Source organism: Cotesia typhae, unplaced genomic scaffold, assembly GCF_013202065.1.
Source record: "Cotesia typhae breed Kobodo isofemale line unplaced genomic scaffold, CoteBio_Ctyphae contig_65, whole genome shotgun sequence".
In the NCBI taxonomy this organism is placed as follows: Eukaryota; Metazoa; Arthropoda; class Insecta; order Hymenoptera; family Braconidae; genus Cotesia; species Cotesia typhae.
Window position 1 is genome coordinate 1,007,868 of NW_027423762.1, and position 125,158 is coordinate 1,133,025.

Consider the following 125,158-nt stretch of genomic DNA (forward strand, 5'->3'; position numbering starts at 1 on the left):
TACATCCTGCTGACCCCGGATTCGTTCTCGGTCTTATTCCCAAAACGTCTGTAACTGTTATATCAATCGCAGTAGAATATTTGTAATTAAATTTATTATTTGTACGACTTAGTGTACGTTATATTTTAAATCAAAGTCTTTATTATATTTGATTATTGTAAAAATAAATAAAGATGGCTGATAATGATCCAAAGGACCCTAACGATGCCCGAACCACTCTTCCTCCGACATATATATATATATATATATATATATATATATATATATATATATATATATATATATATATATATATATATATAGGGGAATGAGCTTATATCGTTAAAAACATCATTAGTTCACAAAATACATTATCATTCGTTAATTTGTAACATTTTTGTAAATATAAGTCCATTATGACTTTATACTCATAGAGAATTATCTTTTGAGTACCCACATTAATTTTTCATACATTTATATATATTATGTATATGAATATATGAAAAATATATGAAAATGCATGTGGGTACTCAAATGAAAGCTCTTGATGAGGGTAACGTAGGAATGAGCTTATATCTTTAAAAATTTCAATAATTAAGAAATGACCTTGTATCTTGTGAACTATTGACATTTTTAAAGATATTAGCTCATCCCGATGTTACACTCATCGAGACCTTTCATTTAAGTACTCACTTGCATTTTTCATATATTTTATATATTTCAGAAATATTATATATATAAGATATATAAAAAAATGTATGTGGGTACTCAAATGAAAGATCTCGTTGAGTATAAAATTAGAATGAGCTTATATTTACGAAAATGTTGATAATAATAACAATAATAATAATAATAATAATAATAATAATAATAATAATAACTGCTTCCAAATAGAAGGCTATCTAATCGGCCTTCATTTCCAGCACCGCTACACCAAGAACGGCGCCGTTCCTCCGAGGACAACGACAACCTCTTTACAGGTCGACAAGTGAGCATCTCCAAAAAGATGTCTCACTCAAACCAACAGCTCGACACGGTGAACGAAGATCTCCCCACACAGCTTCAAGAGGACTCCACTCTGCTCACTGTCAACCAAGTTGTCTACGGTGCCGCGGCTTCGCTTCTGCCCATAGAGAGAAGACATTCTCTCTCCTTCAAGGCGAAGTTGAAGCTGCGCATCGCTCAACTTGGACACAAAATTGACATTTCTCGGAAACAAGTCTCCCGCATTCAGTGTGTGATAGAGTATGTTAGTACTCAAAGACCATACACGCCAAAAGTTCGTCGCCTGGCGGCAGAACTTCGAAGGCGACATCACACACTGAACAAGAGTACTCTTCTTGTCATCAAAGAAGAGTCTCTTAACAGGTTGCGGGCTCTGGTGGCTTCCAAAAAGTCACTAGAGAAAAGGCTGAAGCGGTTGATCGACAATTCTTTGTTTCGATCCAACCCTTCACGCTTTCTGTCACCTAAGACCGCTGTTCCCGAGAATTATCCATCATCTGAGAGAGTGGAAGCCTTTTGGAGTGAATTGTACGGAGATCAACCAAACGTGAACCCGGATACTCCAGCTCTGAACGACTTCGAGGCATTCTGTCGAGAACACCGACGGCAGGATATCGGTGAAGAGAGCCCTGCAGTCAGTGTGGAAAAGGTTCGTAAAGCCCTGAATGGCAGCAAGAACTGGGCTGCCCCGGGTCCAGATGGCATAAACATCTTCTGGTGGAAGAAATTTTCTTCTACACATGCTCATCTGGCCCGGATTTTTACATCATACATTCAGGGCGACGAACCAATTCCAGACTGGCTGGTAGAAGGGCGAACCGTACTCATCCCTAAAAAGGGTGACTTGTCCGACCCAAAGAACTACAGGCCTATCACTTGCTTGAATGCGGTTTACAAGATTTTTACAAAAATCATAAATAACCGTATCTTGCAGGAGATAGAGCCTGTGTGGCAACAGATATACGAACAACGTGGCAGTAAACAGGGCGTGTCAGGTTGCAAGATCAACTTGTTGGTAGATAGATGCGTCATTCAAGACGCAATCTACTACCAACGCAACCTGTCCATGGCCTGGATTGACTATCGTAAGGCATTTGACTCAACTTCACATGAGTTGATTCTCTATCTGCTCAAATGCCTCGGAATCAATCGCCAAACAGTGGGATGCATACAACGTACGATGCAGCTCTGGCGAACGCGTTTTCACATAGGAAGTGGAAATGCATTGCACGTAACCGGAGCTGTTCAGTACAAGAGAGGCGTCTTTCAGGGAGATTCTCTGAGCCCTCTGTTGTTTTGCATCTCACTGCTGCCAATATCTGTTGCCCTCCGACAAACTCGTGGGTACTCTGCGGGGCCGCCGAGTGATCGAGTATACTCGATCACTCACCAACTGTTTATGGATGATCTAAAGATATACAGTGCCAACAAAGATCATCTACAAACGGCCCTCAACATCGTAGCAGAGTACACACGAGATGTCGGAGTGTCTTTTGGGTTGGACAAGTGTGCGGTCGTACACCTGGCGAAGGGTAAGTGCTCTGATACGGGTGGAGATGTCGAATTAGTGGATGGGAGCGTCTTAAGAGAATTAGACGCCGGAGAGTTGTACAGATATCTAGGGATTGAAGAGCGGCGAATGCATGCCGTCTCTGAAGTCCGAACAACTCTTCGCAGCGAGTATGTTAGGAGACTCCGGAAAATCTGGTCATCAGAACTTTCCGGCAAGAACAAAGTCTCAGCTACTAACATGCTCACTGTCCCGGTCCTACTTTACTCTTTTGGGGTCCTGAAATGGCCTCGAAATGAGTTGAAAGATGTCGACATCAAAACCCGTAAAGTCATCAATATGAATCAGAGCATGCACCCTAACTCATCAGTCGCCAGGATGTACCTCTCCCGGAACATCGGAGGGAGAGGATTGCAGAGCTTGGAGCGGCTTCACGATCGTTTGGTTCTGGGTTTAACATACGAGGTTGCCAATTTCACAGCAGACGAGGACGACTTCCTGATGTAATTTGTTCATAGTCATGAAAATGCGCGGAAGGGATCGTTCTTGTATAAGGCAGCAATCTACGCGGCAAATACCTTAGGTCTCGGAGAAATAAACGCTCTCATTGAACTCCTGAAAAAGGAGTTCAAGAGCGTCGTCAGGATAGCCGAGGGGAAAAAACTCCTCGATGAACACATGGACAAGTCCATGCACAGCGTGTATTTCAAACACGTTCGTGACCATGGCTTGTCCACCCAGCTGACATTCTCCTTCTTGAAGTCAGCTGGCCTGATGTCCGAGACCGAAGGGTTCATATTTGCCTGCCAAGATGGTGTTATCAACACTCTCGAATACCGTAGCAAGGTGCTTCAGGCGCAGCTTCCGGACACGTCCTGTCGGACGTGTAAACAACATCCGGAGACGCTGATGCACCTTTTGTCGGCATGTCCTGTGCTGGCAAGAGGTGCCTACATACAGCGTCACAATGCTGCCCTGCGAGAACTCTATTATCATCTCAGATATAGCTACGGTATCGATGAGACACCAGTGCTGCCTTATCTGCCAGGAGATATTCCGCAGGTTGTTGAGAATGACAGTTCCAAAATTTATTGGAACATACCATTCGCAACAACCCGGCGGATTGACCACAACAAACCTGATATAGTGCTCTTCGACAAGGCTACTCGTGACATTTATGTCATTGAGTTTTCGGCCCCAGCCGAATACAATATCTAGGCCAAAGAAGAGCACAAACACCAGATATATCAGGATCTTCTGTTTGAAATTGGCAAACTCTACCCAGGTTACCGTGTCAAGCTCGTCGTTTTGGTTGTCGGCGTCCTTGGAGGGATGAAACAGTCTTTTCTGTCTTCACTTGCGAAGATACCGGCTTGCAGTTCAGCAGCCGTGCCTCTAGCAGTGCGGATGCAAAAGGCTGTCATTTTGGGATCAATAGGCTGTCATACACGCCCCGAATTCGGCGCATTGCTGCTGAACTTCGGTGGCGTCATCACACACTGAACACGAGTACTCTTCTTGTCATCAAGGAAGAGTCTCTTAATAAATTGCGGTCTCTAGTGGCTGCTAAAAAGTCATTAGAGAAAAGGCTGAAGCGGTTGGTCGACAACTCGTTGTTTCGATCCAGCCCTTCACGGTTTCTGACACCAAAGACCGATGTTACCGGGAATTATCCAACACCTGAGCGGGTGGAAGCTTTTTGGACTGAGTTGTATGGAGATCAACCAAACGTGAACGCCAACACTCCAGCTCTGCACGACTTCAAAGTATTCTGTCGGGAACACCGTCGACAGAATGCTGATGAAGAGAGCCCTGCAGTCAGTGTGGATGAAGTTCGTTCAGCTCTAAATGGCAGCAAAAATTGGGCTGCCCCGGGACCAGATGGCATTAATGTCTTCTAGTGGAAGAAGTTTACTTCTACCCACCTCCATCTGGCCCGCATATTTACATCATACATTAGAGCTGACGATCCGATTCCGGACTGGCTTGTAGAAGGGCGAACCGTACTGATACCTAAAAAAGGTGACTTGTCTGACCCTAAGAATTTCAGGCCTATCACCTGCTTGAATGCGGTTTATAAAATTTTTACAAAAATTTTAAATAACCGTATCTTGCAGCAGATAGAGCCTGCATGGCAACAGATATATGAACAACGTGGCAGTAAAAGAGGCCTGTCAGGTTGCAAGGAGAACCTGATAGTGGATCGATGCGTCTTACAAGATACGATCTACTATCAACGCAACCTGTCAATGGCTTGGATTGACTATCGTAAGGCATTTGACTCAACTCCTCATGAGTTGATTTTATATCTACTCAAATGCCTGGGAGTCAATCCCGAAATAATGGAATGCATTCGGCGTACAATGCAGCTCTGGCGAACGCGTTTTCACATTGGAAGTGGAAACGCATTGCACGTAACCGGAGTTGTAGAGTACAAACGAGGGGTCTTCCAAGGCGATTCCTTGAGCCCTCTGCTGTTTTGCATTTCACTGCTGCCTATATCTGTTGCTCTCCGTAAAACTCGTGGGTACTCTGTGGGGCCTCCCGGTGATCGAAAATATTCGATCACCCATCTGCTTTACATGGATGATCTGAAGCTATATAGTGCTGATGAAGATCATCTACAAGCAGCCCTCAACATCGAGTACACACGAGATGTCGGAATGTCTTTTGGGTTGGACAAGTGTGCGGTCGTACATCTGGCGAGGGGTAAGTGCTCTGATACTGGTGATGATGTCGAGTTAGTAGATGGGAGTGTCTTAAGACAATTAGACGCCGGGGAGTTGTATAGATATCTAGGAATGGAAGAGCACCGCATGCATGCGGTCTCTGAAGTCCGAACAACTCTCCAGAGCGAGTATGTTAGGAGACTCCGGAAAATTTGGTCCTCCGAACTTTCCGGCAAAAAGAAAGTCTCAGCTACTAACATGCTCGCTGTCCCAGTCTTACTATACTCTTTCGGTGTCCTGAAATGGGCCCGAAAGGATTTACGAGATCTCGACATCAAAACCCGTAAGATCATTCATATGAATCGGAGCATGCACCCCAATTCATCAGTCGCCAGATTATACCTCTCCCGGTCCATCGGTGGGAGAGGTTTGCAGAGTTTCGAGCGGCTTCACGTCCGTTTGGTCCTGGGTTTAACACACGATGTTGTCAATTTCACTGCAGACGAGGATGACTTTCTTATGCAAATTGTACATAAACATGAAAATGCGCATAAGGGGTCATTCTTGTATAAGGCAGCAATATATGCGGCAAGAACCCTTGGTCTTGGAGAAATAAACGCTCTTATGGAACTCCGAAAGGAGGAATTTAAGAGCGTCATCAGGAACGCCGAGGAAAAACTACTCCTTGGCGAACTGATGGACAAGTCCATGCAGAGCGTGTTCTTTAAACACGTGCGTGATCATGGCTTGTCCATCCAGCTGACGTTTTCCTTCTTAAAGTCAGCGGGCCTGATGTCCGAGACTGAAGGGTTCATATTTGCCTGCCAAGATGGTGTCATTAACACTCTTCAGTACCGTAGCGAGGTGCTCCAGGTGCAGCTTCCGGACACGTCCTGTAGGAGGTGTAGACAACATCCGGAGACGCTTATGCACCTTTTGTCGGCATGTCCAGTGCTGGCGAGAGGTGCATATATCCAGCGTCACAATGCTGCCCTGAGAGTACTGTACTACTATCTTCGTCATTGCTACGGTATTGACGTGACACCAGTGCTGCCTTATTTGCCAGGAGATATTCCCCAGGTTGTTGAGAATGACAGTTGCAAAATATATTGGAACATGCCATTTGCATCAACCCGGCGGATAGATCACAACAAACCTGGAATTGTGCTCTTCGACAAGGCCACTCGTGACATTTATGTCATTGAGTTCTCGGCTCCGGCTGAATACAACATCTCAGCCAAAGAAGAGCACAAAAGACAAATATATCAGGATCTCCTGTTTGAAATTGGCAAACTTTACCCAGGTTACCGTGTCAAGCTTGTCGTCCTGATTGTTGGCGTCCTAGGAGGGATGAAACAGTCTTTTGTATCCTCACTTGCCAAAGTTCCAGCTTGCTCATCAAAAGCTGAGTTCTTGGCAGTTAGGATGCAGAAGGCTGTTTTACTTGGTTCTCTCCGTCTCTTAAGGGAAATGACTTTGGCCTGCTGTGATCACTAACCGCCTTGTTGTGCGGAGTGGTCCAGCAGTAACGGATGGAGCTCAGGCTGGGCCCTCGGAGAATCGGACTCCGGGGATAACCCCCCTGAGCATTTAATAACAAAATAATAATAATAATAATAATAATAATAATAATGATAATAATAGACATTCAATAATTTGTGTGCATAAGAAAATGAGAGAAATTAAAAAGAAATGTTTCTTCCTATAATATTCTAGGAATTTTTCCTATACCATTATGGGAATAGTTCCCATAATGATATAGGAACTATTCCCATAAATTATAGAAACCATTCCTATAATAGTATAGGAATGATTCCGTAAATAATCTATGATTTCGTAAATAATCTAAACAAATTGATATTGGAAAAATTGAAAAGTGAGATTTTTGAAATAAAACAATCATTGTGTGATATCGTTAAAAAAGAAGTAAATATAATTGTCAGTGAGATTAGTAAGAGCATCGTAAATGATAAAACTCTTGGGGAAATAAACAATAGTTTAGCTTAAATGATTAGAAAGGAAATAAATATACTTAAAGAGGATTTATGTCATTGTAATATATATATTTCTAAAGATAAACAATAAAATTGACAAGGTGCCTAATGAAAGAATTATTATTAAACCTAAAAGTAAACAAAACAGCATAGAAACTGTTCAACATGTTAAAAGTAATATCAATGTCGGAGAACTTGGTATTGGAATAAACAAAGTTAGTAGTGGTGCAAATGGTAAAATTATTGGGGATTTAGAAATAGAGAAAGATAAAACTATTTTGACAAAAAAAATTAATGATAAAATTGGAAATATGGTTGACGTCACAATTGTTAGTAAAAAACGACCAAAAATAAAGATTATTGGTATAACTAAAGAGATTTTTTCAACGGACCAAAGTATTCTCACGGGAAATATTTGGAAACAAAATAATTTATTAAATTTTGATGAAAAAATAGATATAAAATTAATAAAAAAATACATGAAAAATGATAAGACAGGGTCGATGATCATAGAAATAAACCCAATGATTCATAAACTGTTATTGGATTCTGGTAGAATAAAAATTGGTTGGATGAGTTTTAAATTATATAATTTCATAGATGTAAATACATGTTTCAATTGCTGGGGATATAACCATAAAGCTGTAAACTGTAGAAGAGCTGTCGTTTGCAGAAAATGTGGGGAACAACATAAGGAGTCAGAATGTGAGAATAGTGTTAAAAAGTGCATAAACTGTTTAAATTGGGTAAAAAAATATAACTTGGCGGATTGGAATATAAACCATGAAGCGACGGATATAGAATGTAAGTTTTATGCAAAGATGTTAAAAAATGAGGCTAATAGAATATTACATGTAATACGTGATAATTAACAATTAAAAATAGTTTCGCTAAATATTAATGGACTAATCGGTAAAAAAGATATTTTAATACAATGGATAGAAATGGTTAAACCTGACGTTGTGTGCCTAGGTGAAACACATATTAGTGAAGATATACAAGACCATGAAATATACATTCGTAATTACAACTTTCTACGAACAGATACATTAAATAACAGGACAGGAGGAGTAATTACGTATGTGAAAAAAAGTATACAATTTAAATTATTAAGTGTTAATGAAAAAATATGTGAAGGAACATGGATCAATATTTGTAAACTAAAATCTGAAGATAATATTGTAATAGTTAATTTATATAGGTCTCCAAATAGTAATATTAGTGATTTTTGTTCGAATATTGATAAATTCTTACAAAGTAAGAATATATTAGATAAAAATAAAATACTAATTGTTGGCGACTTTAATATTGATGGCATGAAAGAAAATTATTATAGTAAAAAAATATTAAATAACTTGGGTGCGTTAGGTCTTAAACAAAAAATTAGATCTCCCACAAGATCAACGATTTACTCAGATACAATAATAGATTTAGTTTTTAGTAATTATAAATGTAAAACAGAAATATTGAAAACACCGAAAATTTCAGATCATAATATTATTATCATTAATGTAGAATTTTGCAATAAAAAACAGATAAAGACTCAAAAAGTACTGATTAGAGATAACAAAAATTTTAACAGTAATCAATTCCGAAACATATTGTTGGAGAAAATAATTATACTAAGGAACGAAAAAATTGACTCCGATAATAACAATTTCAATATATTTGTTAATAAATTTAATTCAATTATTTATGAAACCATGGATAAAACAGCTCCAGTAGTGGAGAAAACAATAAAAACAAAATGGAATAGTAAACCATGGATTAACAGTATTATAATAGAAAAATTAAAGATTATTTATAATATTTATTATATTATTTATTTATAATATATATTATTTATAAAATTGATAAAAATAAACAAAACGCGAGGTTGATGTGGTCTGAAATTAAAAGCCTTATGGGTGATAAAAAATCTGTAGTAAATAAAATTGAATCTATTAAAGTAGATGGGAGATTGATAGAAAATAAATTTGAAATTGTAAATGAATTTAATAAATTTTTTGTAAATAGTATTGATAACATCGTAAATGAGATTGGCGAAGTTATTGTTAATGGACAGAATAATATTTCGAATGATGACGTTAACATTATTAATATTAATGGGAATATAAATATATATGACGATAGTAATATTACGAAATTTGACGAGTTTGACTCTGCCTCTTATGCTGAAGTAAAATCAATAATAAATGATTTGGATAATAATAAAGGTTCTAAATTAGACATAAATGTAAAAATTGTAAAATTAGTATGGGAGACGGATCCTTGCATTATTATGGATATAATTAATCAGTCATTGGGAGATGGTATGGTACCAGATATTTGGAAATTGTCAACAATAACACCGTTGCAAAAAGTTAAAAATAGTATAAATGTCGAAGACTTTAGACCGATTAACACCCTGCCAATATTGGAACAAGTATTGGAACAAATTGTCAAAAATAGGCTGGAGAACTTTCTGGAATCAAAGGGTTTGTTAGACAATGAACAATTTGGTTTCAGAAAACATTTTTCTTGTGAGTCAGCGGTGCAGACATCTCTTATTGACTGGCGAAAATATCTTGATAAAGGCATGTATATTGGTACCTTATTCATTGATTTTGCTAGAGCATTTGAGACGATAAATAGAAAATTATTGATTTTAAAAATGAAAAGACTCGGAATTGGAGGAAATATTTTAAATTGGTTTGTTTCATATTTATATGACAGAAGGCAAAGAGTCAAAGTACAGAATATTTTTTCAGACAAGATTAGAAATGATAATGGAGTACCACAAGGCTCAAAACTTGGTCCATTATTGTTTATAATCTATGTAAATAATATGATTAGAGAAATAAATGACTTAGGTGTCAAATGTAGGTTGTTTGCAGATGATACTAAGATCTATTTCGCAAGTCAAGACTTGAAGAAGATTGAAAATAAACTTAATTTAAGCCTAAAAACTTTATATAAATGGTTGTTAAAAAACCAAATGAAAATAAATGTTAGTAAAACGTTTGTTATAATAATACATGATTTGAAAAATGGGCATGTTAAAAATAAATGTGATATAAAAATAAATGACAAAAAAATCGTAGAAGTACATAAAATAAAGTATTTAGGTATAATAATTGACGAAAATCTTACCTTCAAGGAAAATGCGAATGAAATTATAAATAAAATGGCTAGGAAATTAAATATTATGTATCGTTTGGGTAATTGTATAAGCTGTTATTCTAGAAATTTAATATATAAAACTATCATAGCTCCTCATATTGATTATTGTAGCAGTGTGATGATTAATTTCTATTTGGATGATATAGACAGACTTCAAAAAATACAAAATAGAGCTATGAGACTAGTATTAGGAGTTAATAAATACACTCGAGTGAATGACATGCTTCAAACACTTGGATGGATGAGTATTCAGCAAAGAATAGTTGTCAATATATGTATTTTCATTCATAAACTATTGTTGAATGGTAAACCTGAAACTTTGGCTGATAATCTTGTAAAGCTAGAAGATACTCACAAATACAATACTAGATCATGCTCTAAAATATTAATTAAACACACAAGGACTCGCAATGCTGAAAAATGCATAACTTATAAGGGTTATAAATGGTACAACAACTTACCAGAGGATATAAGAAAGGAAGATAGACTTAGAATTTTTAGATTAAAAGTAAAAGATTACGTTAAATTAAACTATTGACACCTTTTATATTGTATTATAGTATAGTATTAAATTAGTTTCTGTTGAGTGTGGTTAAAATATGGGATATTGTATGTTATTTTATGTTATTTTATATTGTAAAAGAAAAATTTTAGCCATTGGATAAATAAACACATTATTATTATTATGTAATTAGTTTATGAGATAAAGATGTAAATGTTAAATAATAGCCAGAGGCTAAATAAAGATATATATATATATATATATATATATATATATATATATATATATATATATATATATATATAATAGGATAGGAATCATTCCTATAGCATTATGGGAACCATTCCCATAATGGTATAGGAAAAGTTCCTATGGTGTTATAGGAATAGTTCCCATAATATTATAGGATTATTTCCTATAATGATAGAGGAATAGTTCCTATAATAGTATAGGAATTATTCCTATAGCATTATGGGAACCATTCCCATAATGGTATAGGAAAAGTTCCCATAATTTTCTTTCCGTGTAGAGTCTATGGAAGCTATAGTTTAAAAACGGGAATTTTTTATTGTTAACGCTCCCGCAATCCTCTTTGGGATAGAATATCGTAAAATTCGTTCATAAATTATTTTTTCGTCACTTACAGAAAATTCCTACAAAATTTGGAGTCTGTAGAAGTTATAGCTTGAAAATTAAAAATTTTTATTGTTAATACCCACCCCCCGAACCCTCTGTGAGGTGAGATATCGTAAAATTCGTTTATAGATTATTTTTTCATCTCGTACAGAAGATTCCTACCAAATTTGGAGTCGATAGAAGCTATAATTTAAAAACGGGAATTTTTAATTGTTAACGCCTCCGCAACCCCCCTTGTGGGAGGAATTTCGTAAAATTCGTTCTTAGCTGACCTCTGCTCGGCGAAAGAAATATTCCTGCCAAATTTCAAGTCTCTAGGTCTTATAGTTCCAGAGATATCGTGATTAGTGACTATATCTATAGAAAGTCTCCTATATATAAATAGATAGATATAGATTGATCATGTTTTGAGGTCCCGAGCTGTTATTAATAACTGAGTTCTTCAAGTACATAAAAAGACTTCTAGATGACAACAGTTTAAGTTTCAAAATATGACATCTTTTGTACGGGAAATCAAAAAATCAAAAAATTTAGCAGGAACGGTTTCTCGATAGGAGTTACAAAATGTCAAAAAATAAAAAAAAATTAAAAACAAAAGTTCTTCAATCCGTCCGATTCAAGAAAAATTCCTATCCTGAGCAATAGAAAATTTAAATACAGTTTTAAAGTTTCAATTACCGTATTTTTTGGATTAAAAAATGATAAAATAACAATATGCTTAATCGGAATACAACCACTACTCTCCGCCACTGAGCCTTACTCTAGTATAGAGTACATCGGTCATAAAAAGTTCGGCATCATAATAATTTATCACTGTGTCGAGTTGTTGTTAACCTTTTTTCAGTCTTATAGTTTTTTCTCTCTAGCATTATGCCCTTGATACATCGAATACTAGTAATAGTAGCCGATTCATGGTATTCTTAATTAAACTATACTATAAAATACCAAGAGCAGTCGTGAAACGGATGCCCTTGCCTCATTTGCTTTATCCATTTCCCGTTATTTACATCCACATGAAACACGAAAGAAATAATCCCTCCGGCTATCCATAGTTCAGAATTGATCCAGCTTCTGTTTCTCCATAATAATCTTTCGAATAGTCCATACCAATTAACTTTTCATGTACGTTTCCATATATTGAAATTATTGAAAAATTTTTTGAATAATAGCAATTTAATGCAAACCGTCAATAATTTTCAATTCCATCATGTTTCAATCTTCAAAACTAGTTAATTATTCATAAAAAACAATTTATCAGATTTAATCGTCTAATAAATTAAATATATTATTGTAAGTAAAAATTGATTAATTCTCTCTCAGAATAAAAGTCACAGTAGATATCTTTAATTCTTATACGATGTAAAGCTTTTATTTGTGAAAAAAATCGATCATTAAAATATTAAAACGCGACAAATTGAAATATTTGTTGGTGTAAAGAATATCTTATTATACTTTTACTATGATGACCTCATTATTTGACGTTATCGATTATTAAGAATAACCGCTTGGCATAATAACTGTAAACTGATGGATTTTATAACGTAAATTACACTGCAATGTACTTACAACAGCTTCAGGGGATATATACATATATACAGGATGTTACAACTATGTGCATACTTATTAGTAGATTTCATAGATATCTAACTATTGCATTGGTCCTCATGACGGAACTTTCGAAAAATGTTGCTATATTTCGACTCAGCTCGTCAAGCTGATTCAGAAAATATATATGGTTCAAAAATTTATAAATGTATGTGTATTAGGGTGCTTTTTTTTTTCAACTATTTTCTTTTTCTGTCTCATCGTAAAATTTCGTTGCAAGTGCCCAAAAAAAAATTCCCTGAAAGTTTGGGTCCTTAATATTAATGTTAAGTCCTCGACCAAGGCGTGTAAGAATTTTCCATTAAAAAAACACAAAAACTCTAATTTGTTAATTTTTTGTTACTCAAACAGGCGAGGTAGTACAGGGCCTCTAAATTTAATTTTTCCATGAAATTCGCGTTTTTTCGCATTTATCTCATGAATGACAAGAGCTACAGAAAAAATGGAAAGACCAAACTTGTAGAAAATTTAATTTTCTATAAAAAAAAGTCCTGAGCACCAGGTCGCTGAAATCATTATTCCGGGAGATATTTAATGATAAAGTTTTCGTAATTTCAGATTTTCATCGAAAATCTTTTTACCTTTCCATCTTTAAAAAAGAAATAATAAAAGTTAAGAAAGTAGTGATGGACAATATAAAAAAGATATTTTTTATAATTTGACATGATTCTCGATAAAAATTTGAATATATATGAGCAGATTCATTAATTCTCACGACGAAAGTGTGCGCACTTAGGTCAGCGATTTTGATGCCGATTTCTTTCTCAAAAGTACAAGTTAAAAGAAGACGATCCTGAAAATTTTGGCCCGACATAATCAAATCTAGCCGCTGGAGAATTTTTTGAATTTTGAAAAAGTCGATTTTTCACTGGTTTTGAATAATTTATATCTCAGCTTCTATATAATTATAATTTATATAAATTAAATATGACAGTTGATACTTTCTTAATTTTTAAAAGAAGTCAATTAAAATAATTGATAAAATTTTGGCAAAATAATTTTAACAAAAATTTGTAAATTCTCGGACATACCGTACACATTGTCGGCAGATTATTAAGACCTCTGTCGTCAGATTTTAATCTATTAATTCAAGACACGAAGACTTCATGTTATTAAATATTTATTGTTGTATTATTAAGACCATGGCAATAAGTTAGTTAAGGATTTTAAATTGGAATAAATTAAAAACGGAATTAGGATTAGGATTTATAAGTAACTTAGAAAATTAGTTGATAGGATTTTGAATGGGAATCAATTTGGATAAATGGGAAAATGTAAGTTGGAAAAATTAAATTTGTAAAATCCGGGGAAATAAAATAGTGTAGGTGCGTATGATGATTAACATTACAGTGTTGCCTAGGGAATCATGGTATCCTCCTTTGTTTCCTAGGCACACTTAGAAACCTTTGCATAGTCGCCCAGGTTGGGGGTGTAATAGGGATTAAGTTGGTTAAATAAAATTGTGTATGAGTGAGTATATCATTGTAGTGTTACCTAGGGATTCATGGTATCCTCTTCTATTTCCTGGGCACACTTAGAGATTGTTGTATAAACGCCCAGGTTGGGGGTACAACGACAGTAAGTTAGAACCGCTGCGTAGACGCCCGAGTCGGGGGAGCAGACGGAGTAAGACTTAGTGTTATGTTTAGTTAATCATGACGCATGGGAATTTATTATAGTAAAAGGGTTGGTTAAATAAATTAATTTTTTTCCTTAAAGATTTCTGATTCTTTCCTAGCAATCTCTCACGACCCTGTAGAATTACTCTATGCTCTGGTCCGGCTCCAAGAATCGTGATAAAAATCTTGGTGGCGCCCTTAGTTAATTTGTATTCGTTAATTAATTCTGATTAATTATTAGGGCCAATCTGAACAAGTAAGCCAGACGTTGATTCTACGTCTGGCTTTCTAGGAAGCACGGGGACACGGACTTCTTTCTCACCCAGCTATTAAAGGGACATGGACAGTTTAACGCCTACCTCTTCAAGATGGAGCTGCACCGCACGCCAACGTGCAAATACTGACCGGACCAAATCGACGACGCCGAGCACAAGTTCTTCGAGTGTGTACGGTGGAAGAACTACAGAAGTACCACCGAAAAAAACTATTGGCACCACACTCTCCCCTGAGAGTTTGATAACCTGCATGCTCAAAAAAGAAGATAACTGGTCAGCTGTCGCAGCCTCCGTGCAGCGTCTTTTGAAAGAAAAAACCGCAGAAAGGGACTAATAACCAGGCGTAGGCGTCGTGAAACACAACACGGACTGGATTGATTGGTTGGTTTTTGATTTGAAAAAGAATTTTATTTTCAACGTTTTCTATTTACATACTTAATAAGTAATAATATTATTATAAAAAACTTAAACACTAATATATTTTATCGTGTCATCATATGATGTTCTTATCAAAAATCGCTTGTTGAAAAAATATTAATATTTTCTTAAATTATTAGTTATCTCTTAGTATAAAATAGTAAAATCAAAAGTACTCTAAGTTAGATATTTAATGCGATGGAAAAATTAAAAATTTTAAAATATAAAAAACCATTGCAACTTTAACTTGCCTTCTCAAGGCGGTACGGATTGGATTGAGGTAATGCTAACACGGTTCCGACCCAGTCTTCCCCATAACATCTATGGGTAAAGGAGAGAGGGGGATGTTTACTCGGTATTGTTTTCAATATTATTGACATATGAGTCTGACATACCCAGGCAAACAACTTGTCCTGGCATAAGTAAAATACACACACACACCATCGAGGTCATAGTCAGGAAAGATTCCTAGGACCTCAAAATGTCGAGATCTGACGAAAACGTAATTTTCGAAAAACGGGGTAAAACCACTAACTTCCCGATTTTCGAAAATTTTAAATTTTCTTAGCAGGAAGTTAAAAAACACTTTTATCCAAATTTTTCGACAACGATATTTCGATCTTGAGCGAATAAACCAATTTTGATGCGGTTTTCGGCAATTGACTTCGGCAAAAGTTTTTCAAGCTTTCACAATATTATCTCAGACATCAAATCAACTGGTTGAGAAATTTAAAAGTTATATTGAAAAAACGTTTTTTCGAAATTTATGGCTAACGTTACCTCGTACAAACAAATTAATTAATTTTGATTTTTTTATAAGAACTCGACTTTTAAAAACCAGGATCAAATCAATAACTTTCCAATTTTTTTAAAATATCGATTTTCATAGCGAGAAGTTAAAAAAGCGTATGATAAATTACATATAAAAAAAATATATTTACCAATCACATAAGACATTCTTTAGTGGTAGATATTTATTTGATAGGCACATGAGATCATGTTGTCACTTGGATCGCTCATGAATTAAAATTCGTATGAAATAAAATAGATTTCAAAGTATATAAATTTCACAATTTTATGTAAGCTTTTTGATTAAAATGTAATTTAATACAAGTCTTACTTGTATTAAATAGTTTCAACATTCAAACCTATTACAACAATCAGATTTATCATTCCATTATGTTTATTGGAAACAAATTCACATACATGTAATCTATTTTTATAAAATTTCATCAAATGTAAATATCGTCTAGGTTTACTCTCTTACGTTTTACTTTATGTGAGTATGATGTAAAAAAATATGTAGGAAGAATGAGATACGACTAAAAAAATTTTAAGTAAGATATGCAATACGATTTGCAATATACATTGGTTGGCTGGAGAAAGTTTCGTAAATCTTTACTGCTTTGTCCTTATCCTTCGAAAGTGCAGACGAAGTCTTATATCATCGATCACCTTTTGTTCACTAGATAAAAGAATTATAAACAGGTAAAGAAAGACCGAATAAACATGAGAGCTTCCTACTTTGCTTTCGATATATTCTCTTATAACAGCAAATAATATTGTAAAGACCAATACATATATTTCTTTTCATTTAAAACATTGAATTACGTCTGATCCAACACTGACAAAAAATTATAAGATACTTTTTCAGGCCATTTTGGAAAAACAATCCCCTAATGAAGTATAAGATTGGTTACTTGAGACAGTCGCAAATGAGGTCTAATAAACATAGCAGTTAAGTTAGAATAATATTCTAGTAGATTCCATACCCCACAGAAACATTCGGCTCAAAATTTTTCAGAATATTTAAATCTTTAAACAAGAATTTAAAAATCCTAAAACACCAGTAGATATATTTTTAGGTAAATTTCTTTAGAAATCTATCTGCTGTAGCCGGTTTCAAGACGTAATTTTAAGAAAATTTGGTTATAATATGTTTTATTTGTTCGAATAATGTCAAAAAATGGTATTGGCTCAAAAGTTTGTATATGTACCCGATTAGAAATTTCAGTGAGGCAGTGATTTGGCGCAAGTAAAGCATGCCGAATTCCAAACTTGCGATAAATGAGGCATCCAAACCAGACCCGAGTTTGGAATGTAACGCAGTTGCGAGGCTCAGCCTAACTTGGGTTCCTGATTAGGCTGCAGTTTGGAAACCACACTTGCTGGTTACTATCTAAACCTCATTCGGTCTGAATTTGGCTACCTAAGTAGGCAGCATTTCGGAAACCAAATTCGCAAGGAAGAATCCAAATTCAATTCTTTCTTGGTTTTTAGCTTTTTTATTATCAAACGAAAATTAATAATGACAAATGCTTATTTTTTTATCTACTTTACTATTTTAAGTATAAAGATTGAATTTAGGACTAAATTTTTCAAATATTTCGTGAATAAAAAAAAACGAATTTTTTTTTGCTTTTATTTAATATTATTTTTTATTATTCAATTTTAGTTTTTCGGTAATTTTTTTTTAATTTTCCTAAGCTTTTTTTAATGTAAAGAAGTTTTTTTTTGATTGGTAGATTTGATAAGTCAAGGGCGAAGGAAATGATGTAGGAGTTAGATACATTAGTTACACATAACACTCAACTTTACTTCACACTCGCCTGATTAGTAATTATAATTAGTAACTATTAGTTGTTAAAAATCGTACGTCGAACACGAGACTCGAACACCGTACCCGACGCATGAGAGCCCCACCATACCGCGATGCTACGCCGATGATGAGCGACCTCTTGCCTCAAGATACTTATAAGCACGACCAATGTTCAGCTTGCCTAATTTAAAACAAATAAGATTCGAATTGGGCTAGCCTAAGTTCGGAAAGCCAAGTTCGATCCAAACTGGCAAAACTCAGGTTATTGTTATTTGAAACTAGTTCAGCATTCCCATGATATATCAGACAAGGAATCCATGAGACTTTTCTAGTTACGTCCAAGTTTGGCAAGCCGAACTTCAGCAATTATTTATGATTACCGTTATTATAAATCAGTCCGTCATTTCCATAGTATGCCGAACTTCGACAATGCCACACAGTTTCAGGATCACAACCAAATTTGGAATATTTTCGGCATGCCAATTTTCGTTCTGCTTACCTTCCCCAGTTAAAATTCTAGTTCCGTTTTAACCGTAAATATGTCCAAACTCTTTGAAGTCTAATATGCCGCTAAAAATCAAGTCTGTTTTGACCGTACAAGACGGTATCGGACAATAAGTACGGTTAAACCAGACGTACGCAGGTCTCTTTTAACCGTAAAAATTTCCAAAAGTATAATATTATCATTATTAATATTATTATTATACTTGTCATCTCGTTGATTATTATTATTTTTTTGCCATCTTGTAGTTCTTAGGCGCGAAAATTCAAATTAAGAAAAAACAAATTTTTATGAAAAGTTGACATTTAAAAATTAAAAATAAATAATAATAATATTAACCTTAGAAAAATGGTTTTTTTTTTTCAAAAATTTGGATTTTGAAAAAAAAATTACTCTATTCTAAATTCAGCTTACTTTACATATTTTCACTGCACAAAGTTTTAAAATATATAAGAATCGTAGGTAATTGTTTAGTTTCACGTTTTTAAAAGTAAACTAGGTGTCGCAATTTAAATGTTAACTTGAATTTTAGTCTGATAGAAAATCGGTAATAAAATTCATCCACTTAGCCTATCAATATTTGGTAATTTGTTTCGTATTCTTCCCGATTTTCGAAAATATTAATTTTTTAATATTTTTTTTTTTATCCAACACTTGACGTTTTTCATATTTTTTTTTCTAAAATTGAAATTTTTCGCAATTGTTGGTTATTCAGACATTAAAATTTCTCAAAATTTTCTATTTTAGATTTGCTCTAATAAAAAAAAAAAATATTTTACAAGTAGAAAAAAAAATTTTTGAAAATATTAATTTTTTAATATTTTGTTAAAACTTTTTTTTAAACCCAAAATTTTACATCTTTCATAAATTTTTTTATCCAAATATTAACATTTTTAAAAAAAAAAATTTTGAAAAATTTTTCTACTTTAGATTTACTCTAAAAAAAAAAAATATTCACTAAGTAGAAAATAATCTAACGTTGATTTCACAACCCGATCTATAGTGACCATCGAAATAAACAATCACCAAATCTTAAAATTGAAAATAGAAGTATAAGATGAATAATTGAGAATAAGAAATTAAATTTCAATTTTTATTTATAAAAGGCATAAGAAAAAGTAGAAAGAGAAAAGAAATTGAAGACAAAAAGGTGTCATTTGGTCCACTTGTGACCAAACTATAAGCTTTTGAACATTTATAAATATTTGAATTTATAACTGGATTACGTAACATATTTTTTTTTAATCCACGGCTTTTTTCTTGATAATTTATTGTTTTTTTTTTTTTCAATTTCGAGATCCTGTATATGTAGATCTTAAACATTTTTAGAGTGATAATATGTAAAATAAGTTAAAATATTTTTTATCCCGAATTCAAAATTTTATAAACACTGATAGAAAAACAATCTTGACTCAAAAAACCTTTTTTCTTCCAAATTTGAACTCTTGAAACTAGATATAGATATATTTCTTTCAAGAATTATTGTCTCTTGATTCAAGATAGGCGATAACATTGATTCAAAATGTTACCGACTTGTGTTAAAATGGCTTTTTTTTTTGAGTCATTAATTTACTTATTTCCAAGAAATAATTTTTTTTCGGTACAACAATTAAAGACTATTTAGTTTTTGAAATATACTTTAGTGAACTATTTTAAATTTTTTAAACGATAATGTTATTTTGGTTGAAAAACTAAATGTATCGATTGAAGATAATGTAGCTCTTAAGCCAAGAAAATCTAAATCAAGACAAAAAATTCTTAACGCAAAATAATTATTTGTCTTCCAAAATAAATTTTTAGATCAAGAAAATATCTCTTGAGTCAACATAAATTTTCTATCAGTGTATTATTAGGGATAATGGAAATTTTGAATGTCTATAGATATAATTATTATTATTCATTTAATTTCTTCGTGGAGTTCTTTTTCAGATTTCACTTAGAACGTAGTTATTTGAAGACGCGTCATTTAAAAAGTTTATAATGCTACTGAGATTCAGCGTTTACCAGTCGGCCATGTAGCGATGCGGGTAGCGCGTAAGTCTGGCGAGCGATAGGTTCCGAGTTCGGTTCTTGGTTAGGGCAAAGCGATTCTTATTTATTTCTTTCTTTACGAAGCGTATTAGGGTAATTTGACATAATAATCCTTTCCTCCTATCTCTCTACTCCTTATTCTGTAAAAACTGGACAGTAAATAATCCCTGTTCGAGGAAAATTACTCTCTCAAATTTGGGAGATGGTTCATTTTTTTTTTTTTTGTTAAAAAATTAATTTATATATTTTTTTCTGTTCATAAACGAAATTTATAGTAGTAATAATTGTTAATGACAAATTTTTATATTAATGACAATTATTATTAATTATTACTACTTACTGTATATAACAATAATAATTATTATTGCAGTGATTAAAACAAAAAAATAAATAAATAAATGGGATTAGGTTGGATTTGAACCCGGATCCCTAAGAATTTCAAAATTTAATTTATTATTTATTATTATTATTATCATCTTTAATATTATTATTATTTCAAGTCTGTTTTGACCGTAAAATTTGGATGGGAAAAAATTACGGTTAAAACGGAACTCAAATTTCGACTCGGCTTGGTTCTTATGAGGTGCAACCTAGGCAGGCCTAAATTAGGCAAGCCAAACTTGTCCCTCACTAATTCTTCGGTATTCCTCACTACAATTTCTAGTCGGGATCTTCAATTTAGGCTATTATTCATCGACTGTCAATACTTTTTTCAATTTATTTCGTGGTAACAAATCCTATTTTTTAGGTAGATGTCTTTGAATATTTAATTGTTGTAGTCAGTCTCATATCAATATTTGTAAAAATATAATAAAAAATAAACTTTAGGACACTATTGCCTTTTAAGAATGTATTTTTTTCAATATTCAAACGAGAAATCTACCTATCCATATCGGGTATGGCCGAATGGCGTTTTTTTTATGTTGTGCCAGTCAAAAAAAAATTTTTGTGTACGTTATCTATAGCTAATAATTTTTACTATCCAAATACTAAGCCAAATTTGAGTGTTGTGCGGGGTACACTCATCCCCATACTAAATTTATTAAATTTACCCAAAAATCGATTGAGCTAGAGCATCCGTCATATATCTGTATTTTCCTCACTAAAATCAAATACGATGTAATGATTACGTATAAATATCATGAAGAATGATCACAACATTTCCACGGCACTATTTCCCATATAAGATACTCATCTTTCCCGTACAACGCTTGACGTCAAATGGGAAGCTATTGTTTTTGTTGTTGTTGCAATAACTTCGTGAGACTAACGTTATGAAACAGAATATAATACTGCATCACTTTCACACATTTGAGAAACGATGACATTTTTGTTCACAAAATATAATTAAAATAAAACTTCTTTGTTACAAGTTATTCTATGTTTATAGAAGTGCAAAATATTTTAAGATTAAACTGCAATCATAGAAATACTCCAAGAAATATAATATTTCACAAAAAAAAAAAATTAATACTTTAGTAAACAACGATAAAACACTTTTTTTGCTTAAATAATCTAAATACTCTTCTTTTCCATCAAACGCACAGCGTAATATAGACAAATCTACTTCCATTTCGGATGGCGAACGGTCTTTTTTAATTTTCCGCTAAGAAAATCAATGATTTTCGAAAAATCGAGAAGTTATTGGTTTAACTCCGTTTTGCAACAATTGGTATGGAATTAGAGGGAAGTTGCAGGGATGGCTTTCAGGATCAACCGTTTTCCTAATTTTTTAATGATAGAGCTGAATAATTTTTAGAATTACCCATATCGGGTCATATGTAGAAAAGTATGGCAGGCCCAGGCTTGACCCAGGCTTGACCCAACTATATACAAGACGGGACCAGAGGTCACCAAGTTTTGGTTTAAGACTGGAATGATAACGCTGGCCCAAGCCTAGTTACCAGGACTGGCCTCTGCCTAGACCAGGGTTGAACCACAGTTAATTTTCAAGTCCGGCCCATGCCATTTGATAGAAAATGATCAAAAAAGTATTTTTAAAGTGTAATTTTTTTTTTATTTTTATTGTATAGCTAACGCAAGTTCAGACCGTTTAACTCTTAACTTAGACCTATTTTTCGCTAATTATAGAAATAAAGTGAAATTCGCCTTCCATTCTAACTGAGATTCGAATCCGAGCCGCGCGCTTGCTAGACCGATAACTAACCCCTACATCGTACGACCGATTAATTGACGTACATCTCATCATTCTCATAAACTAAATCTAAAAGGTGACGAAGTGTGACGATTTCTTATTTATATAATTTATGTTATTTAATATTGTGTTTTGATGAAAATTAACTAATAATAATAATTCTCATTTTACTTGTATATATTGGGCATATTTTTACAAGGCTGACAATTTTCGAACGTTTCAAACTCGAAAAAAAGTAGGCAGTTTCAGAAATAACCTGCCAGACAACTGCTTTTCAGATTTTTTAGAAAAAAAGTGTAATGAATATTAATAAGGTAAAAGACCCAGTTATTGACACTGGCCTAGTTATTGACACTTGCAATTTTATTGTAATTAAAAAAAAAAAAAAAAAAAAACAAATCAACTCTAATAAATTGGTGAATGTAATTTTTGAATTATAAATTTTAAGAAAATTAGTTTTTTGAGAACAGTTTATTTTTTTAATTAGAATGAAATTACAAATGTCAATAACTGGGTATTTTACCTTACTTCTGATAATCCTAACAACTGACTCATTTTGATTATTTCGACTTATTCTAACCAATCACATTCTTGCCTATCTTGCCTACTTTCGTGATGATACCTTCAAGACCCCTCAAATTAAAATTCAAGCTTCTCATATTGTCTTTGTCATGTAACTATAAGAACCCAATGTGAATATCAGCACCTTAAAACTCTATTTAACTTAGAAAATAATTACGTTTGTATTTATAAAAAAAATTGGGAAAACGTTTGATCCTGAAGGCCATCCCTGCAACTTCCATCTAATTCAACACCTAGGCACTTAAAATTGCACAATTTCTTTCATTATAAATTATTAACTAAACAATTGTAAGTTTATATTAAAAATTTTTTTTAAGCAAAACCAACTATGCACGACGTAGTACTGTCGCAAATGCAGAATGTAATATAATACTAATCATCTTGCTAGTGGTAACTATAAAAATAATTCGTACATCAAGATATATAATACATTTTTTCAATATTCCAACACCTGGATTATTGATTTTTGAACATGGATGAGAACATAGATTTTAATTTGTACCAACTTGAGAAATGACTGTGATTTATTGTATTGTAGTAATTCTCTCGACGACAATTGAACCACTAAGATTGACACTAACTAAATAATGGTGTAAACTAAGACTAAAGATGAATGGATATACACACAGTTGTTGACCCCAATTGTCGTTTAAACGACAAGAACAAGGAAGTGTTTCCTCTTGACATAACTTCAGATAGTAATAGAACGTCGATCAAAATCAAGGCGTCTTAGTGGTTATATAAACCTTAGAATCGAATAACTGAGGCCGTATTAACGGCACCTGTGAACAAATCTAATTTGTTCCTTCAGCGAGAAACACTGAAGATATCTCTTGACCTCGAATGAGAAGCATCAGACCCTCGACCTTGTAAGAATCGTGCAAATCAAGCATCACGATTTAAAATAATCAAGTAAGATCATGGACATTTATATCAGTACTTTTTCTACGTCCCTTGTCCATTATTTTTATGATTAAAAAGTCTCAAAAAAGTTTGAATTTACTCGCTAGCCCCATTTTTTTTCATTGATAGGGATAGAGTTATATAAACCTCCGTTTTGACCTTACTAACATAAAGTTATGTTAATAAAGAATAGACTAGATATTGTGATGATTTTCATCTCTATCTATACTATATAAGCTTAAACGAAGATAAAAAACTTCATGGAAAAATTCTCAAATTTTGTATATAAGAATATTTTCAGCTTTCTGCAAAACAATTGTGTGTATGTTTATTCTTATCATGCTCTCGTAATTTTTGTACAAACGAGTCATCGATTCAAATGCAGTTAAATGCTTGAACGAATTTTTCTCTATAAGTTAGATTTTCTAAAAATTGAAACTGATCGAGGCGAATAGATTTTAAGAAATCTCAAAAATAAAATTCTTTCTTAGAAGAACATTTAAAACTAATGTGTCCGTTAATTTCGAAATTGAATTGTGTATATATAGTTCAATCCCTTTTGCAAATATACTACATAGAATGCAGCAAATTAGATCAAATTAAATATTTAAAAATATTGTGCTGTAATCAACAATCTTTCTAATAAACTTAATACTTCTAACAGTCATTATATCGAATAATTTGTGGTCTCTTAACAGAACAATATCGCCACCAATTTTATCAGAATTTGATGGTGAGTAAAATTAATCTCAACAAATACTACACATTTCTTTCATTTTTAGTTATGATGTCGGTTTTCTTATCAAAAAATTTGTAATCAATTAATTAATTTAGCAACAAACACTATTAATAGCTTTAATGCCAAAATTATGACAATACTTTCAGAGACTGAGACCAATTGTCGACTAAGTAAAAGGAACACGCTTTTCTTCAATACGGAGCAATATTGATATAATTATATAATAGTGGTTCAGACTATCTCAATTTTATGATATATCCTAACATTTGTGATGATGGTTGTTTTTATGAAACAGCAGAATCAACGCATATTCATCTCTAACTTGGACATCAAACACACTCATTTTCATATATTTACGCTACTAAGTGTTAGAATTACACCATAACATAGCATCGAAATTTCCAGTAAATTGTGACTTTACAACCAATTTACTTTAATATTTATAATAAAATAGAATTGTAACAGTAAAATTTTAGTAGTATAACTTAAAAGCAAATCAATGAATCTAGAAAAAAGTAAATAAAACTAAAAACAGATCAAATTTATCAACCCAGGGTTGTAGACAACCGGAAAATACCTAGTAGTTGACAGTTACTTTTTGCTACGGTGATTTTAATTGGCGGTTTGTACATTATATTACACAGATGAATAGCTTACGCAAGGGTCAAGAATATATGCAAAGAGTCGGTAGCCAGCAAAACGAAAAACAACTGATAGTAAAAAACTAAGTATATAATCTTAAGGATTTACTCTCTTTTACTTTTATCTAATACATAAGAGGAAGACGATAAAAAAACTAGAAGATGTTCACTTACGCAGAGTTTATTGAGCAGTGAATAAGAGAAAAGAAAATGAACGATATATAAATTACACAGGAGCACTGAAGGAAGTATAACGGTATTTACTGGGATTGAAGTCGACGCAGATCTTGACTGGTGACTCTTTGATCATCTCCTTTAATGCTTTATATGATTTTTATTTTTTTTTTTTAATACCGTGACAGTGAAAAGAAAATGTAAGACTTAAGACAGTAAGATGCATAAATATAAAGAAGACAAAATGGAGAAAGAACAAGAGGTGAAAGGGAAAATAAAATAAGTTAAGAAATAAATCCGGTTAACCAGAAATAAAATTTGTAACAATTAAAGTTAAAATCTTACTGGTACGCATATAAATAGATGAATAGTCGATCGAAAAAGATCTAAGGACTTGTTACAAGACGGCAAGGAAGAATATTTAATTTTTCAAGTTTATTTTATCATCAGTTGATAGTGTTAATTTGAATTATACCCCATACCATTCTTTATACTGTATAGAAAGTTAGTATTTTATTTTTCGTAATTCAAAATTTCTGTCAGATTAATAGAGATTCGAGCTCAAATTTATAAAATTACCGTCTAAAAAATGACGATTTGAAAAGTTTGTAAAAGATAAAAACAATGTACTATTTTCACTTTTACATTTTATCTTATACAAAATACGTAACTAAAAAATAAACAATTTTTATCAACAAAAAAGCGATTACATGATTACATAAAATCGTAATAAATGTAAAGAGGAACCTCCCAGGTTTCTCAGTAGAGTCGTAACATAAGGCTTGACTGAGAATTGTGAAAGCTGTTCTCAATGCGTGGGTGTCAAAAATCTCACACACTATTCAACGCTGGTTTGTTCTTCTTTGATTTTTTCACGAAGTGTTATTTATCCGATTATTGTTATTATACCTATGGCATAACGCTTGCATCCCAGTAGATTAATGTCTATCCGAAGATTGATATCAAGAAAGCCCGAGTTAACTAACTAAAAGTGATTTTTGAAATCCCTACCCTTGTAGGAACTGCCAAAGTTAAATGACGGGGCCTTGCTTGACCCAGTATTGGGCAACCAAGCTTGGCGCACCGATATTGCCCAGTTTTAGGCCAAGACTGACCAGCCAAGCTTTGGCCAGCCCAATAATTACCCGGGCGTTAGCCTAGACTGGGAAACCTGGACATGGCCGTTGAATGGCAACCCAGACTTGAGCCAGAATTGGATAATCTAGCCTTGGCCATTCAATAAAAAATCCAAATTTCCTTAATCATCAAGTTATAGAATTTTGAACAGTAAATATTTATTGTTTAACGAATGTTTGTGAGCAAATGCTAAAATTGAAAATTTATTATTTAACAAAAACAATTACATATCTTCAAGATTGATATGGTCTTAAAAAAATTGAAATATAATAATTTGCGATTGAATTTTTAATATTGATAATTTTAAATATTAAAACTTATAATAAGATATTAAAGATACACCGAATGATGTATAAAGTCTAAAGTAATATAAGGACTTGACTTTTACATTTTTTTAATTAATAAAAAATTGTCACTCTGTCACCATATGGATTTAGCTTATAATAATGATGAGATGTACGAAGACTTATCCGTCGTACAGCGTAATAAATCATTTATGTAAAATAATTACTGAGATAAAACAATATTTTAAATAATCATGAACAATTTACGGAAATTATTAAATAATAGTTAAATAATGAAATAACTTACTTAAAATAATTATTAAGTTGAAATAACTTTTAAGTTAAAATAATTTACTTGAATAAGTACAAAAATGGCTACTAGAAATAACAAAATAAAGATTATTAAGAATGACTATATTATTAATTAAATAGACATATAAATTAGTTAATCTATATATATATAAGAGATTCCTATCTATATAGTCACTCATCACGATATCTCGGGAACCATCAGACCTAGAAACTTGAAATTTGGTAGGAACATTCCTTTCGCCGAGTAGAGGTCAGCTAAGAACGGATTTTACGGAATTCCACCCACAAAGGGGGTTGCGGGGGCGTTAACAATGAAAAATTCCCGTTTTTAAACTATAGCTCCTATCGACACCAAACTTGGTAGGAATCTTCTGTAGGAGATGTAGAAATAATCTATGAATGAATTTCACGATATTTCACCCCCCATGGGGGCTGCGGGGGTGACTTTGAACAATGAAAATTTTTAATTTTCAAGCTAAAGGTCCTATCGACTCTAAATTTGGTAGAAATCTTCTGTAAATGATGTAAAAATAATTTATGAATGAATTTTACGATATCTCACCCCCACAGGGGGTTGCGGGGGTGGCTTTTAACAATGAAAATTTTTAATTTTCAAGCTAAAGGTCCTATCGACTCCAAATTTGGTAGAAATCTCCTGTAAGAGATGTAGAAATAATCTATGAATGAATTTTACGATATCTCACCCCCCCAGAGGGTTGCGGGGGTGGCTTTTAACAATGAAAATTTTTAATTTTCAAGCTATAGCTCCTATCGACTTCAAATTTAGTAGGAATATTACTTTTACCATGTAGAGGTCAGCTAAGAACGAATTTTAAGAAATTTCTCCCCCAAAGGGGTTTGCGGGGGCGTTAAGAATGAAAAATTCCCGTTTTTAAACTATTAATCCTATGGACTCCAAATTTGGTAGGAATCTTTTGTAAGAGATGTTGAAATTATCTATGAACAAATTTCACGATATCTCACCCCCATAAAGGGTTGCGGGGGTGGCTATTAACAATGAAAATTTTTAATTTTCAAGCTATAACTCCCATCGTTCTCAAATTTGGTAGGAATCTTCTATAAGTGATTTCAAAATGATGTAAGAGCGAATTTTATAACAACCTACTCTCAAAATGGATTGCAGGGGTGGGTGTTAACAATTAAGATTTTTAATTTCCAAGCTATAGCTTCTACAGGTTTTAAATGTGGTAAGAATCTTTTGTATGTGATGTAGGAATGCTATAAGAGCGGATTTTATGATAGCCTACTTATAATATGGATTGCGGGGGTAGGTGTTAACAATTAAGATTTTTAATATCCGAGCTTTAGCTCCTGCAAACCTTGAATTTGAAAATACTTTTGATCTACCCACCTCCTCCTACACATCTACCTCATAATTCTTACGCATTTAACATGTCGCGATATCAATTGTTGCCCAGAAATTATCCTTGAGGCAATAATTTTTTCTATTGACTCAAGAAAATTTATTTGTTTAAAATGGTGTTCTCGGTTAAAAATATTTTAATAATTTCAAGGTTACATATTTTTCAGCGTATTAATAACAAAATAAATTCACATATGATGTTAAATTCAGCTAGAAATAGCTTTACTCGAATTCTGACTTCAAAAGGGATTACGCGTATAAATACAATTCTGTAAACGCCCAGCAAAGCGGGCGGGTAACAGCTAGTAATTATATATAATTATTAACTAATTCATAGCTAAATTTATCATTAAAGACAAATTTGGGATCTGGGGAAATAAAGGATAAAGGGAGAGGGGGGACCTTACTCAGTAGGAATTTTCGGTAACCGAAAAAATAATCCGGACAGCCCAGACCGGGACTCGAACCCAGATCGTTTGGTTACGCCCCAAAGGCTCTACCAGTTAAGCTATGCGAGACACTCGGATTTATAAAAATAAAAATAAATGATTTAGTTAAAATAAGGAAAATGTGTACAGTAAGAGAAAGAAAGGAATAGCGTGCCCTCGGGGCCCGAAGAGAGGAGTTCAAGCGAACATCTTCGGAAAACCCGGAAGAGAAGGTAGAAGTTGAAGAAAATAGACAACTAATTGGGTACTGTTTTCCCCCAAATAGTAATTTTGGAAACGCCCAAGTTTTTGAGGCTCAGAGATCCTCGTATGAACTCGGACTCGTTATCCTGACTTCCTCCTGTTCAGATCAGTCTAGCTAGTTGATAGGAAGTCTAATTTTGAGTCCTCTGCCTGAGTCTCTCGTTAGAACGCACTCTTGTGCGAGAGTCTCGCCAGAGACTCCCTTCGAGGAATCGCTAGAAAAAGATCTCTAAATTTGCGGAATGTCTGAATCTTAGTTAATAGCCGGTGTTCTCCCACGTATACTAAGAAGTGTAATTTTAAACAACAAAAGTAAAAGTTAACTAAAATAAAATGTTAAATAGAATAAAATGATAATATACCGTGTGTGTGTCCATCGACGACCAGGCATGATTAAATTAAATTTGTAAACCTAAAATTGTAAACCTTATATGTTTGTTATATGTTTTAATATCCATGTACGTCGTTTAAATTAAATTCTGAAATTCATAATTATATATATAAAAAATTTCAACAAAAGACAACCACACCGTTTTCCTATATCCTTCTGGGTTCCCGGTCTAGTGGTTGAAAAATACCAGGACCCAAATAAATTTTAATAATATATGTCCAAAATTTAGACGTAATAACTTTTAAACAGATGTAACGAGCAATTCTAAAAACTAATCAGCTCTTAAACATGAAAAATGACTACCAAAGTACTTTGTTCAAGGAACTTCAATAATTCATCTTGGGTCGTTTTTAATATAATGAATTGACTATTAGTACTTAAAAAACTGTGCCGAACGCCGCCAAGTTTGTCAAAATCGATTAATTTGCTAGTAAGATATTTAATTTTGAAAAATTAAAAACAATGTGATTTTTTAAAATGATTTATCAATTCTTTATTAGATGGGATTTCTCTCTGAGAATTTTGGCAAGCTTTTCTCAACCACGCTAAATGCCACCAAGCATTCCAAAATCAATTGATTTTTCTGAAAGTTATTGCCGTTCAAATATTTTCAAAAAAGTGTTTTTACTAAATACAAACTAGACTTTTAAGCTCAAAAAGTATATCAGTTCTATCATAAAGCTTGGAGAGCTCAAAATAACCGTAAAACCATGTAGCTGTAAAACTGTGTATAATAGTCGTAATTTAGAGCGCTTTGCATTTCAAATTAGCGGGAAGTTGCAGGAATAGCCCAGACTATTTTTTTCATTTCATTTTCAAACCGCAATAACTTTTGAATAAATGAACCGATTTTCATCCGGTTAGCGGCATTCGACGAAGTTTTTCAAATTCTATGATATACTTTCAAATACAAATTGATTAGACCGGAAATTTCGGTGTAATCCGAAAAAACCAGTTTTTATCGATTTTTTTCGTCAACGATAATTCACGAACGAATCAACCGATTTTGACCTGCTTGGTGGCGATCGATGTAGTTTTTTGATGTTAAGAGCTGATTAGTTTTTGGAATTGATCGGTAAAGCCGTTTAAAAGTTATTAAAAAAAACCACTTTTGAAAAAAATTTTTTTCGTAGTTTTTTTGAGATTTCTGAACATCTACCGGTCTGAATCGGTCCAAACCATATTCAAAATCTAAGTTCAGTCAAACCCTTTCGATTGGCGTCAACCGCGATAGAATCCGTTCAGAAGTTATGAGAGGCTCACACACACACACACACACACACACACACACACACACACACACACACACACACACACACACACACACACACACACACACACACACACACACACACACACACACACACACACACACACACACACACACACACACACACACACACACACACACACACACACACACACACACACACACACACACACACACACACACATATATATATATATATATATATATATATATATATATATATATATATATATATATATATATATATATATATATATATATATATATATATATATATATATATATATATATATATATATATATATATATATATATATATATATATATATATATATATATATATATATATATATATATATATATATATATATATATATATATATATATATATATATATATATATATATATATATATATATATATATATATATATATATATATATATATATATATATATACATATACACACACACAGTCTAAGGCCTTTTTAAAATCAATAAAAAGTACATAAGCTGTTGTATCCGGGAAACGTAGTTGCATCTGAAGTAGTGCTAGTAGTAGGAAGACATTATCTGTCGTGCTTTTACCTGTACAAAAACCGACCTGCTTCTCTGGAATCAAGTTTTGCAAAGTTGTCTACTATCTCAGCCGGTGGTGCAGAAGTTGGGTGAAGATTTTGGTAATAGAGTTGATGGCTATTCCTCTATAATTGCTCAGATCCATCCTGTTTATTTTCTTGTACATCATAGATATCAAGACCTTGGACCAGTCTTCAAGGACAGATATTGAATTGATAAAATAGCTCGTTGTAATGCTGCTTAGATTTGTATCTAAGTAAGGCAAAATTTTCTTTCTTTTTCCATATTATATTGACCAGTGTAGAGAGTTTTGTTCCATGTCTTTGCAGAATTGTAGTAATGACGTAGTTTCCTTTTTTTTGGCATTATATTCTCCATCAAACCAAGACTTATGGTTCGCATTGGATGGATAGCTGGAAATTTTGATGACCATTTTTGATACCTGGGCTGCCTCGTCGATAAAATTTCTTAAAATTTCAGACAGAACATTCACTGAGGACACGTCAAAGTTTTGACTTACTGATGAAGACCAGCGAAGTTTTTCACGAAAGATATTTACAGCCAAAGATAGTCAGGCAGATGGTGCGTGGCTTTGCGACGACGTAGCGCCCTTGTCAGGGTTATTGGCGAACAAGAACACTGTGACTGGTAGGTGGTCCGAGTTGGTGAGTATGTGGTCGATGTATATATTTTTGACGAAGTTAACGCCAAGAGTATTCACTTAGATCAGATCCACTGTTCTTTTACCAAAAGCGTTTCTAAACGTGAAGCCAGCAGGGGAATTGCTTGGTGTACATTCGTTGAGCATTAAAAAGCCGTTTGCGTTCATGAATTCCAGAATTGCTGTGCCTTGTTTATTAGAAGTGTTGTCACAAACCATACTGTCAGGTTTGAGACACGACCCTTCCAGCAAATTCAGAAATTCAGGAAGGGTGTCTCCGATCCTAGTGTTGAAGTCACCTCCCATAATTATTACGTCAAAGTTTTGAGTCATGATAGCATTTAAAGTCCCTCGAAATATATACAACATCTCTGGTAGATCGGTTTGATTGAGTAGGAAATACAATGATCCAACAATGAGTGTAAGTCCATTGGAGAAGTACTTGACAAAAATTCAGTTCTTGGTCTTATTCAGGATTGTAGTCTGATGGCAATAATTAAGTGTAAGGAGACTCCCGCTACCACGACCAAAGGGTTTGCTTTTCGAAGCTGGGGAAGTAATTTTACTCCAGCTGGCAAATTGGGTCGGTAGGACTATACTGTCAGAGGTCGCCCAGGTTCCCGAGATGTAGAGAAGATTGCTAGATACATTTGTAAAGTCGTCAAGGTTTGACAAGCTTCTTACATTCCAGAAACTGATCGATATGTTATTATTAATGACAGCTGATGTGTTGCATGAACCGAGCTGATTAGCAATATAATTTTTGTGAGTTTTCTAAATGTTGTGAGAGAATGCCGGCTGAATTGTTTGAATTAAAGGCTAAGTTCAGGGAAACCAGAAGTTTATTCTTTGTGCTGGCCTGTACAACTGTCTGTAATGAAGTGTCGTATTTGTAGCACATGCTGATTGTTTCCAGTACTTAAAAGAAAAGTTTCCTGCGATGAGTGATGCAAAATTGAAAGAAAGAATCTTTTATGGACCCCAAATTCGAACTCTATTTCAGGATGCAAATTTTATAGGAAAAATGAACAAAACGGAGAGAGCAGCTTGGGTAAGTTTCAAAAATGTGTTTCAAAACTATTTAGGAAATAGAAAAAGCGAAAGCTACAGGACGTTAGTAAAAGAATTTGTGACAAATTACAAAAATTTAGGTTGCTTAATAAACCTCAAACTACACTTTATGGATTCTCACGTCGACCACTTTCCTGAAAATCTTGGAGGCCATAGTGAAGAATAAGGAGAACAATTTCATTAAGGCATAAGTGAAATGAAAAGTGGGTATCGAGTGAATTAAAATGTCAACATGATGTCAGATTTTTGCTGAATGCTAACAAGAAAAATACCAGTCATTTGAAGATAAAAAAATTCGATACAAACGAACGACAGTCTGAAATTCGAAAATATGGTTTCGGACCTCCTCCTTACATGCTATTTTGTACAAATTTTAAAATGTTTTCAATTTTTCAATTCTAAAATCATATTCCATCCACTATGGCACGCCGTTTTACTTTTTAAACTCATAATAAAATAGTTGTCATAATAATTCATCAAAAAGACCAATTCCATAATAATTATAACAATTCCATGACAAATCGTACCGAGATATTATAACATCGTCTTTTTTTACTTTATTAAATATTGTGCGTAAGTAAAATATTTGCAAACTATGTATACATATTGAAAATTGTGTGCATTTTTATTCTTTAACATATAATTAATTTCATAAGAAAAGAAACAATTATTTTGATTTATGTGTAATATATACGTTGAGTATTTATTTAGAATGTACAATTTCCAATAGGCGAATATTATTGATGCTGCATCGAATTTTATTTTTGTTTGTAGGAAGTGAAATAATATGACGATTTTATAATTTCAAGTATCATCCAATAATAACTAAATATTTCAACGATATAAAAAATTAATGGCTTTAAAATTATGTACATAATGCTAATTCCTTAAATTTTTAACTGATTCTAAAGAATTATAACTTATTGTTGAAAAATTTTTAATGTTATTTTTGAGGACATCCAAAGTGCTAAAAAAACCTATATAATTGACCATTAAATTTCTGTATCTGGTAATTTTTTTCACATTATTAAATAAGCAACGAAAAATAAAAATAAATTACCAGAGAAAATTTTATTTCATAATGAAATATGAATAAATTTTTATAAATCATGAACTTAATTTCATATTTATTCATGATGTTCTATCATCATAAAAATTCAGCAAGTACACTATAACAAAATATTTAAGGAATTATTTTAACGGTTTGAATTAATAGATAATTCGAAAAATTATTTTTACGGACAGTTACGAATGATTTCATGAATTAAAATTATCAATATTGATAATTTTAATTCAGACTTGGAATTAAAATTATCACGAAATATTTTCAATGCAGCCAATACAAAATGGTGGGATTTCATTGGTCTCATTCAAAAGTGGAAAATTGGCCTTGGGTATTGAGTACTATCCCAGTAGTGACCTCTCAGTTATTTTATTTGTTTTAAAAAGCAGTGCAGCCCAGTTGTATTATGGTTGTGTTCTGCAAAACGCACAAAACGTTTGAGTCCTGCAGGATACACACATGTGTATTTAGACAAGATTCTGAGCATTTTGTACGTGGCCTATATGGTACAGTAGTATTTTATTAGTCGTCTCGTGGCGCGAAATCGAAAAATTCGAATTCCATAATAATCTAGTAACTTTAAGGAAGCATGTACAACAAAGACTTTTAACTTCCCGTTAAAAAAATTGAAAATTTTTAAAAGTTGGGAAGTTATTGGTTCCACCCCGTTTTTCGAAAATCGAGTTTTCACCAGATTTCGACTTTTTGAAGTCCTAGGAAGCTTCCCGAATGTTTCTGAGATGATGTCCGTATGTGTGTGTGTGTGTGCATTACCAAACTTAGATTTTTAATAAAATTTGGAACGATTCGGACCAGTAGATTTTGAGAAATCGCAAAAAAACTACAAAAAAAAATTTTTTGAAAAGTGATTTTTTTGGAATCACTTTTAAACGGCTTTAACGATCATTTCCAAAAACTAATCAGCTCTTAACATCAATAAACCGCGTCGATCGCCGCCAGTCCGGTCAAAATCGGTTGATTCGTTCGTGAGTTATCGTGAACGAAAGAAAACCGAAAAAAGTGTTTTTTCGGAATTACTCTGAAATTTTCGGATCGATCAACTAAAACCTAAAAATAACTTATGAGGATGATAAAACTGGTCCAATGCCGCCAACCGCGTGAAAATCGATTAGTCCATTCAAAAGTTATTGCGGCTTGAAAATTCCAACAATAGTGTTCTATGAAACTTCTATCAGACTTTTGAGCTGGGAGAGCTCAAATGCATAGAAATATTATCTCTTTGAACTCAGCAAGCTAAAAATATCACATAAATTATATTTTGAGCTCAAAAATCTCAAAAATGTCATAAGTATAATTTTAAGCGCTTAGGTATGGAATTAGCGGGAAGTTGCAGGGATGGCCTTTAGGGTGAACCGTTTTTCTATTTTTTTTTTTACTTAAGCTATTACCATCAAAATCTAGAAATTCTCCTCAGAAAACGTCGTCGAGGGAAAACCACGATTCTTACGAGTCTTGAGTATCGTTGAGAACTCACAGAAAAAAAAATCAACATGAGGCAAAAAGAAGACCTCAATTAAACAAAAAAAAAATAACAAAAATAAGATAAAAACCAAAATATTTGAAAAAAAAAAAAAATGTTTTAAATATAAAAATGACAATTGCCACTGTCTATATTGCAATGGACTTTTCTCAGAACCTCAGAGTCCTCAGAGTTATGGATTCAATGAAAAATTGTAATAAATGGTCCTATAATTCTTGCGCACGAATTGGCGAAAATTATTCTGACGAATATGTTTGTGATCTTATTTTATTATTATATTATTGTTCAGCTGTTAATTAGTTTTAAATAGATAATAATCAAAAATATAATTAATTTCTTTTATTGCACTCAGAGGTTTTAAACCTACGTACAAGAAAAAATACAGAGATGTTATTTAGCAATGAATTGGTAACATTAGTTTACATTGATTGAAATCATAGGTTGAGTTTTCAGATGAGCTTTTTAAATACGTTATATCTTGAAGCAGACCTTTTTTTTTTTATATTTTTATCAAGTCAAAAGTAGAAATATGAATTGCGTAGAGTAAGACATCCTTGGAGGAATTCAAATAAAACTTTGAGATTAGGTTTCTGTCTGGTGCAGAGGATACCGTGATCAATAATTAATCATTTAATTATTACTGTTTTAATTTTTAAAAAACTGTGTTTTCAATTTTTTGTAAGCCATATAATTTAACTTTTCATTAAATTTTTCAGTTTAATTAAATTCATTCTAATTCATTGACCCCAAAAGTCCTAAAATAATGAATTCTTTAAATTTGTCATTTTTTTTTCGAGTGGTCCATTATGCCCCACACATTACATATTGGCCCGAAATATCATAAAAACATCATAGAGGTCATAACTTGATGAAAAATGGAAAAAAAAATTTTTACCTAATTTATGAGAGGGGCCGTTATGCCAGAGACCGTCGTGTACCTCTCTCCCCGGTATGATTCAATTTTTTGTTAAATTTTTTAATTCCATTGAATTTTTCTAATTCATTTTACGACAAATTTATCACAATTTGAAAAAAAAAATTTTTTTTCGTTACAATTTTTTTCTCGACTTGTCCATTATGCCCCACATATCACGTATTGGCCCAAAATATCATAAAAACATTATAGAGGTCATAACTCGAGGAAAATTGGAAAAAAAAATTTTATCTAATTTTTGAGGGGGGCCGTCGTGCCCCAGGTTCCCCTACATACGGCTACGAACACACACACACACGCGCGCGCACACGCACACACACACACACACATACGGACATCATCTCAGAAACATTCGGGAAGCTTCCTAGGACTTCAAAAAGTCGAAATCTGGTGAAAACTCGATTTTCGAAAAACGGGGTGGAACCAATAACTTCCCAACTTTTAAAAATTTTCAATTTTTTTAACGGGAAGTTAAAAGTCTTTGTTGTACATGCTTCCTTAAAGTTACTAGATTATTATGGAATTCGAATTTTTCGATTTCGCGCCACGAGACGACTAATAAAATACTACTGTACCATATAGGCCACGTACAAAATGCTCAGAATCTTGTCTAAATACACATGTGTGTATCCTGCAGGACTCAAACGTTTTGTGCGTTTTGCAGAACACAACCATAATACAACTGGGCTGCACTGCTTTTTAAAACAAATAAAATAACTGAGAGGTCACTACTGGGATAGTACTCAATACCCAAGGCCAATTTTCCACTTTTGAATGAGACCAATGAAATCCCACCATTTTGTATTGGCTGCATTGAAAATATTTCGTGATAATTTTAATTCCAAGTCTGAATTAAAATTATCAATATTGATAATTTTAATTCATGAAATCATTCGTAACTGTCCGTAAAAATAATTTTTCGAATTATCTATTAATTCAAACCGTTAAAATAATTCCTTAAATATTTTGTTATAGTGTACTTGCTGAATTTTTATGATGATAGAACATCATGAATAAATATGAAATTAAGTTCATGATTTATAAAAATTTATTCATATTTCATTATGAAATAAAATTTTCTCTGGTAATTTATTTTTTATTTTTCGTTGCTTATTTAATAATGTGAAAAAAAATTACCAGATACAGAAATTTAATGGTCAATTATATAGGTTTTTTTAGCACTTTGGATGTCCTCAAAAATAACATTAAAAAATTTTTCAACAATAAGTTATAATTCTTTAGAATCAGTTAAAAATTTAAGGAATTAGCATTATGTACATAATTTTAAAGCCATTAATTTTTTATATCGTTGAAATATTTAGTTATTATTGGATGATACTTGAAATTATAAAATCGTCATATTATTTCACTTCCTACAAACAAAAATAAAATTCGATGCAGCATCAATAATATTCGCCTATTGGAAATTGTACATTCTAAATAAATACTCAACGTATATATTACACATAAATCAAAATAATTGTTTCTTTTCTTATGAAATTAATTATATGTTAAAGAATAAAAATGCACACAATTTTCAATATGTATACATAGTTTGTAAATATTTTACTTACGCACAATATTTAATAAAGTAAAAAAAGACGATGTTATAATATCTCGGTACGATTTGTCATGGAATTGTTATAATTATTATGGAATTGGTCTTTTTGATGAATTATTATGACAACTATTTTATTATGAGTTTAAAAAGTAAAACGGCGTGCCACATTTACTCACATAAAATATACTCGATGTAATTTTTTTCAACGTCGACCATCGTCTTCTCACAGAACAAAACTTTAAACACAAGGTTTCTTTACGTCAAGCCTTTCGTCCATTCTATTATGAATTTTAAAGAGTGCAAATGAGATGTCCGTCTGCATAAGTTTCTTCTATTTTCAATAATATCTATCATTTTTTTCTACTATGATGACAAAAACTATAAGTAACGTTAACTTGAGAAGTTTCTATTTATAAAAACATGTTAAGTTATTTTTATTATCGAATATCCAAAACATTGATTGAGTTACAGAATTAAAAGTATACTTTTAAAGTTTTAGATGCAAAAGATTATTTTTTTTTCGATCAGGAGAAAAAAATTACAAAATATTTGTCACTTCAAAAATCTTTTAAAATATATATAAAGACAGATTTAAATACTGTTCTGAACTATAAATTCTTTAAAAAAAATGTATCTTGTTATTTACATAGTTAAGAATAAATTTGTACTCTGTTTTTCACTTTAAAAGAATGTCATGAGATCTGAAGTACTACTAATTTTTCATTGGCTTGGCACAAGAAAAATATCAAATCAAGAAAGACTTCTGGAAAAATTGATTTATTTTTGAGAAAAATTTCGTAGCTCAATCATTATGAATATTTTCTTAAAGTAAGGACAATATTTCAACTGGAAATTTCATATTTTCTCTGCAAAATGATGCTTAGAATAAAGGGAATAATTTTTGCGATTAACAATTTCTTGTTTTTGCGCATAAAAAAGATCATTCGTGTTCAATAAAATTAATATCAGTGAATATTTTTCAAATTTTAGATAATTTTACATTTTAACTGAACATTCTAAAACCGATTATGATTTTTATCACCTTTTAGATTTTTACCATTTACACAATTGAAACTTTCTTTCAACATCTTCAATAGAAGAACTATTAGAAATTTTTTTTAAATTTCGTTTTGTTTGGAAAAGACTTCGCATAAAATATTCAAATGTTTTTCAATAATCCGAGTGTATAACGATTATAAAACAATTAATCGAAAAAAATTTTTAAGCATGCACTGTTAAAAATTTCTATTGTATTTTTACAAAAAATGTGTTGGAAGTAATTACGCACCACGATTTAGTAATTTTAAAACTCAGTTTTGTAAATTTACTATACTATTTAGTATAATTTAATATAAGAAAATTACAACATATTTGTTGAAATTTACTAAACTTTCACTGAAAAAAAGTTTAGTAAAATTCCTAACACGTATTGTAATTTTACTAATCAAATGATACCCAAGATGTTTAGTAATTTTGGAATGAAGTATTATACACTAGTCACAAAAATTAAGGGATATAAAAAAAATTCCAAATTTTTTGGTGATTTTCAGCGAGCTGTAACTCCGAGGAAAATGATCGCACAGAAAAAAAAAAAAGCAAATTGTAGCTCCAAGTGTCTAGTTTTTAGATATGACCATGAAAATTTTTTGTCATCGTCAGGTCTGGAGAAATCCTAAGAAAACTACTGAATAAAAATTTTTCGAAATTTTTTTTCGTCTTAAAAAAGGTCTACGGGCTTCAAAAAAATTTTTTCGATTGTTTCGTTTAAAAGCTCTTTTAGTAAATTTAATACCCTTTAATTTGACGTAATCAAAAAGCCTGTACGATAATTTGCCGCGGAGTTATCGTCAATCAAAGCAAAAAAGGTTTTTTTGACTTTGGAAATCAATAACTCTGGAAATAATGACCGTATAGGAAATCGAAGGAGGGTTTTGAAAACTACACAATATTCTCTATAAGAAAACGTAAACCGCTTTTGAAGAAAAAATTTTTTTTGAATTGAAAACTCGGACTGAAAAAAAGACAAAAATTCGCATAATTAAGGATATTTGGATAATTTGGTATAACTTTGGATAAAATGGATGAACGAAGGATATCGTTGGTAATTTTTTAACTTCAAAGTGTCCCCTAAAATCCCTAAGAAATTCAAAGCGCTGCGATTTTTTGTTCATAGTGCCCAGAAGCTTCAAATTCTGTGTTTTCGCAAAAATCACCATTATGAGCAACTTTGTGATTTTTATTCATTTTTCCATTGAAAAAAATTTTTTTTTTCAAAATTCTTTATTTTTTCGATCAAAGAGATTGATTTTTCAAGAAATTTGAAAAAAAAAAAATTTCAATTTTTTTCGAAAATTTTTTTCGAAATTTTCTCAATTTTTTTCGACTGTTGTTTTACCGCCGGCATTAGCGTTACTCAAAGCGTACCACGTGGAGGTTGCTCGGTCGGATTTACGCTTCTCACACACACGTGCGCGCGCGCGCGTGTGTGTGTGTGTGTGTGTGTGTGTGTGTCTTTGTCTGCGTGTTTGTCTGTTTGCAGCTGCCAAATGACCTCTGTACGCACGGCAGTAACTGCTCAGTACCGTGTATTGCCACCTCTGTTCCGAATCACAGCTCGTAAACGCTCTTGCATGTTGATGCATCGTCGAATATCACGTTGCGAAATTCCTTGCCAACAACGTAACAACGCTTGAGTCAACTGATGAAGATTGTGCAGTTGCGGATAGTCTCGCCGCAATCGACGCCCAAGCATGTCCCAAACATGCTCAATTGGGTTCAAATCAGGACTCATTGCTGGATGATTAAGCGTTGTTACGTTGTTGGCGCGGAGAAAAGTTCGCGTACGAACTGCAGTGTGAGGACGCGCATTATCCTGCATCAAAATGAACCGTCTTGCGCCCATGCGTGTGCGCATAGGCAGGACGTGTGGCTCCAGAATTTCATCGACGTACCTATCGGCAGTCAACGTCCCACGAACGATGACCAACGGGGTTCTGGTATTGAAGGACACGCCTGCCCACACCATGACTGATCCACCATTGAAAGCTGTAACTGGTCTCGTAAAACCATCCCGATCTCGTTCTCCACGACGGCGCCAAACGAGAGATCGTCTATCGCTGCCATGAAGACAAAATCGAGATTCGTCAGTCCATAATACACTGGTCCACTGTCTACGACCCCAATGGTGATGATCATGAGCATAGGCCAATCGGGCTCGGCGATGTCGTGGAGTGAGCATAGGCACGCGATTTGCGCGTCTAGCGCGTAGTCCTTGCTCTCGAAAGCGATTTCGAACCGTCGATGCCGATATGTGTTGTTGGGGAGGACGTTGTCGACGATTGCGAAATTGATGAGCGATCGTGTGGGCATGCGCAGTAGGGTTTCGACGAGCATCTCGAATGATAGCTCGATCATCACGCTCGGTAGTGATTCGTAGTCTACCTTGACCCGGACGACGATCGTAACTTTGAGTCGCGTTAAATCGGGCATAGGCCCGACTGATAACGGACTGGCTCACTCCCATAGAAGCTGCTACTTCCACCTGACTGTAGCCCTCTTGAAGGAGGGTAACAATGCGAGCCACATCTGTGGCAGCTAAATGTCGACGAGGCATATCAAAAGGTGCTTATCAAAGAAAAGCTTACATAAAATTCACGTAAGGAATTTAGGCTAAAAAGAAAACGTAAAATTCAAGTTTTGTGTGAGGAAAAGCCGAACTCCGCGGGGGTATATCAATTTGTTTTTATTGAATTTTTAAAATGAGATTTAAAACTAAGGCAGTTGTGGCGGACAGAAAAAATTGAGTTAATTTTTTTGACAATAGTGAAGCATTCTGAAGACGATAAAAAAAAAAAAAATAAAAAAAATTTTTGATAAAAAAAATTTCGAAAAAAATTTTCGAAAAAAATTGAAAATTTTTTTTTTTTTTTTTCAAATTTCTTGAAAAATCAATCTCTTTGATCGAAAAATAAAGAATTTTGAAAAAAATTTTTTTCAATGGAAAAATGAATAAAAATCACAAAATTGCTCATAATGGTGATTTTTGCGAAAACACAGAATTTGAAGCTTCTGGGCACTATGAACAAAAAATCGCAGCGCTTTGAATTTCTTAGGGATTTTAGGGGACACTTTGAAGTTAAAAAATTCCCAACGATATCCTTCGTTCATCCATTTTATCCAAAGTTATACCAAGTTATCCAAATATCCTTAATTATGCGAATTTTTGTCTTTTTTCAGTCCGAGTTTTCAATTCAAAAAAATTTTTCTTCAAAAGCGGTTTACGTTCTCTTATAGAGAATATTGTGTAGTTTTCAAAACCCTCCTTCGATTTCCTATACGGTCATTATTTCCAGAGTTATTGATTTCCAAAGTCAAAAAAACTTTTTGCTTTGATTGACGATAACTCCGCGGCAAATTATCGTACAGGCTTTTTGATTACGTCAAATTAAAGGGTATTAAATTTACTAAAAGAGCTTTTAAACGAAACAATCGAAAAATTTTTTTGAAGCCCGTAGACCTTTTTAAGACGAAAAAAATTTCGAAAAATTTTTTTCAGTAGTTTTCTTAAGATTTCTCCAGACCTGACGATGACAAAAAAAATTTTCATGGTCATATCTAAAAACTAGACACTTGGAGCTACAATTTGCTTTTTTTTTTTTTTTCTGTGCGATCATTTTCCTCGGAGTTACAGCTCGCTGAAAATCACCAAAAAATTTGGAATTTTTTTTATATCCCTTAATTTTTGTGACTAGTGTACTTATACTATGCATTCATTCCATCTATATTTAAGAATATTACAGAAAATTTGCAGTAAATTTACTAACTATTTACCAAAAATTGATGAAAATTACTCAACATTTGTTGTAATTTTACTAAAAATTTATCCAAAATTTTTTTAGTAATATTGCAATATGAATGTTGTAATTTAGCTCAATAAATAAATATTAAAAATGTGTGGTAATTATAAAATACTGTATTTTAACTATACTCAATTCATTTTGCTTAAATTTTGGAAAATTATAAAATATTTGTACAGTCGAGTCTTATTTTTTTTTTTTTTTTAACTAGGTTTCCGTTAATATAAGAAAGACATTTGCAATTTTTCAATACGCGTGTTTTAAGTTTATGTAACCACCGAAATAAAAAGTATTCAGTTAATTTAAAATAAGGTACATTTATTAAAAACTCAGTTTAATAAAATTATAAATATTAATGACTTTTATTTCAAGACATACTTAAAGCTATCAAGCATAAGTCAGCAATTTCACACATTACAGATATCGTTTGTAGTATAAAATGATCTCGTTATTCTCATAAAAAATAAATTTTTATAAAATATCAGTAATTGAAATCATATTTCATTACAACTAATATTAACTAATTATTTTATGTAATGTAGTATCATAAAATATAAATAATAATATTATTATTTTTATAGAAATTAGCACCGTAATAATACAATGGTTTAATAATATAAGAAGTCATATAATAGAGAAGTAATAAATATTAAATAGTGACAGTAGAGCAGTCGTCATGTGTTGATGCAGTTACTCTTTAGTATACTCTGTAGTATACGGTTCAATCATCGTGATCAACTTGATAACTTTAGGAGAAACATTTGTTGCCTTTCGGTTCCCACCCCGTTTTGTACCTTTTGAAAGACAAATTTCGAGAAATAGTCTGAAATTTAAATTAAGTGATAAATTAATTTCATATAAACAACAAAAAAAACGGAATAACATAATTTTTAAAAGATTGAAAATTCAGACGAAATAAGTAACAAAGGGAAACTGAGTAAGATGAAATTTTTCTCTTAAAAAACGTCTTAATGCTAATTCTATAATGTCAAGCTAAATTCACAAACTTGCCAATATCAAGTAATAACTTAAAGATTTTTATGACATTTTTTTTCGAGAAACTTAAACTTAAAGTTTTTAGATAGAAGTCAGATGAAAAAATATTTATGCAGAAGAGTTGAAAGTCAAATTTCAATAAAATTTTTAAGCACTCACCGTTGAATTGTCTCCAACGTTCCCTCGATTTCTTTAGGGTAGACGATACCAAATACATAATTAGAAACCAAAATTTAAAAAGTTATTTACTTAATCAATATTAAAATAAATTTATTAAACTTACTTTACACCTCAGTTTCACTTTTTGTTACAAATTACTGAAAACGTAAGGTCGCTTTGAACTATTACAAAAAGAATTCAATGACTTTGTTGAGCTGAAAATGACGTAAACCTGATGGGTGTCAAAATGCGATTGAATGTGGATTAGTTCGTTTCTCATAAGACGTCTTAGTGTCAAGATTTTCTTCTGTCAAAAAAAAGGGGTAGGAGGAAACATGTTAAAGCGTGCATTCTGTACTGTACGATACCACAAACAAACACTGTACGGAATAGTGCGTAATATATAGTCCAGTATTTGTTATAAGTCTATACTGCTGTCCTTTTTGTGAGTGAGATATCGTGATAATATGACAAAAAAACGAACAGACTTAAAACACGTACTAGACTGTGGTGTGTTCGAGCCATTTTCCCGAAATAAATTTGACACTGGGTGATATGATTGGGTTTTTAAAATTAAACATATCTGCTATGCCGCTAGCGGCTAGTATGCAATTTGAATGTTCTCTCAACATATAAATAATTTTTTTTTCATAACATTATTTAAATAAAATTGAATGATAAGATTTTAATTATTGAAATGATTTTCTATATTATTTTTTATGAATAAAAAATTTATTGAGGGAAATGTCGTTACTTACTGACAGAGTTTAGTCGCAAATAGACTATAATGTTAAAACCTATTACTATATGTTACCTACACTATGCTTAAAACTATTTTTTTCCCCTCTCAGCGGAAAGTGGCAACTTTCGTCACGATGCGCGAAACAAAGTTGATGCTTCGCCTGATAAAAAAATAGTATACACTTCACGGAAAGTAAATAAAAAAGCCTCAGATCACATGTTTGTTACTTCGGCTTCGCCTCGGCCACCAATTACATGTGATCTGAGACAATTCTTACTTTTTACTTCTCTAAGTGTGTAATATACTATATTGTGAAGTCTAACCCTCTGTATTGTCCTTAGTGAAACATGTTTTTCTTTTTAACTAAGACCGTAATATTTGGTTATACTGCACATAGTAAAATGAGGAGTCCTTTGTCAACTCAAGTACCTAAAGTCATAAAATCAAGCCTATACAGGCTTTCTTGTTCTGGCTGCACAAATGTGCCTTAAATGTGTTTTTCACATTTAAAAACTAATAAAATAAAATACGTTATTTTTCTAAAATGAATATTTTTATGAACAAAATATCTAGAATAAAAAATTAAAAGTTTGTAACTGATTTTTTTTTTGCTCAAAGAATCTAACAGACTCGCCCACCAACTTTGGACCCATTTTTTTCAGAAAAAAGTTTGTCATCAGAAAAAATTAATATTGTTTTTTTTATATACAGGATTTGAAATGAATTTTAAATATTTGCAGATTTTGTTGAATCGCTCAAAATAAGTCGGAATTCTAAAAAATGTTATTGAATTTAAATAGTTCAATGAAAATTAAGCAAATCAAAATTATTGATCATGAAAAAAAAATCGAAATTACATAATGAAATATTTTTGCATAATTTAATTTAAGTTTTTAGATAATTCTTTGTTATGAAAAGAATTTTTAATATCTCCATTGTAATAAATAAATAAATTTTCGGTACATTTTTTCTGTAATTTTTCTTCTCGGAAATAAAATTCCAAGAAACGTTTGTTAATATGAAAAGTTTTCTATAAAATCTCAGCAAATAGTCTCGTACAATTGCTGAGATCATTGAAAAAATAAAAATTTTCGACAAAATTACAATTCACAAAGTAATTGTACAATCGAAAATTGAATAATACAAAAAAAAGTATTAAATTTTTAAAGTCGTCATTGTAATTCATATTACAACTTTAGTTCGTGAAAACCAAAAAAATTCTAGTAAATAAAATTATAAAAAATGTTTGCAAATATAAGACATTTTTAAAATAATTCAGCAAACAGTCTTGTAAAATTACCACACACATTAAAAAAAATAATAATTGTTGGTGAAATTACAATTCATGATATAATTTCACAATCAAAATTTGAATATTACAAAGAAAATTACTAAATTTTCAATGACCCTATTGTAATTTCTATTACAACTTTCTTTTGTGATTTTATAAAAATTTCTAGTAAACCAAATTACAAATAATGTTTGTAAATCTAAAATTTTTTTCATGAAATTCGACAAACAGTTCTGTAAAATTACAATACAAGTAGGATTTTTGCATTAAGATCGTAAAATTACAACACATCCTACTAAGTTTCCTGACATCTTTTGGAAAATTACTAGAATTGTTTCATAATTTCGCAGTGGTAAACATCGATTTGTAATTTTACTCAACCTTTGTTTTGTAAAATGATTGTAATTTTACAAACATTTTTAACAGTACACATGTGTATTCAACCAACAAATTAGGCTAAAAGTGATTTCTTCTAATCCAATTGTTGATAAAAATTTTATTCTTTCCACAATCCAAAGTTTTTCTACGTAGAACAATAAATTTAATGATTAAACATCTATCAATAATTCAATTCGATACTTCTCTCTTTTGATAAATCTAAAGACATTTGGTATGCTGATTTAAGAAAAAAGACTGATATTATTGTTCCAACTACTTTCAACAATATTAATGTGTCTAAATCGTATAGAAAACAAAAAAATCAATCTTGTTAAGGTGAACTAAAACCAAATAATAAAAACAGTAGCCTGAAAAATAACAATACTAAAAATGTTATTTGTGTTAATGAGATGTAAAAAAATTAACAGTTTACTTAAATTTTTGTTCGTTAATTGTCAGCAATTCCAATTATTGAATAAAATTTTTCTTAATCTTTAATTAAGAAATCACTCTTATTGTTAACAAAATTTAGTTATGGCAGTATTTACGAAATAAATGTCGCTGGAATTTCCCACTTTTTGTAATTGATTGAGCTCTATAAGCTGAAAAATCTAAGTATAATTCACAAAAAGTATTTAATACTAATATTCGAACTTTAATATCGCTTGAATAAATTAACCAATATATAAGATTTGCGACATTCAATAAAATGGAATTTCATAGCGGGAAGTTACAAATCATTACGGAAAGTTAAAAATACTGAATTCATTTAAGGTAGTACGGTTATGAAAGCAATATTTTAAGAAATCCTCGAAACTTTGAATATAAGTAATTAAATGCATAATATATATATATATATATATATATATATATATATATATATATATATATATATATATATATATATATATATATATATGCTGTTACAATTTGAAGAGGATTTACCTCACCTAACTTGAAATAATTGCAATTGAAAATGACAATTTTTGTACATGTAACATAAGAGATGCGTGGGAAAATGACAGTATTTTTAATTTTTTCCATCGAAAGAATTTCACCACTCTATCGAAAAATTAGTAGATTGAAGAATATGATATTTCGAACAATTAAAAAAAAAATAAAAATTATTTACCACGTAATTTTTGAGATTAATTAAAATAAATTTCACTTTTAGAGGATTATTTTTAGAAGAGGGGGTAGTGTGTGTATATGTATAGAGAATATAGCAGTCGAAGAGTACAGTAATGTTAAAAAAATTTAACCCACAACCTTAGCTCTGTCGATACGTATAACATGAATAGTAAGCCAAAATTTTTTATTTGGACTGTCACGGAGGTAGTACCTTAATGTTTTTTTCAAACTGTAACACAAAGTCAGATAAACAAAACTTTCCGCATATAATTATTTCAGAATACGATATTTTAACGTTAACATTGACTGTAAAATTTATAATCATCTTTTTACAAGTGGTTTTGTTAGTGAGATTAATTTATCCTATAAATATTACTCCTATAATAAGATAAAAGAAAAGATTTGAATTATCATCATCGAAATAAATATTTTATCTACGCATCTTACATCAGATATATTTAATTTAACTTAATACTTTTCTCAGAATTAATTACAAAAAAAATTAAAAACAGAAATAAACGTTTTTTAAATATCATCAGCTGCAAAAAATATTTGATCGTAAAAAAATTTATAAAATAAAATATCGTTGGTAAAGAATAACACTTATGCAGTTGCAGAAGAGCAGGATTCCTTAGAGAGTCAAAAAAACAACACCTCAAGAATCCAACGGCGATGTTTTTCTCAGAAAGTTCCAGCAGATGGGATTGAGGCGGAGAAAGAGAATAACATAACTAATAAAACCTTATACTGGCGGTCAAAACCTAAACCACATGCTAGAAAATTCGTATCATAAATAACAGTTTCTTGCATAATATACTACTTTCAAATTATTAATATATTGTCACAAAAAATACATAAATATATTTTAGATTAATTAATATAAAATAAAATCAGATCATTATGATCATTATTATCTTGGTGAATCATAATTTATGGTAATTATTCAGAGACTGGATCAACTAATAATTAAAAAACCGCAAATGATGATAGTTCAACCGTAAACCTAAAAAGATACCTGCTGTAATAAAGACTAAAAGAATAAGGATAAAGAAAATAATGTTGGACATGTTCTTAACTCTGCGAGGACAAAACTCAAGGTCGTTCTATTTTCTCGGCGACTACAACTAGAACTATAAGTACATATACTATAACTACTCGTACTATGTACCATCCGTTGTCTATGTACAAAGACAAATATAATGTGAGTAAAAAATAAGAAAGTCGACTAATGTAGCAAGCGAATACCGCACGGTATTTTCGACTTGAGTTTATAATCCCACGAGTGCTTCAACATGCTGCAGACTTGATAGCGGTATTAATGATTACGCGTGCTTCTTTATACTATTAATACCATCTTAACACAATGGTGGAGTCTTAACATACCCAACAAAAGAAGAATAAATAGATATAAGGTAAAACAAATTTTAATATGCAGAATAGCACACACATACATTGTAGATATCGACCTATGAATCTCCTGGCAATCTCTACACTAAAATGCTACGGTTATCCATACCGGTTGATCCTTTTTACTGGCATAGTATTGAACCTATAATCCTATCTATACCACCTTCATTATACCTACACATATTATTTGAATTGCTTCTATGTATGCTTGCCCATAGTTGTGTAGTATAGTAGTAGTAGTAGTAGTAGTTCTAGTAGTTCTAGTATCCTTCCAGTAGTACACTTGAAAGTGATGGTAGCGATCTTACACTCCACTCACTGGATCTCAAGCGTCAGTGACTTTGCGTTCGCCGGTCAGACCGGATCTCTACATAAAACGTGCAGTGTTGTTACTTCGACTCATGTTTTTTCATTTAATCATATAGTATCAGTAATTAAATGATTTATTATTGCCTGCGACAAAATCATTTTGCTAGTAATCATAAAAAATAATTAATTCTGAATTTTGAAGATATTTAAGTTTTTTTTGTTTAAAGATTTTTATCGCTATTTTTTTAGAGTTATCTTTCTAAAAAGTACGATCTAGATTTGTGAATTTTAGTCTACAATCCGAAAAACATGAATACTTGGAAAAAAAAAGTTAAAATGATAAAAAGGTTTAAATATTTGCCGTAAAATACGAGAATTTAAAAAAAACAACTTGGAGAATAAAATTATAAACGCCATAGAAAATCAAATCACAGCTCAAGCGCAAAAAGGTGCCGTAGCCAGCTGGGTCGATAAATTCGATTTTTTTCTTTTTCTGTGATGAAAATACCGATCAACCGATTAGAATATTAAATTGTTTTTCGAGTTTTTTGAAAATATCATGAACATATTTATTCTGATAATAAATGATGGAATTGACAAGAATTCGAGTGAAACATGCCTGCTTTTATGGCTCGCTAATGAACCATATTTATTGTTTTTTAGGAATGTCTAATAAATTTGATTATTTTTGAATGTGCAAAGTGCCAATAACGTACTGTTTATGAATCATACATGGGTTTTTCAGCGGCCTGAATTTCAATGAATATTAATTCAAGATTAAAATAATAATTTCGAAATTATAAATTATAATTGAACATATTAAAACGAACGGAGTTGATGAATAACTTAAATGAATATCAGTGAATGATATGTAAGAAAAATGATACATTAATTGATAAGTTTTGTGTTTTATCTGTATTGAGTTTGTCGAAAATAAACTTTAGCAATAAAAGTGACAACAGAGTGAGCAACCAAGCGCGTCTGTTCTCCATTACTCACTAGAGATTCTGTCCGCGCGTGCATGACCGATTCGTTCGTTCTCTGGTCAATCCGGTTGGTTCTCCAGGCCACTACAGAAGAATTGCACAAAATTACAACCGAGTAAATGAGAAAGAAAGCCAACAAGGGTAGATAATTACACTAATCCTACTTTGTCCTTGCTACGTTTCGTTGCACCTGGCAATTGATTGTCGTTTGAAAGAAAGATAGATTCACTTTTTGTAAAAATGTATTAAATTTATTCAAAAAAATGATACCTATTTATACAATTGTTAGTAAAAATTATAAATAACGATAAATATTTTTCGGATGATGAAACAGTGTTTAATAAAGTGATTCAACAATTGGAATTTGCAAAAGTATTGCAAAGAATTTACCAAGAAAGTGACAGTGCCTTATACTTTTATTGGATGTAGTTGAAGAAATTACGTCGGGTTTGCATAATTGGAAATTTGTAAATTTGGCCGTCATCATAAAAAATTTCTGAGAGTTATAACAACTCACAAAAAAAAAATTAGTAATACATCTACTACCTCTCTTACGCATAACTCAACCTAGTGGAAACTGATATATTGAGGCCTATTTATTACGGGTGAAAATTAGTAATTGTATTCATATGTGATAAATAAAAGTAGTTATAATTATTGGAAAAACTTTGATTAATAATTATTAATTGGTTGTCAATAATTATTAATAAAAGATATTAAATAAAAAATGTCATCAAACAGTGAATTTTCGACAATGTCGAGTGGAGAAGTACCCTCTCTACCGAAATCACTTCCTAGCTCGAGAGAAGCTACGGCTGAGGGTAATTCTAGCTCTGCAGGTGGTTTCATACCTCTACGTGACTTTCTTGATCGTTTTTCATTACCAAGAGTTGTGAGACTAGAAGGAACTGGTGGACGTCCTGTTTTACTTTATAAACAACAGCAGCGATCGCTTAGAGTAACAGCAACCCTTTTAATACATAGATATCGTCACGATGTCAAGGTTGGACCGGAAATTGTTATTCCTGAGGGTTATCCGGGTAAGTTACTGATACCGTCTTTATCAACACAGCTTTGCTATCTAATCTTCCCTTTTTAAATAAATACATACTCGGAGTGTATTTCTTCCTTTTAGGTTTATGCCATAAGAAAACTTGTTTCCCGCAAATTATCTACCCGTTTAATACTGCACTCGTATTCTTGCAATCTTGTACTTACAACGAAACACAACTTGATTGCTAGTGTAAAATAGTAACGTAATGATCAAAAAACTTTTTTTATAAATTTATACTAAAAGTTTTATCATAGATAACTATTTAATTTCATTTAAAATATAAAACAATGATTATATATTTAAAACGAAACAAATTCTATGAAGCTATTAATTGTACATACTTCATCAATTATTTATTTATTTATTTATTTATTTAAACGCCCTTCGGCAATTGTACATGTATAATATGTGTTGTAAAAAGTGACTATTTTAAATATACATCATTATTAATCAATATAGCTACTCCTATCAATGTTTTAACAAAACAAAAACAAAATACTATTACTATTAGTAACAAAAAATAAAAAGATAATACAATATCAAGAATAACAATTTCCTCCTCAAAAAAGTCAGTCCAATATCACTCTTCTAGCTTCTTTTTTGCACTTATCAGTAGTTGCACCTAATAATGTCATTCCCATTGCTCTTTCATTTAAAAGCCTAGATATTCTGTATTATTACAGAATTATTTTCTGTATGAATAATTTTTTCATATGTTTTACATTTAAAAAATATGACTCAACACTTCTGCATTTTATTAAACTTTAGCATGCTTCATATGTTAAACAAATGGACGAATTAGAAATTGTGTAATAGATTATTTGTAAAAAATTGTATGATCTACAATTTTTAATTAATGAAATTTTATCTATGATTCTAAAATATTTCAAATTATTATGGAAAAACTTTAAAATTTATTTAGTAGTTTTTTTTTATTTTTTGAAAATTTTTCAATGAGTGTGAACTTTTGGATTTATGTTTTTTTTTCAATTCATGATGCAGTTGCAGAACTTCACAGTTAAAAAAAATGTTTCGTATGTCATTTAAATTAAAATTAGAAATTTTCGATAAGCGAAAATATTAATATTAAAGGCTACGCTTTTTACAGGCATTTTTTCTTACTTCGGCGGGTCAATATTTCAAAGAAAATTTTGAAAAACAAAAAATTTTATTTACTTAGGCAAAATTCATAGTTTTGAAACAAAAAAAATTCTCTCTGAAAATATCAAGTTCTTTTAAGATTTAAGGGTATTGTAATAAAAAATTTGAGTTGAAAGTTTTGTGTGAAAGTTCGATTTTGACGATTTATGAAAATTCTAAACTCTAAAAATTTTGTCATTTGTCAAAATTTACTTTCAGAAATATTTTTTTTCGAGAAATAAAAAAAATTTTTTTATTTTTATTTCTCGAAAATGACATCCTTGTACAATTTATAAGTGACTAGCTGACCCGGTGAACTTCGTATCACCTACAAAAATTTTTTTTTTTACAAATTTTGATTTGTGATTTTTAACCTGTAAACTCTAATTTATTTTTGTCAACAATTAACACTGATCGTATTGTAGACGGTTAAGTTGGTATTAAGTTATTAAATGAAACTTGTTGGTCATTTTAATATGTTTTATGTGTTTTATTTATATAATAAATGTATAACAAATTATAGAGCCTTTGGCGCGTAACTAAACGATCCGGGTTCGATTCCCGGTCTGGGCTGTCCGAATTACTTTTTCAGTTACCGAAAATTCCTACTGAGTAAAGGTCCTCCCCTTCCCCCTTTATCCTTTATTTCCCCCAGTTCCCAAAAATTTGTCTTTAATGACAAATTTAGCTATTATATATGGTTTTTATATATATATATTTAATTTATATATATATATATATATATATATATATATATATATATATATATATATATATATATATATATATATATATATATGTCTTTTATATATATATATATATATTTAATTTATATATATATATATATATATATATATATATATATATATATATATATATATATATATATAAAGATACCCAAAGTATACTTGTACGTATCTTCCTGCATATTGGACAATTTTGTATACTCTTGCAACCTTGAAGCTCAAGCGTAACAATAGCGATTTCGATACAAAATTAACAATTTTTTATTTTTTAAGCTGAAATTTTTTTCAATTCCAAAATTCCAAAATTTTTTTTTCTAAACCATCCCTGAACTATAACGAACAAAACAAAAAAAAATTTTGAAAATCGGTCCAGCCGTTTTTGAGTTTTAGCGAGACTAACGCACAGCAATTGATTTTTATATATATAGATTTTCATGGCAAAAAGTTAAAAATAATTAAATAAATAATACTTGATAGATAAAATAAAATCTGGAAAACTGTAAGTTAGACTTACGAAAGCTCAATATTCGTTTTATGGTGTTATCTCATGACAAACATGAATTAAAAATTATCATATATATTATTAAAACATTTACTTTTAAGACGATTTTAGGTGGACCTTTCTTTTTTAATTTGTTATATTTTATTTTTTGAACGATCGAGGATGTGTCAACTAATCAATAAAAATAATTCAATTCCTAACTACAAAATGAAATCTCTTTTCATTATTCAGGATATTAAAAACTACCTATAGATCAATCCCGAAATCTTAGCAGCGTCAAAACTTGTTCAAAGTTTCTAATTCAAGCAAAAATATCTCCAATCAAAAAATATGTTATTGAATATAAAGAGCACAAACGCTCAAAAATACTAAAGAACAATAAGTAGTTTTAAAACTTTCCTGTAATTCGTAAACAGCGGAGTATTTTTGAACGCGTTTACAAACTCAATTGTTTTGGATTGCAATCTTTTAATTTTAACTGAAAGTAAAATGAAAATGACATTCACGAGTAGGCAGTTCTTGTTGAAATAAATTAACATATTAGCTTGTGAGTAATACATACCTAGATACATCACTAAAACCCACAACAATTTTGTCCCATTTGCCGGTACACTCGATAAATAAATCTATAAATTCATTTGAATTAAATTTATTTAATTTAAAAATAAAACAAACTAAAGAATTAAAAATGAAAAAAAAAATTTGAATAACAAACAAGTTTAGTTCATAAATTTATTAAACCTGACAACGTGTGTTCGGATATGAGGAGAAAAATTTTTCATTACTTGCAGAAACTCGTAACTTTTTTTTATCTGGCTGTTCACATATAGTTGACAAGTATTATAAGCAACATTACCAATTAGGGTTGTTCTATATCATTCATTTCACGTACATTAAGCAAAAATAAAAATTACCTTATAAGATATCTCAATATCAGCTGGTTTTACGTATAATGAATCAATAAACAAAATATAACGATATAAACTATTTAAGCGAATAATTGCGCAATTTTGTGTTTAATTAATTTGATCAGAAAACGGGGATTAATAAATGAGCACAATAAATTATATTCAAAGATTCGATGCAACACAAAACACAACCTTGCAACCTACAGGCATCTCTTAATGTTTTTCACCATATTAAACATATTACTACCTTTTATTACACAGCAGTAACAACAAAGCGTGAAAGAGTCTTTCCATCACTCCAGGAATGGAGATCGATGAAAGATTACATCATCGTTTACGTCGGTTCGCACACCGCATTCTTTTGCCTACACTCCTTCATTCTCTGTTGGAGCCTCAGACGCAGAGGTTTATATTGAGGATGTAACGGTAACTTTGATAAAGCATTTTGCGTCGACAGATTAATCCTTCACTGGTTACTCGTACCCGTTAATAATGCTTATACTCCTTTATTAAATTAATAATTAATATCTACGCGACTTAAGAGTTATTCAATTTGATAATTAAAAATTCTAATTACAATATGAAAACAAAATTTTTAATCGTCCTTTATACCTACAATGTTGTTTATAATAGACAGAATATTTTTACATGTTTTATAGTTATGAGTTACTATGTTTTTATCATCGGTTCATTCTATTAAAATCGTTTTTTACAACCTATATGATTTATTTTTATTATATAATTTTTTAAGATACTTAGTCAACAAATTATTATAGTTATTGAATTAATTTGTCCAATTATTTCAAAAAATAAGCTTTTACATGATAAATTATAAATAATTTAGAGAAAAGGTTCTAACTTATTCTTTTAAGCTGATTGTATGTACGAATGAGAGATGAAATAGTTGTTAACTAAAGATAAACATATTTTGTTTTAGAAGAATTTTGAGTTTGAGAAAAAAGACGATAATTTACTTAGTTAAAGTATAAAATTTTGTTCAATATTTTTTTTAAATCTTAATTAATTAAAATTTCTCTTAAACGCACTTTTCACGCTTGAGTCGAAACTTCTTAGGTATTTATAGCTTCAAATTAATTTATTTCTCAATCCAAGTAATTTTTATTCAACAAAGACAATTCATTTGATTCAAGATTAACTTGAGGACGTTCCGAGAAAAAACCATTTTCTTAAAATTTTTTTGAAATTTTGAGTACTTATACTTATAAGTATCCTCTATATGCAGGGATTTTTTTAAATAGTCCTTGCGACACTAAATTTTGAAATACACAAAAAAAAATAAATTTACTTGAATCAAGTAAAAAATTTTAAAGAATTTCATCTTCTTGATTTGAGTAGAAAAATTCTTAAACTAAGAAATTTTTCTTGGTTCAAGTAAGTTTTACTCGATTTAAGAATTTTTTGTCTTGATCCAAGACAATGAAACTCTTCAAAATTATTTTCTCGGCTTGAGAATTTTTCTCTTGATTCAAATTAATTTTTTTTTTATATTAACATTTTAGCATTTTAAATTTATATATTTCACATACAAACCCTATGCTGACTGACGTTCAAACGAACATTTTTATTAAATATCAATCATACTTTTATTAAGATTGTTTCAAAAAACTGAGAATCATTAATTGAAGATATAATAAGTATTTTTTATCAAAAATAACATAAACGAGTGATATTATTCATTTTTCTATAAAAAATGTTTGAAGATAGTGACTTTCGATATTTTACGTGAGTGGAAGTAAGTGAACGATAGTCTGTAAAGATAGGCAGCACTACACGGAGAAAAAAGAATAGAACTTATTCCTATGTAGAATGGTAACCATTACCATGTTACATTGTAACGGAAATTTTTGTGAGAACTCTGTGTAAATTTTCCAATAAAAATCTTAGAAATTGTGATAAAAATATGAACAATCACTCATTCGATGCAGAATAAACATCTGAAAATAATGTTGTGGTTTTTTAAAATTATTCTTAATTTTCTAATTATTCTCTTTCTGAAAAAAAAGTCTCGACTCCCGGAACTCTAACTTGAAAAACAATAGTTTTTATTTAATGTTGAAAATAAGGTTCTGCGCAACCGGTGCGGTATGTTAGCATCAGCGCGGCCTCGTGACAAAAGTCGCGCGGAACCCTATTTTTTACATTAAATAAAAATTATTGTTTTTCAAGCTAAAGTTCCGGAAATCGAAACTTTTTTTCAGAAATTTCCTCCTTATTAAGATCTTTTTTCGATTTTTGATATCACCAATAGTTATTGAGTTATTTACGAAAAACTGAGATTTTTCATTTTGGTCATGTTTTTGTTAATAACACATTGAAATTTTCATCAAAAATATAAAAAAACAACATTATTTTCAAAATTTAATTCCGCATCGAATGAGTGATTGTTCATATTTTTATCACAATTTCTAAAAATATTTTTGGCTCACAGGGCATTTTTATTTTGATGGAATGATTTTACTAAGCACCTATATTGTTAAAAGAAATTTTACAAATCAATAAAAAACCATTCAAAAGTCCGCCCTGTTAGTGGTCTGAGTGCTTAGGCTGTCCAAACAACGGGTCGACAGGCGAATGTTCGTGTCGCCAAGACGCCGCTTTTTTAGCGATCCCAGCGCGTCGACCGTAGCCGGGTGTACCTTGACCAGGTTTTCTGTGATTTTTCTGACCACTGTGTTAAGAGGCGGGGGACAGGCGAATGCGGGTATAGTAAATGTAAGTCGGCCGCAGCCGCGACCCGAGAGAGGGAAAAAGAAAAAGTAAACATGTGCTGTGAGCAAATTGCAAATATCCAAAGGGACATTCAATGGAAACAAATTTTACTTTTAAAAAACCAGTCAAATATTAATTTTATACAAACGAAAACTCATATACGTGAATTATTATAAATAGTTAATCACTTGTCTTAAAAACTAGCTTTTATGAATTTTCCTACAATTAATCATTAAAAAAATCTAGAAAAATTCAAAGTTAAATGGTACATAATGTTCATGTTGATAAAGATGTGGTTGTCGATACATTTATCAAAATAACAGTTAATTAAACAAAAAAGTACCCATAGTAAGTATAAATAAAAACATAGCAAATGGATTTACGGTGTTCTTTATAACTACAGATATTTTCTAATTACCAAGGGATTATGATGATATACCAAAATATGATGAAGTAAAACACGCATTGTGTTTCTTCGACTCTAAGTTTTCTCAATATAAGTAGATTCGTGCCTGTTTGCACGAATCTGTAATCACTGCACAAAATGAGTAAAAGATATTTGCAAAAATCAAAAAATCCGGGTTTGTAACAAATGAAGTCGTTAAAATAAGGCTGTTAAACTTTACATATTTATGATTACTAAAATATTTGAGCTTACGTTAAAATCTACTCAATTATCGGTCTTACGTTAGAACAACTGCATTTATCGCATCATCTAAAACCAGCTTGAAACTTATAAATCAAAAAATTTTTATTTATATAATGCTTGGGGAATTATTCAGAAATTAGTTTTATTGATTTTTTTTTAAATACTAAACGCTCTAAACGCTTAAAAAAACCTTTTTTTTAGATTTCTCAGAATCTATCGTTCTGAATTCATTTAAATTCACACGAAACCTAATGACAACAAAACTTTCTCGAATGCCACAAGCCATGTTTCAATCGGTCAAGTCGTTCATGAGTTATGAGTTTAGACAAACACACACACACTCTTTTTGATGAAGAAAAAAAAATCAATGACTTAATTTTTTTTTCCTAATATTTGAATATCTATTTTGATTTTCCTCATGTGAAAATAATCATAGCACAAGGTGCTTATTCAGTCATATTTTACTGTAAAGTGTACACTAAAATCAAAATTTGTTAATGTACATTATGCAAGGTTTTATTGCTCCAAGATTACGGTGTTACGAAAAATGATCATCATCATAAATTTTTTCTTAGACTAAAGTTTTTTTTTCGAGTAATAAAAATGATTGATTTAATTATAATTTTACTTTACTTCATTGTATACAACTCTTATATCTAAATATTATCAAAATAATATTTACTTTAACAAGAATATATATTGTTGACCTGAAAATCCCCGTGAGTCAAGAAAAATATCCTAAAGTTAAAGTAAACTTGTTTTCTATATTAAAGTAGAAGCACTTATGGAAAAAAAAATCTGTATACATTATGTCCTAACAATACTTTTTACTTCAAGTAAAGTGGGGTCATTATTTATAAGACGAACTATTCAAATACAATAATTAATTACGTTTTAAAATGTATTATTATATGAGTTCTTCACGTCCTCTGTATAAACTATTTTTTCAAAGCATACAGCAGTGAAATGAAATTCAAGATACAATCAAATTTTATAAATATATCATGTGTCGTAAATCATAACAAATAACTAGACACGAAAAAGTTATTTCATAAAAATGGTATCTTTCTAACAGACAATAAAAAAATGAAAGTCATATAATGACTGTATTTTTTGAAGGACTAAAAATAACATAATTGTATCTTTTGGAATATGAGATCAGAGTATTACTAGTTTAGAAGTTACAAATAATGATTATAAACGTAAATATTTGCACGCTCAATCTCTATTATAATTAATATTGCATCGATTAACTTCTGAATTATTTTAAAATTCAATCGTACTTGATATATTTATTTTATTGCTTTTTTTCAAAGGTACATCTTTAAAAAACAATTGAATTTATAACTATTGTAAAGCTAGACTATACTTCATTACTAATGATTGTCAAATAGTTTAGAAAAAAATTTACTATTTATTTACGAAATTTTACAACTTATTATTGTAATTTCACCAAATAATTATAGTATTAAATTCAATTAGAAAAAATACGATAATACTATCGTAAATAGTAAGAGAATAAAAATTAAGATGTAAAAATATTATTATTCTTGTATTCATTTTTAAAATTTCCAGTGCTGTCTCTTTATCATTTCAATAGAAGAATAACCAATTTTACAATAGTTGAATTGGAGTGTTTTTCAATCAGTGTGAGTTTTGGCCGTGTACAACGCCAGACTCTGAGTTTATAAAAAAGTTGAAGGACCTCAACAGTAGTTTACCTTGGATAGTGTAGAGGGGGAGTCTCTAGCTACCAACTAAGAGTTCTGGGTTCGATTCCCGGACGAAAATTCCGATTCCTAAAATTTCTTTCAAAAAAGCCGACAGTCAATTTTTACGATAATTGAATTGTAAAATTCACAAACACAAATTGTGTAATTTGCTCTGTAGTATTAGACTTCTTAAGTCTATTGATAGTCTTATTGGTTGAATAAAATTTACAATAGTAGATAGTAAAAATTATTAAATGAGCAGTACAGTCCACCGTTGCTATTATATTGAATAAAAATTACAATAATAAAATCGTGAAAATTCTTTTAATTATCTTTCCGTGTACATTCATATATGAAATAAAGAAAATACAGTGCTACTGAAATGGTACAAATATTCGTTTAAGTATTATGTATTTGATTCACTTGTTTTATATAAAGTTTTGACATAGTAGAAAACAATTTTCAAAAATTTGGGGTCATACATTTTAAAAATATTATCTAAATTCACATTGATTACAGTTAGATTAATACGATTTAAAAATTCAGCTTATAGTTGATTATAGAGAGGACGTGATAGCAATAGTGGCTAATATAAAGAAAATAATGTATAAAATATGTCTATAGCATTGAGTAGATTCTACAATATCCATAAATTTATTTGCATAATATATCTTCTACTTTGCCTATCATGTTACCGAATGAGACACTGCCTATAAAATCGTATATAAATAGAAGAGTACAAATAACAATTTTACTGATCGTATAAAACTTTATTCCCACATGATTTGTTGATTAAAGCTTTCTGCAACGCGCTGTGAAATAAATTCAACGAAAGCTTTAAAATATATTTACATATGTTGATATAAATTATTCTAGTATTGATTAAAAATTCCATATACACTAAATATAAATTTACTTTTCAATGTCAAAGTTTATAAGACCAAAACGTTTTTACACGACTCATAACACAAATCAGCAATTAGAGTACTTTATTATAATAACAATTTTTTCATTTTTTTTCCGCAACTTTTTTGCTGTTATAACTCTTATTAGTTTACAAAACCATGAAAACTTGCGTACCAAATAATTTGTAGAAAATTAACTTTATCATCTTTTTAAAATACTAGAAATTTGAATAGCGCACTACACGCGTACCTTAATTTCGACTAGTAAGGAATCAGGTCCCATTTTTTGCAAATTTCGACTATTGATTAACTTCACACTTTTATGTATTTTTATTGTAGGGATTTGAATGCAATAGAAACAAAAAAATAGCGAAATATAAAACTCTAAAAGTAAAAAACCAAAAAAAAAAGTTATTTTTTCTTCTAATAGATTTATTTTATAGGAAGTTATGGATAGGTAAATGGTGAAATAAATAAATAACATCAATCATTTCTTTAATAGTATAAGATATCTAATCTTTATTAAAGGATAGCGTTTTGAGACGCGTTCTTACGCTTGAGAGAGTCGTTATGAACTAACTTATTCTCTAACAGAAACTATTTTACAAAGAGGTCTAAACCTCTCTTCTAATACTTAAAATTACACATATTTTTAGCTAAACAAAAATTAAACAACTAAGAAAATAACATTGTTAACAAAAGATAAGAGTCCCATTGTGTGACCCAACTAAGGTCACAAAACAGAGTTAGGACTGCATTTCCTTTTTGAACCATTTAAACCAAATGTTAAATATATTATTGTAAAAATTACAAAATAAAAAAATCAAAAGAAAAGAAAATATTGTAAGCTAAGATTCGTTTTTGTACGGAAAATTTAACAATTTTCAACAATGGAACGAGAGACGTTGAAAATAACTGTCTCATTTAAGATGATTTGATAATAATAAATGAAAAACTGGAATTATCTCATCTTTTGACAGCCTTCAGACGGTTAGTGAACGTCAACTACAAAACCTAACTATTAAGATTTCAACGATGTTAGTGATTATACATATTAATTGGCACTAACAAAGGTAAAATTTTCAATTTCAAAAAAATTGTGACAATCAAAATTTTACTAAAAAACAATTTTTCAATGTTGCCATCGTTAATTCTTAAGTATCTAACCACTTCTTTTTCTCAGAATTTTTTTGTTTATTTTTTTTTTTTTTATCAGTTATCGAAGGATAGCTGAGCAAAAATTATAGTAAGTTTTTTATATTTTTGTAATTTACTTTAAAAGTCAAGAATATAATTTATTTGTCATTAAAGAATGAATCAGTAGTATATATATTTGTTTTACTTGAATTGTACTATGTCAATAACATGACATTTAACATCACAAATTGTTGAATATTCCAAAGTGTGAAATTCACAAAATCAATTTTAATTATACGCATTATAGTATATGAGTGTAATTTCACAAATTGCGGCAACTTTAGTGAAAATTACCGTTATTAAAAAATAAAGGTTACAATAATTTTTTCATTTTCTCTTGATAACTATATAGTGAAATAAAAAAATAATAATAGCGATGATAATAATTATTATTGTTGATTTATACGAGACGCGTTCCAGTCTGTGCGGTCTGGCAGATGACCTAGACAGCTATGGTTTCAACCAAAAATAAATAAAAATAAAACGCATCAATGTCTGCAGTTCTACCCTTTTACTTGAAAAACTCAGTCTTCATATTCGGTTTAAATAACAGTTATTATGTGGTGGATTCTTGGCGACCTTGTAGTGTAGTTGCAAATCGTTATTGCACTGCTCACAAATTTAACAATTGACTGAGATTTATTTGTCAATAACTTTTCCGATTTCATTTTTTTAAATAATAATAAACGGTTATTGGACGTATGTAATTTATTGACTGTAAAAGTAAAATGTTCTCTTTTCAATCATACAAATCAAATTAATGGAAAATCGGTTTTCCACATCTACGAATGTAAATGGCGATACAGTGAGTCAATTAATCCACTTTTTCATTAGAATTATTTCATTTTTATAAGATTTCTAGATTTTATTTATCTTCCGCTTGTTATGCTCCAATAGTTTAAATGAAATTATGCAGTCAATGATCCATAATAATTCAATACTCTGAAAAAAATATTTTAAAATAAAAACCTATGATTTTATAATTTTCATTATACTCTAACAAATGTATAAAGAAAAATAATTTAATAAACGTTTCATAAGCAGAGGAAATAAACAAAGTTATACAACTCAGTAATAAAAAATCAAAAAAATTCATAGCCACGAACCAAGTCATATAGATGAGATACTACTCATATTTTCTGAATTCAAAATATTTGAGTTATTCTGTTTACTTTGTTGTGATAGAATAATAATTATATATATTCATTGCTCAAATATACTCCAAAGTTAAATGAACAATAGAAATTTCTTCAAAATCACGGGTTCAACGTCCAGAATCGTGACATATGATCATAATGATAATAGTAATAATTGTAAACAGCTTCTTATCTTGAATCAGGTGAATGGTCAAATTGAAAAAAAAAAAAAAAGAAAAGAACATTTAAAGCCCGAAGAAGGTCTTAACACTGTTATTAAGGGTGAAAAATCTGGGTTTCGTTTCTAAAGAATACAAAGTCTTTTATCCACCTGGATCGCCCTTAAAGGATTTGGTTACAATGTAGTAACAGTCTGAATTCTTGAACCAGTCTATTTACACTCGCGATGAATCACACCCGGATCTCAGAATAGGAATAAAATAATATAACCTTTGGATGTCAATATATATCTATTATTTATCAAATATAAATAAAATTCGAATAAAATATTAAATTTGTTTAATGCATTATTATTTTTTTAATTTTAAATGTTTTCAAACTTCTATTAGACTTTTGAGCTCGAAGAGCTCAAAAGCGTACAAAAGCTATTTTTTTAACCTTGGAGAACTCAAAATACAGACAAATTGTATTTTTGAGCTCGACGAGCTCAAAAATGTCAAAAGTACAATTTCAAGCGTTTAGGTATGGAATTGGTGAGAAGTTACAGGGATGGCCTTTAGGTTCAATCGTTTTCCTAATTTTTTTTAATTATCTTAAAAATATATTAAATTAATCGATATCGACAAGTAAATCTGATACATCTGATACACTAGCAAGACCAAAACCGAACGAGCAAGACCGAGACTGATACCAAAACAGTCTTGGTCTTTGTCTTGGTCTTGCTTTGCTCTTCATATTATAATAAATTATAAATATTATGATAAATTTGAAAATAGTAGTTTTCCGCATTGATTGTCAAATAATCCATAAATTGGTGAACGGATGTTTTCTTCTGTAAGATTATATTTATGTTCCTATGAGATGTCAAGACCCACTTGGACTATCTAAGTATTGGTTTTTAAAATATTATTTTCTTAATACTATAAAAATAATCGTATTCTTTCTATTATTTAATGTTTCGAGGAATATTTCAAAAATTACTTTTCCAACTGGTCTGTAAATTTAATCAGACTTGAATTTTAATTAATCACTTGTGAATTTTTAATGAATTCAAATTATGTGTGAAAAAAAAATTTATGAATTAAACATAAAGAATATGATGTGCCGAGCTCGGACATAGCGGAAAGTTTTTCAACAGTCCTGTTATATGTATAATCCATTTCCAACAGAAAATCAAGTTATTGATTTCATTATCTTTCAAATCATTCATGGAATTAATAATGTACATTTAAATGAAATAATAATTGGGCTGTTATTTATTAAAGAAGAAAAAAAAAGGAATTTTGTATATTTTTGAGATAATCAATTAAGATATTTAGATAAAAATAATTGTTTTATACTAACTTAACTTAAATATTTACAACATTTCATAAAGTATACACTTTTTTTTTTCTTTTTCTTTTTCGAACGTTCGCCGAATAAATTTTTTATAGGAAAACTGTAAGGTCTTTTGAATCTAACGATCGTTCCGTCATCGAATATTTATTTTAATTGGTTCTTTAAATATTAACATGATATGACATCAAATGGAATTTGATTGAGCAGCCGGATCTAATAGGCTTTATCCGAAACCTAATGCTAATAAATATCTACATTTTTACTCTAAAGGAGAAATAAAAACATATATGTATATCACAAATAAAATTGTTTTTAAGAAAAATAATTCTATTTAAAATTTAATGTTTAAAAATATAAATAAAATACTACTTAATATGTACGCTGGCACTTTATAACTTGCTTCTGTAACATTAAATTTTAATTAAGAAATAATATATTTTCATTCATTAATATTTATAAAAACTGTTTATATATTGTAATTTATACATCTAACTTTTATTATTTAACTGAAGTAGTATCATCTTTAAATAACTAAAGTAATGAATAAGTAATTTATATTAGCGATAAAATGTTTTTAAGATCAGTAACCGCCAAAATTTACAAAGTACGTGAAGAAACTAGTACATTAAATACTTGTAATGACTTGATTCAGTTACTAATAGTGATGCGTAGAGGAAGGATCATTAACACTGAGATATATAGACAGTTAAATGTTATTAGCTATTGAAGAAATGATTGGGGTATTAAGTAATTTTAGCTTTCATCCTGTATGGGCATAGAGATAATTATACATAGTAAGAGTAATCAAAATGGTGTTAACTGTGTCAGATGTATATGTTTACAATGAAGATGGAAAGTAAAGGAAGAGTCTCTTGCGTAATATAGACCTTCCCATTACCCATGGGCTTTACAACATTTCTTTCCGAGCTGCACACTGTCGACGAAACTGCTCTTGTAATTAAGTTATCAACAGAAAATGAGGCCATCAGAGTAAAATAGACTGTGATTCTCTAATAAATAAGTTTATTTTATTTCTGTTTGTCGTAATACTACCTATTCTTTATGGGTACGAATCCATTGTTAACTTAATTAATTAAGGTTCATCAACACTTGCTGGCTTATTTTATTAATTATAAATTATAATTTCAATACTTTTTAGTTCTCACAGTAATAATATTATATACGCCGGAAAACTTGTATTGTTATTTTATTTTCTTATAATTAAAAATTACGTACATACATACATACATATATATATTTAAAAATAAAATATATTATTTCATTACACAGAAAGAAAAATTTCTTGACTGGAGAACAAAATTCTTGCCTCAAGAAAATTTTCGGATGTCTGAAGGAAAATCGAAGTTGTGTTGGCCGAAGTGAAAATTTTTCTTGAAATTCTATTCTTGGTGGAAGTAATTTTTTCTTAATTCAAATTATCATAAATACTTGATACAATAAATTTTTATAATTGATCAAGATTTTTAGATACTTTAGGGAAGCAGCGCCACCTACTTTCACTGAGAAAAAAATTTTCTCACCTTGAGAAAATTTTTCTGTTGAATATTTGATATCCATTTTATATTATTTTAGCATGCAATTAATCATATTGAATAAAAAAAAAAAAGATTCAATATTATTTGATCTTTCCATTTGACATGTTAATCACTAAAAATATTCATGAAAATTTACTTCTATCGAGATATTTAATTTTTTGGAGCGAGAGAAAAGTTTTCTCAAGACAAGAAAATTTATTTCTATCAAGAACTAAATTTTTTGGAGCAAGTGGCTGAATTTTCTCAAAACAAGATTTCCTTGACTTAAATAAATTTTCTCCGATCAAGATACGTATTTCTTAAAGCAAGAGACTTAATTTTGTTGGAATAAGTGAAATTTCTTGTGTCAAAAAAAAATTTTTTTTTCGCTCAAGAAAATAATTAGGAAGAAAAACATTTTCTTGGCTCAAGTGAACCTTTTTTTCTGTGTAGTTAAAAAAGTTATCATTATTCCAATTGAATAAATGGTGTTACGTCGAAAACGCAACTAAAATTTAATTATTTTTATCCTAGCCGTTAGGCTAATAGATAAGGATCTGAAGCTTTATGGGAAGGGGTTGATGTTTATAATATAAGAAAATGAATTCAATTTAATAAATATATTATAAAATTATCATACAAAGATTTGAATTATTAAAACAAACATAAAAATCTCAATTAAGAACTTACTTAAATGAACACTTATGTAAAGAAACTTACCGTTTCTTTACATAATTGAAATTTACTTTACTAACAATTGTTTTTTTTTTTAATCTGACGCGTGATTTCATTGAAACCTATAAAAACTTTTTCGATGTTAACACTAGGACGTCAGGACAACGAGAGATATTTTTGTTGAAAAATCGTAAAGGTGTCGAATTTTAGGGCGTTACTTATTTTTACTAGATGGGAGAAATAATGTCCAATTATTTTTCTATTTTCTTGAGCCCTTGCCCTCTCTCTTAGATTTTTCTATAATGTTGCATGAATCCCCTCTACTTGGGTCAGAGTACAATATCGCTTCTCCTTTACTCTTATGCTCTATTATACATCTATGTGTTTGTGTATACGTAAGCGCATTTATGCATAGGCAAAGACATACATGTATACTATTTTACATAAAATTATTTACTGTGACCAAATTTTTATATTAAATTAGTTAGATAAAAATTAATTTGTGCATAGATTACAAATTATCATTAGTTTTTTAGATCTAAATTTTTCTTTTTATTTAAGTCGTTATTTTATTCGAAAATAAAAGAAAACATTTATTTATTTTTTTTTTGTTTAAACTTAAATTATAGTTATTAAATTTTGTTCCTTAAGGGGGATAGCCACTGTAAAATTTCGGAAAAAAAATTTTTTTTTTTTTTCATTAAACTGAAGTTTATATATTCAAAATTATGTATTTCAAATTTTATAGAAAAATTCCGAATAGTTTTCGAGTTATAGTCATTTTTATAAGAGCGCGTCGATTGACCGTTTTACGCGCGGCGCTTCGACGAAAACGTCGCCTGCTCGCTCCGTCTTTGATTCGTACGGGTTGGCGATTGTTTTCCCTCACGATTGTCAACCGTTACAATTATTTGACTTTTAACGTATATTTTTTCTTATTGTTGAGATACTGTACCTCATAGTTTAGTTGTTTTGTATGAATACACACTCGTTCTTTAATTTATTGAGTTTCTTAGTGTACTCGTTATTGTTTACTTACTTATTTTTTTAAATCTTCTGATCTTTTTTTTTTTTTGTTTATTTAACAAAAAAATTTGTTAAATAATGGATCGTAAACAAAGTAAAGTTATTAAAAACGAAAGAAAACTGCCAAACGACAGGAAAAAATTTAATCGACCGCTCAACAGATATGAAACTGAAAAAATACTGGCTCTCAACGACGTGATAGTGCTTCCAAGAGGAAATTATCACAAAAATCTGATTGTACAATTAATTCGAGTATTAGCTACAAAATTATAAATTTTTTTCGATATTTAATTTACTAAGTGGCTGTGTATCGTGTAAAAAGTGTGGTGGTGATGTAAACTTTACTGAGACAAGTATTCGAGGATTAGGTTTTAAACTAGTTGTGAATTGCAAAAATGTGATCCAGTTTTGATAAATTCATGTCCACTCATCAAGAATGCGTATGAAATTAATCGCCGTTTCATCTTTGCAATGCGGATAATTGGTATTGGGTTATCTGGAGCTGAAAGATTTTGTGCTTTCATGGATTTACCACGACCAATGTTCCATAGCTTTTACGATCGTCTGGTCACACAAATCAGAAATGCAGCTAGAAACTGTTGTGATTTAGTGTTGAAAAAGCTGCTAAAGAAGAAATCCAAGAAACCTGCAAGCATTTAAAATCCAATGACATTCCTGGAATTTCTGTCTCCGGTGACGGTAGTTGGAAGAAAAGAGGGTTTAAATCTTCATTTGGTATATCTTCTCTAATTGGTTACTTCACTGGCAAAATCGTAGATGTAAGTATGAAATCCAGTTATTGTAAGATGTGTGCGCTAATGAGCTCAAAAAAGGAACAGCTGAATACGATCAATTTATGCAAGACCATGCTCTAGACTGTCCAATAAACCATGAAAATTCTTCTGGACAAATGGAGGTAGATGGAATAAAAGAGATGTTTATGCGATCAGAGTTATTACATAACGTTAAGTATGTAAACTATATAGGTGATGGTGACACTAAAACGTATAAAAATATTTGTGATGCTAAACCGTATGGGGACATGGTGAAGATAAAAAAAAAGGAATGTATTAATCACGTGCAAAAACGAATGGGCAGTCGACTAAGGGCTTTGAAGAAGCAACGAACTAACAAGAAGACAAAAACAGGAAAAGAAGAAAATACACAGAAAAGTTTAGGTGGGAAAGGTCGATTAACGGACAAAGCAATTAATGAATTTACAAAGTATTATGGTTTAGCAATCAGACGTCATTCTAATGATGTTGATGAGATGTATAATGCTATTTGGCAAACATTTTATCACAAGTTTTCATCACCCGAAGATCCGCAGCATTTTCTTTGTCCTGAAGGTGCAAATTCGTGGTGTCAATTTCAAAAAGCTGTGGCAACAAATACTTTGGACTCATTAGTTGAAAAACCACCACTTCCTGCAGATATTGCGGAAGCTTTAATACCGATTTATGAAGATCTATCGAATCCAGAGTTATTGGAACGATGTGTCGGTGGGTTTACACAAAATAATAATGAAAGCTTCAATGCATTAGTGTGGCAGCTCGCCCCAAAAACAAATTCTTCTTATTCCCTTATTGTTGAAATAGCTTTATATATTTCAACAATTACATTCAATGATGGGGCTCTAGCAACTCTGAAGATATTAGAGAATCTCGATGTTAAAGTAGGACCAACACTCTACTCATACTGCGCTGAGCGCGACGCTACTCGGGTTAAAGCTGCTGAAAGCCGCATGGAAACGGCCAGTAAAAAATAAAAAAGTCAAGGTCAATACTAAAGATAAGGAGGAAGAACCCTCATATGGCCCAGGACTTGATAGTTTGATGTGAGTATGAATATTTTGTGAAAGACTAGATTTTAAAGTTGCGAGAATCTTCTTAAAACTTTACTCGCGTTTTTCTCAAAACGACTTTTTCAAACTTTCCGGTACTGTAACTTTCGTAAATATGAACCGATTCTCAATTTTTTTGTTTCCCCGTATTCGTCTACTTAGTGGCTATCGTCGCACGTAGGGGATTTTGAAAATTTTAATTTTTAAGATTTTTAAGGCTGTTTGAGTCCAAAAAATGAGGAAAAAGACGAAAAAATTTTCAATATGGCGCCATTTTTTCTCAAATCAAAATTTTCAAAATTCCCTACGTGCGACGATAGCGACATTCCTATAGATTAAAATGCCGTTTGGTTTTTTTGTTTCAGATAATCCGTTTTTGAGTTACAGTACCGGCAATGGAGGGGGAAATTTTTTTGGTGCTCTACAAAAATGTTTATAACTTTGTGATAACAAAATATTTTTGAATAAAAATTTAGGAGAATTATCCTCAACATATACTTTATAAATCAAAAAAAACCCGATCCCCAAATTCCTTTATTATCCTAGTAAAAAAAATTCCCGAAAATTGCCTATTTTTTCCAGCGTCACAGTGGCTATCCCCCTTAAATTATCAACATATATTTTTTTTTTTGTTGATACTAGAATTATCATAACATTCCTTTTTATTTTTTTCTTTTATCATTATTTACTTTTATTTTATTTAAACTATTGTTTATATATACATTTATTTTGTTATCGAAAACTTCTATTTCGAATCTCGACAAAGTTTAAAATTCCATTAGGGTATTTGTTCAGGCTCAAATCCCTTAGTATGGTCAGGCCCAACTAAACTAAATTTTTCAAATAAGTTTCTTTTGAAAATGCTATTGATAAATTTGAAGATAACAAAATTTTAAAAATAAAATAAATGTATGTAATTAGTTGTAAGAACATAAAATTATTTATGAATAATTAAATTCTATTTGTTATAAAATAAAAATGTCGGACGTTGAGTCCGACATAACAATGGCAAATTTTATTGTTAGTTACATCAAGCATCAGCATAATAAATCATAATTATAATACTAATAAAAATAACTAAGAGTAGTTGATGTGATCGGAAAACATAGATTCCCGCACACAACCATTATTTTTTTCAAAACTTTGTTCTATTTCTAACTTAATACTTCATATTTTAGGGATTTAATTTAAATTTAGCAAGGAATATACTGCTCCAATCAGCGCAAATTATTTATTAATCTGAATATTGATCTGCCGAACTTGTACTAAATCGAAAATTTTGTTTTCAATTTTTCTACATTAAAAATTATGTATATTCTAAAACTTTCGAGTGAATATTTCGATTTCTACAGTTTGCTTAAGAATTTTTCACCTTTTAAATTAGTTTGCTTTAGACGTTTTCGTGTGACCTGTAAACGTAGCTATAAAAAAACTTTCATTTTCTTTCCTGAAAATTGACACACTAAGAATAGAAATAAAACACAATACAGAAAGAAGATTACTATCTTTCCTAAATTTCCGGAAGATACCAAAACAATTTTTAATCAAAATGATTTTTGGAAAGGTCTCTTTAAATGTGATAAACTAAAACATTTTTGTACAGAAAAATTGAAAAAAAAATTTGGTTTTTCAACAAAAAAATAAAAGAAACATAATATTGATCAAACTGATAGAAATAAATAATAATAAAATAAAAATAAAACAACTATTAATTATGTTCGCGTGATGTTGGATTATTAATTAATTAGTATTCAAAATAACCATCAGAACACTTAAACGCTTAGGCGTCGGAATCTTCTAGTCAACTCATACATGCATTTATAAATTTTCTTTTGGTTTGATTGTCATTAATGTTATAGATAAAGATATTACACGAGCGTCTTACAAACACGATCATCGTAACTCATTATCATAATCTTTATTAATCTGCGTAAGAGTTTGTCACGCATACAAACTAACTTTTATTTTTTTATTTTGAAATACACGCATGTATAAGATACTTGTTCGGTATTATATAGCTTTTATGTTTCTTTGAATTATAATTCTCAATAAAAAAGTAAAATGAAATAGAAAAATATTTTAATAATAAAAAAAAATACTTTTAAGCATTTGTTGATGATAAATCATTTTGATTTCAGGGTGGTTTTCCGTAGTCTCTGGTAATAATGCGATGGGAAGCGCAAGAGTTTACAGACGGATTGAAAGTCTTGTACGAGGTGGAGTACCAGCTTTCCTCTTAGCAGCACCACTTCGAAGCTACACTCTTACACACTCCAAGATGGGTTAGTTAGTAACAATATCATACCAACATTCGTTATTTTTTTCTACTCTAATCGATCTTTAGCATCAATTAATTATTTATATCCGATATCTTATTTACACAAACTCGAATTTGAATCACTGAAGTAGAAAACCGGTTAATGTTTTTTTTTGTTTTCTTCAAGATGAAAAAAAAAATTAAACTGAAATATGTTATACAGATAAAAAATAATTTATAAATAAATTGAATAATTTGATAACTTAAATGATTACAATTTCTATTTATAGAAGACGGAAATCTACGTGCTCATTATACCAAGACAATAATACAGGCTGGCGAGGTACTACGCTTAATAGCAGTCTTTCAAGATACCAGAAAATGCAGTTCAATACCCTTTGGAATAACAGGAGGTACATCGGAAAAAGACCAATATGCTCAATGTTTAGATTCCCATGGTCGCGAAGTGTTTGTCGCTTTATCAACTCGAGGTGAATTTTATGCAATATGCCAGAGTAGTAATGCAGATAATGGAAATGACGCTGTTCTTTATAGAGTTCATCACTTAGTAAAACGTGCTCTTCCTCTAAGGGTAAATTTTTAAATTATTAATATATATTGATCATTCTATATTATACCTAATTGTAAAAATAACATTATTTTATTTAGTTAATTTCCTGATATGTTATAGTAGTGAGTATAAAAAAAAAGCTAATCTGAAAATTTTTAGACCTTACACTAAGAAAGCAAAGAAATTTTATCTAAATAAGGATTAATTGGCTTAAAAATTTACTGAAATTAAATATTGAATTTATTAATTTCTTTATGAATAACATCAATAACTACCTTTATTATAATAAATAAACAAACAGTTTTAGTAAAAATTGTTTCAATCAATTTGACCCACTCTTCGGGCAAGAAAATTTTCTGAATAAAAGTAATTTTTATAAAGTGTAAGTTTATAAAGTACGAATTTTTTATAATTTTCCAAAATTTAAAAATAATTAGGGTCACTATTTTATCATGAAATGGAAATAAATACAAAACAAAATTTGTGGGCCATGAAAAATCGATTAAAAAATACAAATTTTAAGTACAGTAAAAATTGAATTTTTTAATTAGTTTTTTAGTTTTTCAAGTTACATAAAAATTAAATCCTGGTCAAAAATCATTAATTAAAACTATCCAAATGGGTGTAGAAATTTCAAGAATTCAAAAAAATTTTTTTACTCATGAAGGCAGATAATTTATAAGAGAAGAATGTAAATATTTTTATTATTTACAATTTTTGCAAAAAATATTTTCAAGTCAAAAATTTGATATTTTCGGAAAAACAAATTTTTTTTAATTACTCTGTCAAATAAACTTTGAAAAAAAAAATAGTTGAATGTTAGTTAACAATTTAATAATGTTGATTGTATGATTATGAATAGGATGATTTTTACTTCCAAACTATTAACAAAACTTTCTGAATTACGATCGAATGGGCTACATATTTAAATATTTCGAATTTGTTATCTAATTTTCAAGAATGAAAAAATGACAGATGAGCTTTTTTTAATGTGAACGAAAATGCGTAAAAAAAATTAGCTATTTTGATATAAAATGAGTAGTCAAATTGGTAACATTCATCATTGTAACCAAACTCATTAATAAAAATATAATTTGAAAATTGATCGATTTTGTACAGGTCCGATTAATAGCTGGGCCACTACCTATTCCACTACCGAGAGAATACGGAGGTCTGATGCAATTGGAAGCATCAACAAAAGGTTCGATTGTTCTTGGTTGTATTGTACCGGAGAGACCAGTTCCAAATCCTGAAATGCTAGAACTCATGGTATCGGGTAATGGAGCACCTCGAGTTCGCAGAGCACAACTTGGTTATCCATCAGAAGCACGACTACTAACATCACCAAAGATGCAACGATTATTATCGGCTTGCAGGTATATTTAAAATGGTTTCTTATATCTTAATATATATATATATATATATATATATATATATATATATATATATATATATATATATATATATATATAGATATATATTTCGACTCATCTGTCGTAGAGAAAAGTTATTGACAGTTGAAAGTAATGGAAAACTTCCTGCTTATAAGCCAGCGAGTTCATTGCTCGAGATTTTATCTTGATTGCAGACCGATCAGTGTTGACCGGATCGATTGATTTGTTTTCTTGTTTCAGTCGGGCGGTCGGTGATCGTGCTACAGAACCACGAGTGGCGCCACAGAAACTTCATGCTAGCAGTATTAGTAATAATAGTCTTGGTGATGGATCAAAAGAAATGCATTTAAAAAAAATAAAACCTAAACCGGAAACAAAACCAGTGCTACAGAGTTTGCGTGAAGGTCTTGAACAGTTTAAAAAATCAACTGTTCGTGAGCATAGTCAAACTCGTCAAAATTCATCAAATAGTTTCTTAGAGAAAATAACTAAATTGACTTATGTTGGAGGAGGGCGCAGTAGAAATCCAGCCAAGAAATCAGCATCATTCACTTTTGCTATTAAACCAGAAGTCGTTATCAAAGCCAAGGAACGATATTCAAGTCTTGAACCAGATACTTCGTCACAAAATCATTCTCATCATTCCAAACAACCAGTACAGAGGTCTATATCCACAAGTTTTCTAGAAACACCTCCAGTAAAAGTTGAACTTGAGCCAAATTATGCACGGGTATGTGATAGTTTAACACCTTTAACGATAGCACCTCAATCTAAAGTGATATGTACTAAAACGGATGATTTGTACACTGAAATTTGTGAAACAAATTCTAATAAAAAAATTCAAGAGTTCCCTGATAATCATGTAATTGCTAGGATAAAAATTGTTGTAAAAAGTAGTGACTCTTATCAAGAAAACGGAGCAGAGAAAAAATATACCAACTCTTTAATTGCATCCCAACAAATCGATTCTGGTGTCAGTATTGAAGATAACGAACTATATAACACAATTTTTTGATAGTTTTACAACTTTTAGCTAAGTTGTTTAAATAATTTAGTATATCAATTGTTTTGTGAGTAACTAGGACAATTATAACAGTTCATATATATATATATATATATATATATATATATATATATATATATATATATATATATATATATATATATATATATATATATATATATATATATATATATATATATATATATATATATATATATATATATATATTTTTTTTACAAATTGCCATTTGATTGTCTTTAATTAATCTGTATTATATTACATAATTTTTTATTGTACTAATAGAATATTAAAGTTTGAATCTGTAAATAACATAATAAATATAAGTCTCTAAGACATTATAATTGTAGTTTTTGCTAAAATGCACCAACTATTTTTTATTATCATAAAAACTTTTAATGTAAGCCAAATAACTTTTTGTTAAGAAGGAAAATAAAAAAATAAAAAAAAAAACAAGTTTTTATATTTAAAAAAAAATTATAGATTTATTCATAATCATATAAAATTAAATTAACTACGTACTTTCATTTTATTCTTTTCACTTTGAGGTTTCAATAATTTTGTTTTTTTTTTACCCACTGTATTGGCTTTTTTCATAGTATCTACTGCCTTTTCAGAATCAAAAATATATTGCCTGCCAACATTTATATCAGGGTATTTACCAGAAAAACCTTGCGTGAATAATGGTTGCATAAGCAATTTAGATAATTGATTTCTCTTAATTTTTAAGTGTCGTCGAAGATCTGCCGATTCTTTAGTCTCCAATGTCATTTCTCTACAACAATAAATTTTTAATATATATTAATAAAATTATAAATGATTTAAATTAACAATTAAGTTTATAAATGCAATTGCAGGATACTTACTGTTCATCTTTATCGAGCAATAAATCCATTTCTTCGGCGGCTTTTTTCAACCAATTTTTTTTCAAATTATCACGCTTACTGACTAACTCCAACTTATCGATTTCTCTAGCTATATTAACACGCTCTTTGACAGCAACTAGAAGTCGATCTATGATTGGAAACATAGGAATATCCTGAGCTACAAAAAAATAAAATTTTTTTATTAGCGAAATCAATGATAAATATTATATTAAGTAAACATACATATCTTGAAATTTTGAAAAATATGTGAATTCAAAAAATTTATTTATATGAAATAAAAATAATAAAAAAAATTGTATTATAGACAATTGCTTATTATTATGAATTCAAATAACTCACCAATGAAAGATAATTTAATATGTAAATACTTTAAAAAAAAAAATTCAGCAGAGAAGTTATGATATATTTTGATGTAAAAAATTTGTAAGTACCTCTTAAAAGGTTAATTTCATATTTTGTTAATTCTAAAAAAGCCTCTTTAACGGTATTTAGCTAATTATTTCTAGTCAAGTTATGAAGATACAAAAACTTCGTTGTTTTCGTAAAAGTCTAAGGTAAAAGACCCAATTATTGACACTGGCCTAGTTGTTTGACACGTGCAATTTAATTCTAATTGAAAAACTTAAATGTTCTCAAAAAACCAATTTTCTTAAAATTTATGATTCAAAAATTATATTTATTAATTTACTAGAGTTGATTTGTTGTTTTTTATTAAAATAAAATTGCAAGTGTCAATAACTGGGTCTTTTACCTTATTTCGCTTTATAAAGTACGATGTTATGGTTATAAAAAAAAAAAAAAAAAAAAAGTATGCTTCTCTGACCACAATTTAAAACGAAGTCTAATAATCATGTATAAAAAAAATGCTTATATTTTTAATTGAAATAAAAAAGTAAAAAAAAATGAGTAAGAATAACAAACTTACTGTGTCCAAGTGTTTTACAAAGTTTCGTATAATATTGTTTTTCAGAAGGTTCCATCATCAAAACAGTAATACCTTCTTTTTGAGCACGTGCTGTTCTACCACTCCGGTGAACATAGCTTTCAGAAGTTCGCGGTACTTGATAATGAATGACATGCTCAATATTAGGAATATCAAGACCTCTAGCCGCTACATCAGTAGCGATCAAAAGACCATTCGGATTTTTTTGAAATCTTTCAAGATTTTTCAAACGTTGTTTTTGCACCATATTTGCATGAAGTGGTAATGGATTACATTCAAGAATACCAAATAATGTTGCCAAACGTTTAACACATCCAATACTATTACAAAATACTAATGTTCTACCAGAATGTCTTTTCAAAAAATAATACAAGTAGTAGTCTTTATGATCAACTGTACATGCTATTCGACATTCTGTCAATGTTCCTGCAGTACCTGAAATTAAGAAAATTATAGTTAATAATAATTATTAATTAAATTAAAATTGGTTAAAAAATAAAGTTAAAAAATAATTTGAATAAACGTACCTCGCTCTTTTGTTACATCAACAATTTTCGGATTTTTTATTTTCAATAAATCAATAACTTTTTGCAATTTTTGTCCAGGAGTGATTTTAAAAATTTTACTTGAAGGTCGACGCTTTTTTTTACGTAATAAAAAGTCAGGAATATCATGAACTAGAGTCAATGTAGCGGAGAATACAAATGTCTGACGTTTTTTTAAAGCTTCCGGATTACTATTGATTCTTCCTATTAGCTGATGAAGTTCTTTAAAATGTCCTTTTTCTAACATTCGATCGGTTTCATCAATAGCCAAATACTTAATAGTATTCAACTGATTCAAATGTATATTCCCTTGATCAATAAGTTCCCATAACCTACCAGGAGTTGCAATTACTATTTCAGGACCTTTTCTTAATATTCTTTCTTGTTTGACAGCTGCCATTCCACCTATAATAACAGCAATATTAATATCAGTATATTTAGCAGCTTTACGCAGATGATCTCGTATCTGGATCGCTAACTCTCGTGTTGGTGTCAAAATTAAAGCGTACAACGACTTTATTGAGTCACTTGCTGATGGTGTATAACCATTATCAACGAGACCATAATCAATTACTTTGACGCAGCCAATACCATCATTATTTGTCATATCATCATCATCATCATCATCATCATTGTCGTCGTCATCATTATCGTAAAATTCTTCTTGGTCATATTGTTCAGAATCGGAAATTTCATCAATATTTTCATCATTTTCGTCACTTTTGTCGGTTGAAACTGACCAACGATCAGTAGTGCCACACCGCCTAGTTTGCTTGATTGCTTTTAAATCTTCTATATTCTCAGGCTCAGTTTCCGATTCTTCATCTTCAGACTCTTTAATATTATTTTCTATTTGAGGTTCCTCTTCCTTAAGTCGTAAAATTCCTGTCAAAATAGGAATACCAAACGCTAGTGTTTTACCACTTCCTGTTTCAGCCGCTCCTAAAATATCTCTACGGCCAAATATTGCAGGCCCGAGGGTTAAAGATTGAATATTGGTTGGATTTTTAAAGTTTTGCTCTTCTAGTGCTTTTATTATTGGAGGTGGAACTCCTAAACCACTCCATACCGCTGAATTGAATTCTTCATCATCTAAAGTTGTATCTTTACAAACGTCATCAATTACTTTTTTAGGCTCATCAATAGTTTTTAATTGAACAATAGCTTTTTTCTTTTGCTTAGTAGATTTTTTAAACTTTGGCCGGGGTATTGTTAATTTTTTTGATTTTTTTCGTGCTGGTTCATCACTTATCGGTGGTAATTCTTCAAATCCGTAAAACATTTTCAAATATTTGTTTTAAAATGAAAATTTCACAATAATGTATTTCTTTCAATTTATTCAAATAATTAAATCTGAAATTATTTATAAAATAATTACTCGTGAAAAATTTACAGAATAAAACTGATGGGAAGTAAAAATAACCATACATACCTTGTATTGTGTTGTGAAAATAAAACAAATTATTTTTATTTTATTTTATAAAAATAAAACAAATATTTACAACATGTAAATTCAATAATATATTATAAAATAGATAGAATGTAAACAAATACAGGAAATACCAATAACCTAACTTAAAAACACTATCAAACCACGTGCGATGTAATTGAAGGTTAAAATTAAACAACGGACGCCATCTGTTCAGAATTAATGAAGTTAATGGGATTTTCTTTTGACATTGTGTACTCCGTAGATAACAGATTATCCTCATTTGATCACATGATAAAAACGACCTCTCTGTTGTTGATCTCTCAATCATAGATGATTTTAGGGGTAACATCGATTTATCCGAAAACCTAGTTTCTTTCAGTCTAAAAACGTATCAGGGACAGATTGTTCCCTCTACAATTTTGAAGCAAATACTATTCAATACAGTCATACTTAGTACAGATGATATTTTGAGGCAGGCAGATTTTAAGTTAGTTAAATTTGTATACAGTTCAATTTTAATACACACGACTGCTGAATCTATACAACAATACTACCAACAAAGTTTATATTTTAGCAACTTAATACCAAAAACTATTTGAATTGACATATTATTCTGCCACATAATAATTACTCCTTATCTGGATTATTACTCTATCATTTTATATCTGTCATTATAAATTACCAGTCAATATTATTTTAGAAATATTATATTTCTTGTTTCAATTGGAGCGTATATATTTCAAGTTACTCTGTTTATGAACGACTCAGACTTTACATTTGTATGAATTTCATCTAGGGACATATTGATGCACGACTATTTCAAGCGTGTTTCAAGCGTGTGTTTGTAATCGGAAGAGAATTGACTGTGTTTTTAGAATGTTTTGAACGAACCAGTAGGTTCAAGTATTGAATTTGATCGCTGGGATCGAATTCTTGATCAGTGGGATCAAGTAATGTTATGAATTGATCGCTGGGATCAAGTTCTTGATCAGTGGGATCAAGTTATGTTATGAATTGATCGCTGGGATCGAATTCTTGATCAGTGGGATCAAGTTCTTGATCAGTGGGATCAAGTTATGTTATGAATTGATCGCTGGGATCGAATTCTTTTTGATTTAAATGATTTGAATATTTTGTTTAAATTAGTCGTTGACTATAGTTTTCTAATTTACGCGAGAATTTACTATTTAATTTAAATTATTTTCTGAATAACTCAACAAATTATTTAACACATGAATTTATTAATGTACCTTGTTTCTTGTAAATTTGATTTGAATTTAATAATTAACACGATTAAATTTGAGTAAATAAAGCACATCAATGAAGTTAAGTTAATAATTACGACTGACTAAATTCAATTAACACTTGCAAAATATAACTAATTAACAATGATTTCAATTATAATTTGAATATTATGAAACTGAATTGAAGAATTTTGATAACCTTTAACAATGATAATTTATTGCGTTTGATTTATCACGCGATTGAAGATAATGGCCGCGATGCCAAACGCTAAGTACGACGTACTTTTTATTGGCGTCTTAAATATTTGACCACGAATTTATGTTAAGTTTAAAATTGATGCACAAATGTCGAATCAATGAATTTAATTAAGTATGAGTACTGATAATTAATTACGTTAGCAAATAATAAAACACAATGGAATAATTTCTTTGTCAGAGAGAACGCAGGTATATTGCACTAGTCACTAGTCTCAGTACAACTGCCGCTCATGGCGTCCCCACCGGCCTCGTGCCCCGGGCTTGCCGGTCTTCTTCCCGCTAAGTCATGGGGCGCATGTGTAGCCGCCATTTGACATCGCGTTCATAAGAACGATAATGAAAATTGCCATGAGAATAACCCATGTTAAATATAAAGTATAGATATTTAAAGTTTGAGTATACTCATAAGAGCACTCTAGTCAATCTCTTTTGTACCGACATCAAACAGCTCCAACCACAAATACCAGACACAAACTCAACACCGACAAACAATAAATGTCAGTGCAAGTGCGACGAAACATACGTCAAAATAATAGATCATCAACAGCAGCAAATCGAAGCTCTCCAAACCCAGAGAGAACACTTCGCAACCAGCATGCAAAGTCTCCTCACACAAGTAAGTGGCATCATGGCTAAACTGACCCCGCTCATTGAGAATACCCAAGACCAAAACATCATAAAGGAATTTACTCAAACAACGCAAAGCCTCACCTGGGTCATCATTGATGCTACCCAGCAACTCCAGCCAATCTCTCTCGTACAGCAGCTTCCCCCAGCAGCAATCCAAAACTCACAACTTCTCGACACACGACTATCACAACCTCCATCTCCACCAACACCACTAGAATGAACAGACACCAAAACAGCAAACTAATAACAATCTTACAATGGAACGCTCGAAGTATAAGGGGGAAAAAAGAAGAAATCAATATCTTAATCATGAATCAAGACCACGATATTTTACTACTCACCGAGACATGGCTCAAACCAGATGAACCATTCTACATCAACAACTACAACATAGTAAGGAAAGACCGACAAGATGGCGCCGGCGGAGGTATTGCCATCGCTATTAAAACCAACTTAACATTCGAAATTATCAACGACTTCTTTGAGCTCGAAAACAAAATCAATACCCTAGCCATCAAAATAAAGACGGACCAGGGTCCCATCACAATAGCAACCATCTATGTCTCTCCTCATCAAAGAATCAAAAAAAATTCCTGGGAAAAACTACTAGATCGACCAAACGATAGCTCACTTCTCCTAGCGGGTGACTTTAACATCCATCACACCTCCTGGGGAAGCTACAAGAACTCGGCTCAAGGCAAAGAACTCCTAGAAACTATTACCGAGGCAGACCTCTGCATTCTGAATGACAGATCCCCCACAAGGGTAACAAACTCTACTACAAACAAATCCGCAGTAGACCTCACCATTGTTTCACCCGAACTACTAAGCTACACTAACTGGAACGTCTCTGAAGACCCAGGAAGAAGCGACCATTACCCAATTCACATCTCTCTGGGTGTGGCCCCAGATACATATCAATTTTTCACCCATAAACTAAATCTCTCTAAAATATGTTGGGAAACGTTTGATGATGTCCTCACCAAGAAAGTTGAAGCCATCATCCCTGAAGACAATCTGAATGTCCCACCGACCTACGAAGAAATAATTACCATCATTAAAGACTTCCTCTCAGCGGCGACAAAAACAAAAGACTCCAGAAAGGAAAGTGCCAGTGCCAATCAACACACGTCATCTCCAAAAAATAATCCCAAGACTAGAAAAATTCGTACACCTGCCCCGTGGTGGAACGAAGAATGCTCCAAAGCCTTGGAAGAAAGAAAGTCAGCTCTCCAACTCATGAAGCGTACATTAACGGTAGAGAGCTATGAAAACTACAATAAAATAAACGCGTTAACGAAGAAAACATTCCAGAAAGCCAAACAAAAAGCTTGGCGGGAATATACTGCGTCTCTCAACAGCACTACCCCCATAGCCATGGTCTGGAAAAAATTTAAAGCCTTTAAAAATAGAAGATTATCCAATCCGTACACACTCCCGAGACAAGAACTCTCAGTTGAACAAAAAAAGCTTGAATTCATTGAAAGTTACTGTCAGGAAAGCCGAATAAACTCAGACAGCTCAACAGCACAGGAGCTATTTCACCAAGACACCGCCGAAGCTCCCCAACCATCAGCACCCAATTTTCCAGACTACGAAATTTCTTTAACAGAACTAAACTCCGCCATACAGCGAAGTAAATCAGGAACAAGCCCAGGACTTGACCAAATCACCTACGACATAATCAAACGTCTCCCTGAAACTCTGAGAAAACTAATCCTGGACTGTTACAACAACTTTCTCCGACTCAAAAAATATCCCACTTCCTGGACAGAGCACTTAGTCTATCTACTCCCCAAAGGAGACACAAACAAATTTAGGCCCATCACCTTGACACCCTGTTTTCTCAAAATAATGGAAAGAATTTTGGTAGACAGAACCACGTGGTGGCTGGAGCACAATTCTAAGCTCCCCAACACCCAATATGGATTTAGAGCAGGCAAAAGTACTGCAGATAATTTAACAGTAGTCACTGGAGAAATTTACACCGGGTTCGCCCAAGGTGAGTATACTCTAACGGCATTTCTGGACATCAAAGGAGCCTTCGATCATGTCAATCCGGACAAGTTGCTACAAATTATGCTAGACCTCGATATTCCCACTTCCTACTGCTCCTTCTTCTACTTTCTAATCAAGAAGCGCAAACTATACTTTGTGACCAACAGCAGCCTAACAGAACCGCAGGAGGTAAACTCCGGAGCGGGTCAAGAACTGGTATCAGCTCCCCTGCTGTTCACTCTCTACACGGCAGATGGCAACAAACATATACACTCTTCCAGCAGCATAGCAGAATTTGCTGACGATAAAGCTATAAGATGCAGGAACAAAAATTTACAATGCACAGTCGACGCTATACAAGCCTCCCTAGACAGCTACAACGCATACCTCGAAAGTCTGGACTTGGATCTCTCCCCGGAAAAAACAAAAATAGTAGTTTTCTCACTCATCAACTTTAACCCCAGGACATAGTCTTTACTATTAAGAACACACACATCAGGCCATCTACATCAGCTAAATTCCTTGGTATGATACTGGACCAGAAACTAACATTCGACGAACACCACAATAATCTCATTTCAAGAATCAACAAAGTCAACCCCCTCATTAAAGCTATGTGTGGAACAAAATGGGGAGCGACTCCAGCAACCCTTCTAAATATCTACAGGGCACTGATCAGGACAAAAATCGAGTACGGGTCTCACATAATGAACATGACCTCCAGTAAATTATTCAAAAAACTGGAAAAAATACAAAATAAAGCCATCAGAACATGCATAGGCCTTCGGATATCGACCCCAATCAACTCAATGATGGCAGAGGAAAAAGAAATCTCTCTAAAAATCAGACTTAAAGATCTCTCCGATCGTTATATACTAAGATCTATGAGTGTCTCCGATAATCCAGTCATTCAAACCCTGACAAAATTGGAGGATAGTATAACCCAAAATAAAGCCAAGCAGTTCATTCTAAAAAGATTCCCAGCAATTAACTCCTTAAAAGACAATAAACCATACCAGGACATTATCTACCAAGCTAAAACACAACCGCAGTATATGTACCCTTACTCAGTCTTTCGAGACTCATTAAACGTTGACATATCAACAACAGCAACACTCAGTAACCTTCCAACAGAAAGCGTGATTAAAAATTTTCAAAAAATAGTGAGTGAAAAACTACACGATTTCACACAAGTATACACAGACGCATCCAAAAGCCCGACCGAACCATACATAGGACTCGCAGTTTACAATGCCACTCTGGACATTCACCTGACACAGAAAATCAACGGCCAGGCTTCAATAACAACAGCAGAATCCCTAGCTATTCTCAAGGCAATCGAGCTAGCACTCGAGACCGCAGAGAAAAAAACAATAATCTACACGGACTCCAAAAACGCGCTCCAAGCCCTTCTTAACTTACAAGATAAAAAACCCAAATCATACCTGCCATACAAAATTGCAGCCAGACTCCACGAGGCGCAACAACGCGGACTACAAGTCCACTTAATGTGGATCCCTGGACATTCTGGCATACCCGGCAACGAAGAGGCAGATAGACTAGCTAAAGAAGCGATCACCAACTCAAGACGAACCTTTACTCCAATCCCCTATAACGATCTAGTGACTAACAGCAAAGAAAAGACCATCAACCGCACAGTTGAGTTCCTCAAGGAAGCTGGGAAACAAAAAGGAGTTCATTATTTTAGCTTTATCTTCAAGGAAACTAAAAAACCCTGGTTCGCTGAGTATGACATGCCCAGGAAAGTCATCACTACATTTATAAGAATGCGTCTAAACCATTACAACTTAAACTCCAGCTTACATAGAAAAAATTTCATCGAATCATCAGCATGTCCCTGCGGATCACCAGACCAAGACTTGAATCACATCTTTTTTAAGTGCCCAATATATCAAGACCAAAGGAAAATGCTGAACAACATTCTCAGCAAACTCTATAATCCAGCTCCGACAGATATTACACCACTTCTAGCAAACCCTTCAAATAAAATCGCATACATTCTCTCCAACTTCCTGAACAAATGCAATCTCGAGATTTAAAAGAAATTTCAACGAGCATACAGACACCTATGGACAGCATGAAAAACAACGACACTACACTACAATCACCCTACCATTGAGTACAACGGCCGAATGGGTAATCTCCCAGAGCCAATTGTATAATAATAATAATAATAATAAAAATTAATATGAAGCTTAATTTTTTTTTATTGCGTTAATTGATAATCCGCTCTTAAATCGTCTGCAATTTCAACCAAACTTCTACACAATATGCAAGTGAATGATTCTCCATTTGCAATCGCCTCATCATGCCATTTATTATTACACGACCAACAAAATGGAGCATGATTGCAAGGTTTATAACCAACTTCGATTAAGTCATTAAAACAGCCTAAGCACTGCTGAGCGTAAATATACGGTTGATTTATATCTGGTTGCTCTGAAGAAATAATTATTTCGTTTTCTGATGCAATTGTCAGTACTCCGTTGTTAACATCAGTCGATTCTGACATTACAACAGGGTCCGGAAGTCCTGTGCCTTCAAGTAGACCAAGTTCTGGTAAATTATTTCCCATATTTGTTAATTCAGAACGATCATTACCATTACCATCAATGGATTCTGATAAATTTTCTACAGCAGGGAATGATAAATCATTATCAATGCCAATTAAATCAGGATTGATGTTAGAATCCGAAGATTCTTCATGGTCAGATTGATCAGAAGAAAAATTATAATTATGATCCATAGATGTTGGGTTGGTAAGTAAACCAACTGGTGGTGTTGAGTCAACTTCAACAACTTCATTAGCTGACATCTGTGGTAAGTCATCAAGCGATTCTGCAAATAATTAAATATAAAAATCTTTAATGATTCATAATATATCACTACTGGAAAATAATGCAAATGAACAATCAATTTTTTTGAACTTACTCATAATTATTAGGATGCTGTATATCTACAAAAATATCGATATTTAAGAAGCATTTCGAATCTACAAGTTTTTAGCTTTATAATTTTGTGACAAATATTCTAAAGCTTTTAGATTAATGCAACCTTAAAAAGTAATCCGGGAAAAAGGACAAAGCAAATATTTTTAATTTAAGAATTTTATTTATAACAGTTTTACGGTAGTACTTTAAATATATTTTTACCTTTAAGTACGTAAAAAAATATACATTTCAAAGCTGAAAAAGCTGCAAGGTGCGCTGAAAAAAAACCAATTTTTTTAACATCTTTGAGCTTAATGATTCAAATTAAAGATCTCATCGAGTTTTACGCTTGAAAATATATGGGATGGCTTTCGTGATCACCTGATTTTCAGATTTTTTTATCGAAATCCATCGTAATATAAAAATGTTACTCTTATCACTTAAATATCGATATTGTCCCAAAGATATAATACTTTCAAAATTAGCAAAATATTTAGGAAATTTTATTTTCCTTTTTTTTTCAAGTACATTATATAATACAGTAATTGTCTTACCGGCTGCTCCATTGATAAATAATTTTAATAATCTGAACTGAGTAGGAATTTCAACATCCGAAAGTAATAAATTACGTAAGACTGGTATTAGATGATTTGCCATTCTTAGTACGAAGTCTGTAGAATTTACAGTTTCTGCTGTAATTCTGGTCCATAAATCAGAAATACACTTGCAGTTTTTTACATTACTGAAAATATTTTTAACTTTTTTCGAGTGTATAATGAAATGTCCTTTTGTCCTCAAGTTATTGTGATGGAAATGAATTTGAGAATTCATTGATGATACTTGATCTAAATGAAGAAAAAAAATATGACTATTTAATTAACTTGGATGATATTTTTATTAATAAGGTATAGCAAGATACTAACCAATGAAACTCCACACAGTTTTACTTTTCTGAAGTCGACTTATCATGTTTTGGAGAACCAATTCACTATTTTTCCACAAGGACATTATATCATTATAAAAACAGTAATTTTCGACTTGAATATTGGTAAGCCAGTGTTCATCATAGTAATCCATCAGATTTTCAAAATGTTGAAATTCATTATTATTTATAGAATTAACAATCTCGCGCAAAGCATTTATAATTTTGCTTTCGGGTAACAAACTGATGGATATTAATTTCGATACTGTTAATATTGTCGTACTATCCTTCAAGTCGTGATTTAAACGATGAACTTCATTTATTATGATCTGAAAAAAAAAATTAATACACCTACATTATACAAATACTTCGACTTAAAAACTTTTTCGATAACCTGGCAAATTTACTATTAATGATAACTCATATCAGAGTTTTGTAGTATATATCGATGATTATTTTTATACATTGATTGATTAAATAGTTATTATTATGTACAAAAAAAGTAAGATATTCATGTTCAATGTTCACTTTAATAAAAAAATTAACTTTACACTTTTTCTCAATTCATATAGAACATCACAATGTCTACCTTCAGGTTTTTAACAGAATTATTCATGACAAAATTTGATGTTTTACTTAATACTGATTAAAAGATTAATATTTATTTTTGTTTCTATTGTAAATTTGTAATTAATTAATTTTTTTTTTATATTTGTTAAATGATTAATTAATATTTATAACAGAACTATTGTAATTACTTTTGTTGTATAGAATCATATAAAAATAACTTAAATCAACGTTAAGACACTACAATTTTCTAACCTTGCAATGGTTTAAGAACGTTCCTTTAATGATTGCACCAGGAAACACTGCATTTAAGGCTTTCCAATAATCATCATCGAAATCAAAATAAATTTTTGTCGGTGAAAAGTTGGGTTGTAAATTTAATATCCTGCGAAAAATAATTTTACAACTTTCTTCGTTCTTCTGGACTTGAATAATCCATATTAAAGGTAAAATCTGAAAAATGAGAAACATATACAAACTTTATAGCTAGCCAAAAAAAAAAAAGGTATTAAAATATTAATTTAATATTAAACATTTAATATTAATGTTTGTATATTTATATTAATAAATACAGATATACAAATACATGGAGTGAGCAGATACTGGTTCCTGAGCAGGTACTGAGGCTCTTACCTTACTAATACTGAATTAGTTTTTGGTCTATGTGTAAATAAACTTTTTATCTATAATAAATTTGATTCTTAGTGTATATATATTTTTCATTCATAGATTTTTTTTGCCTTACATGATCCTTATACTCAGCCGAAATTGCCGTCAATTGAAGAGCATCGAGATCTTCGAAAACTTGTTGAGTTGATTGAATAAATAATGTCGTAGGCTGAAGTTGAGTTAGAAGAATTGAATCATAAAGAATCATTGAGACATTTTCACCTTCATTATTTTCCAGAAAAATAATTTCTGTTTTTCCTGCGTTATGCAGATTGATATTTTTGAAAAGTGGACTTCCTAATTTTAGTTTTATGTCGTCAATTGATGCTACTCCAGGAAATACTCTACTCTCTAGCCATGTTTGCATCCTTCTCTTTATTGTATCAAAACTCAGTAGATCGGCGCCTTCTCGATGTCTATAATACAATATTAAAAATATTATAAATTGAATCAAATAGCATATATAATATACAATATAAAGCATTTTTAGCGTAACATCGAAAAATATTACATTTGAGTATTTTTATAATTGGGGAAAAAAACAAAACAATATTAAAAATATGAAAAATATGCCGTTAGATCTAATACAAATACGTAAATTTATACAACAAACCTATTAAGTTTTTTTTTTTTTTTTTTTTAAGATTTTCCGGTCATAAAATTAATTGACAAAAATAATAAATACAGGATAAAGACTACCTTAAGTTAAAGATATTTGTATAAATATAATTTTGCGATTCAATTAATAGATTTTAGATAGCTAATATGACTGAAAAATTATAGGACGATAAAAACTAAAAACATGCTTGTTCATGAATTTTTCGAAATTTTCAAGAACATGAAATAAATCGAAAAAATTATAAAACGCGACCAAATTATAGCTTAAACTAAATATACTTAAGTTAGATTTAAGAATGTTAAATTAAATTTCAGAATGTTAGAATTTTGTAGTTTACTGTTTGTATTATTACTATAAAATAGCTATTATTTTTTATCAATTTAATGCACAAATGTAGAAATAATTTTATCAGCTCGTTCACAAGAATAAATAATTAATGATAAACTGTGCTAAATAAAGAATCTTCTCATTGTAATAAAGATTTTAACATTTCACTTAAACTAATAGCTTGCAAATCAACTAATAACCTTGCATGTGTATTGATTGTAAATATTTAGTAAATGTACTTTTGGTTCAACTTAGTGGACTTTAATAATATTGGTAAAGAGTAATCTTTTTAGTGAATTTTAAGTCTATATTAACTACGATTTTAAAGTAGAAATTTTTATTTTAAACTTATTTGCGACTTTTTAGGAGGTAACGTTTTATGAAATCAGTTTAGATTATTTTTACATCACAAATAGCTGACCTCTAAAAAATTTCGAGTCTGTTGAAGCTATATAAGTATATAAATTTTCATGGTTAATATTCATAAATAATAAATTCATAAATAATAGTTTAAAAAAATTAAAAACACTCTTTTTATGAAAAACCAAAATAATAAATGAAAAATACATTTTTATGCATTTGAATTAAGAATAGTATAAGAAAAATAAGGTATAAGGTTTACCCCTCCATGCGAACTTAAGAACATGACATCATACACCATGAAAAATCAGGTTTTTATTTTATTATTATTTAATGGCTATAAATAATTATAAAAAATTATTTAAACTGTTCAGTAATCATTTCCCTTAGCAACAAACCTTGTTTTATATCATTTCTTTACGTATAAACAATTTAAAATGCGATTAAATTCGAGGAAATCGGGGTATTTTAATTTTTAGGCGATAGCAGAGATATATCTTCACAGTAAAAAATTTTGTGCAATTTTAACACAAATAGTGTGTAAAAATAACACAATCATATGTTAAACAAACTATCTATAGATATAGTATGCATACAAAATTTGACACATTAAAATGTCAAAATAACACAAAAAAATATTATATTTCAAAAATTACACAAAATTTTTTACTGTGTTCGCGCGTTCGCGCTTAAGACATGGAAAATGTTAATATATATGAATTAATAATAGTGTGAATAAGAAAAATAAATAAGTAAATTAAAAAAAGCGTGGAGTGCATTTTTAGATATTATCAAAATGATAATCCTTCTATTCATATCTGTCCATAAAATATTTTTAACTATTACCACCATGCACTCCACACTTTTCCAAAAATAAAATACATATTTTTCTTATTTACACTATTATTCATTTATATATATTACAATTTTTTGCACTATTCGAAATTTAAATTTATTAAAAATTATTATTTATTTTGGTTTTTTATAAAAACTGTGTTTTTCAGTTTTGTTTTTTAATGTTACTTATTTGTAACTTACAACAATGATACGTCATTATACAGGGTGTCTCAGAAGTGGTGAGCCACCGGACAGGGTGTGGTAGAAAATTGGATTCTGAATAGAAAAGTCCTTTACCATTTTTCGATCAGACCCATAGAAAAATTACTACAAATTTATGAAAATAGACCAATGAGGAGCGCGGTTTAGCGGCAGAACGGTAGGCGCAAGAGCGAGCGAGTGGAAGCGCGACAGGCAATGAGTGCGCGCTCGCTTGCACACGTGTGATATCATTGCTCAGTTATAGCGGGATGCCCGTATGCAATAATAATGATCAATGATACTCCTGTAAATAAAAAAAAATTAATATTAGAAAAATCATCCCATAGACAGCCCCATAAAATAAAAAATGTGCGATTTTTTGATAATTAAAACTCAAATTTTCGGTGTCACCGAAAAATGAAAAAAAAAAAAAAAAAAGCCAACAGTCATATTCAATGATACCCCTGTAATTAAAAAAAAAAAAAGAAAAGTTATAAAAGTACCCCATACACTCTGAGATACAGCCCCATAAAGCCAAAAATTTGCGATTATTTAATGATGAAATTCAAATGATCAGTGTGCACTTGAAGTTAAAAAAAAAAAGCAATAAAAATAATCAGTGACACTACTGTAGACCAAAAAAATTGAAAAAAAATAAAAAACTACCCCATAGACAGGGAGATACAGTCCCATAAAGCCAAAAATTGTGCGATATTTCAATAATTAAAATAGAAATTTTCGACGACTACTCAAAATTTCAAATAAAAATCTAGGACTAATAGTTAACTATACCCATAACAATCAGAAAAAAATTAAAAATTACAAAAACCACCCCATAGACACTAAGATACAGCCTAATAAAGCCGAGTATTTCGGGATTATTTAACATAAAAATTAAAATATTCACAGTGCATTCGAAATAGAAAAAAATACCAATCAAAATTATCAGTGGTACTTTTGACCATCAGACAAATTTTAAAAAATTGTAAAAACACCCCATAGATACCGAAATATGACTTGATAACGCACAAAAATCGGGATTGCTTAGAAATTAAAATTCAAATTATTGGTGCCCATTGAAAATCAACAAAAGAAACCTTTTGTACTTATCGATTAAACTCCTGTGTATCGAAAAAAATTATTATTTAAAAACCACCCCGCAAACTCCGAATTATGATCCCATTAAGCTGAAAATTTCTGATTTTTAGTAATTAAAATGCTACTTCTCGGTGTCCGTTGAAAATAAATGAAAAGTATGAAAACTCATTTTCAGATATACTCTTGTAAGCAAAAAAAAATAAGATTTGAAAAAACACCCCATTAACGGCGAGATAGGACCCCATAAATCCGCTAATTTGTGATTTGTTAGTAATTGAAATTGAAATTCTTGGTGTCCATTTAACAACAACAAGAGAAACCTATTGTACTTTTAAATTACACCCTTAAAAACATAAAAAAACTTAACTCTTGAAAATCCACCGCATAGACACTAACAAACATCCAAATAAAGCCAACAATTCGCGATTTTTCAATAATTAAAATTCAAATTTTCATATGACACCGAAAATTTCGATATCAATCCACAAAAAATCGATAATTCGCGGCTTTATGGAGGCGTATCTTGGGGTCTATGGGGTGAATTCTTGAATTTTGATATTTTCATTTATTAAAAAGAGTAAATTGGAAAGTGGAATGAGTTTATGCTCTTTATTTTAAGTGGACACCGAGAATTTCAATTTAAGTCAATTAAAAATCGACAAATAGCGACTGTATGGGGATGTATCTCGGTGTCTGTGGGGTGGATTCTAAAATTTTGATTTATTATTTTATAACAGAGATAACATTAAAAAGTACAATAATTTTCTTTTACTTATTTTTTGAGTAGACACCGAGAATTTCAATTTAAATCAATAAAAAATCGAACAATTGTGGCATTGTGGGGTTGCCTCTCGGTGTTTATGGGGTGGATTCCAAAATTTTGATTTTTAATTCATAAAAAGGTTAAACTGGAAAGAAAGATAATTTTCTTTGAGTTATTCCGAGTTATTTTATGTTAAATAATCCCGAAATACTCGGCTTTATTAGGCTGTATCTTAGTGTCTATGGGGTGGTTTTTGTAATTTTTAATTTTTTTCTGATTGTTATGGGTATAGTTAACTATTAGTCCTAGATTTTTATTTGAAATTTTGAGTAGTCGTCGAAAATTTCTATTTTAATTATTGAAATATCGCACAATTTTTGGCTTTATGGGACTGTATCTCCCTGTCTATGGGGTAGTTTTTTATTTTTAAAAATTTTCTTCACCTACTGTAGTGTCACTGATTATTTTTATTGCTTTTTTTTTTCACTTCAAGTGCACTCTGATCATTTGAATTTCATTATTAAATAATCGCGAATTTTCGGCTTTACGGGGCTGTATCTCCCTGTCTATGGGGTAGTTTTTTATTTTTTTTTCAATTTTTTTGGTCTACAGTAGTGTCACTGATTATTTTTATTGCTTTTTTTTTTTTTAACTTCAAGTGCACACTGATCATTTGAATTTCATCATTAAATAATCGCAAATTTTTGGCTTTATGGGGCTGTATCTCAGAGTGTATGGGGTACTTTTATAACTTTTCTTTTTTTTTTTAATTACAGGGGTATCATTGAATATGACTGTTGGCTTTTTTTTTTTTTTCATTTTTCGGTGACACCGAAAATTTGAGTTTTAATTATCAAAAATCGCACATTTTTTATTTTATGGGGCTGTCTATGGGATGATTTTTCTAATATTAATTTTTTTATTTACAGGAGTATCATTGATCATTATTATTGCATGCGGGCATCCCGCTATAACTGAGCAATGATATCACACGTGTGCAAGCGAGCGCGCACTTATTGCCTGTCGCGCTTCCACTCGCTCGCTCTTGCGCCTACCGTTCTGCCGCTAAACCGCGCTCCTCATTGGTCTATTTTCATAAATTTGTAGTAATTTTTCTATGGGTCTGATCGAAAAATGGTAAAGGACTTTTCTATTCAGAATCCAATTTTCTACCACACCCTGTCCGGTGGCTCACGACTTCTGAGACACCCTGTATATTAATTCAAGATTACGAAATTGGTGTTTCGTTGCGATATATAAATCTCGAATAAACCGAGCTTTGAATTCTGCATTGGGATCTCGTTCATGAGTATGTTTACTTCGATTATCGACATAAGTAAAGTCGTCTGTCGCAGACAAGGTACCTTGGGCACTACAAGCATCTGATTCTGCGTGAGAACAAATTAAACGTCTGAAACCAATAAATTATAAAATAAATATAAAGGTTTATTAAATTTGAGTATAAGAAAATAAATATTATATAAGATCTACAAAATCAAAGAAAATGCCATCTAAAATATTTTATCACTTAATTTATTTACTACAAATTGTTAGAATTAAAAAAAAAATGATGCTATCAAACCGATTTAGCTTTGAGATAATTATTCGTTGATTAATAGGCTTAGCTTAGTTAATTTGTTAACTCATAGGATTAATTAATACAGAAAATTGGTAAAATAAGCTAAGCTAATCAGTTATATATATTATTAACTTTTAAGGTCTGTTTAACCGGTTAAATTGTACAGCTCTGCTTAAAACATACCGAGCACCATCTTTTAATTGTCTTCCGTATCGAAATACGTAGCCATCAAAAACCCGGTCCGGTAATGAATCAATATAAGATCCTCTTCTGTTTCGGTTGTTTGCCATAGATAATTTATTGCACGATAAATTTAGAATCTGTAAAACAAAAAGGAGTTAAATTAAATCGAGTTTAAGAAATTATTGAACCTCGGTTTTAAAAAAAACAGCAGAGTAAAACATTTCGTAAGCTAAAAGCCCCAATATATGCTCAGGACCCAGTATATGATCACTCCATGTATTTGTATATTTATATTCGTGTATATAGATATACAAATACATGGAGTGATCATATACTGATTCCTGAGCATCTACTGGGGCTCTTACCTTACTCTATTAAATACATTTCTTTGAATGTTTTCAAATTCTTTTACCCAACAAAAAAAAAATTGCCAATTTAAAAAAATTGGCTTGTTTTCAAATAGCTATAACTTTTTCAGAATTCAACGTTTTTAGGAAGTTTTCTTTTCTAAGTTTTTGTTGTAAAATCTGCTTCAAGAATAAACAAAAAAATATTTTAACTATTCTTTATCATTAATTTTCAGAATATAAGATAAAACTCAAAAATTTGTCGACAATTATCTTTTCTGATTTTTTTATTGCTCTAAGCTTTGATATTTTCTGCACGTCGTCTAATTTCTTCGATCTATTGTTTTTTCGATTTTTCTTTTCAATTAAAAAAATTTTTTTTTTTATATTTATTCATTTTCATAAAATAAATCGGAAAATCTTAAAGAATTCTTAGAAAACTTAATTTGATAATTAAATTTGAAAGAAAAAAATTTAAACAAAAATAGGAAAAGAAATTTTATGAAACTTCACTTTTTACATTTTTTTAATAAAAAAATATATATATATAAAACGTATTGATAGGTAAATAAATAAAAGTTATTTCAATCAAAATAGTGACTTCGTTTTTTGTCAAATTTTATTTTGAGTTGAGTAGAAAATTTGAAAATATTCTAAGCGTGTTTTGAGGAGGGTAAAAAAAAGGGGCCAAAAAACAAAGCTTGTATCAGAAATGACACATTTATGTGTTGGGACGATTATCTGTATTCTCTTACAAAAATTAATGGAATTTCACTGATTTATTTTAAGAGAGTAGAAATTGTAGGCAAATATATATTTTTATTTACTGAAATGTAAAGATAACACAAAGAAGTATTGAGTTAAAATTATTTGCACAAAATTTTATTCTGTGCAATTAAAAAAAAATTTTTTTTTTTAAATAATTAGCTCTGTGCAAAGTGCATATATTTATAATAGAAAAATTCAAATATTCTTAATTATTTTCAACTGATTTTAATCATTTGCAATATTTTTTTTTCTAACTAGAAAGTATTTGAGCACATTATGAAATGGATATATTTTGAGTAACAAGCACACAAATTTGCACTCATGCCAAATTCCATTTTCTAAAATCTGTAACGTACATGTGTTCTTAAAACTTTAAAAAATTATTGCATGCTAATTCATACATCTTGTAGGATTATACAAATATTTTTTGTTGTTGTAAATAGCATGAAAAAGGTTTAAGTGTGCTATTTTATTTCCTTTTTTATAACTTTAATTTTATTCTATAGTATTTCAGTTATAATATTGAATTTTTTTACAAAAGAAAACAAAAATAATTATGATTTATATTTCCTTTGTCTGTAATATCTTCAAGCACAAAAAGCAATATGAACAAGTTTTTCGATATTTTTTGAAGTTTTTAGAAATAATATAAACAATATTTTGAAAAGATGTTTTCAAATATAATGATGAAATACGAATTACGGATTTGCGCGCTTACACACACAAAAATATTCCATATAGTAAGTACCCTTTCCATAAACACACTTCTTTTTTTACTTTACCTCTCTCTACTAACAGAAGATTATATGCGCATGCGTTATGCGCCATTGTTATCAAAAACAAAATGGTTTTTCATTTATACAAAAATTGCTTTAATTGAAATCTTCATAATATATCTGATTTGAGGTAATCATAAATAAAATCTTTTTAGTTCAAAAATATAGTTTGTAATACGATTTCGAGGTGTTCAAGCTCAAAAACAAATGACATTCTCTTGAAAACCCTCTTCTCCCAATACTTAGAGTCAAAAATGTTTTTAATAAAATAAAAATAAATACAAGAATCTCGAACTTTTGGAAAATTTTTAGCAGACCGTGTTTTCATTTGAAATTGCCCTAACAGGAATTGAAAAAAATATATATTTTGTAATTCTGTAGGATTCAATATTTTGAGACTTTCAGCTGAAAATTCTTAAAGTAAAGCTTGAAACACAATCTTAAAAGATAATGTCAAAAACATTTTTCGAATTTTTTCGTTTTTTTACTTTTCAATTCGCCAATTTGAAAAAACTTTCAAAGTAGTAAATGATGGTATAGACTAAATAGTGTGTTTATAAATCTTTGATTTATTTTTTCAATATTATTAATCATTTTCATAAGTTTTATCATGTCTATTAAGTAAAGAAAAAAAAAAACAAAATGCTGCGGAATTATTTTGTCAGTTTATCTTTGTATATTACATAATATTATATAAAATTTCTTAGCTAAAATATTAAAGTCAAGCTTAAAAGCTACAAAATGTATGTTCTTTTTTTAGAACTCATTACTACAATTTCTCGCTGAATAAGAACTATAAAATATCTGCTTATGTTTCTGTTTAGATAATTTGAATCGTTTTGTTAATAGTAGAATCATTATTATTTTTTTTTTTCTAATAATTAAGAAAAACAAGGAAGCAGTTGGATCTCAAATTATCTACTGTTATTCCAACATCGAGCTTCATTTACATTAATCTATTAAAAATATTTTATGATAAATATTTAGAAAATTATTGTACAGTTTATAACTATTATGAACTAAGTTTTTCAATGTTTCTTAGTTACACGTAAATTTCACTATTAATTTTATTCAACGAGATTTGTAAAAGTTATTTTTTTACTTATTTTCTTTTTCGTTGTATCCAAAACTGAAAATAATGCAACTCTTTGCTTAACTACGAATGAATAATTTTTTTGGATTATCATTTTCATAGAGAAAATAATGGAATTATTATTTTTTTTTGGCCATACATTATAGTAAATGCCTGGTCAAGTAATTACAGTTATGGTGGTCATCTATTCATTGAGATAGTTTGAACGATACCCTTTGACAATACATTGCATACAGGGACCTAATAAGTTATATTGTTATAGTTACCTAATAACTTTTTTTGTACATAAATAATATAATAAGTTCAGCGAAATAAACATTAAACATTTTTAATGCGACGGTTTGAAAAATAAATAAGAATGTTGAATAAGCTATACGTTTTTTTATTTGCTATATTTATAAATAATAAGAATTTCTTTTAATAGTAAAAATTTTTTGAGGAAGTCTGTCTGTCATTATTTACTCATTACAGGTATTTTAAATGATAATAGAATTTTCTTCTTTAATATAATTTGAAAATATTCATTTTCAATACTGTCAAAGTTTCTATTTTTCATTGAGATAATCTTTTCTATTCAGAGAGATGCACGGATAAAAAATTAACTTGCCTCCATAGCAAAAACTTAGGACAAAGATCACCATTTTGCAGAAAATTAAATTTTTATTTAATTTTAATTTAATAAATAATAGTCACAGATTTTTTTTTGTCACAAGTCCACACACAGTGATAGAAGAATTTAACATTTTACTAAGAGATTTTCAAGGAAAACTAAATATTTTTAGTTATATCAACAATTAATAAAATTTATTAATTTTTCACAAATATTTATCAGGCGATTACTATCGAAAGATTTATTTATAACCAACTCTGTCTAACCTATTTTTCTACAGTCGTTCACATTAAAAAAAATTTTTGTAATTGCTTTCAACTCAATAAATAAACTTGAGGTTAATTATTCCGTTTACTTTTTACTGTTTTTTAATGTTAATTAACATTTTTATCAAGTTTATTAATCGTTTATATATTAAAAATATATTTTTTTATTCGTGAAATATTAATTCTTGAAGAACGTTGAAATTCTTCAATGAAATGATTTGTGAATTATTAATTATTTATTTAATACTAATACCTTTTTTTTAATCTACAAACAAATAATTCCAAATAAATAATGTAACTTTCAATAAAAAATTATTCGTACTGCGTCCGTTAACAAATCACCATACATACTGGACACTCTCGTCTGAGCCAGTGCGACCTGAACCTGAGCACGTTGAAAACGGCATAAAGTGGGGGAACTTTTTACGCGCGATCTGGCCATACTGGATCCAAGCGGGAAGGAACCGAGTGTAAAATGAAAACAAAGAAAGAAGGATGGCACGTGCCAAGTGTCACCAACACACGCCCCGGAGAAGTAACACATAAAATCGTATACTTTTGTTTTTTTGATTTCAAGAATCCGAGTGTATATATTCCCTTTAAGAGAAAGAGGTATACTTACAGCCGACGCCGATCGCGCGGGAAAGATCATACAGTCTCGGATTAATTTTTACGTATAATTATAACAGCTGATAACTAATGAAGTTATTTATTTTAAATAAATATGAAATAATTCTAAATTATTATTGAATATAAATTATTGGTATTTATTGTTACTTAGAATGCCAAACAAAAAATTAATAAAAAAAAACATTTTTTTTTATTCCTAGCTAATTTTTTTCATAATACTACTAGGTAAAATCTAAAATTGAAAAAAAAATTTAAAAAAAAAATGGAAATTTATCAAATGTTCTCTGAGATAGAGTCATTTGTTTATGAGCGCGCGTGTTTTACTATACGAAATTCTTCATTAAAAAAATTATATTTCGTAATCTGTTGGTCGTAGAACATTGCTATTTTTTTTAGTTCGTTCATTATTTATTTTTCTAATTTTCCTTCGTAGGATGTCTTGACTCATTTTCAATAGTTTACGAGATACTTTTAGCCCACAGAATTTAGTCAGTTTAACCCAGTTTGGCTGTGTCCACTGGAAGTTGATCGAAAAATTATAATTTTTGGAATTTCGATACCAAGTACGTTAACATAAAATTCTAACAAGTTTCAAATATGGCGGTCTCAATTTGTTTATAATTAACAGGCAAACAAAAAAACGTAAATTAAAAATTAAATATCTCTGAAACTATTAATCTGGCGGGTCAAGTTTTCACATAAAATTTGTAGAGCTTAAAAAAATTTACAACTTTGATTTTAGGTAAATCCCCGTCAGACTGATAGTTTATTAGTTATTAACAATCGAAGTTTTATAAACAAATTGAGCTAGCAAGCTGAAAAATCAACCGATTTCATTTTTATTTTTTTCACATATTTCTGATAATAAAAGGAACATTTTCAACATTTTTCAAAATTTTTATCTAAAAAATTTGATTTTTAAAAATCAAAAAACCGCTTTTTCTTTGGAAGTCAATATCTCCAGAACTAAATTTACTACAGCACTCGCAACTATCCTCAAAAATCGAGAATTTAATTGCGAAAAACTTGGCTATTTTGAAAAAAATTAATTTTTAATTGGGGTCAAATAATAGTTGAACGCGAGCGAATTTTCGATAAAGTGAGCGCGTTTGCTACCCGGACTGATGGTAGTGGGAGAACTCTACAGTAGTGCTCAATGGATATAAAAAGATAAGAACAGTTGTACTGTGCTAGGGGAGCCGATATCAGTTGAGCACTACTGTGGAGTTCTCTCACTACGATCAGTCCGGGCAGCGAACGGGCTCACTTTATCGAAAATCCGCTCGCGTTCAACTATTATTTGACCCCAATTAAAAATTAATTTTTTTCAAAATAGACAAGTTTTTCGCAATTAAATTCTTGATTTTTGAGGATAGGTGCGAGTGCTGTAGTAAATTTAGTTCCGGAGATATTGACTTCCAAAGAAAAAGCGGTTTTTTGATTTTTTAAAATTAAATTTTTAGATAAAAATTTTGAAAAATGTTGAAAATGTTCCTTTTATTATCAGAAATATGTGGAAAAAGAAAAATGAAATCGGTTGATTTTTCAGCTTGCTAGCTCAATTTGTTTATAAAACTTCGATTGTTAATAACTAATAAACTACACAGTGTAAAAAATTTTGTGTAATTTTAACACAAATAGTATGTAAAATAACACGATCAAATGTTAAAAAAACTATCTATAAATATAGTATGCATACAAAATTTGACACATTAAAATGTTAAAGTAACAAAAAAATGTGATATTTACAAAATTACACAAAATTTTTACTGTGTATCAGTCTGGCGGGATTTACCCAAAATCAAAGTTGTACATTTTTTAAGCTCTACAAATTTTATGTGAAAACTTGACCCGCCAGATTAATAGTTTCAGAGATATTTAATTTTTAATTTACGTTTTTTTTGTTTGCCTGTTATTTATAAACAAATTGAGATCGCCATTAGAAACTTGTTAGAATTTTATATTAACGTACTTGGTATCGAAATTCCAAGAAATTATAATTTTTCGATCAACTTCCAGTTGACACAACCGATTTGGCAATTGAATTTCAACCTTTTTTTTTTTTTTAAGTGAAAATGACCTACGTATGTTTCTGAGTATTTAAAAAAAATTGCAATTTGGCCAATTTGTATTGGAAGTCGTAAACAAACCGCCTAATATTTTCTCTGCCGACTGGACTAATATACTATACGATCGATTTCGATCGATGAGTAGTATTGCTAATGCCCTCAGACATTCGAAGTCACAAGTTCAAAATCCCGATTGAGATGATGATTTTTTTTTTTTTTTAATGAATAAATAAATTACTTATCTTCTTTTAACCTAATTTTATTAAATTAATTGATCATTTTCAATTTTATAATTATGCAATTGTAAAACTAGTAAATGATAATTATACCTCAATTTTCTGACTATTGTTTAAAATTTTTGTAATTATGCGAATATAGTAAAATTATGAAATATATGGTGTATTTCCATCGTTAAATACATTTGTTATGGTATTATAATATTTACTGTTAAAAAATTTTTTAGTAATTTTACAAAAAAAAGTGTAAGAAGTTGTTACTCATCACAACTTATCAAGTATAATTTAATTTTGTACTTGCACTGTATGATTAATTCGAACTTGGTTAAAGAAAATTACAAAACATTTGTTGTAATTTATAAAACACTTATCTGCAAATTTTTTTCTAATATTACAACACAAATATTGTAATTCTATCAAATTAGGATTATTATAAATATTTCATAATTTCAGTATCCCGCAAAATTGTTTTTTAATATAATTATATATAGGTAACTGATCTAAAAAAAAAAATATATACATCAAAATTCGATTTGATCATTTTTTATTTTCACTTTTATGTAATACTTATTAAACTTTAGTAGAAAAACATTTCCTACAAAAAACCAGAACTTTTTCAAAATTTATATCCTGGAAAAAAATAATTAAAAATTATAGAAAAAATAAAAATCAAAGTAATCGAAAAATTCAAGTATTGGAACAAAAATTTTTGCATATAAATCATAATTTATAAGAATAATAAAATTCTTACAAAAATCATATCCCATACAGGAAAATACGACGGGGCCAGACATGGGCCACGCTTGGCGCAATGCTGTCAATCTCTGGCCCATGCTTGTAAACCCGCTTTGGTCCAGCTTTGGTAAAAGTCTGGGATGATAACAGGGTGCCAGGCTTGGTTGTTATCATTGGCCCAGGCATGATCGCCAAGGCTGGCCCATGCGTGGTAGCCAGATCTGGGCCATGCTTGCTAACCAAGGCTGTCCCAAGCTTGTCAGCCTATCTCGGCCCAGGCTAGGTAATCAAAACTGCGCCACGTTTGGTTGTCACTACTGGCCCATGCCTGGTTACCAGAACTGGACCATAATTTTCAAGTCTGGTTCATGCCATTTGATAAAAAATGATAAAAAAAGAATTTTGTAAGTGTTATTTTTTTATTTTAATTTTGATGTAGAGCTAGCGCAAATTCAGACCGTGACTCTTAATTTAAATCTAACTTTCGCTAATTATAGAAATAAAGTGAAAATCGCGTCCGTTCTAACCGAGATTTGAACCCGAGCCGCGCGCTTCCCAGACCTACGACTAACTCCTACACCATACGACCAGTGAGTTGATGCACATCTCATCATTCTTATAAGCTAAATCTATATGGTGATGAAGTGTGACGGTTTATTATTTATATAATGTATGTTATTTAATATTGTGTTTTGGTGAAAATTAACTATTTTTTTACAAATGTTTATTAGTTATTAAAAAAATGCAAGAGTCACGTTCTTATATTACTTTAGATTTCGTACATCGTTCTGTATATTTTTAATATCTTATTATCAATTTTAATGTTTAAAATTATTAATATTAAAAATTCAAATGTAAATTTTATATTTTAATTTTTTAAAGACTATATCAATTTTGACGGTATGCAAATGTTTTGGATGAATAATAAATTTTCAATTTTAGCATATGCTAACAAATATTCGTTGAACAATAAATAATTACTGTTTAAAATTCTATTGTTTAATGATCAATTAACTTTGGATTTCCCATTGAATGGCCAAGGCTAGGTTATTCAGTCTTGGCCCAAGCCTGGGTAATCATTGGAATGGCCAAGACTAATTACCCAGTTATGGCCCGGGCAAGGGACAGTATGGGTTTGCCAAGATGGGCTTCCCAATAATGTCCCAGGAATGGCCCCGTCGTTCAACTCTGGGGCTTCCGGTATGGAATTTTGGAAAAAAAAATTTAATTCTGAAGAACATCAAATTTATCAAAATGCTTAAGATTAAAAAAAAAATATTGTTAAACTGTCGGGTAAAAATTTTAATATATTATCCAGGGAAAAATAAAAAATTAGGAAGACGGTTGACCCTACAAGCCACTCCTGCAACTTCCCGCTAAATTTGTATGATAAGAGTTACAAATTTGGCCTATTACAATGTTTTTGAGCTCTTTGAGATTGATAATACGATTTTTCTGAAATTTTTCGTCAACGATACCTCTCAAACCAATCAACCGATTTTAACGTTCTCGGCGGCGATCGACGTGGTTTTTTGCGTTCTAATACTTATTTTATTTTATCAAAAAACGATTCGAAATGAAATGTCGAAGTTATGTAAAAAATTAATTTTTTTAATTCTCTCAATTTCGATATCTCACGAAAGGATTAACCGATTTTGACCCGGTTTGCGATGATCGACGTGGTTTTTGACGGTTAGGAGCTGATTAGTTTTTAGAATCGATCGGTAGAGCCGTCACAAAGTTATTCCAAAAAAACAGTTTTTCAAATTTTTTATTTTTGAGATTTCTCAAAATCTACTGGTCCGAATCGGTCCAAATTTACAGGAAATCTAAGTTGAGTGGAACTTTTTGGGATCTCGTTTAGTTAATTCCAATCGGTCAAACCGTGTTCAAAAGTTATAAGAGGGTCTCACACACACACACACACACACACACACACACACACACACACACACACACACACACACACACACACACACACACACACACACACACACACACACACACACACACACACACACACACACACCCACAGACACACACACACACACAGACACACACACACACACACACACACACACACACACACACACACACACACACACACACACACACACACACACACACACACACACACACACACACACACACACACACACACACACACACACACACACACACACACACACACACACACACACACACACACACACACACACACACACACACACACACACACACACACACACACACACACACACACACACACAGACAAACAGACATACGGACATCATTGCGAAAACATTCAGGAAAGCTTCCTAGGACCTCAAAACGCCGAGATCTGATAAACACTCGATTTTGAAAAACGGGGTGAAATCAATAACTTCCCGATTTTTGAAAATTTTCCATTTTCGTAGCGGAAAGTTAAAAATTATCTATTTTTTACACGGGATAATATAATTCGAATTATCGAATCAGTTAACGTAGAAACTAAATTCGTCACCGATTACTAAGCTGCATTTTATGTAGTGAAAGTGATTAAAAGACGTATAAATTACTTGTGCTGTGAGAATATATTTGTCAAGAACTTGTCCAAACTCGAGTATATGAAAATTTTAATGTTTTATTTGGAAATAATTTACAAAGTTCAGAATATTGGGAGATATTTAGAAAAGGTTTTTGTAAAAGGTGAACCGAGTATTATAATTTATTTAGTAATTTTGCATAATATCTAGCTCCAGAAATACCAAATGGTTATCATAATTATTTTTCATAATGCTGTCATCACTATCTGAAATATAAAACAATACATAGATATATATGTATAAATAATTTTGTCATATGAAAAAAAATAATTATGAAAGATAATACCAAATACGTTGCTTTGCTGATCACAATCATGTTGTATTACTACATTGTGAGTAATTTCTCGTTGGAAAGATTGCAGAAAGTTACTCGCACAAGCCAAAAAATGAGGGACATCCAAAATATTGTCATTAAACAGTTGCCATACTTTTACAATTTTCACATCCATTTTCTGTGTGCGAGATGAACGTGGTCTGACAATATTGTCGCCGTTACGTAATGACAAATACTCAATGTGAGTAACAGCTTGTAAAGCAGTTAAATTCTCTGAATTGACACATAGTAGTAATCGAATTAATACACAAAGAAATTTATTTATTTCCAACAATTTCATATACTTATTTATTTCATCATTTGATGAGTCATTATACGCCTAAAAGTTTTAAAAATCCAAAAATATACGCTTCACTCGTTTATTTTATTACAAATAAATAAAAATACTACAAAAGTTTCGCGACATTTCTGACTCAGAACTACTGCGCTTTCGTTGTGCAAATATAAGTAAACCCGTATAATAAGTTAAAAACAAATAGTGCGAGGACAATAAATTTATCATTATTTATATTGTATGGTAAAAATATTTTTATAAGAAAAAAATCTTAAATATTAAGCATGAATATATTAATTTAAGTATGAATTTTTAAAAAGCATAAATGTATTTAGCTTATCTCGAAATTCCAAACTAAAATTTGATATGAAACATGTGAAGTCGATTTATTCGTAAAGTGATTGTTAATTATATCATATAAGCATGAAAATATATGTGAATTCTACCTTTCAGCTTACAGATTAAATGTTAGTTTTACAAAATAGATCGTATAAATAAATTTACTAAATATGCATTTCACCTGTAAACTTCCAAATCGGAGAATGAGCGCCAAATCGTAGATTCGCCTTTTTGTGATAGGTTTCAGCAAGGTTATCAGTTCGATGAAGAAGGCCGTAAACGCTCCACAATGTTGGTGGAGTTTTTTCAATCCATTGCTCATGAAAATATAATAAGAATGTCCCGAATAATGTTTTGACGTTATCAGGGATATTTGTTATTATCCATTGAAACCCGTCCGAAGCATCAACTGCTGGCAATAAAGCCAACGCCATTATTTTTCTGATCAATATTTTTCCATATTTCCAACTTTGGACTAATCTTATGAGTCCGAGCTTTTTTAATCTTCGTGTTATCGCCTGTTTGTAAACAATTAATATTTTTAAATTCATTTATCCGGTACTTAAAATTGAAATTGATATTGAGAGCTCATTTATCGTAAGAATTATTGTTTTAAAGCTAACAACAATATATGGCCCTGAAGTCAACCAACACCCGTCACTTATAAAATAAAAATACTAATAACTGTAGAAGGAAAATTTTGTTTTAATAAAAAAAAATTTTTCAATTTTCTTAGCGGGAAGTTAAAAATACTCGTGTAGATTGTTCGATTCTCTAGACAAGCATTTTTGCTTATTTTCTATAAAACTAACATCCAAATTGTAATTAAAAAAATTTTTTTGTAATAAAAATTTGACCAAATTATTCACTTCATGGTTTGCATTCTCAACTTTTTCGAAATCTATATGGGTATTCCTTTTTATTTTTAATTTTCCTAGCATTAGTTCAGTAAATAGTAACCACCCACCACTTTCGAAGTAAAAATGACTATGATTAAAAAATAATAAAAAGTTTCAAATACATGGAAAAAATACTCGTGTAGTTTTTCTAGACACTTTTTTTTCATTCATTAAAAACGAACACTCGAGTTGTAATTTTTGGTTTACATACGGCCACACACACACACACACACACACACACACACACACACACACACACACACACACACACACACACACACACACACACACACACACACACACACACACACACACACACACACACACACACACACACACACACATGATGACACCATCGCGAGAATAGTCAGGGAAGCTTTCTAGGACCTCAAAACGTTGACATCTGAGGAAAACTCGATTTTCGAAGAAAGGGGTGAAACCAATAACTTCCCAACTTTTGAAAATTTTTAATTTTCTTAGCGGGAAGTTAAAAACTTTTTTCAGTATTATAATTGATTCATCTTTTTTTCTCAACCGAAGCTATACCTGAATTTATTAGCAGATTAAATTAATATTCCATGTATTGGGAAATCAGCCGGGGGCGTGGCTTCTCCTTGCGGCAGAAGCAGTTACTACTTTAAGACGCTTTTTTAAACCAGGTGCTGTTTTTATATTGAATCATGTATTTACAAGTTTTATTAGAATCGAGTTTTTAATAGAAATTAAATAAATAATGAAAATCTCAATTAAAGAAATTTGTGAATTTGCATGATACTGAAATCAGCAAATAACGTGTCAAATTTTTATTTTATTAAAGAATTAAATTAGGACAAAAAATATATTTTAGAAATGTTTCACTTTCAGTTCTTTAAAACTTCTATATGTTAATTTTTTTTTATTTTTTGTTTTTCCTCTTGTAAGAATCTGTTTGTTAAAAAAACCTAAAAATTGACAGATGTCACTTTCAGCATCATGCATTTGCAAGTACTAAGCCCAGTCATAAAAATTCTTAATTACTTAAAAATTATTCATGTAATTTATTTTTATTACTGTAGTTATAACATTGCAACTATAATTACGATTCTTAATTTTACACAAATATTTATTAAGTTATTTAAGCAATGTAAGCCTATCGTATTACATTGTATTTTAAAAATTCACAGCTTATAATTACTGTTTTTTTGTGATTACAACAATATTTATGTTAATTGGTATAAAGTCATTTTTGATGAAATGTAATGAACACTCTCTTGGGCTGTGTAACTTCATTTCAGATTTTTAATGCACTTTCCAAGCTAATCGACGGTTTATAACTTCATCTTCACAAAATTTATTTTTTATCACCACAGAACTAGAATTTGCCGGAGGAAAAGTATAAAATCAAACTGTATTGTTCTTACTAGACTTGCTAATGACATTAAAATTAGTCGACATTCAACAATTTTAGATTTTTTTTATCAATTAAATTAGAATAAAAAAAATATTTTTACAAAATTGCACGTATAGTTTATAACACTTTCTACATGTGAAATTTTTTCAATTAATTTTTTTAATGAAAGAAATTCTAAAAACTTTTAGATATCGGCTAACTTTATTGTCATGACTTGCTATTACACCCATATACGCAGCAGAAAGTTTTATTTTTATTTTCTCGTAGAGGAAACTCAATGATTAAAAATTTTTGGTCAACTGTTAAAGTTGATGTTATTTTCAATAGTAACTAAGCTTGTAGACAATAATTAATTACTTAACATTTAAAAAAAAAATTTCAACAATTTTTAATTACAGCTTCGGCATATTATATGACATTAGCTGTTTATACTCGACCTGCATAGAGTAGTTCACATTTGATTCGCCACGTGGCGCATTCAAGTGGATGATTTCCCAATAGCTTTGCAACCATGCGGTAAAATAAAGTTTCAGATAATGGACTAAACTAAATCATTTCATATTAAATTCCTTAATAATATAAAATTTTTATTTTAGATAATATAAAATTATTTAAAAAAAATGTGATTTTTAACTATCTGAAAGTTTTTGAATGGAATATATATTAAATTAGCACACATACCAATATTAATTTAACTATGCTTTCGGTGGGGCAATTTAACAATAAAAATTTTAACACGCACACTGCCTGAACAAACATCGGCTCTTTTACAGCTTAGTTGTGAGACTTTAAAAAATGTAAGTTATAGTTAATGATGTACAACAATAATGTTAGACAATTTGTTCTTATAATTTTTAAAATTAAAACGAAAATTACAGTGATTTAGGGATATCATTTCTCAGTAACTTCTTTATATTTAAAATTATTTCTAAGAATAACTTTTTATTGAGTTACAACACATACTCTCAAGAGAGCAGCACATTTCAGGCTTAATCTGAAAATTCAAAAAATACCCTGATAGCCAGCGCTTTCTCAGTAAGTGTTGACTCCCAGCAGTTACGGTTAAGTTATACATCAAGTTGGCGGTAATTCTTCACTCAACAACAGTTGTAAGCAAATTGACAGAAATCTACGGCCGCAACTTGAATATAAGTTAACAATCAAACTTGTAGTTAAATTTCCTTTCAACTTTACTACAATTTGAAGGAAATACTTGTACACCAAGTTTTGACGTCTATTTGCAGAGTAAGTTATAGGTAACTAATAGGTAATCGCTCGCTTTGCCAACTCTTTCCGTCAAGTTTGCTTCAAATTGCGGACGTAGATTGACAGTAAGTTATAGGTAAGGTGGCTATCAGGGTAATTTACAAATTTCTGTTCTCAACTTACCTTACGAAATTCTCTTTACCATAAAAAAACTGTAATTTCTACAGTTGATATCAGTTCTGTAATATGTTACAAAGTATACTCGAGCTATACTCGTGGTGCTGCGAACTCATGACGGAAAGAAATATGTGTGTACTAAAAATGCACCGTAATGAAATATGTTGGCAACATTTCATAGTTGGCTTGAAATAGTCGTGCATCAATATGTCCCTAGATGAAATTCATACAAATGTAAAGTCTGAGTCGTTCATAAACAGAGTAACTTGAAATATATACGCTCCAATTGAAACAAGAAATATAATATTTCTAAAATAATATTGACTGGTAATTTATAATGACAGATATAAAATGATAGAGCAATAATCCAGATAAGGAGTAATTATTATGTGGCAGAATAATATGTCAATTCAAATAGTTTTTGGTATTAAGTTGCTAAAATATAAACTTTGTTGGTAGTATTGTTGTATAGATTCAGCAGTCGTGTGTATTAAAATTGAACTGTATACAAATTTAACTAACTTAAAATCTGCCTGCCTCAAAATATCATCTGTACTAAGTATGACTGTATTGAATAGTATTTGCTTCAAAATTGTAGAGGGAACAATCTGTCCCTGATACGTTTTTAGACTGAAAGAAACTAGGTTTTCGGATAAATCGATGTTACCCGATTTTAGACTTAACACGCTCGCTTCGCTCGCCTTCATTCTTTTAAAAATCCCGCCACTATCTCAGTCGACAAATCAACAACCGAATAAAATAGTCACAGAAGTGACGTAAAACGATACGACATCCGGCCATCAACTTTTTAGAAGAGGATAATATTCAAGTTAGCTGTCACTTGACAATTTTTCAATTTTATTTAACAAAAAGATATGTTCCAAATAATTATTTTTAAAAATTTGCATTTTTTATTTTTTATAATTTCTAGATGTCAACTTTTTTTTCTTATTTTTTTTTGCCATAATTTATTTTTTATAAAATTTTAAAAATTATTAAATATGTGCTAAGTTAATTTTTTATTTTTTGTAAGCGTCAGAAACTTTTCTCGAAAAAATAGATTTAAATGAATAAGATAAAAATCGATTTTATCAGACAAATAATTATGAGGTTGAAGTTGGCAGACACTTGACAATTTTTTGATTTTTCTTGAAAAATAAACTAGGCATAGAAAATTATTTATAAAAATGTCATTTATAATTTTTCAGAGCTTCTAACGATGAAATTTTTAATTGAAATTTTCTCGTTATAATTTGTTTATTAAAAAAATTCTTAAAATTATCAGATATCTCTCAATTTCAGTATCATAAATAATTGAAATTTGAATGAGTATGATTGTAGTAAGCATCAATTTTTTTAAAATTTATAAAGAATTCACTTATTACAAAAGTAATGTTTAAAATTGAGTTTTTTTTAAAAAAAATTTGAAAAAATGTAAGTGCAATTCAAAAAAAATTTTTTTTACTCCTAATTTAATAAATGAAGCAAAAATTTTTAAATTAAAAACGTCAGCTATTTTTAGTATTGTAAATAATGCAATAAAAAAATTCGTTTGGAAATTTTTATATTTATCTCCTGCATTTTAAAAAATTTTTTTCAATCATTGAGTTTCAGAATAATTATTCATTTTCAAAAATCGACTACTGATATCGTACTCATAAATGTAACTATTTAAAAAATAAAAATGGAAAATCATCGAACAATTTTAAAATACTTATTACAAAATAAGTAAGTAGAAGAAAAATATTTAATAAATAAAATTGTATGCATAGTTCTATTCAATTTCTATATGAAAAATTTATTTAATTTTCTTAATAAGTTTTTTTGTTGAAAAAAATCCTGAAAATTGTTCGATGTCTGTTAATTTCAGTGTCATACATTTTCTTTCTTTGTAATGCTAAAATTAATACTGATCAAAAATTATTCAAGAGGAAAAAGAAAAACCATTTAATTTAAAACTTAATTATCGTAAAACTTTACAAAAATTGAATAATGAGGAAAAATGCAACAGAGTTTTAAGAAACTTGCAAAAAAATTATCTAACTATCAATTAACAAACTTATTATAAACTACTGCTTCAATCATTTTATTGCTTTGCTGCAAAATAAAATAATCAAAAATGGCTTTAGTGATAATGTTTATTAAATTTCTTCATTGTAAACCATGAATTGTTAAATTGAATCATATAAAAATTGTTTTCATTGTATGCTACTTTAACGCTGTTTAGATGACTAAACATAAAGTCTATGTCTAGGTAAGATACAAAAATATAAAATTTTTTATACCCAACTTCTTTTAAAAATTCATGTACACATACATAATTATCAAAGATAATAAAATTAGTGAGTCAAAAAGAATATTTTTTCCATGTCCGTACTCCACAGAGGAAAGTAAAATCTCTAAATTCGTGTGTTTGTCTTGAGTCAAAAGAAAATTTTCCGTTCTGGTTGAATAATTGACTTTAAAACAAAAAAAAAAAATAATTTTAAACCATGGAAATCATTGAAAGAATTTTATTATCTTGAATCAAACAGAAAAGTTCTTAAATTAAATGATATTATCGTAAACTAAGAAAAATGTCTGTGCTCAAGACTATTTCTTCTTGATTAAGGACAATTAACTTTTTTAAATGATTTACTGGTTTAAAATTATTTATTTTGAATCAAAATCATTTTTTGGTCAGCATACTTTCCTTTTAAAGAGTGTAATACACTACTTTCATTAATCATGATAAACATTCAAAATCTACACAAACAAGATAGCGAATCCTAACTTGAGCAGGATTATAAATTACAAATTGATTGTGTCGAAACTGCGGCTTTTGAAAGAGGGGTACATTGACCAGTGGTCCAAAAGGAACTTCAACTCCTCTTGAAATATGAGTAGTATCTCGAGGACTAGAAATACCTCTGACAAATATTGAATGTACACCGTATGGCAGTTTTTTTATAATCTGAGCCCGATAGTATTCTTTCATATTACCCAATGCAACTTCACACAACAACATAATACCCTGAGGATTTCCATCACACATTATACTTTTACTGTAATTAGCTGCTTTTGAAGCGATGTTTGTAAAATAAATTCCTTTTCCAAACATGTGGCCAGTGTGTTTAGCATTCAGAGGACAAATCTTTAAGCCTTTTGATAAAATAGCACCGATATTATTTAATTTAGTTCCGTGCCAAAGTAATTTTTTGTTATGAAGATCTTTTGTGTAGTTTTCTTCTTCACCGTGTCTGTTGATCATGAATATATCGTTGATTTGGATTCTAAAGTGATAGTGAAATTCTGAATGAGTGTTTTTTACGTACTGATGAATCATAGAAAAAATCTCACAGTTTTTATCTAGTGCAATGATAGTCGAATTAAAATTTTTATAGCACCAATCTAATGGACGTTTTACCAAAAAATTTTCAAGTAACTTGCTGTTACCATAAATGAATCGTATTAATCTTTGGACTGGGAATGTTAAAATAACAGTGTTTTCATTCCCCTCTGGTACATCTAAAGGTGCATACATTAGAACCTGATTACAATCCACCAAATAATTGAATTTAGTTATACAACTAACAAGTGGTAATTTTTCTGATACATAATAATGATTTTTAGTCCCAAGTATTCCCCAAATTTGAACTAGTTCAAGTAGTTTCTCCTCTTCATTTTGAACATAGATATATTCATCATATCCAAATTGATAGTCAAGAATTTCAATTTTATTGTATGAAATTTCATTGTAATAAGGATGTTGTTTCCAAAAACTCATCGAGTACTTTCGGTTTTGATCCTCATATACATAAGTTAAGATTTTACGAGGTGGATTCAAATACCAAGTTATACTCTCTTCAATTAAATTTTTTATGCATGCTTGATTAGACAATCCATTACTTGAAGACTCTTTTTTAATTTTACGTATCATCTTCTTCCTCTTCATTACTATTATTTATAATTAATCCTTAAAAAACTGTTCAAAAAAAGTATAAATTAATTAAGAATATAACTACTTTACATAACCTTTATACTTGAACATTTTAAAGAAAGTTATCCTACCTTTTGTTTTGTTATCGAATTTCGTTCTTTTTTCAATTGCAACTTTTTCTGTTAAAGTATAAATATTATTTATAAAAGTCGAATAAATTATTTTTTATTATTAACAAATGAATTGTTAAAATGTAAATATAGATCTTAGCATGCAGTAGCTTCAACAATTGCTGCAAAGTGTTGTGGTTACGGTTGTGTGTGTAAACACCTTAGTGTACGACATGAAATTTGTACAATTTGTCCCTGCGCAGAAAATACTTTTAACTTAAAATATTCAATGAAAACAAATTTTATGTAAACGTAAATCGAAAGCTAAGTACTTAAAATAAATTGTAATTCCTAATAAAATAATGTTTCCGAGAAAAATCATATGACAAAACTATTTCGGGAGTATCGTAGTAGTTTTGATGATTTAATTGTTTAATTAGTTGTATGCCAAAAGTAAGTCACTACCCACTAGTCTTTTAAAATAAATACCTAAAATTAAAAATGAATTAGAATTACATAATTCTTAAGAATTTGAAAATTTGTAAAAAACACTTAAATAGATTGTTTGATTTTCTATACGAGTATTTTTTCCAATCTGAAAAATTTTAGTTTTCCTAAAATTACCGATAATTTTAATTCACCATTTTTTTAACACAAGGTATTTATTGAAAAAATAACTGCTGACGGCGAATTCCTGATTTACTATTTATTCAGTTTAACAGTCACCTAATTTTTAGGTTATAAAAACTAAAAAAATTAACTTTTTCATTTCTTTTTTTGCACAACTCATGATGCGAAGCATCAGAAAGTGCTTTACGATTAAAAAATTTTTAACTTCCCGCTAAGAAAATCGGGAAGTTATTGGTCTCACCTCGTTTTACAAAAATCGAAGTTAAATCGAACTTAGATTTTAAACACAATTTGAACCGATTTTGACCGGTAGATTTTGATAAATCTAAAAAAAAACTACAAAAAAAAATTTTTTCATGCTGTTTTTTTAAAATCATTTTTAAACGGCTTTACCGATCGATTCTAAAAACTCATCAGCTTTTAAAATAAAAAACCACGTCGATCGCCTCCAACCGGGTCGAAATGAGTTGATTCGTTCGTTAGTAATCGTTGTCGAAAGAAAACCGAAAAAACGGTTTTTCGAAATTCCTAATTCAATCAATTTAAATTTAAAGATTCTTTTTGTGGCTCAAAAAACTGCGTCGAATGCTGCCAATTACGTGAAAATCGGTTCATTCATTCAAAAGATATTGCGATTTGAAAATTCAAAAAATAGTGTTTTATTAAACTTCTATTAGACTTTTGAGCTGGGAGAGTTCAAATAAGTGAAATTTTGAACGCTTAAGTATGGAATTAGCGGGAGGTTGCAGAGATGGCCTTCAAGGTTGAGCAAAAAAAAATTTTTTTTTTGACACAAGAAATTTCACTTATTTTAAAGAAAATTAATTTATAATTTTTTATAATTAAATAGAAAATCAAATAATATTGAATCATTTTTTTTCATTCAATATGTGTAATTGCACGCTAAAATAATATAAAATGGGTATCAAACATTCAAGAGAAAAATTTTCTCAAGGTGCGAAAATTTTTTTCTTAGCTGAAGTAGGTGACGCTGTTTCCTTTAAGTATTCAAAAATCTTGATCAAGTATAAAAATTTAATGTATCAAGTATTTATGATAATTTGAATTAAGAAAAAATTACTTCCACCAAGTATTGAATTTCAAGAAAAATTTTTACTTCGGCCAACACAACTCGGTCTTCTTTCAGGCACCCGAAAATTTTCTTGAGCTAAGAATTTTGTTCTTCAGTCAAAAATGAAATTTTTAAAAACTGAATTTGTTTTTAAAATACTTCACGAGAAGTTTGTTTAAAAGAAAAGATCTGTATACAGACTGACACTTCCTTTTAGTCCCTCAGTTGACATCAGAATCCAGAAATCCTTTGTTTTTTACACACTTTTTATTAGCTTCACCTGTATTTTAAGGAAACGGTTGAGTTGTTGGTTGAAAATTTTGGGGAAAATGTTTACTCGCCAATCAAGAATGTTGACAAAATGTTATATTAAAAAAAAATAAAGAAAGTAAATACATGAAATAATTTAAGTTAAATAAAACCAGATGCAAGCAGGATTAAGTCGTAGGCAAATAACCTCGGGACTTGCATTTAGGAACTCAACGAGTGGAGAGTCATGAAAGAAGGTGCTCGAACCTAGCATACATGAAGTATAAGGAATATGCTTGTCTACTCATATTTTCAATTTTATAGTAAACTAATTTGTAAATGAAATTATATATTCTTTCGACTATGTGTAGAAATCTGTTCTCAAGTTTTATGAATAATTTAAGAAACTTTTTGTATAAATCAAACATCTTCCTACGCATGACGAATGTTTACTACAGTAAATTTCTCATATTATAATCTTAATCATTTTCAGCTCTAATTATTCGTTCACACATATATTAGAGATCGAGCTTTATTTGAAATTAGTACAATTTTACATACAAATAAACAACAATTATACGCCGTCTTTGACCTTATTATATTTAATATTAGGGGAAGGTAGCCTAAAACGGGTACCTCGCCCAAAGCGGGTAGATATTTTATTGTGACATTGAGTGCGAATATCAATTGATATTCATTTGTATGATCATGTATGCATTTGTAGTATGCATTTGTAGTGATCATGGGAACACTCGTGAGTATTTGAAAGTTCTGATTGGATGTTCGAGTTTTGACAGAAAGTATCAAAATACAAAATAAAAAAGTTGCTAAATTTGTTAAAATTACGAATGGAATGTGTCATTAGATGATTCAAACACTATTACACTTATAATAATATTAATGAATCTATATTATTTTGGTACCATTTAACTCTAAAAAACGATACAAATTCGGACAGTTCCCTTTGTATTTTTGATATTACAATTGTTGAGCAAAAAAACGTATACTGGAGCAAAGTGGATACCTACTTGCGCTGCTCTGATCCAATTTTATATTTATTTTGTCATACAATATTATCAAGTAATGCGAAAATATAAGAAAAAAGCGGAAATACATTCTTGATTGAAAACTTATTATCAATTTCAATAGAAAAATTGTTATTTTGCTTAAAATTAATGCAATAAAAATAAAATCATTATTTGAATGATTGCAATGCCTAAAAATCTTTTTTTTATGTTAGCTAAATACACAATTTTGTTATCAAAATTAGTTTTATCATTAGATTCATCTATTTAAAGTGCTTATCCGCTTTGGGCTAAGGGGTAGGGCAAAGCGAGTTTTTAAATAGTTATTATTTTTTATTGATAAAAAATTCTTAGGCCCAAATTAAGACAATAATCCTATCTAATATTGAAGTTCAATCACTACTATATCGGATAGAATAATATTTGTTAGTAAGTCAAGAAAAACTAAAACTTCTAGGCCTTCTTCGTTAGCTTACTCGCTTCAGGCCACCCTCCCATAAATACTACCCAATTTTGCTGATATATTATTTATTATATTATCAGTTTCTGAAAAATGATAAATAATCAATCAATAATAAAAAGCGTGTTAAAAATCGCGCCTTAACTACACCGTACTTTTGCTTTAGCTAGTAAAGACCTCTCTACTAAAAGTAAAGTCTTAATAAAGTTTCGTAGTGATGTCTCAACATTGGTGTCACAAATTACAAACAGGAGCAAAAGAGACAACCAAAGGAAACTTTTTAAGTTTGACTACTTATCTACAAATGATAAACTAAAAAAATAATTTTTTATAAACAAATCAAATTAAAAAAAAATTAATTAAGATAACAAAAAAATCTGATTAAAAAATAGTTATTTTTAATTAAGAAATTTATAAATAGTAACATTACTATTGTTCACAACAATATACATCCAGTCACTAAAGTTTGACTCTGACAGTGAATCTAATTCAATAGTGTGCGATGACTATTAATAACAATAAGCCGACTTCTATTTTAATCAATAATAGAGTTAAATGAATAAAATTATATTAATAAATCACATAATTACAATAACAAATAATTTTTACATCATTAATATGTTTAATTCAAGTCGTCGGTGACACAAAATAATATTTTTATACTTGTAAGACATTCCATTTAACGTATTTAAAATTTTGACATCAAGGAAAAAATTTTCACAACATATAAAAAATATGATCACTAAGTTACAGTAATTTTTAATATACATTTTAATTTTTTGGGAACAGAAATTTTTACTGCCAGTAAATTCGAAATTGAAACGAGTGATATATATTGTGTATTTATCTGATATAATTTCTAACCTATATTGACAGTACGTTGAAAAATCGAATGCATTCATAGACATTATTTGTTATTAAAATTACGATTATAAAAAAAAAAAATAATGGCACGAAATTTCAGCCCACAATTAGAAAAAAAGAAACACGCACAGTATTTCAAAAGAATTTTACAAGTAATGCCAAGTCAAATGGCTCAGTATGATTCGAATAGAGTAATGTTCGCATTTTTTGCTGTATCAGGACTTGATATACTTGATTCGTTAGATGTATTAAACGAATCTGAAAAATTATCAGCCATAGAATGGATCTACAGATTACAAGTAACTGATGCTGGTATCAGATCTGGTTTCCAGGCATCAACAATGCTACCTGATGACACACCTCACTATCAATGTGGTTATTTACCAATGACTTACACAGCACTTGCTACTTTATTAGCACTTGGTGATGATTTAAAACGTGTAAATAAAAAATTAATCTTAGAAGGAATGCGTGCGTGCCAAAATTCAAATGGCTGTTTCATGGCAATGATTACTGAGAGCGAAAGCGATATGAGATTTCTTTATTGTGCTTGCTGTGTTTCTGCAATACTCAATGACTGGTCTGGAATGAACAAAATAACTGCTATTGATTATATTGTTAAAAGTATCGTAAGTAGACATTTTTAATTTATAAATCTAAAATTAATAGATTATAATTATTTAGATATTTTGTTAATAAATTAAAAACATGCAGATGATTATTAATGTTGGAATGTTTTGCCTGATTGGCTAAGCGTTTAATATACTTGGGATTCTCTCATTAGAATAATTACAGTCGTATGATGGAGCAATGGGACAAGGTCCAGGCTTGGAGTCACATGGCGGATCAACATTTTGCGCGGTCGCCAGTCTTTATCTCATGAATGAACTTCATAATGTATTATCCAAAGAACAAATTGATAAGCTACGACGTTGGTGTCTTATGCGGCAGAATAGTGGATTCCAAGGTCGACCTGGCAAACCATCAGATACCTGTTATAGCTTTTGGGTTGGCGCAACATTGCATATGCTTGATGCTGGTCATTTTATTGATCCCGATGAAAATCGAAAATTCATTTTGAGTACGCAAGATGCTTCCATTGGAGGTTTTGCTAAATTTTACGATACACGCGCTGATCCACTGCATACTTATTTAGGTTTGTTTTGAAAAAATATTTACTTCTTTAATTTTTATTTACTATGCAAGGTACTTGGCGTGCCTAAAGGTAAAAGGGCTTATAACAATTTATGTGCCCTTTTATCTTTGCAAAGGTAAAAGGGCGCATATTTTTTTTTTATTGCCAATCAAGTAGTAGACACATTCTACACTTGAAATTGAGAAAAAAATTTTTTTAAGGTAGAAGGGCCTATGTCTTTAATTATACGCCTTTTTACTTTTATGAATTCGAAATTTTGGTGATCTAAAGATGATAGGGCGTATCATTTTTTTTTGGGCCAGTTCACAAATGAACATATTCGTAGTTTAAAAATTTGACAGAAAAAAACTTTCTATAGTAGTAGCGGTGTAAAACCTCAACTGTACAATTTTTTAAAGTTACAAAAGAAAATATATCCAAAAAACAATAAAGTACGCGTAATTATTTTCTCGCTTTTTATTTTAAGAAATAGTTATTATAAAATTAAAAAAAATGAACGATTATCATGAAATTGTAATGTTTGAAGAAAAATGGGAAATTTTAAAATATTCAAATGTTATAATTTTAAAATATTACAATGTTTTAAAAAAAGCGGGAAATTTCAAAATATTTGAATGTTATCTGTCATTGTGAATGTTTTATTACTTAATTTTTACGTAATTTGTTTTTGATTGATTTATTTTCTATTTGTTTATATTAAACTTTGTAAATTAGGCTGTTATTTTAGCATAACTTGTCTTGTGAAACTATTATTTAACATTTGATATCAAAACTCCATTTTTTTTATGTGCCCTTTTACCTTTAAATAGTACTTTTCTTAAAACTAAAAGGGCGTATGCCTTGAGATACGCTCTTTCAGCTTTAGGATACCAACTTTTTTTTTTACTGATTTTTACGTTTAAGAAAATTTTAAACGAATGTCAAAAAAAAATTTTTTTATACGCCCTTTCACCACAAATCCCTATTAACCCTTAGCTATAACCCTTTCTACCTTTAAACACGCGATTTGGTAAAACATCACATTTTTATTAATACTTTTCAGCTCGATACAACTATCACTTTTTTTGTCGAAAACTAAATAAAGAAACAAATACTTAGAAATTTCAGTAAATAATTTGAATTGGATTACTATTTTTTTATTTATAAATTTTCTTAATGTTTTTAAGAACATTAAAACTATTTATTGCAACATTTTTAATCCTAATAATCTTATTAATTTTAGGTAATGTTAACATTTAGATCAAGCTTGAAGTTTTTTTTCACTATATTGTTCTTTACAATCATTAATAATAATCAGTTAAGACATAAACAATAAAGTATCAATTATATTGAGCGGAGCAGTCACATTATTACAGGCAGCTACATGATATATTAGTCAGTTTTGTATAGAACAAATAGATTTTACTGAAAGTTAATTTTTTTTAAATAAAAAAATACACTCTGAAAATTTCAGAATCTTTCAAAATCATATAAAGATATTACACTTAAAAATTTGAATCCAAAGTTTAGTGTCGAAAATTGATTTTGACAATTTTTAAAAATTTTTAATTTTACAGACTTTTTTTCTTCAAAATTTTTTTTTCTATAGCTCCGAGTATCTCCTTGAAAACAAACAAAAGTTTATTCCTGAATTAGAATAATTTCCGAGAAATTTAAATAATTAAGTTGAAAAATTGAGAAAATAACAAAATTTTGATTAACTCATGAAAAAAATTTTTTTCATTTTTCTTTTGGAAATCTTCGTTTTATAGTGACAGAAAAATGTTGACCAAATTTCTTCCAAATTGAAAGAAGTCAATTTCAACTATTGGTTACCCAAATAGTAAATATTTCATTTAATCGCTTAAAATTAAGAAAAAAATAATTTACAAGTAACAAAAAGATTTTTTTTTTTTTATAAAAATGTCATTATTAAATATATAATCAATTATTAAATATAAAATCAAGTTATAAACTAGAAGATTTTAATAATAATACAAATGTTGAATGTAATAACTATGTCTATTATTTACGTCTTTATTCATAAATTTTTTCATTACGACATAACTTTTTTGATTACAGGGCTATGTGGCTTGAGTCTCATGGGAGAACCTGGGTTGCTACCAATGAATGCTGCCCTCAATGTTTCTAATCGCGTTTATAAACATTTAAAAGAAATTCACAAAAAATGGAAAACTGATTGATTAGTCTTTTTTTATTAAGTAAATTAATTTGTTCTAAAATTATTCATATCAAGCGCACATTAATAGATAATATCCGTTAAATTGTACTGAAAGATTGTAATACAACCTGATGATAATTTGTTACGAATATACCACTATCGATGAATGTATTTATTTCGAGTAACTGCATTTGTAACTTTTTTAAATATCTACAATGTATTATAAATAACAATTATAATCACAGTAATAACTAATTCAAAAATTATACATAAAACTTTAATTGTAAATTTGATTATGTTTAAAATGTAATTTATACGTATTTTAATTACCGCTAATATATTTAATAGTTGCAGTTTTAATATGTTCAACTCAATGAATTTAAATTTGTAAATGGTTAAAGTATTTTTGTAAATTTTTTCTCAAGTAATGTATTATGTTCATTGTTTTTATTGTTGAAAAGTAATATCTGTGATTGAATATACGGACAATAGTCGTTATACATGATGTTGTAATGAATGTGAATAATAGTTACAAAATTTATTTTAAAACGTTTCTCGACTTGTGTACCGTCGAAATAAATATATGTCTAAATATGCTTTAAAATATTCATCTATTGTTGTTTATACATTATTTAAAATTTTAAAAGCTACGATAATTCAGTTTCTATGGGATTCAGGGGCACAACTAGTGTGATAGCCTAAAAAAAAAAGGCGGTTTTTGGGAATTAAAAAAAAAAAACTACTGTATCCATTGTGTTAAAATTTTAATGGTATATTTATACATATTTTAAGAAAACACAGTAAAATTTTTGAAGAAAAAAATTCAATATTTTTTAAGTTATCCGCGATCTCCGACGGCGCGAAAAAAAGGTCCTCCACTGCTGGAGTGATTTCGGCCTTCTCGGTGGGTGAAGCGATAAAAAAAAATCCTCGTTAAACTAGAAGATATTGCCCGCACAATGACCCACGGTCGAAGAAAAATATCAAAAATTGATAAAATGGCAGAATTTAGAAAAAAAAAACAATTTGAATTTTACCCGAAATTTTGGTCGTTTTTGGACTGTCAAAATTCGATTCTTGATCAGATCAAAAAACTGGAGGGTTATTGTATGGAGAGCTATCAACAAAACATGCAGAAAAAAATTTAGTAGTGATCGGATCATTTGTCTCCGATCGAAAAATGATGTTTCGAGAAAAACGCGTTCAAAGATAAAATTATCCTATTCTAACTACCGAACGGCTATTCTTTAAATGGCTTCAACTTAAAAACTATTTGATTTAAAATTTAGTATGTTATTTTCACAGGTATAATCTATCGAAATATGAAAAAAAAATCGATTTTTTTTTTAATTTCACACTAGTTGTGCCCCTTAAATAGAGTAATCAGTATCAAGAATTACATGTTTTTATTTATAAGAAATATTTAAACTAATTCTATTCAATCATTTAGGGCACAGTTTATTATTGACCGAATCACTGTTGACCATCATCAGCTTCAAAATCCCATAGGATATTGATGATATTTTGATTTTCAACCAAATAAAATAAAGTTTCCTAAAATCAATCTAAAATTATTAATTTTCTTATTTATGTTTGAAAATTGTCAATTCTTCATCAGCCATGATAAAGGCAATAGTAGGTTTTATAAAGCAAATGTGGTGAGACGGCTCTGTAACTTATAAATAAGGTAAATTATACAATGCAAAATTTTAATCTAACAAAACAACGTTTAAATATCCACAAATTATCAGAAGATAACATGGTTGCATAAATCTATTAATGTTAATCATCGTGTCTATGAATCCAAGCAAAAGTGGAATATTCAAATCTAAAATTCCGAAAATACTAAAAACTGTAAAAATAATAAGGATTCTGTTTTAATTATTTACTTAAATTTTGCGTAAAAAACAAAATTTAATTTTGAGTTTTTTAAATTAACCACCCGAGGCACAAATTTGAAGTTTGAATTTAATCTGTCGAGGTTTATTTTAAACTTAGGTCAAACTGTTCAAGCTGAATTGAATTTAATATGAAACTGACTTAGCTAAATTAAAACTAAAATCAAACTGTTTAGCCTGGTCTAAGCGTCAAGATTCAAACTGAATAGAACCAGAGTATTATTTAGGCTCTCCAGTTTCAAACCAGCATCAACTTTTTGAGCTTTTTTGACTCTAAACGGCTTTCTGTAAAATAAAAAATAAACCTAAATTCTTGCTGACAAAACTATTTGTTTGAGTCAGTCTGATAAAGGTCTATCAAGCTAGTATGGATTCGTCCATCATTCATTGACTAATTATTCAAGCAACAAAATTTATTTGTGTCGCTAAATTTCTTGTTTTCTTGTTACTAATTACACAGTAAAAAATTTTGCGTCATTTCGTCAAAAAACTTAGTGTCAAAAATGTTTGTGTTAAATATTTAACACTTTTATGTGTAAATTTAACATTTTTTCTGTTAAATCAACACAAAAAAGTGTTAAATATTTGACATAAAAATTTTTAACAATAGTATATTACATACCTAGGCCAGTAAAATAAGAAAAGTCTCAGATCACATGTAATTGTTGGCCGAGGCGAAGCCGAGGTTGACAAACATGTGGTCTGAGGCTTTACTTTTTACTGGCCAAGGTGTGTATACTATTTTTCTGCTCGACGTAGCCGGAATGTGGCAACTTCGTTTAGCGCAGCGGCCAGAAAGTTGCCACTTTCCGGCCGGAGGGCAGAAAAATTTTTTACAGTGTAGTTTCTCCATTTCGAATTTTGTTGTTTATTTAGATTCCGAGAAATCAATAATAATGTCCATCTAAAATTGGTTCTACTACTGCTAGCTTGACGACGTTATCTTATAAGGTTGAAATCAAGCTTATTTTTTTTATTTTTTCAAGTTGAATGTTCTATTTTTGAACTGGAGGATTTGATTTTCTAAGTCAGATATCTTTGAGTTATTAAAACTGAAAAATAATGGACGTTACTCGAAATTTGAGTTCAGCCTTGGGGTCCACATTCCATCTTTAGATTCAAAGGTTCCGGCATCGAGTCCCGCCACTCCTCTATTTAAGTTTTCAGCTTAATTAATTAATTGTCTATAAATTAAATGCTCATACGTATGGTTCACGATGTTGTTTATTAATTACCATTGCGGTTTCAATTAATAAAAAATAATTAATTATAAGAAAGACGTGTGCTAATATAGAATATTGGAACGAAGTTCCTTATGGCGCGTTGCGAAAGGGGGCTAGACGGAAAAAATTCTTACGAAAAGTTGTCACGACACTTTTTGCTATAGCAAGCTATAGTAAGCTATTGTAAACTTCGTTCCATCCGGGTGTCCCTTGACACCTCTCAAGTTTTTTTTTTTTTTAAATATTAAATTTATTACAAAAGACGCCATTCAATTTTTCAAATTCAATAAATAAAATTACGATAACTATGGAGTACATCTCATTAATATCACAAGCGTGAATGCTGTGAATGCAATTAACTACACCAAATTTTTATTAACGAACATTCTTTCCGATCAAAGTGAACCTTAAGTTCAACCTGATATTCCTAAATCGTTGAATATTCGAAACTAAAAGGTTCAAACCAGTTCAATCTTCAAATACAGTTTTCTATGCTAATTTTAAAACTGCGAAAATAATAACCGACAGTTTTGACAGTTTCATTATTGCAGTCTTCAAAATTTTGCCTTAGGCGTATTGACAAAGAAACATGAAAATTAAAAACACTAAAATAATAACGTGATGTATTTTCTTATTTTTAAATGCAATCTGTTTTATATATTTTATTAATACTTCAAAATTTATTGTACTTATTTAAACACTATCTATGTATATAAAATTTGCCATTCGGCTCAACGCTTTGGCATTAAAACTAAATAAATAAAAAAAATAAAATTTTTGTGATTGTGAAATTCACTGACATCGGAAAATTTTCTAAATATTTCTAACAATTAAATTATAATGAAAAAAATAAGAAAAAATAGTTTCCAATTTCGAAATTAAAAAAAAAAAAAAACTCGTGCAATTTTTAAAAAATTTTTTTTTAGTAGTAATTAATTTTCTAAATAAGATAAGAAATGGTAAGTAATTTATTCGATGTAGATCAGTGAAATTTTTAATGAAAAGTTTTGTTAGAACTAAATTTGTCAAATATGTAAATTATAATTTCCATTATTTTTATTTTATTTTATTTATTTAAAAATACTTTGATGCCAAGACATTAGCCGAATGGCAAATATATATATTTGCTTATAATTTCCATTACATAGTATATAATCAACTGCATATTTGAGGAGCTGATTTTCAAAAGGGTATCTTTTCATTTTTAATTAATCGAGACAAAAAAACTGGTTATCTTCAATTCTAAATATTTTTATCGAACTTTTTTAATTTTGCTATAAAGTGCTATCGGTTATGAAGCTACAATTTGATTTTCATTTAGGAATCTTTATA

The 125,158-nt window shown here is 30.1% G+C and overlaps 7 protein-coding genes and 1 long non-coding RNA gene across 9 annotated transcripts; 5 read left to right on the plus strand and 3 right to left on the minus strand.

Moving 5' to 3' along the window:
• Positions 1-8,101: 8,101 nt before the first annotated feature.
• LOC141532668 (uncharacterized) lies at positions 8,102-13,436 on the plus strand. Its single transcript, XM_074251117.1, has 3 exons — positions 8,102-8,235; positions 9,174-9,634; positions 13,414-13,436. The coding sequence occupies exons 1-3, from the start codon at positions 8,102-8,104 to the stop codon at positions 13,434-13,436; spliced, it is 618 nt and encodes a 205-aa protein (XP_074107218.1).
• Positions 13,437-49,863: 36,427 nt separating this feature from the next.
• LOC141532515 (uncharacterized) lies at positions 49,864-75,374 on the plus strand. Of its 2 annotated transcripts, none has more exons than XM_074250887.1 (5): positions 49,864-51,833; positions 72,208-72,351; positions 72,617-72,918; positions 74,017-74,273; positions 74,532-75,374. In XM_074250887.1, exons 1-5 carry the CDS (start codon positions 51,521-51,523, stop codon positions 75,304-75,306), a joined length of 1,791 nt encoding a protein of 596 aa, XP_074106988.1. In that variant the 5' UTR covers positions 49,864-51,520; the 3' UTR covers positions 75,307-75,374. The 2 variants fall into 2 exon arrangements, with proteins under 2 accessions (XP_074106988.1, XP_074106989.1); XM_074250888.1 differs by lacking the exon at positions 49,864-51,833 and adding an exon at positions 71,512-71,633.
• On the plus strand, positions 69,993-70,553 carry LOC141532516 (uncharacterized). The gene is made up of 2 exons (XR_012480099.1): positions 69,993-70,063; positions 70,435-70,553. It is a non-coding gene; the product is annotated as an uncharacterized LOC141532516 (long non-coding RNA).
• A 395-nt stretch (positions 75,375-75,769) lies between the features above and the next one.
• LOC141532514 (ATP-dependent RNA helicase DDX24) lies at positions 75,770-79,255 on the minus strand. The gene is made up of 5 exons (XM_074250885.1): positions 79,120-79,255; positions 77,670-79,040; positions 77,125-77,577; positions 76,179-76,356; positions 75,770-76,087 (listed from the first exon to the last, which is right to left on the minus strand). The coding sequence occupies exons 2-5, from the start codon at positions 78,967-78,969 to the stop codon at positions 75,823-75,825; spliced, it is 2,196 nt and encodes a 731-aa protein (XP_074106986.1). The 5' UTR covers positions 78,970-79,040; positions 79,120-79,255; the 3' UTR covers positions 75,770-75,822.
• A 4,521-nt stretch (positions 79,256-83,776) lies between these two features.
• On the plus strand, positions 83,777-85,309 carry LOC141532670 (uncharacterized). Its single transcript, XM_074251118.1, has one exon. The coding sequence runs from the start codon at positions 83,777-83,779 to the stop codon at positions 85,307-85,309; it is 1,533 nt and encodes a 510-aa protein (XP_074107219.1).
• A 167-nt stretch (positions 85,310-85,476) lies between these two features.
• On the minus strand, positions 85,477-105,882 carry LOC141532671 (uncharacterized). Its single transcript, XM_074251119.1, has 7 exons — positions 105,569-105,882; positions 94,326-94,462; positions 88,435-88,774; positions 87,945-88,142; positions 87,124-87,451; positions 86,755-87,045; positions 85,477-86,108 (listed from the first exon to the last, which is right to left on the minus strand). The coding sequence occupies exons 1-7, from the start codon at positions 105,707-105,709 to the stop codon at positions 85,477-85,479; spliced, it is 2,067 nt and encodes a 688-aa protein (XP_074107220.1). The 5' UTR covers positions 105,710-105,882.
• A 5,297-nt stretch (positions 105,883-111,179) lies between these two features.
• LOC141532478 (poly [ADP-ribose] polymerase-like) lies at positions 111,180-113,328 on the minus strand. Its single transcript, XM_074250827.1, has 2 exons — positions 113,110-113,328; positions 111,180-113,023 (listed from the first exon to the last, which is right to left on the minus strand). The coding sequence occupies exon 2, from the start codon at positions 112,991-112,993 to the stop codon at positions 111,785-111,787; it is 1,209 nt and encodes a 402-aa protein (XP_074106928.1). The 5' UTR covers positions 112,994-113,023; positions 113,110-113,328; the 3' UTR covers positions 111,180-111,784.
• A 3,632-nt stretch (positions 113,329-116,960) lies between these two features.
• Positions 116,961-121,315, plus strand: Betaggt-i (geranylgeranyl transferase type-1 subunit beta). Its single transcript, XM_074250817.1, has 3 exons — positions 116,961-118,017; positions 118,184-118,544; positions 120,606-121,315. The coding sequence occupies exons 1-3, from the start codon at positions 117,472-117,474 to the stop codon at positions 120,725-120,727; spliced, it is 1,029 nt and encodes a 342-aa protein (XP_074106918.1). The 5' UTR covers positions 116,961-117,471; the 3' UTR covers positions 120,728-121,315.
• The last annotated feature ends 3,843 nt before the right edge of the window (positions 121,316-125,158 follow it).

Coding starts and splice junctions, on each gene's coding strand:
- LOC141532514 (XM_074250885.1), bottom strand. CDS start 78,969: ATGTTTTACGGATTTGAAGAATTACCACCGATAAGTGATGAACCAGCA. Junction 76,357..77,124: donor TTGTAAAACACTTGGACACA/GTAAGTTTGTTA, acceptor ATTTTTTTGTAG/CTCAGGATATTCCTATGTTT. Junction 76,088..76,178: donor TTGCTCGATAAAGATGAACA/GTAAGTATCCTG, acceptor TTATTGTTGTAG/AGAAATGACATTGGAGACTA.
- LOC141532670 (XM_074251118.1), top strand. CDS start 83,777: ATGATACTGGACCAGAAACTAACATTCGACGAACACCACAATAATCTC.
- Betaggt-i (XM_074250817.1), top strand. CDS start 117,472: ATGGCACGAAATTTCAGCCCACAATTAGAAAAAAAGAAACACGCACAG. Junction 118,018..118,183: donor ATTATATTGTTAAAAGTATC/GTAAGTAGACAT, acceptor GAATAATTACAG/TCGTATGATGGAGCAATGGG. Junction 118,545..120,605: donor TCCACTGCATACTTATTTAG/GTTTGTTTTGAA, acceptor TTTTGATTACAG/GGCTATGTGGCTTGAGTCTC.
- LOC141532671 (XM_074251119.1), bottom strand. CDS start 105,709: ATGAGCAATGGATTGAAAAAACTCCACCAACATTGTGGAGCGTTTACG. Junction 94,463..105,568: donor TCCGATTTGGAAGTTTACAG/GTGAAATGCATA, acceptor TTTGTTTTACAG/ATTCTAAATTTATCGTGCAA. Junction 87,452..87,944: donor CGTTCTTAAACCATTGCAAG/GTTAGAAAATTG, acceptor TTTTTTTTTCAG/ATCATAATAAATGAAGTTCA.
- LOC141532668 (XM_074251117.1), top strand. CDS start 8,102: ATGGTTAAACCTGACGTTGTGTGCCTAGGTGAAACACATATTAGTGAA. Junction 8,236..9,173: donor AGGACAGGAGGAGTAATTAC/GTATGTGAAAAA, acceptor TTTTGTAAATAG/TATTGATAACATCGTAAATG. Junction 9,635..13,413: donor GAACTTTCTGGAATCAAAGG/GTTTGTTAGACA, acceptor TTACTCAAACAG/GCGAGGTAGTACAGGGCCTC.
- LOC141532478 (XM_074250827.1), bottom strand. CDS start 112,993: ATGAAGAGGAAGAAGATGATACGTAAAATTAAAAAAGAGTCTTCAAGT.
- LOC141532515 (XM_074250887.1), top strand. CDS start 51,521: ATGTCATCAAACAGTGAATTTTCGACAATGTCGAGTGGAGAAGTACCC. Junction 51,834..72,207: donor TATTCCTGAGGGTTATCCGG/GTAAGTTACTGA, acceptor TTTTGATTTCAG/GGTGGTTTTCCGTAGTCTCT. Junction 72,919..74,016: donor AACGTGCTCTTCCTCTAAGG/GTAAATTTTTAA, acceptor GATTTTGTACAG/GTCCGATTAATAGCTGGGCC.